The following is a 131,159-nucleotide window of genomic DNA, read 5'->3' as shown; positions in this document are numbered from 1 at the left end:
TGATCAGTCCCCAGTGTCCATCATCAATTCCTGCCATAAAAACTCTTCTGAGCATATGACTATGAATAGCAGTGTCAAATGCTGCTTTGGCATCTTAGAGTACCAGGTGGAAAGTTGTGTTGTTGTCGTTGGTATCTCTGTAACTTTCTTCTATTGGCAGCGCTGAGTTCATTGGTGATGATCCTGCAGTGAAACCTAATAAAATTGAGAATGGAAATGGGGAATGTGTCAAAGAGACAACAACCCGACCATAGAACAGACAACAGCAGAAGGTCACCAACAGGTCTTCAATGCAGCGAGAAATTCCCGCACCCGGAGGCGTCCTTCAGCTGGCCCCTAAACAAATATATATACTAGTTCAGTGATAATGAACGCCATACTAAACTCCAAATTGTACACAAGAAACTAAAATTAAAAATAATACAAGACTAACAAAGGCTAGAGGCTCCTGACTTGGGACAGGCGCAAAAATTGCGGCGGGGTTATTTTGTGTTTCTAATACTTTGTTATTCGTACGCTCTTTGATGATTGTTTCAATTATTTTGCCTATGACTGGTAGCACTGTAATTCCTCTATAGTTGGTAGTTTGCTGTCTTGTTCCTTTATTTTTGAAAACTGGTGTTAGTAGTCCCATTTTTAATGATGTTGATACAATTCCGTGCTTGAAGATACATTCCACGAGTGTTACTAACGTTGTTTCTATGTCGGATCCTGCATGGATAATATGTTCGATGGTTATGCCCTGGAAATCCGCAGATTTACCTCTGTTTATTGATCTGATTGCATTTGTAATTTCATTGTGCGTTACGTTTCTGATTTTATTACGTTGCACGAGTCGGTTTATACTCTGAATATCATCTTCAACTTGGTTATGATATGTGCTATCTATGTCTGTCTGGTTGTTAAATGTTGCTAGACTTCTAAAGTGTTCCTCAAATCCAGTGATGATATTTTCGCTTTCCGTGTATTTGACTCCGTTAACCTCTAGCTCCGTGATTACAACATTTCCTTTCTTCCTGTTGTTACGTACGAGTTTATGGAACATTTTTGTATCCTTTACTCTTGTTTCGAGAATATTTTCCTTCTCCTTGTCTCTTATTTTAGCAATCTCTATTCTTATTGCCCGACGGACGTCCTTCTTAGTTTGATTTTTCTCCTGGAGCATTACGTTACTTTTGTTGTTGGGTCTCCCGTGATGTTTCCAAACATTATATTTTAAACATTATATTTTAGCCTTGCAATTTTCAACGCTACTTGTATTTCGGGCGTCCATACTTTTAATTTTGGCTTTGCGTTGAATTTTGCCTTTGATGATGATGTTAGGTTAGCTGTTTCCCTTAGAAGTTCACATAATTTGGTTGTGGCTTGCTCAATTGATGTTTCTTCCATGTTTTCTCTTATCTGGAGGCTGTCTATATGCATGTTGATGTGAGCAGAATACCATTCTTTGTCTACTTTGTCCCAATTGACCCTTTTTGCAATTTTGCTGCTAGCTTGCGCATGACTGATATTTGCGCATTCGTAACTGAATTTGGTACTCATACGAATTGGGTGATGATCGGATGTGTTTTCTGTCACGTTGTTGAGTACTTGTTTGTTGACAAATTCATTTTCTGGCAGGTTGTGCAGAAAATAGTCTATTTCTGATGATTCCTGCCCAAGTGAGTTAACAAAGGTCCTTTCTCTATTGTCGTATTTCAGGTTGCATTCATTTATGAAGTCACGGAGATAGAGGTTGCGTTTCGTGCCTGTTTGTATATTTAGGTCTTCATTTAGATCGCCTCCTATGATGATTTTGTGCGTTTCATTATACTTTTGGTATAGTTCGTATAATTGATCGATAACTTCTTGGTATTCACGATGATGATTTTTACTCCCTTTTGCTGGCAGATAAACTGATATTAATATTATGTTTGGATTGTTGTTTTCCTTTATTTCCACACACTGTATCCTTTCTGACCCTAGTTCGATTGGTTTTATCATGTGGTCAATTTCTCTCTTCCACAAGATAGCCACTCCTCCATATCCTCGGGGCATACATATCGGTAACAGCGGTTCGTTTACATCAACTCCTTTGCCTATGTAATTTATGTTTTCGTGGATTTCGCCAAGAAGATGTATCTGTGTTTGAAATAGCCAATGTTACTTAATAAGAATTATGTCGTTAGATTGTAGGAGTTTGTGTATTATTGGACCACAGGTTTTTATGTTTTTACAGTTGAATGAAATTAGATGCAGTTGGGAACTCTCTGGTATTTTGACGCTTGATTTGTTGGTTACATATGGCTTGGGTTGAGGCTCTGCAATGCTAAAAAAGGCTGTTGAACTGGAGTTTGTGTAGTATTCCTTAGGATTGTTTGTTTCTGTACATGCATATTACGAATTTGGGGGTATAAGCAATTATTTGCCCAGGGTTGTATGTGGCGAGCGTCGTGGTGTTCATTCTTTTGGGCTTCCACTGTTGAACTTGGCATGTTTACTGGTGCGTTATAGTACTGGCCTTGATGTTTTGGCGTTTGTGGTTTGTAGATCAGGGGCTGTCCTGTTAACTGTTGTGTTGCTTGTTTGATACATGTATTTGCTATATTCTCCTTTTGAGGCTTTTTGATATTACTAGGAACGTTTCCGTCTTCCATCCCTTGGGTTGCCTTTAATCTTTCTTCAGATGTACGTAGACAGTCATCAAAGGGCTTGATTTTGTCAATTTGTCGATCCATTTCATCTATCACAATGTTTGAAAGTTTAGTATATAGCTTTGCTAATTTTTCATCGAGTTGCTCTTTCATTTTATGAAAACTATCTTGATTGCCTTGAATTGACTCCTTGGAGTTGGTCAATGTCGGTATAGTTAGGTTGCTATTCGACTCTATTCTTCTCTTGAGCAGCTTAACAGTCTGTTCTAGTTCGAAGTTTCTTGCCTCTAGCTGTTGGCATCTGGACTCTAATAGTATTCTATCATTTTGTATCTCATTGAGGGACTTCTCTTTGATTTTTAATTGTTCTTCTGCTTTTCTTACTTTTAGTTCTCTTGCTCTTAATTCACTCAGTTTAGGTAAGATTGCATCCTCAGGCTCAGAGCTTTTCTGATTTTGTTTTAATTTCCTAGGTTTTGGTATTGGTTTTGGCTTTGTTGTTGATGTTGCTATCACAGACGTTGGTTTATGTGATACTTTCATTGGGCTTTTAATGCAGGTGTTGTTGCATATATTTGGACTAGCTGTGATTTTGTCATTTTCTTGAGTTTTAAGTTGTAACTCGTCTTGGATCATTATGCAGGGTATGCATATGTATGCTGTGCTTTTTTCTGTCATACACTTGAAGTGGCACTTGCTATTGCATTGTTCGCATATATTCCATTCAGGATCCATAAGTATATTATCACATACTGTACAATTTTGCTCTTCTGGAGGTGTGTCGGGTGTTTCGTCTATGTTGTATCCTCTCTTAGCTTCAGTTTCCTCTGTGAGCAGCAACTGAGCATTTGTGTGGCTCTGTGTACCTCCTTTTAGAGCTAGTATATTTGATTTTGCAGCAATGCAGAGTTTACATTCATAATATTCATCACCATTAGAGTTTTCTGCTCTCTGTATCTCCAGCTCACTTAGTTTTTGACACTTATAGTGGACCCAGTGGCTTCCTTTATCACAGTAGGTGCTCCTTGTTTTGCATCTTTTATTGCATTTAGTGCATGTTTCATTGCCGTCTTCTACTTCCAGTTTTTCATTAGTCTGTCTTCTGTTGTTTGAGTTGTTGTCTTTGTATAGAAGATTTTGCAACTGGTTGCCAAGTTGTCTATTCAGCTCTTCTGTGCTCAGTCCTTCAATTCCTTGCTCTAGTAGGCTTTTGAGTACAATGTTATGTATGTTATTTATGTCATTGTCAAGAATTTGTTAGCACCATTTCCATTAATTAATAGCCGGCTAGTAGCGTTGTATATGTTAATTGTATAGCTGTCTTTATTTGCTGACACTTTGACTATATGCTGTACTATGTTGTTTGTGACCTATCTGTAATTTCTCTGATGGTTGCTTGGCCTTTGCTTTCGGCAAAGTTTTCAAAGTTTTCAAAGTAGCTTAATGTTGCTAGTTTGAGCAATTCAAATGTAACCGCATCCGCCGTTAGTACTAACCCTCCTTTGGTGTGTTTATATTCAACACTTAGATTTCTTTTGGTAGCCTCAAGTTTTTTATTAATAGCCTTTGTGATGTTTAAGGTGTAGTTTTGGATACAAAATTCTTTATTTGCCACGGTTCTTGATCTAGTACGTGATTTACTTGTAGCGACCAGGGCAGCCATGGTTATACGTTTGATTGTTGTTTTTCGTTCGGACTGTTGAAAATGTTCAATAATATACTTAGTGCTTCAGCAGCGTGGCTTGGTCATCCCCTTCTGATCCACACCTAATATACTATGTTTTTGTTTCATGCCAACAGTCTGTCCTGATCTGAATAGAGAATTCAGCGAGCCAAGCTTTGGCTAATATAGGCTTAGGATGTATCCCATCAAGGTAAAGCTGATAATTAATATACTGCTTGTGCGGTTTATCTTTGCCTCTTTTAACCTTTTTACTTGCTTTTATGTGTAGGTTAAGAAGTGGTGATCGTACTTTGAGGGAGGCGTTCAGTTCTTGAATTTTCTTATTTATTTCGACTATCTGTTCATGTAAATCTTGGTCTTGATTGATGTGGTCTTCAGTAGACGGATTTTTAGCTCGAGCGTTCCATTTGGTTATTGAATAGTGTGGAATTTCGACGAATGTTAATCTGGAGTTTGGGTATTGTTGAACTGGTGTTTGAAATTTTTTAAGATCTTCGAATATATTGTTAGCTGCTGAAGAATGTTGGCTTGCCAATGATATAGTACGGTCTTTATTTTTTTAGATCAGGTCGCATGTTCCGAGCCAAATGTATAAATGTATATTTCCCAATTCTTTTATTTTGCTTTTGATGTTTCTCTCCAGCCAGTGTAGGGAGTTTTTGATGTTTGCTCCACTTTTATTCCACCATATAATTTGTTTGTCTTCAGGATGATAGGCTTGGGTCTTTAGATAGACCCCTTTACTGTCGGAGAGTACGACGGGTGTTAATGATTTTATGCCAACTGTGGGCGGTCTTGATTTTTGTAAATAGTCTCGTATTTTCTTCTCTGACATGAGCGGATTTCAAATGAATTCACCGTGGTTAGGGGATAGGCGGGCGTGTATTTCTATTAATATTTATTATTGAATTGTTTACTTTAGAAGTTTTTGTTGATGTTTGGCCTATATTCAAAATGTCGAGGGAAACTTCGTGAGTGGTCCGGCCTACCGGCTCGTTGTTATATACTGGATAATGATAATTTAGGAATTGTGTGTGGGCAATTCGAATGTATTGTGTTAGATAGTGTCAATTGTCTATTTTTTCACTACTTATTGGACTTTAGAAGTCCCCTTTCACCAAATAAAACTTTAAATTTTACGAAAGTACCAATAACCAACTTTCACCATTGAACCTCGTTTTAATGTATTTCATATTTCATAACTGAAAAACGGTAAAAGTGACGCTACCCAAATTTGAACTTGATCTGAGTTTTGTGGTAATGAGCATTGTGTGTAAGTCTCATAACATTTGGTTGAGGCTAACTTAAGTAGAGAACAGAAACTAAAAATTCAGCAATTTTTATACGACCGCAAAAAAATTTTTTTGGGATTGATTTTGGGGGTAATTGCCTCAAAATTTTAGGAATTAGGGGCCAAAAAGGGGCTAAAAACAAGCATTTTCCTAGTTTCATGACAATAACTTGTGTGTAAGTGTATGGATCTTTCTGAAATTGTACTACAAGGTTCCATATCACAAAGGGAAAGCTGGAATTGAGTTTGGGGGTAATTGCCTAAAACGTTTAGGAATAAGGGGCCAAAAAGGGGCAAAAAATAAGCACTTTTCTAGTTTCCAGGCAATAACTTGTGTTCAAGTGTATGGATCTCTCTGAAATTGTACTACTAAGGTTCCATATCACAAAGGGAAAGCTGGGTTTGAGTTTGGGGGTAATTGCCCTAAACGTTTAGGAATTTGGGGCAAAAAAACAAGCATTTTTATATTTTTCTGCAAGGTACCATACCACAGAGGAAAGGCAGGAATTGATTTTGGGGGTAATTGCCTCAAAATTTTAGGAAATAGGGGCCAAAAAGGGGCAACAAATAAGCATTTTTCTAGTTTCGGGACAATAACTTCTGTTTAAGTGTATGGATCTTTATGAAATTGTACTACAAGGTTCCATATCACAAAGGGAAAGCTGGGTTTGAGTTTGGGGGTAATTGCCCTAAACGTTTAGGAATTTAGGGCCAAAAAACAAGCATTTTTATAGTTTCCAGACAATAACTTGTGTTCAAGTGTATGGATCTCTCTGAAATTGTACTGCAAGGTACCATACCACAAAGGGAAGGCTGGGATTGAGTTTGGGGTGATGAATCATAAAGAAGTTCAAAAAATTTGGGGGGTGGGGGGGGGGAGGGATTTTTTTTTCCTTTTTTTCCTTTTTTTTTCTTTAGAATTTTCCATTTTAAGTTGGTTATTTTTTATTTATATATAAAAGCAAATAATAATGATATGGTTTGATTTCATCAAAAATTGAAATAATGGGGTTCTTTGCTATGCTGATTCTAACCGTGTATTTAGATTCTTAATTTATGGTCCCGTTTTCAAATTGGTCTACATTAAGGTCCAAAGGGTCCAAAATTTAACTTAGTTTGATTTTAACAAAAATTGAATTTTTGGGGTTCTTTGATATGCTGAATCTAACCGTGTATGTATTTAGATTTTGGATATTGGACCATAATAGGTAAATTAAAAAAAATCAAGTTCTTAGACCACATTCATTCTGTGTCAGAAACCTATGCTGTGTCAAATATTTAATCACAATCCAAATTCAGAGCTGTATCAAGCTTGAATGTTGTGTCCATACTTGCCCCAACTGTTCAGGGTTCAACCTCTGCGGTCGTATCAAGCTGCGCCCAGCGGAGCATTTTATTCTATTTGTAAACACGCATAACTCTAGAACGGTTGTGTATTAGTTTTATAACATTTGGTTGAGACAAACTAAAGTTAGAGAACGGAAACGAAAAATTCAGCATTTTTTATGTTTATAAAGGGACATAACTCAAGAATGGTAAAAGTCTGTATTATGTAGTAATAAGCATTGTGTATAAGTTTCATAACATTTGGTTGAGGCAAACTAAAGTTAGAAAACGGAAACAAAAAATTTGTACTTGATCTTAGTTTTGTGGGAATGAATATTGTGTATAGGTTTCATAATGTTTGGTTGGAGCGAACTTAAGTTACAGAATGGAAACTAAAAATTTTGCAATCTTTCGATTTATAAAGAGGCATAACTCAATAATGGTTAAAGTGACACTACCCAAATTCAACTTGATCTGTGTTTTATCAGTGGAAGTCAAAATTAAACATTGCATTGTATAAAGCATTGATTGTAGTTGATTCAACTATAATAAAAGGAAGATAACTCCAATTTTAAAAAATTACTTGATATTTTGAAGAAAATAAAAATTTTGCAATTTTTCCATTTATAAAGGGGCATAACTCTAGAACGGTTAAAGTGACGCCACCAAAATTCAAACTTGATCTGTGTTTTGTGGTAATAAGCATTGTGTATAAGTATCATAACATTTGGATGAGGCAAACTTAAGTTAGAGAACGGAAACTAAAAATTTTGCAATTTTTCCATTTATAAAGGGGTATAACTCTAGAACGGTTAAAGTGACGCCACCAAAATTCAAACTTGATCTGTATTTTGTGGTAATAAGCATTATGTATAAGTTTCATAACATTTGGTTGAGGCAAACTTAAGTTAGAGAACGGAAACTAAATATTTTGCAATTTTTCCATTTATAAAGGGGCATAACTCTATATCGGTTAAAGTGACGCCACCAAAATTCAAACTTGATCTGTGTTTTGTGGTAATAAGCATTGTGTATAAGTTTCATAACATTTGGTTGAGGCAAATTCAAGTTAGAGAACGGAAACCAACTTTGGGACGTACGTTCGTACGTACGTACATACTACGTACGTACAGACGGACAAGGGTAAAACTTAATAAATGCCCTCACCCCTACGGCGGGGGCATAAAAATGGTTTGTCCCACGAAGATGAATGGTCAGTACCTTTGGAAAATCGTTATATTGATTACGAGAACTATGAGAGTTCTAAAGATGTCACGATAACTCGGGCTAGACAGCGCAACAATAGGCGAAAAATGAAATGATTGATTGTTGATTGCTTAATGTCCAGTGGCAAATATTTCATGCATGTTCAGGACGAGGACAAATTCACAATAAATACAATAGGTTGGTCCTGTTATAGTGGCAGTCCGAGATGAAGTTAGACGTGGCTGAGTACTTGTACATCCCTTAGAGCCAAACGGACGCCCAACTTTGGCAAGGGTTTAACGGTCGATAGGAAGAAGATTGAAGTGACCATATTTCTATTCCCCAGTCACACACGGGGTGATTTGGGAAATGAATAGTCTGGACTGGTACTAAATGTAAAAATAACTTTTGTCCAAGACATGATGAAAATGACTTTGCAACAAATAGTCGGTGTACATACAAAAGTGAAAATAATTTTCGCGCTACTATAACTATAAGCCGTACTATCAACCGATCGATATAAAATACATATTCTATCATTTAATGGGCCACTATAAGGCTATTAAATTTAATCATGTTATTAACGGAGCATTTTTTTAGTTTTTTCATATCAATAGGAATTAAAATAACGTAACGGTCATATTGAAGGCCGTACTTTGACCTATAATTGTTTACTTTTTACACATTGTGGATGGAGAGTTGTCTCATTGGCACTGACTCCTGGGAACAGTATATCTAATAGTCAATATATATGTTCCTGCTGACTCATATATCACATCTTCTTATTTCTGTAATATTATTATAATCAATGTTATTCAAAATATGTAACTTCCTTAAATATTCACAATAAGATCCACGTTCTTGATATCTTGTTTTATAAACAATTAACCCACATTGGACTAGTATACGGACTACTATTAGTATAAAAGTCCCAGATCCACACAAGGCCTACATCATGACTATCGCGCGGACTGCATGTAATCAAAACCTGTTTTAAACTACATGTTAACATTGATTTTTATCAATGGGAACGTAATACAGTTTAGATTATAAGTGAAGAGTACACTAACACCACACCGAGTTTAAAAACCATCATGTTTCTACACTAAGGAAATGCCTGTACCTGTACCAAGTCAGGAATATGACAGTTGTTTCCCATTCGTTAGATGTGTATGAGCTTTTGATTTTGCCATTTTATAAAGGACTTTCCGTTTTGAATTTCCCTTGGAGTTCAGTATTTTTGTTATTTTACTTTTTTTCGACGGATTGGAGAGGCTCGATTGGATTAAATCGTCTTGAATATTGGCGGGAATTTATTACCTCCCCTGAAAGTGTCGTAATATTTTGAACTAAAACCGTATTTATATTTAGTAATATTTTGTTTAAATTAATGCTTTTTTTGTGTAAAAAGGTTAAATAATAATAATAAACAAAAGGAAAATTAACAAAAAAGGAAATTCTAATTAAATACGACTGTATCGAATTGCAGCATCTGGTTTCGATTTGATTGTGATTCTTGAAATGTTTATTAGGTTAGAAACTGCTATTCTCAAACACATATTACTGCATTAAACTTATACTTTTCATAGATGTAAAAAGCCATACATAAATTGCAACCGAGATCCTTTTAAATCGATCAGGTCCGGACGTGATGGTTTATAATTTTCTCAGTATTTTATGATACCCTAGCCTCAGTTGATATATAGCCGTATAGACCTAACCAACGGTCTTGTAATGAAATAGCAGGAAATTCCTACAAAAATTCAAATTTGACACAGTAGCTCGAAAACAGAATCCATAGCATAGTACTAACTGACTAAGTTAAACTGTTCAAGCTGCTTCCTCCAGGAGATTTATCCTCCTGGTCATTTCCTGGAAACAACCACCATGTACATGTAGAATCATGCTTTCACTTAACATTTGTTGTCGATGACAATTTAGGAAATTTTAGCATAAGTTATTTGTTCCCTCAGTCTCAACAGTTGTGGAATCAAACACATGCAATATCCCTTTATATGAAGTAGGTGCAGGTTGTTTCATTCAAGGTTAATTTGTACCTACGTTGAGACATATTTCTTACCTATGCAAATTTCACACTGTGAATGTTTCATACCTTTTAAAGAAAACATGTCTAATGTAAGAACTTGGAGTGAACAAGTAGGAAGCAATGAAGAGCTTTGGTAATGGTGCATTAAGAAAAAAATAAAAGTCATTTCATCATAGAAAATACAAAAAAGCATCTAATTAAACATAAATTCATTATTAAATCATAGAAAATAAAATAAAAGTATCAAATTAAACATAAATTTTAGATACAACACCTGATTAGAAATAGCTCTAAGAATCAATTTCAAATAGAATAAAGTTAGTTGATATTATACAGTGTTCTAGCTAGGCATGCTAGGATTTGAAAATAGAGAGTCACATATTTAAAAATGGCATTTTAGTGTGTTGACACAAGAAAAATCATTTATTCTATAACATTATAATGCAAAATGATCATATAAATTTGTATTTCTACATGATCATGATGATAAAACACCAGAAAAAGCAATATTAAAGGAGCACTTATAAATGTATACACTACTATTAAAAAAATCTATTTCTCTGTCAGGCAAAAAAGTTTATCAAAGAAGACACCAGTGCTGATTTAATAATAATAAAAAAATAAGTCTTCTAGTTTTCAATCAACATTGTTCAAGTATTTTGTCAAATTTTTCCTGATCACAGTTCAACTTCACTGTCAAACTTTTGGTTAAAGTTTGGGTTTAATATAATTAACAGTACATTTATGTAAGTGACTGATACCATTAATGATTAAGTCAGTAAATAGTCTTATTTGGTTTTATTTTAGATTTAGTTGGTATGTTATAATATATTGAAAATGTCCAGTAGTGGAGGGCTTACCGTTGAACAGAAAAGGAAGATAGAAGAAAATAGACAGAAGGCTTTGGCAAAACGAGCTCAGAAAACATCCCCAAACAAATCTGAGTATGGGGTCAATAATAACAGGACATCTGGAAATATACAAAAAACAGTAAATTTTACACCATCAACAAACAAAACATCTGTCACTAGTAGCTCTAAACTGGTGTCTACAACAGAAGTACAATATTCTGGTAATTTGTTTAAAGGAAATAATCTACCAAGGCAAACCTCTTACTCTTCATCAAACAATAAGAATAGCCTTAGCAATCAGATTAACAAACATAGTGCTCATACTCTCTCTAATCAAAATGTAGTTAGTTTATCGAGTCAAAACAGTTCTTCAGGAACATATAGACCATATACTAGTACTAGTGGTGTGGCTTCAAATAATGCTAGTTCAAGTAACAGTTCAAATAAACCATTCTGTAACACTTCTGCAGGGAATAGTGCTTCAAGTTCTGGTCTGCATAAACCATTCACTTCAACAATCTCACACAGTACTGAATCAAAACCAACACAGAACTTTAAAGAAATTCTGCCATCACAAGAAAAAAATGCAGATAAACAGAGGAATATATTTGGTGTTGGTGTTAAGCCAGTTAAAGGACAATGTATATTAATATCAAGAGAGAGGTTTGAAGTCAAAGTTGGTTATAGTCAGCCATTGATAGAGCTGTTTAAAAAGATGAAGACTAAAATGTATGGTAAGGATACATTTATAATTGTTATATAATGGGAATCCAGAGAGAAAGTTTTTTGAGAGTCAAAACTAAGTATCAAAAGTTGATTGTCACAGTAATAATGATATAAAATGTCTTCTGAAAGATGAATTAAAAGTGATCAGTAAAATACATATTATTGGCTACTACTGACATTTAGATAAGCATTAATTATCTTAAAGTACAATGTATTCTTTATCGGAGCAAGCCCTATCTATAACTTAATGTCTGGAAAAATATTCTGACTTTGAAAATATTTGACATATCGACAATGAGAAAATACTTAATATATTGACAATGAGAAAATATTTAATATATTGACAATGGAATACAGATTATCTTTAATTTTCGTTTGTTTTACATTTGATGTTCCAGTTTTATACATTGTAAGATAAGATAAGATAAGATAAGATTTATTTTATTAAAGTGTCACCATCCATTACAATATCTATATATATATATATATATACATAAAATCATGAGAACCTAACATTTAGTAAAAGGATGCCAGCCGAAAACGACTTATGAGACACTATCATTAAAACAAACAACTAATACATACATAAAAGGACAACTTTTTTATATTTAAAAAGTACTTCGTAAATAAAACCAAAAAAAAAAAAATCCATATATAATTTCTAGATGACAACATGTTTTCATCGGTAAAACATAGAATAAAGGGAACTAGCTAAAAGAGGAACCATATTCTCATTACACATAAGATAATGAAGCTTTTCAATATCGCATAAATACTCAAAATCAACATTTAAAAGACAGGCTTTGGCATATAATTCATGTCTGATATCAGAGTAAAAACAACAATTAAAAAGAAAGTGTTTTTCATCTTCAATTTGGCCACTATCACAAAACATACATAAACGGTCTTGTAGAGGCTCTGGTGGTCTAGCATATCGACCTGTTTCAACTTTAAATTGTAACGAACCAGCTCTGAAAAGTGACAAAAAACGTCAGTGGCATCTATTGTAGCTCTTACTTTTCCAGAAAATTTTGAAATTGCGGTTACTAATTATTACATGTAGATGCAACATACATTAAATATAAATACATGTTTGTAAGGACAATGAAATACAAGCTGTCATGTTGTTTTGAAGGGTAAGGGGTTTCTGCTACACAAGTGACGGCTGTCATGTTGTTTTGAAGGGTAAGCAGTTTCTGCTACACTAGTGACGGTTGTCATGTTGTTTTGAAGGGTAAGCAGTTTCTGTTACACTAGTGACGGCTGTCATGTTGATTTGAAGGGTAAGCAGTTTCTGTAGCACTAATGATGGCTATCATGTTGATTTGAAGGTTAAGCTGTTTCTGTTACACTAGCGACAGCTGTCATGTTGATTTGAAGGGTGAGCAGTTTCTGTTACACTAGTGACAGCTGTCATGTTGATTTGAAGGGTAAGCAGTTTATGTCCCACTAGTGACTGCTGTCATGTTGATTTGAAGGGTAAGCAGTTTCTGCTAGTCTACACTAGTGACAGCTGTCATTATGTTTTGAAGGGTAAGGGGTTTCTGCTTCACTAGTGATGGCTGTCATATTGATTTGAAGGGTAAGGGATTTCTGTTACACTAGTGACGGCTGTCATGTTGATTTGAAGGGTAAGGCGTTTCTGCTACATTAGTGACTGTAGTCATATTGTTTTGAAGGGTAAGCTGTTTTCTTCTATATTAATGACTGCTGTCACATGCATTTAAGGGTAAGAGGTTTCTGCTACACTTGTGATGGCTGTCATGCTGTTTTAAAGGGTAAACGGTTTCTGCTTCATTAGTGACTGCTGTCATGTTGTTTCACATGGCAAGTCTAAATCTGATGATAAGTCACATTTGGTTTAGTCAAACACAAGGAAAGAAGGATGGGATTGTGGCTACCACAAACATGACAAATGGAATCTATTTATAGTATTTGTGACACAGATACAGAGTATTCAGAAACAGTCAACAGAATCATAATGGTGTTTGTTAAACTTTCTAAGAGATGACCTTAACTTTACTGTACTACACATGCCTGTAGGTACTGCTGGAATGTTGCTACATGTACATAAAAATGGAAAGTTTGCATATAGAAAAATTGAAATGATCTCTTTTGTCATAAATTTTAGTTCCCAAAAAACCCTCAATAGATATAGGAAGATGTGGTATGAGTGCCAATGAGACAACTATCCACCTCAATGTCAATTTCTATATGTAATTTAAGATATGAATAAGTCCTAGCTGTATCCATGGTATCCTCTATTTCAATTTTAGTGGGATAGATGTGATTTCAATAATCAACTCACTTTTAATTATTTAGTGAAAATTTCCTTTGTTAGAACTGGGACTATTCTTTTTACAGAAGTTTGACAAAATAGTAAAGTTGAGTAATTTCAAAACTTATCTGGATACAAAAATGTGTAACTTTGCTTATGATATACCCTGTATTATTTTAGATGCTGTTACCAAAAAGTGGTCATTTATGCTTGAAGAGTATGAAGCATTCAGTAAGTTATTTTCTGATTACATACATTGAATGTCATTCTTTTGTACAGAGATTTTTTTGTCTGTGTAGTAACTTTCAAAATGAAGAACATCAATAAATGTAGAATATGAGTTTCAATAATGAATTAATCTACAAACAAGTCCTGGTTTAAGTTTAATGCATTTATAGGGAAAATGTCTACCAAAGTATTAAACTTCAATCCATCTTTTCAATAGAAAGTTGAAAAGTATTTTAAAATGATTTGCAAATTTCTCAAGTATTTAAAATTTTATATTATAATTCTAATAGTCATAATTACAATGAATAAAAACCATGAAATCAAATTCAAGATCCATGAAAATACAATTGTTTATCAATCTACTAAAATTGGTACCCATGAAAATAAATACAAATGTGTTTACCATTACCTATCCTGATCGATAAACCATGAGAGGGAATTTTAAAATTTAAAAGATTGGTTAACAGACAGTAAAGTGACTGTTGCAGTTAAAGTGTTTGTAAAGTTTTATAAGCACAATTGATTATATTTTTCAGTGAAGGAAGTAACAGTATTTAGACCACATGTGACAATAGAGCCTCTACCAAGGGCAATTTTACAGGTGTTTAATTCACAGTTAAAAGGAAATTACCCTATTAAAGACATCCCTAATGCTGACCTTTCTGAAGTGGATGTATCACTTGTCAACTCATTATTGTCCTTTCAGAGGGAAGGAGTCAAGTATGATTATGTTTAATTAGCCTGTATACTAGCCAGATGCATCCTTTGGCTTTATAATTATTCAAATATATCATGAGTAAAATGAGATATAGGTAAACACCAATGAGACAGCAACACAGTAATACAATAAAGTAAAAGACTCAAATTGCTGGGTTGCTCAGAAATTTTCTTAAAAATGGAGAATGCTCTATACAGAAAATTTAAATATTTGAAATATGAAATGTAAAAATTCCTCAAACAATATTAATAGCAGGTGCACAGTTTCAACATATATGTGAAGTTTCAGGGATCTGGGTTGAAAACTACACAAATAAGTTACCCACTCCCCTCTGCCCGACATCACCATACTATAAGCCAGTTTTGTCTTCGTCCAACCAAACCAGAAAGAAGAATTCTATGGGTTTCTAAAACATTGATGAAGGAATGAAATAAACAACTTTCAATTTAATTTATTTGATCTTTCCTGTATGTATTTAAAAAAACTGTTGAGTATGGATTGATGGACAATTTTTCAATTAAAGAATGTTATTTCATATTCAAATAAAATGCTCCTTTGGGCGCAGCTTGATACTACCGCCGAGGTTGAACCCTGAACAGTTGGGGCAACTATGGACACTACATTCAAGCTTGATACAGCTCTGAATTTGGATTGTGATTAAATATTTGACACATAATAGGTTTTGACTCAGAATGAATGTGGTCAAAGAACTGAAAAATTTGAAATTGGAATTTTACCTATTATGGTTCAATATCCAAAATCTAAATACAAGGTTAGATTCAGCATATCAGAGAACTCTAAGAGTTTAATTTTGGAAAGTTTGGACCCTTTGGACCTCAATGTGGACCAATTTGATAACAGGGCCCAAAAACCAAATCTTAATACAAGGTTAGATTCAGCATATCAAAGAACACCAATAATTCATTTTTTTTTTAAACCAAACAAAGTTTAATTTTGAACCCTTTGGACCTTAATGTGGACCAATTTGAAAACCTGCCCAAAAATTATAATTATAAATACATGGTTAGACTCAGCATATCAAAGAACACCTATAATTCAATTTTTGATGAAATCAAACAAAGTTTAATTTTGGACCCTTTGGACCTAAATGTGGAACAATTCAAAAACTGGGCCCAAAATCCAAAATCTAAATACATGGTAAGATACAGCATATTAAAAAAACAAAATTCAAGACTTTGAATTAAACCACATTGAAATTGGTCAAGAAATAAACAATTTATACAAAGTATTGTTTTTGGCCCCTTTTTCCTAAACAGTAAGGGCCATAACCCCAAAATCAATCCCAACCTTCCTTTTATGGTATGGAACCTTGTGGTACAATTTTATAGAAATCCATAGAATTATACTGAAGTTATTGTCTGGAAACCAGAAATTCCTAGTTTTTTTGCCCTTAATTCCTGAACAGTTTGGGTCATAACCCCCAAAATCAATCCCAAGCTTCCTTTTGAGGTTTGAAACCTTGTGGTACAATTTCATAGAGATCCAAACACTTATACTCAAGTTATTGCCTGGAAACCAAAATGTCTTCAGACGAGGACGCAGACATCGCCATAACATGATAACCCCATTACATGAAAGCATGATTTATGATAAATTGTTATTCCAAGAATATAATGAAAAAACTATCTTTTTTAAACTGTTGTAATATTATGTAGACTTTCACATGGAAACTAAATTACAGAAATATTCAGTGTTTTTTTAGTTTTAGTGTATCAAAGAATGGAAGGGTTTTGATAGCAGATGACATGGGACTAGGGAAGACAATACAGGCTATTTGTTTGGCATGTTACTACAGGGAGGAGTGGCCATTACTAATTATAGTACCATCTTCTGTCAGATTTGACTGGGCACAGGTTAGTTTATCTTGTTAAACACTTCGAGATAGAAGATGGATGAACAATTAATACTTAGAAATAACCAATAAATTATAGGAATTTGGCTTAAATTGTTATTCTTGTAAACTGCTGAAAAGTTTTCAGAGATGAACTTAACTGCTCACACCTTACTTAATTGTCAGCTACTATTGCCTTAATGATATTGATGGTTAAAATGTCTTTAAATGCACATTTGTAGGGTTCAATAATCAAGAACTTATTTAGTTGATGGGTGTAAAATATATTGTTTATCATATAACAGATAATTGAAGTACATATGATGGTATGCTAATCCTGTATTTTTAGCAAATTAGAAGATGGGTACCAAGTATAGACCCACAGGAAATTTCCGTAGCAACAACAGGAAAGGACACATCATCTAATCAAGTAAACATTGTGACTTATGACCTTGTGGCCAGAAAAGCTAAATATTTACAAGAAAAACATTTCCAAGTTGTAATTGTGGTAAGTTTTTCTTAGGGAACTGTAAATTTTATTATTGCAAAAAATTGCAACAGTTTAGGTTTTGCAAAAATAATTAAAATGGGAGCAGCTTGATACGACACTACATTCCAGCTTGATACAGCTCTGAATTTGGATTGTGATTAAATATTTGACAAAGCATAGATTTCTGACACAGAATAAATGTTGTCAAAGAACTGAAAAATTTGAAATTGGACTTTTACCGATTATGGTCCAGTATCCAAAATCTAAATACATGGTTAGATTCAGCATACCCAAGTTCACCAAGAATTTAATTCATTTATTTTTTAATGGACAATATTTGCTTAGTTTTTAAAAGGGTTCTCTTCAGCAAAAAAAAAATAAATAAATATAGCATTCTGAAAATTAATACCAGTATATACTGATACAGAATTACAAACAAACCTACCACGAAGTTCTTCAAAAGATTTACAAAATAAAAGAAGAATGTGTCTGAGGACAAGAATGGCCGCTCTCAAGCTTTGAAATTTTCTATGTTAAAAAGGGGCATAAATCTAAAACGGTAAATGACTCTGCCCAAAATGGAACTCTGTCAGTTTTGGTTCTTAGCATTGTGTATGAGTTTCATAAATATGGAGGAAGAAAACTTAAATATGGGTGCAGAAACGAAAAAATTTGCTAATTTCCAAGTTAAAGAGGCAAAATTCTAGAATGGTAAGGGACTCACTACTCAAATTCAACTCTGTCTGCGAGTTTTGGTTCTTAGCATTGTGTATGAGATTCATAAAATTTTAATGAGGAAAACTTGAGTTAGAGTGTGAAATAAAAATGGGACGGACGGACAGAAAGATGGAAGAATGGATGATCAAGGGTTACTTAAACCACCCATTGCCTATGACAGGGGCATAAAAACTGGAAAAAAAACAATTTCAAAATATCGTTTCTCGTAAATACAATGTCTTAAAAAATTTTATAAAACTTACCTTTAAAATTATTTCTCAAAATATCTAATAATGATCAGTAAATTTCAAACTATATTTATACATAATTTCTTCTCTAAAATTAGATTTGATGCTGTATCTATTTTTAACTATGACTACTTTCTATTAATTGTGCAATACAACCCTGAATTTGGATTGTGATTAAATATTGACATAGCCAGTGATAACATAGTTTCTGACACAGAATGAATGTGGTCTAAGAACTTGAAAATTTGAAATTGGACATTTACCTATTATGGTCCAATATCCGAAATCTAAATACCGATATATGGATAGAACCAGCATATCAAAGAACCCCAAGAATTCAATTTTTGATGAAATCAAACAAACTTTAATTTTGGACCCTTTGGACCTCAATAAGGACCGATTTGATAACAGGGCCTAATATCCAAAATCAAAAAGATGGTTAGATTCAGCATATCAAAGAACCCTATATATTCAATTTTTGTTGAAACAAAGTTTAATTTTGGACCCTTATTTGGACAAACTTGAAAACTGGGCCCAAAATCAAAAATCTGAATACATGTTAAGATTCGGCATATCAAAGAACCCCTTGAATTCAATTTTTGTTAAAATCGAACTTTAAACCCTTTGGACCTTAATGTGGACCAATTTGAAATACAAAACTTTGAATTAAACCACATTGAAATTGGTCAATAAATAAGCAATTTATAAAAAGTATTAGAAAAGTATGCCTCCTTTTCCTAATCGATTAGGGCCATAACCCCCAAAATCAATCCCAACCTTTCTTTTTTAGGTTGAACCTTGTGGTACAATTTCATAGAGATCCATACACTTATTCTCAAGTTATTGTCAGGAAACCAAATGTCTTAGGACGATGACGTTGCTGACAACGTTGTAACATTATATGACCGCAAAATTTTTGCGGTTGTATTAAAATGAACCATAACTGAGGAGGTGGGGGCTATATTATCTTCATGGTAATGAGATGTGTAAATGCTCATACAAATGCATACCAAATATCATTGACTAACTATAAGTGGTTCATTTTAAACTGACCTAATCACAATCTTTAACAAGTCAACTATGTCAAAGTTTCAAAGTCAATAGACCATGATTAAGGGGGCTGGACCAAATAATCACCATGGAAATGAAATGTGCCAATGCTATATACAACTGCATACCAAATATTATTGACTTACCAATAGATCTTCCCCTTAAAATGACCTAATCACAAACTAATACATTTTTGAAACTGTCACTACTGGGAACAGCATGCCTTTGTCTAAATTCATGCAAATGGATTTATTATTTGTACAAATGTATCCTTATTTATATATTTGCAGGATGAATGTCATTTACTGAAAAATTACAAAACAGCAAGATGTAAAGCAGCATTACCTATTTTACAGGTAATTTTTACGTTTACTGGATGTATTATGGTATACCATTGTCCGTCTGTCCGTCCTTCAGTCCGTCCTTCAGTCCTTCCGTCTGTCGTCAACATGTCGGACAATATCTCAAAAACTCTTTAAAAAAGGAGTAGGTCCAGTAAGACCCCTTTTTGGCCCCAAAATATAGCAGTTTTACAAAAATGTTAAAATGTAAACTTTAAGTTATTTATTGGTAAGAAGAATGCTTCTGCTACATAAATATGGGCTGTTTTTGACAATACAATGCACATATATCGGGTACTAGCATCCTTTAGTCAGGCTAAATTACTGAAATCTTCACAATTTTAGCATTTTAGTTAAATTTTAGACGGTTTCCGTCTAAAATGAAAGTGGCCGCATATGTTTTCATTCATAATATTGAAATGTAAGTTGTATTTGATGATACTACATAACATATATAAAGGTTGAGGATGAACACGGATGCGGCCACTTTCATTTTTGACAAAAAACATCTGAAAAGTGACATTTTTGGCATATTTGATATATTTTTCATATTTAAGCTTGAATCGGAGCGTTTTTAATGACTAAATCAGTTATAATCATTCACAAAAACTAATAGAATCAACTTAAATAGACACTTTAGTGTTCAAAAAGTGTCCAAAATCCTTCGTCATATGAACCTGAAATTTGAGGCCAAAATCGGGCCTTACCGGACCTACTCCTTTGCATGAAACTTTGGTGGTGAATTGTTTATATCTATTGACGTGAGCTCCCTTTGGATTTTTATAAATTTGAAATTTTATGTTTCCCAGTTGTGGGGTTTTATTCATGAAAAAAAGAGGGATTTTCCAGTTTTCGGACAATAACTCAAAAACACTTTCGCCAATTTGCAAGAAACCTTGGTGAATTGTTATATCTGTTGATGTGAGCTCCCTTTCAATTTTTATGAATTTTCGATTTTATGTTTCCGAGTTGTGGGATTTTATTCATTAAAAAAGGGGGATTTTCCAGTTTTCGGACTATAACTTAATAATGCTTTGAGCAGTTTTCATGAAACTTTGGTGAATTGTTTATTTCTATTAACGTAAGCTCCCTTTCGATTTTTATAAACTTTAGATTTTACGTTTCCAAGTTATGGGATTTTATTCATAAAAAAGGGTTGATTTTCCAGTTTTCAGACAATAACTCAAAAGTGCTTTGAGCAGTTTTCATGAAACTTTGGTGACTGGTTTATATCTATTGAAATAACCTCCCTTTAGTTTTTTTATAAATTTCTGATATGAAACTGAGGAGTTGTGAAACTTTATTCTTTGAAAAAGCGACAGGCATATCATGCACTCATGGCGCAGCTCTTTATTAAATTTGAAGAACATTTTGATTGGACAAGAGGATTATTATAAAGTTACATCAATTTGAACTTTCTACTTTTGTCATGAAAGTTGTCATAGAATATTTTAGAGGAATGAAACGCATTTATATAAATTTATATTTTCCAGATGTGAATTTATTTTTATACAAAAAAATATAACATAGGTGTTTAATCTCCAGATATAGGTGGAATACCTTTGAATATTTGAAAAAATGGGGGTCTCACCCAAATTTCAGAGAAAATGAATGTCAAAAATAGGGAATCTCCCACTTACTACCTATTCACCATTATTTTTCTATAAGAAGTAGTTTGTTCTCAGAAGGAGTATGAAAAAAAATTTAATTGTGAATGTGATTTTTTTCATGATTATAGCACCAAAATGGGTAAAAATTGATGAAAAATGGGAAAATCATTAAAACTGGGGTACTTTCAAATGGCCCTAGCAAAAAAAGAAGTGCACCACCATATGATTTTTTCTTCATCAATTACTTTCTTACAGTCATATAAACACAAAAATTAGGTTAAGAAAAAAAGTTTAATTCTGGAAATTCTTGGCTCCTCAGAGGTGTACATCCTTAATAGGATGTGCAGTTACAAATTATCAAGCAATTAGTAAAACAAGTTCAGTTAGTAATAAAGATTTTCATTTCAGAATGCTCATCGAGTGATATTACTCAGTGGTACACCAGCACTTTCCCGACCATCAGAGTTATTTACACAGATATCAGCTATTTCTCCATTCATGTTTAAGTTCCAAGATTTTGGTATTCGATACTGTGATGGTAAACATGTATGTAGAAACTTCTCTTGATTATTTATTGAAAATCTGCTTTAGAATTTAAATTTTCAGTTTTGAAGTTAGGTATATATGATTTAAAATAGCAGGCTGTCAATCTTATAGCTATTTGAAGATATAAATGCATAATATATTATCTCATGTACATCCACCTTGTGTACCATCTCATTCAACATTCTTTTTCTAGACCCACCTGAAAAAATATCAGAGCATCCATACTGTTCATTCGGATTGTATGAGTAAGAGTATGGGCATTTTCAGTTTTGATTAGATATGATTGAAACTTTGATAAAGCCTTTTCAAACTCAAATTAGCATGTAAATACTAGTTGACCTTAGATTTAAGTTCCAATTTTTATCATCTAAGGCTCAAACTAGGTTAGCAAATTTGCATTTTTTCTTATTAACTAATTTTATATGATTTTTTCAAAATTTAGGCTATAAAGGTAAGTATCTCCTATCCTTTGGTTCCTGATTGATATATTTGTAGTAGTTAGTTTCCTTTAAAACAAATATGGCAAATTTTACTTGTAGTTAATGTACAGGTTTTTCTCAATAAACTCTATGAAATATATACGAATGACAAAGCTTTCTACAACAATATGCATATATTTCATAATTGATTTCTGCAAAGCATTTGATATATGTCGAAGACTGGTGAAATGAAAATGTATAGAAATAGAACATAAGAAAACTTTCCTTATTTTATTCAATGTTAATAGTATACTACTAGTAACATTTCATATAAGCTTTTGTTGTTTTCAGCAACCATGGGGTTGGGATTTTTCTGGATCCTCAAATATGGCAGAACTTCAGATTCTTTTAGAAGAAAAAATTATGATCAGGTAATGTGTATGAAGGTATTATATACACTAGTTTCAGGGGGAAATGATAATCGGCACATGTTTTTTTTATGTTTTGTCAAGTACAAGATAAAAAATGAGTTGTCATATGAAAATTGTTGTGCTGGGTTCATTAAATTACAAAGTTATCATTAGATATGTCGCTCTTTTCAGGGGTTCCAAAGAATTATTAAAATCTGTCTAGAGGCAAGTCAGAAAATGTTGTCATGAAATTGTTAGACATGAGGTTTGCTAATACCAAGGCATTCCATTTTTCATTATTTCACTTCAAAATAACAACAATATTACAAATTGATGGGACCATCTATAGAACATATATAAAAGAGACATTAAACCAAATGAAATGAATGATCAGAATAGTTTATACAAGGAGTTTGAAGCATACATATTTACTACTGGGAAATAGTTTATGTGTGGTCAAGCCCCCTCATTCACAGGATTCCTGAATTATCTTTATACAAACATGTTTCACCCAAGAGAGCAGTCCCAATACTTACACAAAATGTTTGTGTGTGTGTGTGTATAATGACAAACAAAAGACATGTTTGACTTCCATTTTATTATTATCATTATTTCTAATAGGAGATTAAAGAAGGACGTACTTAAAGAATTACCAGCCAAAGTACGACAAATGGTACTTCTGGATCCTGGTGCAATTAAAAGTACTAAAGATTTGAAAAAGGCTTCAAAAGTGATGGACATAAAAAATTTGAAGGTGAGGAAATTTATGTAGATTGTAGATGTGAGCTGTTCACAAGCACACATTGCAGATCATTTAAGTGACACAGAGTTATTATTTTAAAACTAAACAATGGTTAATTGAAAGCTTTGATTCACCTCTATAACTGACAGGTAAACAAGGGTTAATTGAAAGCATTGATTCACCTCTATACCTGACAGGTAAACAAGTACCAGACATTGATCAGTCTTTATGAAGTTTACTTTTATGTTTGAATGGTTAGCAACTAATTAGTTTTAGCAAAAAATGTAGTAGTTTGTCAAATTATATCAAAACTAAGTAAATTTAAAGGTTTTAAAATAAATTAAGGTCTTTCCACAAAAAAAAACATGTATTTTAATATGAAAATAGTAAAATTCGGTTTAAAATGTCATTTCCAGCGTCAAATGAAAGCTTATTGTACGCTGATTCCAAAAATATATGGTTTCTATACAATATTTTTTAAATAAGGGAGATATTTGTTACTTCTGGTTTGAAAAATGTTACTTCCGGTATTATTCAAACATTTAATTGACACTGATACCAAAAATATCTGGTTCTATAAACTTTTATATTAATTAAGTACAAAAAAAAGCTACTTCCGGTTTACACAAGGTCACTTCTGGTTGGCTTTTCTTAGGTTAAATGGCTTGAAACCTAATGCAAAAAAGTCCCATGGCTTTATCATGTTTACATGTTTAGATAAAAGCAAAGGTCAAAATCTAGAACGTCAATTTAACCTATGACCTTGAGCTCAATTTCAAGGTCATCAACCAAGGACCTCAAATCAAAAGACCCTAGGTCTTAATTATATTTGGTTCATGAGTTATATCACCATATGCATATTTTTAAATAAAAGAGGAGAGAAAACTCTAATTTGATGTAAGCGTACCCTTTAAACCAAAATGTTTGTGTTACGACATGTCACAACTAACAATTAAGTAAAAATATGTTGTCTATATCTTATATTGTGTTTGAAAAGAGGTGAAAATAAGCCAAAATCCAAATTTAGAAATGACATTGACATTTGACCTTGACCCTATTTTCTTTTTTTTGGACCAAGGACCTCAAATCAAAAGACCCTAGGTCTCTATCACTTATGGTTTACCAATTACAATTACATTTTACTTATTCTAAATACAGAAGGGGAAATAACTCTCATATGGAGTTTCCAGACCGCTTCGGTCAAAATTGTTTTCAAGATCCTGAGGATATAACGAGCAAATTGGTGAAATAATTTTGTCGTAATCTTTAACAGTTGGGAAGGAGATTTGTACACAAGAAAAACAGTGTTTGGGGAGATAACTCTTACAATAAAAAGTGTTTGGCTTAACAGGGTCAGTTTCAAAATAGTAATAATCAGAACAAATACAAAAGGTCTTTCCACAGAAAAGTGGAAAAACCTCATTAACCGAATCACATTGTTTGCATATGTACCTATGTGTGCAGGTATGAAGCATAAAATATGCTTACAATTTTTTATTAGACCGCAAAATTTTTTGCGGTCATATATTGGTATCACGTTGTCATCATCGTCGTCGTCCGAAGACATTTGGTTTCTGGACAATATTTTTAGTATTAGTAAATAGAAATCTAAGAAATTTAAACATAAGGTTTATAACCACAAAAGGAAGGTTTGGATTGATTTTGGGGGTTATGGTCCCAAGGAATTAGGGGCCAAAAAGGGGCCCAAATAAGCATTTTTCTAGTTTCATGACAATAACTTGTGGAACAGTGTATGGTTCTCTCTGAAATTATACCACAAGTTTCCATACCACAAAGGGATGGTTAGGATTGGCTTTGGGGGGTTATGGCTCAAACCGTTTAGGAATTAGGAGCAAAAAAGTGAGAAAAAACAAGGGTGTCCTGGTTAATGGACAATTACTTAAGTACAAATTACAGTGTAAGGGAAGTAATTCAAACACACGAGGAGGGGGGGGGGGGGGGGGGGGGTAAAAAAAAATTGGTGGTGGGGGATGAGGGGGGACAATTTTTTTTCAAGATTTCAGAAATCAAAAAGAAAATCCTTCAAATTTTTTTTTTTTGAAGGGGGGAGGTCAATTCGCAACTGCATAGTGTATTGCACAAAAGCAAATTCAAATCATACAACTTTGCCCCAACTGTTCAGGGTTGGACCTCTGCGGTCGTATCCAGCTGCGCTCGTTGAAGCAATTTATTTTTTTAAGAATAAATGAATTAGTTTTATAACTAATTGTATGTTTCTCTCAAGTATTTATTTGAAGAAACATGAAAAGGTGCGAAGGTTTGGGTGTTTGTCAGAAATTTACAGGTCATGCTTAGATTTTATGTACTCCATCTCTGTTCTGAGCTTTATCGCTGTCAAGTCAACATCTGTTATTAGGAAGACATGTGCCAGTAAACTTTCTGGTCAGAATTTTATTGCCATTATAAGTCCCTTGACATTCTGCCTTCAGAGGTATCACTGTTAGTTAACTGAACCCATATTGATGTATGAGTTACTGTCAGTAACAGATAACAAGCATCAAAATCTGAAGTATCTTATTTTCTGGTGGTGTGACCAACTACTCATCCCCTTCCATGGTCACCTTGATTGGCCAGAATGCCTTTTGATACAAAAACAAAAGAGATTAAAACGGGATTGGATAAAAAATATCTGGCAGGCTAAAAAAATTTCTGAAGTCAAGAATAAAAAAAAAAAAAAAAAATCCCTGCATTCATAACGCAGAATGCATATTAATCATAAAGAAGACCAAAACTGACAACTTAATAAAAACATTATAATATGACATAGTGTCCAAGATTGCTGACAGTCATTAATTTTACATTTTGGATTATGTCATATTTCAGGGTATGGAAAGAAGAGGTGCTCTGTTAGAATATTTTCACCATACAGGAACAGCCAAAATACAAGCTGTTAAGTAAGAATTGTAATAGATTTTCTCTGTTGGAATATTTTCACCATACAGGAACAGCCAAAATACAAGGTGTTAAGTAATATTGTAATAGATTTTCTCTGTTGGAGTATTTTCACCATACTGGAACAGACAAAATACAAGTTGTTAAGTAAGAATTGTAATAGATTTTCTCTGTTGGAATATTTTCACCATACAGGAACAGCCAAAATACAAGGTGTTAAGTAATATTGTAATAGATTTTCTCTGTTGGAATATTTTCACCATACAGGAACAGACAAAATACAAACTGTTAAGTAATATTGTAATAGATTTTCTCAGTTGGAATATTTTCACCATACAGTATAATAGATTTTCTCTGTTGGAGTATTTTCACCATACAGGAACAGCCAAAATACAAGTTGTTAAGTAATATTGTAATAGATTTTCTCTGTTGGAATATTTTCACCATACAGGAACAGACAAAATACAAACTGTTAAGTAATATTGTAATAGATTTTCTCAGTTGGAATATTTTCACCATTCAGTATAATAGATTTTCTCTGTTGGAGTATTTTCACCATACAGGAACAGCCAAAATACAAGTTGTTAAGTAATATTGTAATAGATTTTCTCTGTTGGAATATTTTCACCATACGGAACAGACAAAATACAAGCTGTTAAGTAAGAATTGTAATAGATTTTCTCTCTTAGAATATTTTCACCATACAGGAGCAGACAAAATACAAGCTGTAAAGTATTAAAGAATTGTAATAGATTTTCTCTATTGGAATATTTTAACGATACAGAAACCATTTAAAAAAATTTTTTAATTGTAATAAAATGCTCCGCTGGGAGCAGCTTGATATGACCGCAGAGGTCAAACGCTGAACAGTTGGGGCAAGTATGGTCACTACATTCAAGCTTGATACAGCTCTGAATTTGGGTTGTGATTAAATATTTGACACAGCATAGGTTTCTGACACAGAATGAATGTGGTCAGAGAGCTGAAAAATTTGAAAATGGACTTTTACCTATTATGGTCCAATATCCATAATCTAAGTACAGGTTCGATTCAGCATATCCAAGTACACCAAGAATTGAATTTATTTATTTAATAATATCTAAGCTTTTAAAGGGGTTTGCTCCATCAATATTATATATGTATAAATATAGCATTCTGAAAATTAATTTATACAGAAAACTACCAGGAAGTTCTTCAAAAAATTTACAAAAAAACTGAAAAAACAATTTCTAAAATATCATTCATCATTAATACAATGTCTTTAAAAAAATCTATAAAACTTACCTTTCATCATTTTCAAAATAACTTATAATAAACAATTCATTTCAAACTATATTTATACATAATTTCTTCTCTAAAAATAGAATTTATGCTGGATCTATTTTTAACTATAAATCTACTTACAATTTCTATAAATTGTGCCATACAGCTCTGAATTTGGATTGTGATTAAATATTTGACATAGCATAGATTTCTGACACAGAATGAATGTGGTCTAAAACTTAGATATTTGAAATTGGACATTTATCTATTATGGTCCAATATTTAAAATCTAATTACATGGTTAGATTAAGCATATCAAAGAACCCCTTAAATTCATTTTTGTCTCGCCTTGACGGAGTCAAAAAGCGAAACATAGGTATGCTGTTTCCGGCAACGGCGGAGACGGCGGCGTCAACAATGTATTACTGTGGATTAATTTATTTTTGTAGGTACCAATTTTCGTGGATTGAGGAAAAGTAGCATTTTCATGGATATTTAATTTCGTTGTTTTGGCAAAGTCTGCACACATTCCTTTAGAAAACTTGTAATTCGTTGAACATTTAAATTCGTGGTTCCACTGTACCCACGAAATCCACGAAAATTGGTATCCAACGAATATTAATGAATCCACAGTAGTTTGTGATTAGGTCTAGTTCATGGTGAACCACTAGTGGTAGGTCAATGATATTTGGTATGCAGTTGTATTAGCATTGGCACATCTCATTACCATGGAGATTATTTGGCCCTGCCCCCTCAGTCAAGGTCTATTGACTTTGAAACTTTGCTTAGTTTACATGTATTAGTTTGTGATAAGGTCAGTTTATGGGGAACCACTAGTGATAGGTCAATGATATTTGGTATGCAGTTGTATTAGCATTGGCACATCTCATTACCGTTGAGATTATTTGGCCCCGCCCCCTCAGTCAAGGTCTATTGACTTTGAAACTTTGCTTAGTTTACATGTATTAGTTTGTGATAAGGTCTGTTTATGGGGAACCACTAGTGATAGGTCAATGATATTTGGTATGCAGTTGTATGAGCATTGGCATATCTCATTTCCATGGAGATTATTTGGCCCCGCCCCCTCATTCATGGTCTATTGACTTTGAAACTTTTGCTTAGTTTTCATATATTAGTTCATGATTAGGTCAGTTTAAGGGGAACTGTTAGTGGTAGGTTAATGATAATTGGTATGCAGTTGTATAAGCATTAGCACATCTTATTTCCATGGAGAATATTTGGTACAAGTTAATGTTTGTGTTTAGGTTTGTTTAAAGGGAACGACTTATGAAAAGTCAATGGTATTTGGTTTGCAGTTGTATTAGCATTGGCACATCTCATTTCCATGGAGATTGTTTAGCCCTGTACCTTCAGTCATGGTTCATTGACTTTGAATATTTGCATAACTTAAATGTTAAAGTATTGCTATTTTAATTTCAACACTTGCATTATCAAAATAACAAATAGGCGAGACATATCTCTGTGTTAACATTTTATTTTTATGATATCAAACAAAGTTAAATTTTGGACCCTTTGGACCTCAATGTGGACCAAGGCTTCCAAAACGGCCATATTTGCAGGACAATATAAATTTATAGGACATTGTCCGACTGGGCCAATCATGAAACAGACATCCTACGTGGGTTTGCCATTTCAACATTCATTTAATTCAGAAAAATCAACCATTTTGCCTTGACCTTGTGTCTTAAACAGTCACACTTTTCCGGTCATAAGTGACAATACTCTATAAACAAGCCCTACTATAATCCCCTCTCATTACAATCAAGGTTAATTAAGTGTCTAACAGGTGAGATTTACCTGTGATCACCTGTGTCAGGTAAACTATTTGTAACGGATTTCAATTGATCATTTTTGAAGTTATTTTTTTTATTAAAATTAAAGACATTCATGGTTTAAATATATCTACTTTTTAGCAAAACAGATTTAGACTATCAGAAAAACATATTTAAATAAAACCATAAGATCATAATTTACAAAGGTGTCAGACAGAACCAAGTCGATTGTAATAATAGAAGTGTGCACAAGGGTGATATTTATTATCTAATAATGCGTCCAAATTCATCCAAAACGAAAAAAATGTCATTTATTCCATTTTCTTACGTTCATCTCAAGAATTTTCCCTGAGAAATAACTTGGAAAGAACTGCCTAAAATCAATAATGCTAGATAAAAATATATGGATTTTGCACAACCATATCTGTTCCGCGTTCTATCTTCTTCTAGTAAATATCCAGTATTGGAAAACGTGTTTATCAAATAACTAAGCTGGTCCTCAACTGACTGATATTCTTTGTTAGTCTGCGGATATATATAGATTCTTACATTGATACCAGTGGATTATCGGATTTATCCAATCGAGATAGTTAAATTATCAATTTTAAAGTCCGAGCCTTGGCGAGGACTTTAAAGTTTATAATTTAACTATCGAGATTGGATAAATCCGATAATCCACGAGTAACTATGTAAGAATCTGTTTCTCTAATGATTGAAAAATAAATTTTCCTTTTTTGCTAAACTAAAATCCCCTTCGAGTGCCTTCCACTTTCCATAAAGTTGTCAATTTCATTAACACCTGTTAGCATATTTTGATGCATCCAGTGAGCTGAGAAAGGTTATGACCCTTAAACTCATCCAATCATCATCTGAGATCACTGGCAACCACACGTTGATTAAATTTTTTTATACAATGGGTTCGGAAAGGGATAAATTTCCAAAGAATTAGAGAAATGCCAATTTGAACCATGTACTATCAATGTAATTGCTAATGTCAAAAATGAAATTTATATAAAAACTGAAAAAGTATGAAGTCTACGAAGTTTATCGTTCTTTAATAGTTTAATGGCTTTATCATATGGATATGTCCATCTTTTGTTATTGGGTACCCTGTCTAAAGGGATAAAAAACAGGATTGAAAAAAATGTCCGGCTGGCTCAAATATTTTTTAGAAGCCCTGATGTGGATCAATTCAAAAACGATGCCCAAATACAAATTCTAAATACAGTTAGAATCAGCATATTAAAGAACCCTAAGAATTCTAGACTTTGAATTAAACCCCATTAAAATTGGTCAAGAGTTGGTCAAGAAATAAGCAATTTATACAAAGTATTTATAAAGTATAGTTTTTGGCCCCTTTTTTCCTAAATGGTAAGGGCCATAACCCCAAAAATCAATCTCAGCCTTCCTTTTTTGGTATGGAACCTTGTACAATTTCATAGAGATCCATAGACTTATAATCCAGTTATTGCCCAGAAACCAAAAAATCCTAGTTTGTTAACCCTTTTTGGCCCCTAATTCCTAAACTGTTTGGGCTATAACCCCCAAAATCAATCCCAACCTTCCTTTTTGAGGTATGGAACCTTGTGGTACAATTTCATAGAGATCCATACACTTAGACACAAGTCATTGTCCTGAAACAAGAATAATGCTTGTTTTTGGCCCCTTATTCCTTAAAAGTATGGACAATTACCCACAAAATTAATCCCAACCTTCCTTTTGTGGTATGTAACTTTGTGGTACAATTTCATAGAGATCCATACATCTTTACTCATGTTATTGTCTGGAAACCAAATGTCTTCGGACAATAACGACAACGTCATAACATTATATGAACGCAAAAATTTTGTGTTCCTATAAAAATTGTAATACATTTCTATTATAATGAACAGTAACTTGAAATGTATATCATATAATAGTCATGGAGTAAGATCCATGTAAAAAGGCAACTTTTTGATTGTGGTGGATGTATTAGTAAATATTCATGTTTGGTCTGAAATGGGACATTAAATTTATAGTAGCAATAGGGAGATAAGTTGCCATATAGCCTGTGCAGTAGAGAATGCAATCATTAACATTTGGAACATATCTGTATGTGAACCTCAGTAGACTTTGTTAACCTACCAAATTACTAAAACTGAAATTGTTGTCAAAACAGTTTTGCTATGGACTTTTGTCTAAAACAAACTTACAAATTATAAGGTATAGTTGCAGAAAAAGAATAGAGAAGTTTCTATAAAAGTTATCCTTAATTTCTCAAGTTTTTATGTCCTGCTTATGACAGTTGTTATATCAGTCAGATAAAAAAAGACAATACTTAACTGTAGGAATACTAGTTGTTAGTTTATATTCATAATGAGAATAAGAAACAGAATTTCATAGATAATATGTGTATTGTGAGAAGAAGTCTATATTTGATAATATTAATTTTGACATTATTATGATAAAATATTTCTCTATTTTTTTCAGAGATTATTTGACAGATTTATTTGAAACAGACAGAAAATTTTTAATGTTTGCCCATCACCAAGAATTTTTAGATTCTGTAGAAGAATTAGCTCAATCTAAAGTAAGTTAACTTATATAAGAAAAATAGGATAAGTCATACTTATATACATAAGTTTGTATTCACTATCATAGAAATATCATGCTATAAATTTGCTCACAAATGATTATCAATAAAAGCACCTCTTCAAATTTAACAGACAAAATACAAGTCTGTTCAAAAAAGTCCTGCTGACTTCTGAGAGGAGTTTTTGAAGAATGAACTAATTTAACAGTTTTTCTATTGATTTAAAGAAATTGAAAAACAAAATGTGAAAATTTTTCGAAAAGTTTTGTTTTCAGAAATTTCAGTTAAAATATGTGATGAAATAGTGTTATTTATTTAATCTAACAACAATGAAACTTAATTATATCATGAAAGGGTTAGGTACTTGGAGCTTGCTTTCAGTATCTGCAAGCATTCTTTGATACAGTATTATATTTTCTCTAATTCATACCCGATTTATCCTTTTCGTGACCTGTTGAATATTTTTATTTAACGTGTGGTTAGTTTGATCTCAGTTTTTCATTGGTCAAAATTCGATTATGACATAAAATTTTCTTGCTTTCCTCGGAATTTCTTATTGTGACGTCATGAAAAAGGGTGACCATGCCTGATGACGTCACACAGAAAGAACACATCTTTTTGCAGATCATTCGAAAATTCGGATTAAGACTGTCTGTATATCGTCAAAAAATCATTAGAGAAACATATTCCAACACCAAATCTCGTGCAATACAATATTTATCCACTTTCAACAGTTCAATTTTTACACATGTAATGTTAATTTATGCTGTTTTTTTTTTTTACAGCTTGGAAAAAACTATATCCGAATAGATGGAAAAACATCACCAGAAAAAAGAAATTACTTCTGTAAGAAGTTCCAGGAAAATCCAGATTATAAACTGGCTATTTTATCAATCACAGCTGCTAATGCAGGCATTAATCTATCAGCAGCTACTTTGGTTGTGTTTGGTGAACTTTTCTGGAATCCAGGGGTTAGTATCCATTAAAATCAAAGTCTTGTTAAAAAGATGTTTGCTTTATTAAGTTAGATTAAATTTGTTTCTAGCATTTTTAAACGTCATTTGTAAACTTGTTAATTTTGAATATCAACCCTCATGGCATATAGCAAAGATGTATCTGTGCTTTACTTGTTGATAAGATGATTTGGACATGCATTGTTAGTTAATTTTGACTACATTACATGATTTACTGATTTTAAACTTTTGATTCAAAAGACTGTATAACCTAGTAATCTTTTCAGAAATCAAAATGACTCTTTACCAGATCATGCGAGATTATATATTCTAATGCAATTTTTATGTAACAATTTTTATTCATTGGCTAAAAGTTACCATCAAATCCACAGTTGACATGTTGTAACTAAGGAGTGACCAGCCATTTTGAATTGCTTGGATCAACTAATGTTCGGTTATTACAATATTATCCAAAATAAAACACCTACCTCAAAAATGCCGTTTTGATGTGGTATTAAATCTTTGAATCTTAGAAGTAACGTAATAACCTTCAGTTTGTAAGTTTTCATTTGTATGACGTCAGGTTTAATCATGACATCTATGTGCCAAAATCATTCATGAAGTTTCACGGAATTTTATTTTATTTCAAATGTATACATTTTTTCAAACTTTAACATATTATTTCTTTTTGTAATGTATTAGAATCAGAATAAAGTACTGTAGTTGAAGAGTTGAATTTTGATTTGACAGTAACAAATATCCATTTTACTGTCTCCGCTTGGCGTCGCCAGTAAAACTGCATTTGCGACCGTCAAATAGCTGAATCAGCATCTCTTCAACTACAATACAGTTATTCCTTCAGTAATGTACATAATAAAATTCTTCTCAAGTTTTCACTCGTTTTTTAAACGAAATCATTTCACATAGACGGACAAACAAAAAAATTGTTTTCATGAAAAATACCTGAATTACTAGAACTACTATTTATTTATAGATACTTGTACAAGCTGAAGACAGAGCACATAGAATGGGACAACAGGACATGGTCAGTGTACATTACTTAGTGGCCCAAAACACGGCTGATGACCAAATATGGTATGTTAAGTAAAATGAAGGTATTTTTATTGATTAGTATAGAAGACAAAATCAATATTTTGTGCTTTATAAAACTCATCGTCCGAAGAATGATATGTTATTTTCAAGGTACTCAGCTAGGGTATTCATTTAGGTATTTTTATTATAAACTAAGTGGTAAATACAGATAAATTGTATGTGTAATACAATCATTGACAAGCGTGCTGTATCAGCCACCCGTGATGATATCGATATCAGCACGGTTGCAAAGGCTTTATCACACCTTTAATCTGTATGACGTCACGTCATCGATTGCAGTCACTGTTGCAAAGGCTTTATCAAACCCCTAATCTGTATGACGTCATGTCAAATCTATAATCTGTATGACGTCATTTCAAACCTCCTCACCTGTATGACGTCATGTCACATAAAAAACATCTACGTGAGGTATATGTATATAATAAAGTATATAATATATGATATGGCTTTTTCAATATCAACCCGAGACACAAATATAATCCCAAGAGCTCTGCTCTTGGGATTATATTGGTTGAGGGTTGATACGGGTGTGATTTTTAAAAAGCCATATGATATTCCCTATTTATTATATTAAGATAAACTGAATGGCTTTATCAGGATTCTATAAGTCAGTGGTTGTTGTTTGTTGCCCATTAATCAATGGTAATTATGCTGAAAATAATAAATGAAATTTTATAAAGAAGTGTTTTAGAGGGATTTTTGTAAAGAAAGAGGTTTTATATCTTCTTGTATTTATAGGCCCTTGGTACAGAAGAAATTAGATGTTTTGAACAAGGCTGGACTAAGTAAAGATGACTTTTCTTCTGCAGATACAACAACAACAAGACTAAAGGTATCTACAATTCAAAGTATCATTGTTTTTGAAATTATAGAAAAAGAGAAATATCTATTAAATGTGTCTATTGTTGAAGTCTGTAATTTTACTCTTCCAATGTTTTTTGTGTTGTGGGAAGGGGCTGGCATATTGTTTAACCTTCGTCCTTCTTTGGTCCTACATAGGGTTACTTTTACACTTTTCATGAACTTTTTATATTACATATGGTGTTAGTACATATACTAAGGTTGTGCATATTATCAGAATTATAATTTTTGTCAAACTTTTTGCAAATGACAAGATGAAATGTGTGATTTCTATTTGAATGCCTGCAGGCTACATGGTTAAGTCTGGGTAACAATATTAGTATTGTCTGAATTGAGATTTATTTCTGTATAAATCTTTAATTTCATGTCTATTTTTCTACAGGATAGCAGGCAAACAGATTTGATGCAGTACTTTGAGGAATCCTTCATAGAAGAGGATGACAGTTTTATTACTGAAAATGTTGACCAAATAGAAGGACATGATGACAATGGTTGGTTTTTATGTAATTCTGATGCTACAGATGCTGACAAAGTCAAAATTGATATTAACAAAAGATTTGGATTAAACATCAATGGGATAACAATATAAGATCTTCATGACACCATATTGCAAGCTCTAAATTGCCCCAAGTTTGGACAGGTTAGGGATTAATTCCACAGGGATAAACATCTGACATCAACATCAAGTTTTAAATGGACAAAAAATATGTAGAGATAGCCAATACTTTTGAAAAGACACCTGACTTGAAACAGAAAGTGACCATAAAATGTCACTAAAGGCATCAGTTATCTTTCATTGTCCATTTGTACTCTAGAACAAACTTGAATGGACATCCTATTTCAAAACAAAAAAGAGATTGGATAAATAATAAAAATGTTGTCTAGACAATATAAAAGTAATGAGAAATGGATGAGAAAAAAGTTTTTTTTTTATATATGGTGTATTATTTGCCTTTTTAAAGTTTTAATTTGTAATTTTCCATATTTTATTTTATTCAATTTATTGCCTACCAGAATAGGAATTAATTTTCGAAGTACATTCACTAGATTACAATTGGTAATGTCAAAAAATGCAATTCTCCTATCTTAAACTTAACTTAGCTTTTCAGAAGTTATTTTCCTTTACAAAATTTTTGCAATCATATTGATTAGGTCTATCAGTTTTACCAGTAATCAGCGATTTTCAAAAATAGATGCATGAATCTATTTCTGAATTTACAGTAATCATTTTGATGGACCCGTTTAAAATGAATTTATCTTTTACCATTCTGTTGAATTTTTATGAGATTTTTTTTTATTTCAGAGGTTGATTATACACATTCCAAAAAAGATGGATCTTTACTTAACTATTTTTCCAGCAAGAAAAAGGAATCTTCTAAAAATGTGCCAACAAACAGTTCATTCAAAAATACTAATACACAACAAACAAGTGGACAATGTGCTAATATTGAAGGTCAGAGTTCAAAGGATGATTTTGAAGATGACCTGGAACTTTTAATGGATGATGATGACTGGGATGAAGAGCCACAACAAAAAAAAATTAAAACTTGAACTAATATTTTGATTATTGTGCAATAATTACAAGATCTGATGAAGGTGCTATCTCTTATTTTCTGATACATAAGAAACAAATTGTTATAATAAAAATTTTCATTCAGCAGTAAGAAGTTTCCTTTTGAGTTACAGTGACTTGACTATGTGTGTTACTGTATAACTTTACCTACAGCTCAACCTGATTTTAAAATTGACAATACAATAGGGACATTTAAATTGACCAGTTGGTATTGTTAGATTTAAATCTACCTTGATGCTACAGTTTTTTATTTACCTATTCCAACCTTACAGCATGCCTTTTTTCCTGTCAGAAGTTTTTCTTTACCTAGGATTATTCTATTCAAAAATTGATAGGGAAGAAAATATTTTTGGTTTTCATTGTTTTAAATCCCCAATATATATGATTTATCTAATTTTTACCTAAAATTCTAAATTAGTAAAAGATTAAATAAACTACGTGTTAATATGTTTGAAAATTTAAATTTACATAATAAATGCTTCTTCAAAATTTGAACCCTTATACATAGTATTGTCCAGCTGCCAGTGAAACAAGAAATAGCTATTCAGGTGTTTACAGTTTAAATTTTCAGATGGATATGTTGTTCATTTCTTCACATGACCCTTCAAGATTTCTATTTTGGATTATGATTTGCAATGTTTGAAATCTATTTGTATTATTGTGCATACAATATTGGATTTATTTTATTTGAATTCACTTCTCAGACTTTTAATAGTAATTTTGCTTCTTAAAACGTGACTTGTTTTTTCCAAGAATTTATTGTCATGAAGGTATCAAGGAGGAAATAATTCATTCAAACTGTTTTGTGGGGCTTACATATGATGATGTACATGTAAAATTCGAAATAATTTTGGAGTATACCTTGTAGTGTTTTTTCTTTGAAATCTACTATAATATTAGTAGGACTTTTGTGCATAAAATGCTGTGTTCACTCAAGGAAATTCAATTTTCATAAGATGGGATTTAGTTATGTTAAAGATTAAAAAATTTCAAAACTGGAATTCAAGTAGGAGATAAAGTGTGAGTTCAACTAACATGTTTCTGTGGCTTTAAATGTGATTTTGAAAACATTCATTATTAATTTTTGGATCTATTAAAAAGATGATTCACCATTTAAATGGGATCTTGGAAATGATATAAAATATTGAATTAATGCAGTGGATATAGTCTAATCTAGTGATAAAGTGAAAAATAAAAGTAAAATATTCCAAAATATTCCTAACGTGAGGATATGTTTTAAGTGAATGTGAAATTGGAAATAATCCTTATAAAATTCTGGATCAAATATTGTTTAATTTGGACATATATCATAGGAAATGAAATAAAAATGTATACTGAGGATATAGTTAAATCAAGTGATATAGTAAAAATATGAATAAAATATTACAAAATATTTGTAAAGTGAGGATAACTATTTTGAATATAATAATGGAAATGATAAAAAAATTACAAGATTCTGAATTATATAAAGATTTTGCACCTGTTTAATTGGGATGTATATCATGAGATATTAAACAGAATATACTATGGATATAGAAAAAAATCTAATGACGTAGTGAAAAAAGTGAGAAAAAAATCCAAAAAGTTAATAAAATTAAGAAAATATTTAAATCTTTGGAATTCTGGATGAGATGTCAAATATCAGTGTCAATAAATAAATAAAATTGTTTATTTAACTATGATTTTGATAATTTCAATATGCATAAACAATTTGTACAAGGAACATGTCAATAAGTATTCATCAAATTATGGAAATAATAAATTTATTAAGATTTCCACAAGAGCAAAAGCAAATTATATTGAGCTATCTCCCATTAGAAAAGGCCAAAGAGATAAAAAAAAAATGTTCAACAATACAAATGAAATAATGTAGCGATGGAAGTGAGTGAAATATAAGGACTTGATTATTCGGGGTACCTAACACTCCTAGTATTTGGCTATGAAAACATTAAGATGAAATGGAGTGCATTATAGGCCATGCAATTAAATACCATGCAAGAAAATAACATATATACATTCTTGTTTTGGCTTGATCACTCCTAATATTTTAAATGACAGTAAAATAAAAAAATCTCTCTATTTCCTTCTAAATATTGTTTCTTTGGCAATTGTATGACCAATTACTTCTAGGAATACACTCATTTCAATGATAAAAAGATTGTAATGACAATGTTTATTTCCTTTACTTGTTTAAGGATTCTCTAATAGAAAACATGGGATAGTGATTTTTTTTTTTATTAAATCAGAAGTTTTCAACAAATATTTGTTAAATCTTTTACTGATTTAGAATTTTAGGTAAAAATTAGATAAATCATATATATTGGGGATTTAAAACAATGAAAACCAAAAATATTTTCTTCCCTATCAATTTTTAAAAAGAATAATCCTAGGTAAAGAAAAACTTCAGGAAAAAAGCATGCTGTAAGGTTGGAATAGGTAAATAATAAAATGCTCCGCTGGACGCAGCTTAATACGACCACAGAGGTCGAACCCTGAACAGTTGGGGCAAGTATGGACACAACATTGAAGCTTGATACAGCACTGAATTTGGATTGTGATTAAATATTTGACACAGCATAGGTTTCTGACACAGAATGAATGTGGTCTAAGAACTTAAAAAATTTTAATTTACCTATTCAAACCATATCATTATTATTTGCTTTTATATATAAATCAGAAATAACCAATTTAAAATGGAAAAATTTAAAGAAAAAAAAAGGAAAAAAAGGAAAAAAAAATCCCTCCCCCAAATTTTTTGAACCCCCTTATGATTCATCACCCCCAAACTCAATCCTAGCCTTCCCTTTGTGGTATGGTACCTTGCAGTACAATTTCAAAGAGATTCATACACTTGAACACAAGTTATTGTCTGGAAACTAGAAAAATGCTTGTTTTTAGGCCCCTTTTTGGCCCCAAATTCCTAAACGTTTAGAGCAATTACCCCCAAACTCAAACCCAGCTTTCCCTTTGTGATATGGAACCTTGTAGTACAATTTCATAAAGGTCCATACACTTACACACAAGTTATTGTCCTGAAACTAGATAAATGCTTGTTTTTTGGCCCCTAATTCCTAAAATTTTGAGGCAATTACCCCCAAAATCAATCCCAGCCTTCCCTTTGTGGTATGGTACCTTGCAGTACAATTTCAGAGAGATCCATACACTTGAACACAAGTTATTGTCTGGAAACTAGAAAAATGCTTATTTTTGGCCCCTTTTTGGCCCCTTATTCCTAAACATTTTGGGCAATTACCCCCAAACTCAATTCCAGCTTTCCCTTTGTGATATGGAACCTTGTAGTACAAGTTCAGAAAGATCCATACACTAACAAGTTATTATGAAACTAGAAAAATGCTTGTTTTTTTCCCCCTTTTTAGCACACCTGGCCCGAAGGGCCAAGTGAGCTTTTCTCATCACTTGGCGTCCGTCGTCGTCATCGTTAACTTTTTACATTTTGAACTTCTAGAGAACCACTGAATGGAATGAAACCAAGCATGGCATGAATGTTTCTTATGAGGTGCTGACCAAGTGTTGTTACTTTGTAGCTGATCCATCATCCAAGATGGCCGCCAGCGGGGGACTTAGTTTAATATAGGACCCTATGGGAAATACATACAAATGTCTTCTTTTAGAGAACCACTGAATTGAATGAAACCAAATATTGCATGAATGCTCCTTATGAGGTTCTGACCAAGTGTTGTTACTTTGAAGCCGATCCATCATCCAAGATGGGTGCAGCGGGGGACTAGTTTAACATAGGACCCTATGGGAAATATATACAAATGTCTTCTTTTAGAGAACAACTGAATGGAATGAAACCAAACATGGCATGAATGCTCCTTATGAGGTGGTGACCAAGTGTTGTTACTTTGAAGCCGATCCATCTTCCAAGATGGCCGCCAGCAGGGGACTTAGTTTAACATTGGACCCTATGGGAAATACATACAAATGTCTTCTTTTAGAGAATCAGTGAATGGAATGAAACCAAACATGGCATCAATGTTCCTTATGAGGTGCTGACCAAGTGTTGTTACTTTTAAGCCGATCCATATTCCAAGATGGCCGCCAGCAGGGGACTAAGTTTAACATAGGACCCTATGGGAAATACATACAAATGTCTTCTTTTAGAGAACAACTGAATGGAATGAAACAAAATACGGCATGAATGTTCCTTATGAGTTGCTGACCAAGTGTTGTTACTTTGCAGTCCGTCCATCATCCAAGATGGCCGCCAGCGGATGACTTAGTTTAACATAGGACCCTATGGGAAATACATACAAATGTCTTCTTTTAGAGAACCACTGAATGGAATGAAACCAAATATGGCATGAATGTTCCTTATGAGGTGCTGACCAAGTGTTGTTACTTTGAAGACGATCCATCATCCAAGATGGCCGCCAGTGGGTGATTTAGTTTAACATAGGACCCTAAGGGTAATACATACATATGATTTTTCATTTCCTATCGTTAATTATCCATTTTTAGATGGTGACGTTCCCTTGTCACCATCTTACGGTGTTTATATATCTCAACTTGTACGATTCGCTCGTGTATGTAACAATGTTTTAGATTTTAACGAGAGAAATTTATGTATTACTGAAAAATTATTACACCAGGGTTTTCGATATCACAAACTAGTCAAAACATTTACTAAATTATATCATCGGTATAAGGACGTCATTCGTAAATATAGCTCAACATGCAGACTTCTTATACGTTCAGGTATTTCACATCCAATTTTTTACGGAAATATTCTTTATAAAGCACAAAAATGTCAGTATTCACCTCTGAAGCTAACAAAACCTTTAAATAGACTTATTAAGAAGGGATATAGTTACGATACTGTTGTCAGGTCATTAAAGATTGCATATTTTGGCGTTAATATTGATTCACTTATAGGGTCTTTGCATCAGCACTAAACACATTTATTTAATAAAATGCTTCACTGGGCGCAGCTTGATACGACCGCAGAGGTCGAACCCTGAACATTTGGGGCAAGTATGGACACAACATTCAAGCTTGATACAGCTCTGAATTTGGATTGTGATTAAATATTTGACACAGCATAGGTATCTGACACAGAAAGAATGTGGTCTAAGAACTTGAATTTTTTTAATTTACCTATTATGGTCCAATGTCCAAAATCAAAATACATGGTTAGATTCAGCATATCAAAGAACCCCATATATTCAATTTTTGTTGAAATCAAACAAAGTTTAATTTTGGACCCCAACTTGGACCAACTTGAAAACTGGGCCCATAATCAAAAATCTAAACACATGTTTAGATTCAGCATATCAAAGAACCCCAAGAATTCAATTTTTGTTAAAATCAAACTAAGTTTAATTTTGGACCCTTTGGACCTTAATGTAGACCAATTTAAAAAACGGGACCCAAAATTAAAAATCTAAAAACACGGTTAGATTTGGCATATCAAAGAACCCCAATAATTCAATTTTTGATGAAATCAAACAAAGTTTAATTTTGGACCCTTTTGACCTCAATATGAACCAATTTGATAGCGGGCCCACAAATAAAAAATCTAAATACATGGTTAGATTCAGCATATCAAAGAACCCCATATATTCAATTTTTGTTGAAATCAAACAAAGTTTAATTTTGGACCCCAATTTGGACCAACTTGAAAACTGGGCCAAAAATCTATAATCTAAATACATGTTTAGATTCAGCATATCAAAGAACCCCATATATTCAATTTTTGTTGAAATCAAACAAAGTTTAATTTTGGACCCCAACTTGGACCAACTTGAAAACTGGGCCCATAATCAAAAATCTAAACACATGTTTAGATTCAGCATATCAAAGAACCCCAAGAATTCAATTTTTGTTAAAATCAAACAAAGTTTAATTTTGGACCCTTTGGACCTTAATGTAGACCAATTTGAAAACTGGACCCAAAATTAAAAATCTAAATACACGGTTAGATCCTGCATAACAAATAAATAAATGTGGTCAAAGATTTTACAAATCTAATGCGCCATACTGTGCAATTAAAGATTACTTCTTGTAATATTTCAATATTTGAAATTTGAAAAAAAAAAATATTTGAAGAATAATTCTATTTAATTTCTGAAATCTGAAATGAGAAAAAATTGACCCCCACAATTTCTTTTTACCCCCCACCCCCCCCCCCCCCCCCCCACCCCCCTTTTTTCCCCAAAAAAATTCTTTCCCTCAAGATATGGTCATAATCTCAATTCAAATTTCCAATGGAGTTTGCAACCATAATTACCCATTTAAATTTACCATAGTGCTAACTTAATCTATTTTATAATAGAATTTAAAATATAGTGTCAAATCTTTCATATGGATTTTTTTGTAAAAAAAAAAGATGCAACATTTGCAGATATACATAATTTAAAAGCAGTGTAAGGGAGATAATTTCAATGATGTATTTGATTTATCTCCCTTACACTGCTTTAAATTATGTTTTGTACTAAAGTATTTGTCCATTAACCAGGACAACCTTGTTTTTCCCCTTTTTTTGCCCCTAATTCCAAAACGGTTTGAGCCATAACCCCCCCAAAGCAAATCCTAACCATCCCTTTGTGGTATGGAAACTTGTAGTATAATTTCAGAGAGATCCATACACCGTTCCACAGTTATTGTCTGGAAACTAGAAAATGCTTATTTTTGACCCCTTTTTGGCCCCTAATTCCTTTACTGTTGGTACCATAACCCCCAAAATCAATCCCCACCTTCCTTTTGTGGTATTGAACCTTATGGTAAAATTTCAAAGAGATCCATTCACTTAAACTAAAGTTAGAGTACGAAAACCAATGTGTCTTCGGACGACGACACCGGACGACGACGACGCCGACGACGCCAACGTCATACCAATATACGACCGCAAAAATTTTTTGCGGTCGTATAAAAACCAGTTGTTGGCATGACACGGGTTATGTTCTTCTCATATATGTTATGATACTTAACCCCTAACGGGAAGGATTGTGCCTGATATTCATATGATGAAGACATAATCTTTCAATCAGTTTAATTGAAGTCTGGAGCTGGCATGTCAGTTAACTGCTAGTAGTCTGTTGTTATTTATGTATTATTGTCATTTTGTTTATTTTCTTTGGTTACATCTTCTGACATCAGACTCGGACTTCTCTTGAACTGAATTTTAATGTGCGTATTGTTATGCGTTTACTATTCTACATTGGCTAGAGGTATAGGGGGAGGGTTGAGATCTCATAAACATGTTTAACCCCGCCGCATTTTTGCGCCTGTCCCAAGTCAGGAGCCTCTAGCCTTTGTTAGTCTTGTATTATTTTTAATTTTAGTTTCTTGTGTACAATTTGGAGTTTAGTATAGCGTTCATTCTCACTGAACTAGTATATATATTTGTTTAGGGGCCAGCTGAAGGACGCCTCCGGGTGCGGGAATTTCTCGCTGCATTGAAGACCTGTTGGTGACCTTCTGCTGTTGTCTGTTCTATGGTCGGGTTGTTGTCTCTTTGACACATTCCCCATTTCCATTCTCAATTTTAAATGTCTTCTTTTAGAGAACACTTGAATGGAATGAAACCAAACATGGCATGAATATTCCTTATGAGGTGCTGACCAAGTGTTGTTTCTTTGCAGGCGATCCATCATCCAAGATTGCCGCCAGCGGGGGACTTAGTTTAACATAGTACCCTATGGGAAATACATACAAATGTCTTCTTTTAGAGTACCACTGAATGGAATGAAACCAAACATGGCATGAATGTTCCTTATGAGGTGCTGACCAAGTGTTGCTTCTTTGTTGCTAATATTCTGTTCAAGATGGCCACCAGGATATTTTATTAAATAACGGGACCAATATTAAACCAAATTTGGCCTCAATCATTATTTGGGTATCTGTTATGATTTTTATCTATCTTTACATGATATCTAAAACCAAAGTAGAGTCAGGTGAGCAACACAGGCTCTTGAGAGCCTCTAGTTTGGCCCCTAATTCCTAAAATTTTGAGGCAATTACCCCCAAAATCAATCCCAGCATTCCCTTTGTGATATGGAACCTTGTTGTACAAAGTCAGAGAGATCCATACACTAACACACAAGTTATGTCAGGAAGTTACAAAAATGCTTATTTTTGGCCCCCAATTCCTTAACTGTTGGTACCATAACCCCCAAAATCAATCCCAACCTTCCTTTTGTGGTATTGAACCTTATGGTAAAATTTCGTAGGGATCCATTCACTTAAACTAAAGTTAGAGTGCGAAAACCAAAATTTGCTTGCGGTCGTATAAAAACTAAACATTGTCCAATGAACCATGAGAATGAGGTCAAGGTCGCCAGTAAAACATGTACACCTTACAATCATTCCTTACACCAAATATAGTTTACCTTTTGCTAGTATTATTTGAGATACGAACTTGACCACAAAAACTTAACCTTGATCAGTGATCCATGAAATGAGGTTGAGATCAGTAAACCCTGAAAGACCTGAAGACCTTGCAAGGAACCTGTATACCAAGTATAGTTATCTTATTGCTCATAATAAGTGAGTATTTCACATGACAAAAAAAAATGTTAATTTTTTTTCAAGCAGTGACTGAACCATGATAAACTGTTGACAAAGAGATATGTCTTGCATTTTGTAATTTTGATGGTATATTGCAAAGATTGAAATTAAAATGGCAATATTTAAACATGTAAACTAAGAATCATTCAAATTCAATACCATGACTGAAAGTGCAGGGCCAAATAACCTCCATGGAATTGTGAAATGCCAATGCTTATAAAACTGCATACCAAATACCATTGACTTATCATAAGTGGTTCCCTTTAAACTAACCTTACCACAAACTTTAACTTGTAAACTATGTAAATGTTTCAAAGTCACTGAACCATGATGAGGTAGTGGGGCCATATAATCTCCACGGAAATGAGACTTGCAAATGTCAATAGAACTGCATATCAAATATTATTGACTTACCAGTAACATTAGTCATTCATCTCAAACTGATCTATTCACAAACTTCAACATGTAAATAATGCAAATCATTCAGTCCATGAACAATGACTGAGGGGGGATATCATTGAACTACCGCTAATAGTTCCCCTTAAACTGACCTAATAACAAACTAATACATGTAAACTAAGCAAAAGTTTCAAAGTCAATAGATCATGACTGAGGGGGCAGGGCACATAAATCTCCATGGAAATGAGATACGCCAATGCTAATACAACTGCATACCAAATATCATTGACTTACCACTAGTGGTTCCCCATAACTTGACGTAATCACAAACTAATACATTGTTGACAACACTGACGGAAACAGCATACCCTACCCAAGTCTCGCTTTTATCGACATCGTCAAAGCAAGACAAAAATGAGATCAAGGACAATAGACATATGACAGATGGAAACAATGTAACACAAGGTATCTGCACACAAGGTTTGAAGCATCCAAGTCTTTTTAACATTTTAAACCCAGTCATTTTCTGTATTTGCTTGTTCGAAGTCAGGAACCTGTAACAATTGTATTAAACAATTCATTTACTTGTGTCAGACAATTGAAATACTAAGGCTTTTCTTCCTCAGGAATAGATTACCTTAGCTGTATTTATCAAAACTTTTAGGAATTTTTGGTCCTCAATGCTCTTCAACTTCATACTTTATTTGGCCTTTTTAACTTTTTTTTATTAGAGCGTCACTGATGAGTCTTTTGTAGACTAAGGGCACGTCTGGCACAAATACAAAATTTAAATCCTGGTATCTATGATGAGTTTATTTGGACTGACATTGTAATAACATATGTCAGACATTTCAAATCTTTATCATCTGATGATGTCCCTGTACAGTGTCATGAGAGCCAAAAAGACAGACACTGAAACTGATTATTTAAAGAGGGGATTAATTTCAGGGACTGAGCCTAGACTCTTAATCCCTAAAAGGAATTGCTGGTTCCCGAGAACTGATGAAATTCCGCTTCTATAAATAAAACTCATATGCTCTATACAAGAAAGAATAAAAAGAAATGAAAAATACGACTTTGAAACAGTTCCATCCTTTAGAAAGATACTGTTTAATATATCCATCACATTAATGTTTGAAGGATCTTAGCTAAAACAAAATACATGTGTCAGGATGAAACACCAAAACAGAATGAACAAGCATTCTGAGAGTATTGAATGGCAATACATAGTCCCCTACCGGTTAGCATTTTGTTCCAGTACAATGAAATTTTAACTTGATCTATAAATGACTGTAAATTAACTATATGTGTAAATATCTGTTTTTGATTGTATTGTAATTTGTATGTGAGGGCCTCAGGGAAGATTAGTTTATTGTAACTAACTGAGTTTACCCTCTTTAAATAAAGAATTTATTATTATTATTATTATTATAACTTGTCATGATGTAAACTGTATAACAAATATCAAATCAATATCTTCAAGCATGATGAAAAAATGTGTGGAAAACTGATTATTAGCGTGAATTTTCTAAGTCAGAGGACCATAACGCTGCAAAAAAATCATCCGAACCAAACAAAATTCGAATTTGATCTGTAACTTGTCATGGTAAAACTATATACAAAATATCAAATCAATATCTTCAAGCATGACGAAAAAAAGAGCCGAAAAACTGATTACTTGTGTGAATTTTCGAAGTCCAAGGAGCACAAAATCATCAGACCAGAACAAAATTCAAAGTTGATCTGTAACTGGTCATGATAAAACTATATAACAAATATCATATCAATATCTTCAAGCACGAAGAAAAAAAGTCTGGAAAACTGATTTCCTGGACTGACATGGACAGACAGATGGAGTGAGTGCAAACCTAAAGTCCCCTTCGACATCGTCGGTAGGGGACTACTAACTGATTATGTTTTGTAGTTTATACATCAGAATGCAAAAGCTGGTTCCCAGTTTTCATTCCTTTAAATACAAGCAGATCCCAGTTTATGTTATGCACTGCTATAAAAAGAAACGAGAAATTTGTAATGAAGCATTTAATTTTGATATCATTTATCAGTTAATATTGGATTTTGAATTAATATGGATTAGGTAAATTATTAGTTTTGAAAATAATATTTGGGTGCACTCTACAATATCAATAACAAACATGGCGGAACGTAAACAATCTAGTGAAATCGAGTATTTCTCTTATTTCTTGCTTATCGTACTTTATAATCCGCACCTTTGCCTGGCAATTTTAATTTTGGAGTAAAAAAACGCTGACTATACAAGCCCGAATTCAGGTAACTGTACATCTGTTCCTCCATCTTTAATAAAATGATGCAGACGTTATTTTACAAACTTGTTACTGATTATAAAATTGAAAACCACAGAAAGGGATACGGTAACACTCCTGGAAACCTTTAATGTTTAGACTTGACCAGCGGCAGTATTGGATTTCAGAAGATTTGAAAATCTTCTCCCACCAAAAATGAAGGGGATATAAAGGTCGCAGCATAATTTTAGGGATTAGTTGAGAAAATATTTCAAAATATAAAGTTAAAACTTTAAAAGATACTTGGAAACATGTTTCAAAAGTTTGAGCCAGTGGTTTGTTGAAAAGTCTTTTAATATTTGTATACATCCTTTTCTGCATAACACTAATTTTTTTTTAAACATATCACATACATAGGATCATAATTAATCAGCATGTTTTATCAGCTGTAACAATTAAATTATACATGTAACAATCATTTTCTGTTTTTATTTGTAATTGTACTTTATTTATCAAAATCACAATTCTGACTGTTAACAAAGGAATCCATCCTAGAACACCACTTGTGGTCTGTAGTGAGGTTGGAATTTATTGGCCTTTTTACTAAGTCTTAATGTGTGCTTATTCTTAAGTCTCTGCATGTAACCAAGATCTTTAACTCTTTTCTGTGATACTTCACCTACAAATAAAGTGATTTCATATTAATTATTATGCTATGTGATAAAAATAATTCTATATCGGAAAGTTTTTTAAATCATGGAATTTTATGTGTGAATTGTTTGTATAGATGTGAAATTTTAGTAATATACCAATGAAAAAGTTATGACACAATTACAAGAATTTGGGGTAATTATAAATATATCAATTTTCAAATAGCAATTTAAATGAAACAATTATAAATGTTGGAGTACTATCAAAGCGGTCTGACACTTCTATGCCATATAAAGATACAACGTAACAATTGGTATACCTACGTATAAAAAAGTTCACTTAATGAAAGAACCTTAAGTGAGCAAGCTCACATACCTTACTTCTTCCAGACATAACAAACATGGTATTTTCAAGCAAAGTTTTCCTATAAAAAAAATTGTCCCCACTTCAGATTTTTCTGTTGAACCAATCCTCCATTTTTCTGATTATAATACTCCTCCAAAGTTCTGACAAATAGAAAAGGAGCAGGAACTATTGACTCTTCCAGAGCACTTGAATTGACACCAGGTTTAAGGTGGGCTTTGTAATTCAGTGGTTGTTGTTTGTTGCTGTATATCATATTTGTCTTTGGTGGAGAGTAGTCTCATTGGGAATCATCCCACAGGCCTTATTTTTATAATTTGTGTTTCTCAACCTTAAGTTTTCTGTATTTGGGACTTGGTTTTTTTTTTCTTTCCATAGTCTTTTTCTTTTTTCTTCAAATAATGTTTTTTATTGACCCCTTTCTATATTATCCCCTTTTGTGTCTATTTAACTACTGGTAGTCAAGTTCTGTGTATAATGGACACATTAAATATTTAATGGATCAGCTCTTGTGTATAATAAATACTTACCTGTACAACCAGTCCACCCAAGTGCTTTGTACTGTGCCAACATTTTAGGTAAAACATTCTTGTTCTGGCTTGATTCTCTGTGAGGTAAATTCTGTTTGTAATATTTCATCAATGACCTATGGCCAATAGTTGCACCTGCAAAACCAATGAAACTAAAATTTATTGAACTCTTTTTGATGCACACTGTAGTAATACATCCACTTACAGTTAATAAGTTATACATTCTATAACTAGAGGCTCTATAGACCATGTGTCACTCACCTGAATCTATGTGTCACTTCAACAATGGCCACTCTCGAACATTAAAGCCTAGAATATAACTCATGACTACAATTCTCTTTTTTGCTGATCCTAGTTATTGATAGTTTCTCTCTTCTATAGTTTTAGCAAAAAAAGCAAAAATGGATAAAAAAAATGATTCAAGGCCAATTTGCTGTTTGAAGCATCTCTTCAGCTACTCAATTTTTTTCCCCAAAACACAAAAGTAGAAAAAATTCTCATTTAAAGGAGCTGACTGACAATTTCTGCCATGTTGACTTATTTTATAGTTCTGATGGATAGTTGTCTCATTGACAATCATACCACATCTCCTTCTTTTACAGTATATTATTTGTAGATCTGATTTTCCTGATGATTTATGCTAACGGTATTTAAATTTTCTGTTTCAATTTTAGTTTCTGCAAAAATGCAAAACATGGAAAAAATTGTCATTGAGACTGGCAAAGGAACCAAATGTGACCGAAAACACACCTGAAGGTAATACTAATTCATATCCATCATCAAGCAGAACTTGTGGGTCAACTTCTTCAGAATCCACTTCCATACTTTCTACACCACCTCCTGCAGCTTCATCAAAGTCTGGATAGCTGCTCCTGTAACAAAAAATCAAATTACTCATACAGAAACAAGAATAGGTGATTGCTTACATAATTACATACGGGTATGACATAATCAGCTGTCATGACCTTCTATAAATGCATATATTTTTTTTTTTATGAATTCTAAATAAATGGTCAAAGAAACACCAAATGGTCCAAAATGTTGGTCTTGAAAGGATTTGCACTAATTCTGATATAAAATTAAATACAGTAAAAAAATTTACCAAGAAAGAAATATTTCATTAACGAGGCACACTTCTACAATTGATGGTCTCCTAACAGTTTTATAATCTCACCTGTAATCATAGTAATCAGCATATTCAAACATTGTATCCCCATCATGTAGAAGTTTACAATGTCCCTTGTCTAACATGTGTTTCTGTACAGCCTGAACTGAGTGAAAAGCCTTCCCTTTCTCATTACACCACAGACAAACATGACCAACACCTACTTTTTCACCTAAAAAGTTTAAATACAAACCATTGAACAATAATACATGCTTTTTCATAATTTTCTTTATCCTTCATTTTATAGTGTTTTTTTTTCAATTTTTGTCTCACAGATCTAAGGTAGCAATACACAGTTAGTTTTTATTTCCCATTTTGGCCCCTGTGAATTTTTTCAAATATGAAAGTTATTGTGTAATAAAATTAATTTTTAGATAGCTGAAGATTTATAAAGCCTTCAAAGTGGGTTTATATGAAGATCAAGATAGTTTTTTTGCATGTTTTACAGGTCATTTTCTGTTTTACTGTCCATATTTTCACATTCCTACCGGCTATAGGTCCAGAAATAATTGCAGTGTTTTCAAACAAATTTTTTACACACTAACTTTCCAATTCAATTTTATGAAAAAATTAAGTAAAATGCTTTTTTATTCGACTTCTTGATAGGTAAATGTCAATGGTTTCAGAAAAGGTATCAATCACATGGATTGAAATTCTACTATAGACCAAATTTTGGAGACATTTGTGACACTTCCGCCCCCTTTTTGCAATAGTTTGAATCAAATAAATTCTACCTAGGTATATAACAAGTCCTTCTAAGTCAGCAATATATCCTGCATCAGGTAAGAAAAAGCTATGTTTCTTAGTCATGTGATTGAAATTAGCCTCTAAAGATGAACTGATATGTGAACAGAATAAGCATTCCTCAATACCAAGGGCATTTTCTTCCCAATCCTCCACAGATTCTACATCAGAACCATCTGCAAAAAGTTAAACAAATATTGATCACAAAATTGTATATCTTAAACAATGTAAGTATCTTTCAGTAAATTCTCTGGTATTATATTGACAGATTTATATTATAAATAACAAAATACATGCACTACATTCTCCCCTAAAAAGGTGATTATGTGAATTTTCATAGGATTAAATGGGAAACTATCATGTATGTTTTATAATGGTAAATCCTTATTTCAAAATATCATTAAGTTATTTTCCTTTAAAAATTGAAAAGCTTTAAAACTTGTCAAAGTTAAAAGGAGGAGTATTACAATTCAAAAATGGCCAATCTGAATCCTTAATTTCCTCTGGTGAAAACATTTTTTGTCCAGTTTGAACTTTCCATAAACTACATTTTTTCCTGCCCCTGCTTTAGCAACAGATAATTCTAGTCGTAAGGGCTGGTGAGCAAATATAAAATTGACTAAAACCTACAAATTCAAACTTTTTAAAAGGTACAATTTTATGCTGATACATTGTTTTTAAAAAGTGCATGTAAATACCCTTTTCTGTATTACACAAAAATGGCACATGGATTTATCAAAGGTAAATATAATAGTTACCTTCATCTGATATAGCCATCTGTGTTTTGTTACTTCCAGGTCCAGATTTATCTCCTTCACCACTGGCAGTAGCTGATATTTTGGTTTTCAGTGCCATATTTACACAATCTTTCATCAATCTTTTTTCATTTTCTGGCAAATCAGAATTGTCTGCTCCTTCTGCATGTTCTGTGTTTTTTTCTTTATTTTTTTCTATTTCTTCTTTTAGCTTTGTTGTGTGTTTCGTTACAACATCTTTATGTTTTTTAGATTTTAAATGATTTTCATACTGGTTCTTAGAGTTGAAATGTTTATTACATATTTCACATGTAGCTGTAGTGACCTCATCATCTTCAACAGCCTGTTAACAACCCAAATAAAACTTAATGAAACATTTTGTGAAACTCTAATAGAAATTTAATTTGTTTCTTAATAAAAATTATACAGGTGTTATTGAATTTTAAAAAGATCAAATTAATTTTTGCTAATGTCCAACTTTTAATCACAATTATAAATGGGATTGACAATGCAAATTATACTATATATAAAAATAAAATGCTTCGCTGAGCACAGCTGGATACGACCGCAGAGGTCCAACCCTGAACAGTTGGGGCGAAAACGGACACAATATTCGCGCTTGATACAGGTCTGAATTTGGATTGTAATTAAATATTTGACACATAATAGGTTTCTGACACCGAATAACTGTAGTCAAAGAACTTAGAATTGGTTATATGATTTGAATTTATATTCAATTTTTTGCTTTTGTGCAATACACTATGCTGTTGCGAATTGCCCCCCCCCCCCCCCCCCCCCCCCCAACAAAAAATAAAATGCTTCGCTGGGCGCAGCTTGATACGACCGCAGAGGTCGAACCCTGAACAGTTGGGGCAAGTATGGACACAACATTCAAGCTTGATACAGCTCTGAATTTGGATTGTGATTAAATATTTGACACAGCATAGGTTTCTGACACAGAAAGAATGTGGTCTAAGAACTTCAATTTTTTTAATTTACCTATTATGGTCCAATGTCCAAAATCAAAATACATGGTTAGATTCAGCATATCAAAGAACCCCATATATTCAATTTTTGTTGAAATCAAACAAAGTTTAATTTTGGACCCCAACTTGGACAAACTTGAAAACTGGTCCCATAATCAAAAATCTAAACACATGTTTAGATTCAGCATATCAAAGTACCCCAAGAATTCAATTTTTGTTAAAATCAAACTAAGTTTAATTTTGGACCCTTTGGACCTTAATGTAGACCAATTTAAATAAAATGCTTCGCTGGGGCGCAGCTTGATACGACCGCAGAGGTCGAACCCTGAACAGTTGGGGCAAGTATGGACACAACATTCAAGCTTGATACAGCTCTGAATTTGGATTGTTATTAAATATTTGACACAGCATAGGTTTCTGACACAGAAAGAATGTGGCCTAAGAACTTGAATTTTTTTAATTTACCTATTATGGTCCAATGTCCAAAATCAAAATACATGGTTAGATTCAGCATATCAAAGAACCCCATATATTCAATTTTTGTTAAAATCAAACAAAGTTTAATTTTGGACCCCAACTTGGACAAACTTGAAAACTTGGCCCATAATCAAAAATCTAAACACATGTTTAGATTCAGCATATCAAAGAACCCCAAGAATTCAATTTTTGCTAAAATCAAACTAAGTTAAATTTTGGACCCTTTGGACCTTAATGTAGACCAATTTAAATAAAATGCTTCGCTGGGCGCAGCTTGATACGACCGCAGAGGTCGAACCCTGAACAGTTGGGGCAAGTATGGACACAACATTCAAGCTTGATACAGCTCTGAATTTGGATTGTGATAAAATATTTGACACAGCATAGGTTTCTGACACAGAAAGAATGTGGTCTAAGAACTTCAATTTTTTTAATTTACCTATTATGGTCCAATGTCCAAAATCAAAATACATGGTTAGATTCAGCATATCAAAGAACCCCATATATTCAATTTTTGTTGAAATCAAACAAAGTTTAATTTTGGACCCCAACTTGGACAAACTTGAAAACTGGTCCCATAATCAAAAATCTAAACACATGTTTAGATTCAGCATATCAAAGTACCCCAAGAATTCAATTTTTGTTAAAATCAAACTAAGTTTAATTTTGGACCCTTTGGACCTTAATGTAGACCAATTTAAAAAACGGGACCCAAAATTAAAAATCTAAATACACGGTTAGATTTGGCATATCAAAGAACCCCAATAATTCAATTTTTGATGAAATCAAACAAAGTTTAATTTTGGACCCTTTTGACCTCAATATGAACCAATTTGATAGCGGGCCCACAAAATAAAAAATCTAAATACATGGTAAGATTCAGCATATCAAAGAACCCCATATATTCAATTTTTGTTGAAATCAAACAAAGTTTTATTTTGGACCCCAATTTGAACCAACTTGAAAACTGGGCCAAAAATCTAAAATCTAAATACATGTTTAGATTCAGCATATCATAGAACCCCATATATTCAATTTTTGTTGAAATCAAACAAAGTTTAATTTTGGACCCCAACTTGGACCAACTTGAAAACTGGGCCCATAATCAAAAATCTAAACACATGTTTAGATTCAGCATATCAAAGAACCCCAAAAATTCAATTTTTGTTAAAATCAAACTAAGTTTAATTTTGGACCCTTTGGACCTTAATGTAGACCAATTTAAAAAACGGGACCCAAAATTAAAAATCTAAATACACGGTTAGATTTGGCATATCAAAGAACCCCAATAATTAAATTTTTGATGAAATCAAACAAAGTTTAATTTTGGACCCTTTTGACCTCAATGTGAACCAATTTGATAGCGGGCCCACAAATAAAAAATCTAAATACATGGTAAGATTCAGCATATCAAAGAACCCCATATATTCAATTTTTGTTGAAATCAAACAAAGTTTAATTTTGGACCCCAATTTGGACCAACTTGAAAACTGGGCCAAAAATCTAAAATCTAAATACATGTTTAGATTCAGCATATCAAAGAACCCCATATATTCAATTTTTGTTGAAATCAAACAAAGTTTAATTTTGGACCCCAACTTGGACCAACTTGAAAACTGGGCCCATAATCAAAAATCTAAACACATGTTTAGATTCAGCATATCAAAGAACCCCAAGAATTAAATTTTTGTTAAAATCAAACTAAGTTTAATTTTGGACCCTTTGGACCTTAATGTAGACCAATTTAAAAACGGGACCCAAAATTAAAAATCTAAATACACGGTTAGATTTGGCATATCAAAGAACCCCAATAATTCAATTTTTGATGAAATCAAACAAAGTTTAATTTTGGACCCTTTTGACCTCAATATGAACCAATTTGATAGGGGGTCCACAAATAAAAAATCTAAATACATGGTTAGATTCAGCATATCAAAAAACCCAAACAATTCAATTTTTGATGAAATCAAACAAAGTTTAATTTTGGACCCTTTTGACCTCAATGTGGACAAAGTTGATAAAGGGGCCCAAAAATCAAAAATCTAAATACATGGTTAGATTCAGCATATCAAAGAACCCCATATATTCAATTTTTGTTGAAATCAAACAAAGTTTAATTTTGGACCCCGATTTCGACCAACTTGAAAACTGGGCCCATAATCAAAAATCTAAATACATGTTTAGATTCAGCATATCAAAGAACCCTAAAAATTCAATTTTTGTTAAAATCAAACTAAGTTTAATTTTGGACCCTTTTGACCTTAATGTAGACCAATTTGAAAACGGAACCAAAAATTAAGAATCTAAATACACGGTTAGATTCGGCATATCAAAGAACCCCAATAATTCAATTTTTGATGAAATCAAACAAAGTTAAATTTTGGACCCTTTGGACCTCAATGTGGACCAATTTAAAAACGGGGCCCAAAATCCAAAAACTTAATACACGGTTAGATTCAGCATATTAAAGAACCCCAAGAATTCAAGAATAAAACCCCATTGAAATTGATCAAGAAATAAGCAATTTATACGAAGTATCTTCTTTTGCACAATACAATGTACTGTGCAATTGAATATTTCTTGCTATTGTGCAATACTGTACAATTGACAATTTCTTGCTATTGCGCAATATTGTGCTATTGGATATTTCTTGTTATTGCGCAATACTGTGCAATTGAAGATTTCTTGCTATTGCGCAATACTGTGCAATTGAAGATTTCTTGCAATTGTGCAATACTGTGCAATTGAAAATTTCTTGCTATTGCACAATACTTATTATATAATAATTTACACATCCTGTTTGGTGTGTTTCTCCTACCATATCATTATTATTTGCTTTTAAATATTAATCAGAAATAACCAACTTAAAATGGAAAATTTTAAAAGAAAAAAAAAAGGAAAAAAAGAAAAAAAAAGAAAAAAAAAAATCCCCCCCCCCAATTTTTTGAACCCCCTTATGATTCATCACCCCCAAACTCAATCCCAGCCTTCCCTTTGTGGTATGGTACCTTGCAGTACAATTTCAGAGAGATCCATACACTTGAACACAAGTTATTGTCATGAAACTAGAAAAATGCTTATTTTTGGCCCCTTTTTGGCCCCCAATTCCTAAACGTTTCGGGCAATTACCCCCAAAATCAATTCCAGCTTTCCCTTTGTGATATGGAACCTTGTAGTACAATTTCAGAAATATCCAAACACTTACACACAAGTTATTGTCATGAAACTAGAAAAATGCTTGTTTTTTGCCCCTTTTTTGGCCCCTAATTCCTAAAATTTTGAGGCAATTACCCCCAAAATCAATTACAGCCTTCCCTTTGTGATATGGAACCTTGTGGTACAATGTCAGAGAGATCCATACACTTACACACAAGTTATTGTCTGGAAGTTACAAAAATGCTTATTTTTGGCCCCTTTTTGGCCCCTAATTCCTTAACTGTTGGTACCATAACCCCCAAAATCAATCCCCACCTTCCTTTCGTGGTATTGAACCTTATGGTAAAATTTAATGGAGATCCATTCACTTAAACTAAAGTTAGAGTGCGAAAACCAATGCGTCTTCGGACGACGCCGGACGACGCCAGACGACGACGACGACGACGACGACGACGACGACGACGCCAACGTCATACCAATATACGACCAAAAAATTTTCAATTTTTGCGGTCGTATAAAAACGGGACTTAAAATTAAAAATCTAAATACACGGTTAGATTTGGAATATCAAAGAACCCCAATAATTCAATTTTTGATGAAATCAAACAAAGTTTAATTTTGGACCCTTTTGACCTCAATATGAACCAATTTGATAGCGGGGCCCACAAATAAAAAATCTAAATTCATGGTTAGATTCAGCATATCAAAGAACCCCATATATTCAATTTTTGTTGAAATCAAAAAAAGTTTAATTTTGGACCCCAACTTGAACCAACTTGAAAACTGGGCCCATAATCAAAAATCTAAACACATGTTTAGATCCAGCATATCAAAGAACCCCAAGAATTCAATTTTTGTTAAAATCAAACTAAGTTTAATTTTGGACCCTTTGGACCTCAATGAAGACGAATTTAAAAAAACCGGGACCCAAATTAAAAATCTAAAAACACGGTTAGATTTGGCATATCAAAGAACCCCAATAATTCAATTTTTGATGAAATCAAACAAAGTTTAATTTTGGACCCCAACTTGGACAAACTTGAAAACTTGGCCCATAATCAAAAATCTAAACACATGTTTAGATTCAGCATATCAAAGAACCCCAAGAATTCAATTTTTGCTTAAATCAAACTAAGTTAAATTTTGGACCCTTTGGACCTTAATGTAGACCAATTTAAAAAACGGGACTTAAAATTAAAAATCTAAATACACGGTTAGATTTGGAATATCAAAGAACCCCAATAATTCAATTTTTGATGAAATCAAACAAAGTTTAATTTTGGACCCTTTTGACCTCAATATGAACCAATTTGATAGCGGGGCCTACTAATAAAAAATCTAAATTCATGGTAAGATTCAGCATATCAAAGAACCCCATATATTCAATTTTTGTTGAAATCAAAAAAAGTTTAATTTTGGACCCCAACTTGAACCAACTTGAAAACTGGGCCCATAATCAAAAATCTAAACACATGTTTAGATCCAGCATATCAAAGAACCCCAAGAATTCATTTTTTGTTAAAATCAAACTAAGATTAATTTTGGACCCTTTGGACCTCAATGAAGACGAATTTAAAAAAAACGGGACCCAAATTAAAAATCTAAAAACACGGTTAGATTTGGCATATCAAAGAACCCCAATAATTCAATTTTTGATGAAATCAAACAAAGTTTAATTTTGGACCCCAATTTGGACCAACTTGAAAACTGGGCCCATAATCAAAAATCTAAATACATGTTTAGATTCAGCATATCAAAGAACCCCATATATTCAATTTTTGTTGAAATCAAACAAAGTTTAAATACTGGACCCTATCTTGGACCAACTTGAAAACTGGGCCCATAATCAAAAATCTAAACACATGTTTAGATTCAGCATATCAAAGAACCCCAAGAATTCAATTTTTGTTAAAATCAAACTAAGTTTTATTTTGGACCCTTTGGACCTTAATGTAGACCAATTTAAAAAACAGGACCCAAAATTAAAAATCTAAATACACGGTTAGATTTGGAATATCAAAGAACCCTAATAATTCAATTTTAGATGAAATCAAACAAAGTTTAATTTTGGACCCTTTTGACCTCAATATGAACCAATTTGATAACGGGGTCCACAATTAAAAAATCTAAATACATGGTTAGATTCAGCATATCAAAGAACCCCATATATTCAATTTTTGTTGAAATCAAACAAAGTTTAATTTTGGACCCCAATTTGGACCAACTTGAAAACTGGGCCAAAAATCAAAAATCTAAATACATGTTTAGATTCAGCATATCAAAGAACCTCATATATTCAATTTTTGCTAAAATCAAACAAAGTTTAATTTTGGACCCTTTGGACCTTAATGTAGACCAATTTGAAAACTGGACCCAAAATTAAAAATCTAAATACACTGTTAGATTCGGCATAACAAATAAATAAATGTGATCAAAGATTTTACAAATCTAATGCGCCATACTGTGCAATTAAAGATTACTTCTTGAAATTTTTCAATATTTGAAATTTGAAAAAAAAATAATATTTGAAGAATAATTCTTTTTAATTTCTGAAATCTGAAATGAGAAAAAATTGACCCCCCACAATTTCTTTTTATCCCCCCCCCCCTTTTTTCCCCCAAAAAATTCTTTCCCTCAAGATATGGTCAAAATCTCAATTCAAATTTCCAATGGAGTTGGCAACCATAATTACCCATTTAAATTTACCATAGTGCTAACTTAATCTATTTTATAATAGAATTAAAAATATAGTGTCAAATCTTTCATATGGATTTTTTTGTAAAAAAAAAGATGCAACATTTGCAGATATTTTTACTGGTCTTCCTTTATAAATATGCATTTCTTTAAACATAATTTAAAAGCAGTGTAAGGGAAGTAACCAAAACGTTGTATTTGGATTACCTCCCTTACACTGTTTTAAATTATCTTTATTGTTCATTAACCATTACTTTATACATAATTTAATAACAGTGTAAGGGAGATAATTTCAATGATGTATTTGATTTATCTCCCTTACACTGCTTTAAATTATGTTTTGTACTAAAGTATTTGTCCATTAACCAGGACAACCTTGTTTTTCCCCCTTTTTTGCCCCTAATTCCTAAACGGTTTGAGCCATAACCCCCCAAAGCAAATCCTAACCATCCCTTTGTGGTATGGAAACTGGTAGTATAATTTCAGAGAGATCCATACACCGTTTGTCTGGAAACTAGAAAATGCTTATTTTTGGCCCCTTTTTGGCCCCTAATTCCTTAACTGTTGGTACCATAACCCCCAAAATCAATCCCAACCTTCCTTTTGTGGTATTTAACCTTATGGTAAAATTTCAAAAAGATCCATTCACTTAAACTAAAGTTAGAGTGCGAAAACCAATGTGTATTCGGACGACGACGCCGGACGACGACGACGACGCCAACGTCATACCAATATACGACCACAAAATTTTTTTGCGGTCGTATAAAAACGGGACCCAAAATTAAAAGTCTAAAAACACGTTTAGATTTGACATATCAAAGAACCCCAATAATTCAATTTTTGATGAAATCAAACAAAGTTTAATTTTGGACCCTTTTGACCTCAATATGAACCAATTTGATAGCGGGCCCACAAATAAAAAATCTAAATACATGGTAAGATTCAGCATATCAAAGAACCCCATATATTCAATTTTTGTTGAAATCAAACAAAGTTTAATTTTGGACCCCAATTTGGACCAACTTGAAAACTGGGCCAAAAATCTAAAATCTAAATACATGTTTAGATTCAGCATATCAAAGAACCCCAAAAATTCAATTTTTGTTAAAATCAAACTAAGTTTAATTTTGGACCCTTTGGACCTTAATGTAGACCAATTTAAAAAACGGGACCCAAAATTAAAAATCTAAATACACTGTTAGATTTGGCATATCAAAGAACCCCAATAATTAAATTTTTGATGAAATCAAACAAAGTTTAATTTTGGACCCTTTTGACCTCAATATGAACCAATTTGATAGCGGGCCCACGAATAAAAAATCTAAATACATGGTAAGATTCAGCATATCAAAGAACCCCATATATTCAATTTTTGTTGAAATCAAACAAAGTTTAATTTTGGACCCCAATTTGGACCAACTTGAAAACTGGGCCAAAAATCTAAAATCTAAATACATGTTTAGATTCAGCATATCAAAGAACCCCATATATTCAATTTTTGTTGAAATCAAACAAAGTTTAATTTTGGACCCCAACTTGGACAAACTTGAAAACTAGGCCCATATTCAAAAATCTAAACACATGTTTAGATTCAGCATATCAAAGAACCCCAAGAATTCAATTTTTGTTAAAATCAAACTAAGTTTAATTTTGGACCCTTTGGACCTTAATGTAGACCAATTTAAAAACGGGACCCAAAATTAAAAATCTAAATACACGGTTAGATTTGGCATATCAAAGAACCCCAATAATTCAATTTTTGATGAAATCAAACAAAGTTTAATTTTGGACCCTTTTGACCTCAATATGAACCATTTTGATAGCGGGTCCACAAATAAAAAATCTAAATATATGGTTAGATTCAGCATATCAAAGAACCCCAAGAATTCAATTTTTGATGAAATCAAACAAAGTTTAATTTTGGACCCTTTTGACCTCAATGTGGACAAAGTTGATAACGGGGCCCAAAAATCAAAAATCTAAATACATGGTTAGATTCAGCATATCAAAGAACCCCATATATTCAATTTTTGTTGAAATCAAACAAAGTTTAATTTTGGACCCCGATTTGGACCAACTTGAAAACTGGGCCCATAATCAAAAATCTAAATACATGTTTAGATTCAGCATATCAAAGAACCCTAAAAATTCAATTTTTGTTAAAATCAAACTAAGTTTAATTTTGGACCCTTTTGACCTTAATGTAGACCAATTTGAAAACGGAACCAAAAATTAAGAATCTAAATACACGGTTAGATTCGGCATATCAAAGAACCCCAATAATTCAATTTTTGAAGAAATCAAACAAAGTTAAATTTTGGACCCTTTTGACCTCAATATGGACCAATTTAAAAACGGGGCCCAAAATCCAAAAACTTAATACTTGGTTAGATTCAGCATATTAAAGAACCCCAAGAATTCAAGAATAAAACCCCATTGAAATTGATCAAGAAATAAGCAATTTATACGAAGTATCTTCTTTTGCACAATACTGTGCAATTGAATATTTCTTGCTATTGTGCAATACTGTACAATTGACAATTTCTTGCTATTGCGCAATATTGTGCTATTGGATATTTCTTGCTATTGCGCAATACTGTGCAATTGAAGATTTCTTGCTATTGCGCAATACTGTGCAATTGAAGATTTCTTGCAATTGTGCAATACTGTGCAATTGAAAATTTCTTGCTATTGCACAATACTTATTATATAATAATTTACACATCCTGTTTGGTGTGTATCTCCTACCATATCATTATTATTTGCTTTTAAATATTAATCAGAAATAACCAACTTAAAATGGAAAATTTTAAAAGAAAAAAAAAAGGAAAAAAAGAAACTCCCCCCCCCCCCCAAATTTTTTGAACCCCCTTATGATTCATCACCCCCAAACTCAATCCCAGCCTTCCCTTTGTGGTATGGTACCTTGCAGTACAATTTCAGAGAGATCCATACACTTACACACAAGTTATTGTCTGGAAGTTACAAAAATGCTTATTTTTGGCCCCTTTTTGGCCCCTAATTCTTTAACTGTTGGTACCATAACCCCCAAAATCAATCCCAACCTTCCTTTCATGGTATTGAACCTTATGGTAAAATTTCATGGAGATCCATTCACTTAAACTAAAGTTAGAGTGCGAAAACCAATGTGTCTTCGGACGACGCCGGACGACGCCAGACGACGACGACGACGACGACGACGACAATGACGACGACGCCAACGTCATACCAATATACGACCAAAAAATTTTCAATTTTTGCGGTCGTATAAAAATTGCTTTTGTGCAATACACTATGCTGTTGCGTATTGACCCTCACCCCACCCCCACAAAAAAATTTTTTTTTTCACACACCCCCCCCCCCCCCTTGCAAAAAAAAAATATTTGAAAAAATTTTCTTTTTAATTTCTGAAATATGAAATGAAAACAAAAATTGCCCCCACAATTTCTTTTTTACCCCCCTCCCCCTTTTCCAAAAAAAAATTCTTTCCCTCAAGATATGGTCATAATCTCAATTCAAATTTCCAATGGAGTTTGCAACCACAATTACCTATTTAAATACATCATAAAAGTCTTAAATAGATAATTTAAAAGCAGTATAAGGGAGGTTATCCAACATTGTACAACATTGTACAATTTTGTTTTTGGATTACCTCCCTTACACTGCTTTAAAATTGTCCATTTACCAGGAAACCTTTGTTTTTTCCCCTTTTTTGCCCCTAATTCCTAAACGGTTTGAGCCATAACCCCCCAAAGCCAATCCTAACCATCCCTTTGTGGTATGGAAACTTGTGGTATAATTTCAAAGAGATCCATACACTTAAACACAAGTTATTGTCTGGATGTTACAAAAATGCTTATTTTTGGCCCCTAATTCCTTAACTGTTGGTACCATAACCCCCAAAATCAATCCCAACCTTCCTTTTGTGGTATTGAACTTTATGGTAAAATTTCATAGAGATCCATTCACTTAAACTAAAGTTATTGTGTGAAAACCAATGTGTCTTCGGACGACGACGCCAACGTCATACCAATATACGACCGCAAAAAATTTTTTGCGGTCGTATAATAAGAAGATGTGGTATGAATGCAAATGAGACAACTTTCCACAAAAGACCAAAAGACACAGAAATTAACAACTATAGATCACCGTACGGCCTTCAACAATGAGTAAATCCCATACTGCATAGTCAGCTATAAAAGGCCCATAAAAGACAAATACATGTATCTACAAACTTTAAATGAAATTGAACCTTTAGAGAATTTTTCAGAATGTTTTTATTACTGGTGGTTTTTTGTCAAAAACTCTACTTTTAATTGCTGTATCAGGTTAGTACAGAGAAAAATGTATGATGGCTGTTAGATTCACCAATAGTTATGCTTCACAGCAGGTATGGAATATTTAATTAATAATTTCCCCCAAAGTTTGATTGCAAACCTTTTAACAATTATTTTTTTTACTGAAACATTCTTGTTTTCAAATATCCTCTTTACATGTCTTTTAAAAACATGTTTGTTGGATGGATTTAAAATTAATACAAAATAAGGAAACAAGGCACACTTAGGATGATTGTGATAACAGTTGTGTAGGCATGGTAGGAGAAGACTGAAAAAAATTCAAATACTTTCATAAAAAAAAAATTTTCAACAGTACATTTTATGAAATACTTCCAGAAGCCAAATTGGCTCTTACTGATACCTGCTTATAAATACATGTATATAGATAACAGCACAAGTTATAAAAGAGAAGGAACATAAAGGTTAAACAGGAGTTGTTGACTGAGCTCCTGTGAAATAGTGTTTATATATTTTTGTTTCCAACTATAATAAATTATATAACCAAGCAAAATATTTAAGAAAAATTATAAACCAGCTGAGTTTCTTATAAATATCAAGTAATCTAAGCCAAATTTTAGGGATCAATAGATACAGTGCTCTTCTTAAATTTAGTCCTTGAACGGATATTCTTAAATGTTTTTTTTTCAAAAGCTTGAAAATTTTTAGCTCATTTTTTGGTTATAGTTGTATCGTATTAAAATTATTTTGGACAAACATTACATGTAATGTATAAAGAACTTACTTTTTCTCTTTGTGCAAGTACTTTCTGTTGGAAAGTATCTGCAGTGACTGGTGGGAGCTCAGCTACTTTTCTTTTCAAGTTATATCTGTGCCAGTCAGTTTTATAATGTCCTCTTTGAAGATCCAATGTGGAAAATCCTACTCTGCATGTTATACATGTATACAGGCCTGACATGACATCAACAGTTGTCCTAAAATAGAGTAGTCCTGCAAATCAGTCACATGAAACATGACGACATACTGCACTACAGTAATGCAGAATTAATATTTATAATAAAATGCTCCGCTGGGGCGCAGCTTGATACGACCGCAGAGGTCGAACCCTGAACAGTTGGGGCAAGTATGGACACAACATTCAAGCTTGATACAGCACTGAATTTGGATTGTATATAAATATTTGACACAGCATAATAGGTTTCTGACACAGAATAAATGTGGTCTAAGAACTTAAAATTTTTTAATTTATCTATTCAAACCATATCATTATTATTTGCTTTTATATATAAATCAGAAATAACCAATTTAAAATGGAAAATTTTAAAGAAAAAAGGAAAAAAAAAATCCCCCCCCCCCCCCCCCCAAATTTTTTTTTAACCCCCTTATGATTCATCACCCCCAAACTCAATCCCAGCCTTCCCTTTGTGGTATGGTACCTTGCAGTACACATACATGTGATGGACTGTGAAACTAAGATCAGGAGTTTTGGAGATTAGGACTCAGATCAGGATGTTTTTAAGTGACATAAATTCTGTCGTAAATGTAACCGTGTGCTGTAGAAATTGTCTGTTAAAGTGTGTTTTCTTCAACTTTCCATCCGAATGTATTATGTTTATAGTACCTTTGTACTTATAAATTTTCTCTATCTTTTTAAACTTTCAACTTGTTCAATCTAACATTCTTCTTTTTCAGTATGTTCTTTAAATTTTTTAGGTCATATCTTTTTTACAATTATTCATTGCAATCAGAACATTTGCTTATCTATCTGCAATAGATCTTTTATTTTTATCTTTATGCAAGAAGATTTTTAATGCATGATAAGTAACACATTCAAACTGAAATCATGGGTCATAGTAATTATATAAATTTCAATTTAAGCCTTGAAAAGAAGTATAGAACCCTCAAATAATTTTCAAATTATTATTTTTTTATTTGTCCTAAAACATTTAAAAACATTTAATTACCATCCTTTTATGATTATTTGTTCAATTTATATTTTATTTATATTCTTTTAACTAGAGGCTCTAAAGAGCCTGTGTCGCTCACCTTGGTCTATGTGAATATTAAACAAAGGACGCAGATGGATTCATGACAAAATTGTGTTTTGGTGATGGTGATGTGTTTGTACATCTTAATTTACTGAACATTTTTCCTGCTTACAATTATCTCTATCTATAATTAACTTGGCCCAGTAGTTTCACAGGAGAAGATTTTTGTAAAAGATTACTAAGATTTACGAAAAAATGGTTAAAAATTGACTATAAAGGGCAATAACTCCTAAAGGGGTCAACTGACAATTTCGGTCATGTTGACTTATTTGTAGATCTTACTTTGCCGACATTTATTGTTTTTTACAGTTTATCTCTATCTATAATAATATTCAAGATAATAACCAAAAACAGCAAAATCACCTTAAAATTACCAATTCAGGGGCAGCAACCCAACAACGGGTTGTCCGATTCATCTGAAAATTTCAGGGCAGATAGATCTTGACCTGATAAACAATTTTACTTCATGTCAGATTTGCTTTAAATGCTTTGGTTTTTGAGTTAAAAGCCAAAAACTGAATTTTACCCCTATGTTCTATTTTTAGCCGTGGCGGCCATCTTGGTTGGTTGACCAGGTCACGCCACACATTTTCAAAACTAGATAACCAAATGATGATTGTGGCCAAGTTTGGTTTAATTTGGCCCAGTTGTTTCAGAGGAGAAGATTTTTGTAAAAGATTACTTAGATTTACGAAAAATGGTTAAAAATTGACTATAAAGGGCAATTACTCCTAAAGGGGTCAACTGACCATTTCGGTTATATTGACTTATTTGTAAATCTTACTTTGCTGAACATTATTGCTGTTTACAGTTTATCTCTATCTATAATAATATTCAAGATAATAACCAAAAACAGCAAAATTTCCTTAAAATTACCAATTCAGGGGCAGCAACCCAATAACGGGTTGTCCGATTCATCTGAAAATTTCAGGACAGATAGATCTTGACCTGATAAACAATTTTACTTCATGTCAGATTTGCTTTAAATGCTTTGGTTTTTGAGTTAAAAGCCAAAAACTGAATTTTACCCCTATGTTCTATTTTTAGCCGTGGTGGCCATCTTGGTTGGTTGACCAGGTCACGCCACACATTTTTAAAACTAGATAACCAAATGATGATTGTGGCCAAGTTTGGTTTAATTTGGCCACGGAGTTTCAGAGGAGAAGATTTTTGTAAAAGATTACTAAGATTTACGAAAAATTGTTAAAAATTGACTATAAAGGGCAATAACTCCTAAAGGGGTCAACTGACCATTTCAGTCATGTTGACTTATTTGTTAATCTTACTTTGCTGAACATTATTGCTGTTTACAGTTTATCTCTATCTATTATAATATTCAAGATAATAACCAAAAACAGCAAAATCACCTTAAAATTACCAATTCAGGGGCAGCAACCCAACAACGGGTTGTCCGATTCATCTGAAAATTTCAGGGCAGATAGATCTTGACCTGATAAACAATTTTACTTCATGTCAGATTTGCTTTAAATGCTTTGGTTTTTGAGTTAAAAGCCAAAAACTGAATTTTACCCCTATGTTCTATTTTTAGCCGTGGCGGCCATCTTGGTTGGTTGACCAGGTCACGCCACACATTTTCAAAACTAGATAACCAAATGATGATTGTGGCCAAGTTTGGTTTAATTTGGCCCAGTTGTTTCAGAGGAGAAGATTTTTGTAAAAGATTACTAAGATTTACGAAAAATGGTTAAAAATTGACTATAAAGGGCAATTACTCCTAAAGGGGTCAACTGACCATTTCGGTTATATTGACTTATTTGTAAATCTTACTTTGCTGAACATTATTGCTGTTTACAGTTTATCTCTATCTATAATAATATTCAAGATAATAACCAAAAACAGCAAAATTTCCTTAAAATTACCAATTCAGGGGCAGCAACCCAATAACGGGTTGTCCGATTCATCTGAAAATTTCAGGACAGATAGATCTTGACCTGATAAACAATTTTACTTTCATGTCAGATTTGCTTTAAATGCTTTGGTTTTTGAGTTAAAAGCCAAAAACTGAATTTTACCCCTATGTTCTATTTTTAGCCGTGGCGGCCATCTTGGTTGGTTGACCAGGTCACGCCACACATTTTTAAAACTAGATAACCAAATGATGATTGTGGCCAAGTTTGGTTTAATTTGGCCACGGAGTTTCAGAGGAGAAGATTTTTGTAAAAGATTACTAAGATTTACGAAAAATTGTTAAAAATTGACTATAAAGGGCAATAACTCCTAAAGGGGTCAACTGACCATTTCAGTCATGTTGACTTATTTGTTAATCTTACTTTGCTGAACATTATTGCTGTTTACAGTTTATCTCTATCTATAATAATATTCAAGATAATAACCAAAAACAGCAAAATTTCCTTAAAATTACCAATTCAGGGGCAGCAACCCAACAACAGGTTGTTCGATTCATCTGAAAATTTCAGGGCAGATAGATCTTGACCTGATAAACAATTTTACTTCATGTCAGATTTGCTCTAAATGCTTTGGTTTTTGAGTTATAAGCCAAAAACTGCATTTTACCCCTATGTTTTATTTTTAGCTGTGGCGGCCATCTTGGTTGGTTGGCCGGGTCACGCCACACATTTTTTAAACTAGATACCCCAATGATGATTGTGGCCAAGTTTGGTTTAATTTGGCCCAGTTGTTTCAGAGGAGAAGATTTTTGTAAAAGATTACTTAGATTTACGAAAAATGGTTAAAAATTGACTATAAAGGGCAATTACTCCTAAAGGGGTCAACTGACCATTTCGGTTATATTGACTTATTTGTAAATCTTACTTTGCTGAACATTATTGCTGTTTACAGTTTATCTCTATCTATAATAATATTCAAGATAATAACCAAAAACAGCAAAATTTCCTTAAAATTACCAATTCAGGGGCAGCAACCCAATAACGGGTTGTCCGATTCATCTGAAAATTTCAGGGCAGATAGATCTTGACCTGAAGAACAATTTTACCCCATGTCAGATTTGCTCTTAATGCTTTGGTTTTTGAGTTATAAGCTAAAAACTGCATTTTACCCCTATGTTCTATTTTTAGCCGTAGCGGCCATCTTGGTTGGTTGACCGGGTCACGCCACACATTTTTAAAACTAGATACCCCAATGATGATTGTGGCCAAGTTTGGTTAAATTTGGCCCAGTAGTTTCAGAGGAGAAGATTTTTGTAAAAGTTTACGGACGACGGACGACGGACGACGGACGCAGGACGACGGACGCAGGACGACGGACGACGGACGCAAAGTGATGAGAAAAGCTCACTTGACCTTTCAGGTCAGGTGAGCTAAAAATTTACATTATTTAAAGGAAAGTAACTTAAAACAGGATAAATCAAGGGAAGTAACCCAACATTCATTTTATATAAAACAAGTTTTATTGCACAACGGCAGTTAGCCTGAGGTAAAAATCGTTTATTACCAGTATGTTTGACACCCAAGGTGACAAGTGAGGCCATATAACTATGCATGTTAATTGATTTACAGGTAAAATATAACTTCAGTAATGTCAGTTACACCAGATATGTTAGGCTGAAATTTTTCATTCATGAAATATTTCATACACGGGATTTGTTTGTTTTCAATGGGAGGTCGGGAGGAGACCCCTGAAAACCGGATTATTGTACTTCCGTCGGGAGGTTCACATGTATGAACTGTACAATTTCAGAGAGATCCATACACTTGAACACAAGTTATTGTCTGGAAACAAGAAAAATGCTTGTTTTTTGGCCCCAAATTCCTAAACATTTAGGGCAATTACCCCCAAACTCAAACCCAGCTTTCCCTTTGTGATATGGAACCTTGTAGTACAATTTCATAAAGATCCATACACTTACACACAAGTTATTGTCCTGAAACTAGAAAAATGCTTGTTTTTTTGCCCCTTTATGGCCCCTAATTCCTCAAATTTCTAGGGAATTACCCCCAAAATCAATCCCAGCCTTCCCTTTGTGGTTTGGTACCTTGCAGTACAATTTCAGAGAGATCCATACACTTGAACACAAGTTATTGTCTGGAAACTAGAAAAATGCTTATTTTTGGCCCCTTTTTGGCCCCTTATTCCTAAACGTTGTGGGCAATTACCCCCAAAATCAATTCCAGCTTTCCCTCTGTGATATGGAACCTTGTAGTACAATTTCATAAAGATCCATACACTTACACACAAGTTATTGTCAGGAAACTAGAAAAATGCTTGTTTTTTGCCCCTTTATGGCCCCTAATTCCTAAAATTTTGAGGCAATTACCCCCAAAATCAATCCCATCATTCCCTTTGTGATATGGAACCTTATGGTACAATGTCAGAGAGATCCATACACTTACACACAAGTTATTGTCATGAAACTAGAAAAATGCTTGTTTTTTTCCCCTTTTTGGCCCCTTATTCCTAAAATTTGGAGGCAATTACCCCCAAAATCAATCCCAGCATTCCCTTTGTGATATGGAACCTTGTGGTACAATGTCAGAGAGATCCATACACTAACACACAAGTTATGTCTGGAAGTTACAAAAATGCTTATTTTTGGCCCCTTTTTGGCCCCTAATTCCTTAACTGTTGGTACCATAACCCCCAAAATCAATCCCCACCTTCCTTTTGTGGTATTGAACCTTAAGGTAAAATTTCATTGAGATCCATTCACTTTAACTAAAGTTAGAGTGCGAAAACCAATGTGTCTTCGGACGACGACGACGACGACGAAGCCAACGTCATACCAATATACGACCACAAAATTTTTTTGCGGTCGTATAAAAATTAGCATTTATTGCTTTTTCTTGTACATGTGTGTAATAGTGACTTCATTCAACAAGGATGATGATGCCTTTTGTGGCTGCCTTTCTCCAAATTTTCACAATTAATTTCATGAAGTACATTTATTTTCACAAATTTCAAACATCTATTGATAACAAGGACTTAGGTCATCAAATTTGGATATGATATTAATTTAATTTATTTTTTAATGTCATAATTTTTAAAATGTAAAAATAATTGATTAGTACATTTGACTTTAGTTTAAATTTTGCAAAAATCAGTATTCAAATAATAATTTAGGATACAGACTCTCACAGGTAACACCTGCCTCATATAATAATATATGCATGCATTATAATCACAAGCTTGTTATCTGTCCTGTTTTTAGACTTTCGCAAATTTCAGAACCTGTTACCTGTTACCAAGTCTTTATCTTATATCCTCTAGCAGGAGCTTCACTTATAAAGCGTTATCATTTGCACCCTTAAGGTCTTAACCCTTACTCACGGAGCACTTCTTTAAAATCGGTTAACAGTTTATTTACATAAACTTAAAGTTAATAAATCACCAATTTATTTACAGCATGCAGACTAATCCATAACCACATTATAAACGAATGTAACTATGATTACACATGTTATTCTTTCGGAAATATAAAATATTTAAAACTTAATCATACCTGCCAACCTCTGAAACCTTCAATGAGGGAGATCTCCCCCTCAGCTATGACAGCTGAGGGGGAGATTTTGCGTAAACCACATTTTTTAAAGCTAAATATATGACTTGTACACTTTAGGCCTAAATTATTATATTGTTTGTTTCCCCAATCCCAACCCTGCCAAGCAGATGTGGGTAGGTAGGTAGGGAAATAATTTTATTTTTCCAAAAAGCTTGAACATTATCGGATGATCCGGCAAGCCTGAAAATCGGAAATGAATAAAATAAAAACACTTAAACATAAGTTATTGACTGAAAACTAGAAAAATGCTTGTTTTAGACCCTTTTTGGTGAGTTTATTTACAACCTTTGGGTCGATGCCACTGCTGGTGGAGTTTTTATCCCCTGAGGGTATCACCAGCCCAGTAGTCGGCACTTCTGTGTTGACATGAATTATCATTGATATGGTCATAATTATAAATTAACTGTTTACAAAACTTTACATTTTTGAAATACTAAGGCTTTTCTACCTCAGGAATAGATTTCTTTAGCTGTATTTGGCAAAACTTTTAGGAATTTTTGGTCCTCAATGCTCAACTTCGTACTTTATTTGGCCTTGATTTAGAGCGTCATTGATGATTCTTTTTGTAGATGAAACGCGCGTCTGGCACGAATACAAAATTTCAATCCTTGTATCTATGATGAGTTTTTTTGGCCCCTAATTCCTGAACGGTTTGGGCAATTACCCCCAAAATGAATCCCAACCTTCTACTTGTGGTATTGAACCTTGTGGTACAATTTCAGAGCAATCAAAATACTTATACCGGTCATTCCGGGTTAAATTATCCGAATGCAGGAGATTTCAGGAATTAGTCAATTGGGCGGGAGAATCCCGCTCAAAATGGGAGGGTTGGCAGGAATGTACTTAATCCAAATGTCCAGCCTAACTGTTCAAACACTATCCACTTTATCATAAAATCTAAAAGATTTCCACTGATTTACAGTTAAGCATTAATTGCATATGTTATACACACATCGAATAATGTAGTACATAAAATCTAAAATCAATTGACTTCTTCTCTGACACAAACCTTGGATACGAGTTTACAGTTCAAACACTGTCCACCTCAATATATGATAGAATAAATATCATATAAATCAAATGCATATATATTACAATTTTGTTTTCCTTGACACCTCTACTCCAATAGAATAAATTTACTCAGAACTTATCCGGATTGGATAATTAAATGTCAATCAGTCAGTGAATAACAGATAAATCATATAGCAAATACAAAGTCACAAATCTGAAAATGTAGAATATTTATCAATCATGTCATCGAAACGTTATGTACCTTCTACTCCTTCCCATATTATATATGTTCTCTCCTCAAGACTTTGTTGACAAGTTAATGTTAAGAAATTACCTGTATAATATTTATATGTCAAAAGAGAAAACTTACAACGTGTTTTGCAATCCTAAATCTGTATCTACTACTTCCGGTTTGAATATCCGAAAACAAACATTTCGAAGTAGGAAAGAGAAAGATCATTTAAAGATTCACGATCAATAAATTTAATTTTATTAAATAATAATGTACAAATTCAATGGATCTTCCATCAAAAATACACTTAAGCGACTGTAAATCTTGTTGTTATAAATATCTGGTTGAATCAAAACCGTGTCCAAATCCGGAGATGTATCCGTGTTTCCCTTTCGCTAGCCTTTTCCGCTTCCTCTATCCAACTTTCAGCCTTCGAAATGGTACATGCCTATTAAAATCCATCTAAATCTGTGCCATCTTGTTACTTTTAAATATATTTAATACATTACGCTTTTAGAGTAATATCCCAAATGGTTATTCATCCTTCAAAAACTTACGAACGATTGCAGTAATGTAATTTAAAACTATCCCTTTCGCCAACGGGTTAACTGCCTATATGTCTAAATTTCTTCTCAAAAATTATATTTTGGAAATATTGAAGATTGAAATATTCTGAAGTTAACAACATTCTCTCTTTCCAAGGACAGATCCTGATCCAGCCCATACATTCTCAGCTCTATATCCATTTTGCATTATCTACTGGTTTTATAAATTTTCTTGAGATGCACGAAATAGACCAATATTTGATAGGCTGAGACGATTACATTGAATTATCTATTAGTCCCAGAAATCAGCCATGGCCATAGGGTCAGGTGAAAAAGAATCAACCGTTGGAATTGGTGCATTTTTCACTAGGCAGTAGACTGCAAAGTCCAATCATCATATCGTACACCTGAAGTATGTGCACACTTCGCTGCAGAACTGTATCTCTAAAGGTCTTTGTGCTTTTGTTTTGGAAATGAATATTCAAACATAAAAATAGGTACTTAATATCTTATGAAACTAACCATGCTAACTATATATAATTATATCACAAGCTACGCACCAGTGATGAACAAAATTGTGAAAATAAGTGTGACCTGAACCTGCGTCACAATTTTGATCGATTGAACAACGAAATATTCGTAGTATGGTTCCACAGTTCATGCACACCTTGCCTTTAATTAATAGCAGTTAATCGATTCATTTTGGCTGATAACTTGCGTTGAAACTCTTCATATTGTTTTCATTTGAATTTTTTGACACATGATCCATACTGTAGAGGACAGCACATTCTCATTTTTAACACCGATTTTTGTCGAGCCTGCGACTTTTGTCGCAAAAGCGAGACATAGTGATCCTACATTCCGTCATCATCCGTCCGTCACAAATATTCACTCTGAATTTTAATAACTTTCTTAAACTATCCTGGATTTCTACCAAACTTGGACAGAAGCTTGTTTATGATCATAAGATAGTATCCAGAAGTAAATTTTGTAAAAAAAAAATCCTGTTTATCCGTATTTTACTTATAAATGGACTTATTTTTTCTGCCAGTTAACATTACATTCACTCTGTGGTTCAAGTTTTAAAAATTTTAATAACTGTCTTAAACTATCCTGGATTTGTACCAAACTTGAACAGAAGCTTGTTTATGATCAAAAGCTAGTATCAAGTAGGAAATTTTGCAAAAATTTATTTCCTGTTTTTCCATATATTACTTATAAATGGACTTAGTTTTTCTTCCAGTTAACATTACATACAGTCTGCAGTTAAAGTTTTTAAAACATTTATTAGATTCATAAACTGGAAATGTGCATTCCCCTATCACACTGAAAACATAGACAACAGCAAAAGTAGGCGAGACACTGGGTTCCGCTGAACCCTTACAAATTTTTTGGTGCTATTGAGTCTATCCAGAAAGTAAGATTTTTCCTTTACACTATTTAGTTTTTCATATATGCAAATTATAAACATGTTGCAGATCAGAAATAAAAACAATATTGAGGTCACAAAGCTTCAGAATCTTTGATATTTACAAAAAGGGTCTATAACTACTGTTGCATAAATCAGTTTAAATGTAAGGTTAAAATGTTTATGGATTCTAAAATCAAACTCTATCTTCTTTTTAGTGCTTAACAGCTTCTGGTGTAAAGAATGAAAACCAGCGAGCACTCAGAATTCAAAACGATTAATTATATTAATTTAATACATTGACCTAAAGGCTTGATGACCATATCACTTTTGCATGTTATCCTAAATATGCATTTAATATTTGCATCTTAAATGTTATTTTTTTTTAGGCAAAGAGAACAAGAAAGGTTGGCATTACTGGAAAATATGGTACCAGATATGGTGCTTCACTGAGGAAGACCATCAAAAAGATGGAAATTGAACAGCATGCCAAGTACACATGTCAATTTTGTGGAAAGGTATATCAATAAAAATATGAGTGGTTTCCTTTTAAATATCATTTGGTCAGTAGCTTAGTTTTTTCTTGGTCATAATTTTAAAAATGACCTGTTTTCATTGAGTCTGGGTTTCAGTATATATTATACATACCTATAATGACATTGACCACTATTTTATACACTATATGCATTTTGTAGAAGGACAAGAAAGGGAAAATATTACATAAAGGGCGATTAGAATCATTAAAGTTCAATCAAAAACCCTGGCCAAAATAGAAAAAAATACAGAAATCAACATTAGGCTACAAACCATTACACAGAAAAGCATAGATTAAGCAACAAAAAACTACCAAAAATTCAGGTGCATATGTTCTATCAGGGACTAAACTTAACTTTTATATTTTAAATTTTTTTTCCGGGGCCCAGTTGAAATTTTAGGTGCCCAACCAATTTTTATACTAAATACAATAAAACTGAAATGTACTTTCCATATACTAATAAAGCCTTATGTAATCCTACATGTAGCTTTTGAGTCTGGTAAAGATTTTGTGTGATAACTTTGTGATATTTGAATTATTGCCACCAGAAATATATCATAAGATTTTGACAATACTGATCTTAGTAAATTTCCTACCAAAAATGTCTCCCTTCAATTTCAACTTCCTGTTGACATTTTGACAATATGGCTGTTTCTATGAATCATTAAATGCTACTTCAAATCCAAGCCATCCTCTAATAGTGTTGATCAAAAATAATATTCAATTACTTTTTATTTGAAGATTGGATATCAAACTAGATATTTTGATATTTATTTACAAGATTTTGCATTTTGTTTTTTCATTGAAGATTTTGTAAATAGCGATTCGTGGACAAGTTATCGTCTAATACGGGCTTGTAATGACTCCCTGGACAACTCTAATGCATTTCTTTAGCGATGCAGATTGAACAGTTTAGAAGAAAACACTAAACAATAATGAAATAATCTAAGAAGATTTAAAAGAGGGATAAGAACATGTGCTTAGAGAAGGGGGTATATGTCAAATTGTGACTTCGCATTGAAAACATACTTGTCCAACCAGGTTTGGGTTATTAAAATGAACTAACTGGTTTTCGGAAATTCTCTCTTTAATTTTCCCGCTTTGATTAGACAAGGAGGTTTCCTTTTACGAACAGTTTTTATACGACCGCAAAAATTAAAAATTTTTTGGTCGTATATTGGTATGACGTTGGCGTCGTCGGCGGCGTCGTCCGAAGACACATTGGTTTTCGCACTCTAACTTTAGTTTTAAGTGAATGGATCTCCATGAAATTTTACCATAAGGTTCAATACCATGAAAGGAAGGTTGGGATTGATTTTGGTGGTTATGGTACCAACAGTTAAGGAATTAGGGGCCAAAAAGGGGCAAAAAATAAGCATTTTTGTAACTTCCAGACAATAACTTGTGTGTAAGTGTATGGATCTCTCTGACATTGTACCACAAGGTTCCATATCACAAAGGGAAGGCTGTAATTGATTTTGGGGGTAATTGCCTCAAAATTTTAGGAATTAGGGGCCAAAAAAGGGGCAAAAAACAAGCATTTTTCTAGTTTCATGACAATAACTTGTGTGTAAGTGTTTGGATATTTCTGAAATTGTACTACAAGGTTCCATATCACAAAGGGAAAGCTGGAATTGAGTTTGGGGGTAATTGCCCGAAACGTTTAGGAATTGGGGGCCAAAAAGGGGCCAAAAATAAGCATTTTTCTAGTTTCCAGACAATAACTTGTGTTCAAGTGTATGGATCTCTCTGAAATTGTACTGCAAGGTACCATACCACAAAGGGAAGGCTGGTATTGAGTTTGGGGGTGATGAATCATAAGGGGGTTCAAAAAATTTGGGAGGGGGGATTTTTTTTTTTCCTTTTTTTTTTCTTTTAAAATTTTCCATTTGAAGTTGGTTATTTCTGATTAATATTTAAAAGCAAATAATAATGATATGGTAGGAGATACACACCAAACAGGATGTGTAAATTATTATATAATAAGTATTGTGCAATAGCAAGAAATTTTCAATTGCACAGTATTGCACAATAGCAAGAAATCTTCAATTGCACAGTATTGCGCAATAGCAAGAAATCTTCAATTGCACAGTATTGCGCAATAGCAAGAAATATCCAATAGCAAGAAATTGTCAATTGTACAGTATTGCGCAATAGCAAGAAATATTCAATTGCACAGTATTGTGCAAAAGAAGATACTTCGTACAAATTGCTTATTTCTTGATCAATTTCAATGGGGTTATATTCTTGAATTCTTGGGGTTCTTTAATATGCTGAATCTAACCGTGTATTAAGTTTTTGGATTTTGGGCCCCATTTTTAAATTGGTCCACATTGAGGTCCAAAGGGTCCAAAATTTAACTTTGTTTGATTTCATCAAAAATTGAATAATTGGGGTTCTTTGATATGCCGAATCTAACCGTGTATTTAGATTCTTAATTTTTGGTTCCGTTTTCAAATTGGTCTACATTAAGGTCCAAAGGGTCCAAAATTAAACTAATTTGATTTTAAAAAAAATTGAATTTTTAGGGTTCTTTGATATGCTGAATCTAAACATGTAATTAGATTTTTGATTATGGGCCCAGTTTTCAAGTTGGTCCAAATCGGGGTCCAAAATTAAACTTTGTTTGATTTCAACAAAAATTGAATATATGGGGCCGCAATTAAAAATATCTTTGTTTCCCCTTACCCTACCCACCATTTTGGAAGTGGGTAGGTAGGTAGGCTTTTTTTTTTTTTTTTTTAGAGAAAATCCCTTAAATATATCTAACATACAGGAAAACACAGAAAAACAACAAATTGAACTTTATTGATACCAAAACAACATACTGTATAACGTATAATGCATGACTAGAAGACCTTACAATTTCAGACTAGAAAATGTTTGTAAATATCAATGCCTTTGTGACTTAGAGTAGACCACATATAAATTGAGACACGGTTCTATATCTTTCTTATAGTTTTATTAATTCAATTGAAAATATAAAACCCCGAGACTGCTACCTAGTAACATTCGATGCAAAAAATATGCACACTTGTTTTTCATTTAAGGAAATACTAGAAGCCACAAACCGTGATCCAAGCGAGTGACTACGCCTATTAAGGCTTATTCTAGAAAACTATGAATTTATTTTTAACAATAATCTTTACCATGAAACCTTGGGCGTGCCTATGTGCGGATCAGCATTCGCTGAGTTAGCAGACCTTACAATGTTTGTTAATTCTTGAACACATTTTACAATGCTTTCAACACAGAGAAACAAAATGATAATGATAGTTGAAGTTCACCTACGATTTTCCTGTAATGAAACAATATTCTTAGACACTGTCATAATTATACAAAGGAGAAAGATTCTTTAATGAAGGCATAGTATGATACAAGACATTAAAACCAATATCAAACCAACTGAAACATATCAATATCTGCACAGACACTGCTCACACCCAAAAAGTGTTTTCATTGAAAGGATTTATCAAGGGTGAAGTATTGAGGTATCTCAGAAACACAAGCAGCAAAACTGATCTTAAAAAAACAGTAAGAAGCTAAAACGAGGATATCAAATATCTGAAATCAACGATTTTTTTTATCAAACACAAAATACAGAAAGGGAAACCTTGCTAACACATCGCCCAGCGAAACGGGAGCAACCGCTAGTAATGTTAACAAAATTCAACCCATCTATACAGAAACTAAAAATATAATAATGAAAAACTGGCATCTTATTTCACAAAACCCTGAATGTGTGACCATATTTAATCATCAGCCCATTATAGCTTATAAAAGACATAAGAACTTACAAGAACTTTTATCAAAGCATTAGCTGGTATAGTCGTCTCGACTTTTCACAACACAATATGATGCTGAGCTCGAAAAAAATCAACTACTATTTTATCCAAAGACAACTAGTGTATGGTCCAATATCACATACGAAATGAAACAAAATAGCATAAATAGCACGCGAATATACAACTTATTGAGTCAACCACTGATAAAGGCGAACTCAGGGATTAACCACAAACACGACAGAAACACCGGGCCTAACATTTAAGCTTAAATAGTTGTCGTCTTTAAATAATGAAGTGAAATTTACAGTTTAAAGCATACCTTGAAGCATGTGCAAGTTTTATTTCATAGTGATGCAGCTATAACTTCAAAAGGCGAAGGGGTCTCAGTGGCTGAGTGGTCTAATTATTGAACTACTGTATCACTAGCCTGTCAAGACTGCGGTTGTGAGTTCCAATCCCGAATGTGGCAGGTGTGCTCGATTCCAATCTTAATTGACTAAGATTTTTCAGTTTTCCTACCGAAGGTCTTGGTTCGCACAGGGCACTCCGGCTTCCTCCACCAATCAATCAAAATGCAAGGGACGTTGATTTTGTGACGTTACTAGTACTGTTGTTGTATAAAAAATGTCGAAAAATTCCTGTAAACACATTCATTTGGATATGTTTGCTGGAGTCAGGCTGCAGAAACATAATAATTTAGATTTTGCATTCTAATAGTCAATTAAAATGTATTCTATAATTAACAGGATAGTATGAAAAGAAGAGCTGTAGGAATCTGGCACTGCACCAAGTGTATGAAGACTGTTGCAGGAGGTGCTTGGATATACAGGTACATGTTCATGTGTTTTTATATGCCCATTTACGGGATGTATTATGGTATACCGTTGTTCTTTTGTCCGTCCGTCATCAACATGTTGGACATTAACTCGAAAACACTTCATCCAATTTGCATAAAACTTTGGTGAATTGTTCAAATCTATATGTGAGCTCCCTTTCGTTTTTTATAAAATTTAGATATTACGTTTCTGAGTTATGGGGCTTTATTCATTAAAAAAGGGGGGGTTTTCCAGTTTTCGGACAATAACTCAAAAATGCTTTCACCAATTTGCAAGAAACTTTGGTCAATTGTTTATATCTATTGACATGAGCTCCCTTTTGATTTTTATAAATTTTAGATTTTACACTTCCGAGTTATGGGATTTTATTCATAAAAAAGGGGTGATTTCTAGTTTTCGGACAATACCTTTAAAGTGCTTTGAACAGTTTTCATTAAACTTTGGTGACTGGTTTATATCAAATAAGATAACCTTCCTTTAGTTTTTCATATTTCTGCTATGACATTGAGAAGTTATTGAACTTTATTCGTAAAAAATGCGATGGGAATATCATGTGCTCATGGCGCAGCTGTTTATTTGTTGAGTTGACATATAACTGCCTTCACCGTCTCAATACACTGTTCATAAAAGTCTTTAACAAATCTTCATATAATTGCATAGTAGTGTTCTAGTCTTGCCTCAACAAAGTCCCAAAAGTGAGCCTTTGGTGTGCTGTTTTCTGGTGTATTAGATTGTGATTAGGTCTATTGACTTTTAAACTTTTGCTTGGTTTCCATTGATTTGATAAGTTTGTTATTTAGTCAGTTTAAGATGAACCACTAATGGTAAGTTAAAGATCTTTGGTATGCCTTTGTGTTAGCATTTAATAAAATTGAGAATGCACATCTCATTTCCATGGAGATTATATGACCCTTCCACATAGCCATGGTTGATTGACTCTGAAACCTTTTGTATTGTGGAACCACTTATATATATATAAGTCAACAGTGTCGGGTATACAGTTAGATTTTTTATTGTTAAATCTCTGCTTTTTATCTTGATAACTGTAATTGAGGAACAGAAAAAACTGTCAGATAAAAAATACAGGATTTATATAACTTTGAAACCTTCATTGGCTTATGAGAGTTATAGTCCTTAAATGGTGACAGAAACTAAATGATCATCAAGGCAAGAATAGAAATGATTTACATTACCAGAACTGTGGATTGACTGTTTATTTGAGTTGTCCTTAAGTGACAATATTAAAGGGCACTAGCTGTCAAATTCATGTTCACCGATTTGACTCAAATTCTGGTATTTGAATATAACATACTAAAATGTATATCACAATTACAAAAAGTCTAGAATAAACAATTAATAATGCACAGACTTGATAATATGTATCAACATTTCCTGTTTATTTTTGTCTAGAAGTCATCTAATTAACCATCGAGATGACCTCCAAAAACTGCCGACGGTCATATAACATGAGTTAAACATAAATATGAATTTAAACAGATAGTAACCAGGTGCAATTGGATTTTTCTTAGTCTGTTTGATTTCATATTGTAGGGTTAAAAAGTATGTTTATCATCGTTGTTACCTGTATAAGAATGATTTTGTTCTGGATCGAATCAGTCAACCAAATGGTTCATCCTTCTTTAACTTTCAATGTTGACATTCTTTTCCTTTTAATAGCTGAATGCATGCGTAACCCATGTCCAGCTAAGAGGTTAAATTGAAGGTCATATGAATACGGATTCAATGAGGTGGAATTATTCACTTGCAAGTGAATAATTCGTCAGCAATATTTTTTAGCTCACCTGGCCCGAAGGGCCAAGTGAGCTTTTCTCATCACTTGGCGTCCGTCGTCGTCGTTAACTTTTTATACGACCGCAGAAATTAAAAATTTTTTGGTCGTATATTGGTATGACGTTGGCGTCGTCGTCGTCCGAAGACACATTGGTTTTCGCACTCTAACTTTAGTTTAAGTGAATGGATCTCCATGAAATTTTACCATAAGGTTCGATACCACGAAAGGAAGGTTGGGATTGATTTTGGAGGTTATGGTACCAACAGTTAAGGAATTAGGGGCCGAAAAGGGGCCAAAAATAAGCATTTTTGTCGAGCCTGCGACTTTTGTCGCAGAAAGCTCGACATAGGGATAGTGATCCGGCGGCGGCGGCGTAGCTAACTTCTTAAAAGCTTTATATTTTAGAAGGTGGAAGGTCTGGATGCTTCATACTTTGTATATGGATGCCTCATGTTACGAAGTTTCCGTCAGTCACATGTCCAATGTCCTTGACCTCATTTTCATGGTTCAGTGACTACTTGAAAAAAAAGTTAAGATTTTTTGTAATGTTAGATTCTCTCTTATTATAAGTAATAGGATAACTATATTTGGTATGTGCGTACCTTGCAAGGTCCTCATGCCCGTCAGACAGTTTTCACTTGACCTCGACCTCATTTCATGGATCAGTGAACAAGGTTAAGTTTTGGTGGTCAAGTCCATATCTCAGATACTATAAGCAATAGGTCTAGTATATTCGGTGTATGGAAGGACTGTAAGGTGTACATGTCCAACTGGCAGGTGTCATCTGACCTTGACCTCATTTTCATGGTTCAGTGGTTATAGTTAAGTTTTTGTGTTTTGGTCTGTTTTTCTTATACTGTATGCCATAGGTCTACTATATTTGGTGTATGGAATGATTGTAAGGTGTACATGTCTAGCGGGCAGGTGTCATCTGACCTTGACCTCATTTTCATGGTTCAGTGGTCAAAGTTAAGTTTTTGAGTTTTGGTCTTTTTTTCTAGTACTATATGCAATAGTTCAACTATATTTGGTATGTGCGTACCTTGCAAGGTCCTCATGCCCGTCAGACAGTTTTCACTTGACCTCATTTCATGGATCAGTGAACAAGGTTAAGTTTTGGTGGTCAAGTCCATATCTCAGATACTATAAGCAATAGGTCTAGTATATTCGGTGTATGGAAGGACTGTAAGGTGTACATGTCCAACTGGCAGGTGTCATCTGACCTTGACCTCATTTTCATGGTTCAGTGGTTATAGTTAAGTTTTTGTGTTTTGGTTTGTTTTTCTTATACTGTATGCCATAGGTCTACTATATTTGGTGTATGGAATGATTGTAAGGTGTACATGTCTAGCGGGCAGGTGTCATCTGACCTTGACCTCATTTTCATGGTTCAGTGGTCAAAGTTAAGTTTTTTGAGTTTTGGTCCTTTTTTCTAATACTATATGCAATAGTTCAACTATATTTGGTGTATGGAAATATTTTATGATCTATTTGGCAGTCACACAGGTTTTATTTGACCTTGACCTCATTTTCAAGGTTCATTGCTCAGTGTTAAGTTTTTGTGTTTTGGTCTGTTTTTCTTAAACTATAAGCAATAGGTCAATTATATTTGTTGTATGGAAGAATTGGTAGCTGTACATGCCTGCCTAGCATGGTTCATCTGACCTTGACCTCATTTTCATGGTTCATTGGTCAATGTTTAGTTTACTTGGTTAATGTTAAGTTTATGTGACAGTTGTAATAAAGCTTTATATTTAGGACTATCAACATAATATCAATGATTAGTAAAGAAGGCGAGACATTTCAGCGTGTGCACTCTTGTTGTAACTTCCAGACAATAACTTGTGTGTAAGTGTATGGATCTCTCTGACATTGTACCACAAGGTTCCATATCACAAAGGGAAGGCTGTAATTGATTTTGGGGGTAATTGCCTCAAAATTTTAGGAATTAGGGGCCAAAAAAGGGGCAAAAAACAAGCATTTTTCTAGTTTCATGACAATAACTTGTGTGTTAGTGTTTGGATATTTCTGAAATTGTACTACAAGGTTCCATATCACAAAGGGAAAGCTGGGTTTGAGTTTGGGGGTAATTGCCCTAAATGTTTAGGAATTGGGGGCCAAAAAGGGGCCAAAAATAAGCATTTTTCTAGTTTCCAGACAATAACTTGTGTTCAAGTGTATGGATCTCTCTGAAATTGTACTGCAAGGTACCATACCACAAAGGGAAGGCTGGTATTGAGTTTGGGGGTGATGAATCATAAGGGGGTTCAAAAAATTGGGGGGGGGGGGGGGGGTTCTTTTTTTTTTCTTTTAAAATTTTCCATTTTAAGTTGGTTATTTCTGATTTATATTTAAAAGCAAATAATAATGATATGGTAGGAGATACACACCAAACAGGATGTGTAAATTATTATATAATAAGTATTGTGCAATAGCAAGAAATTTTCAATTGTACAGTATTGCACAATAGCAAGAAATCTTCAATTGCACAGTATTGCGCAATAGCAAGAAATCTTCAATTGCACAGTATTGCGCAATAGCAAGAAATATCCAATAGCACAATATTGCGCAATAGCAAGAAATTGTCAATTGTACAGTATTGCGCAATAGCAAGAAATATTCAATTGCACAGTATTGTGCAAAAGAAGATACTTCGTATAAATTGCTTATTTCTTGATCAATTTCAATGGGGTTTTATTCTTGAATTCTTGTGGCTATTTAATATGCTGAATCTAACCGTGTATTAAGTTTTTGGATTTTGGGCCCCGTTTTTAAATTGGTCCACATTGAGGTCCAAAGGGTCCAAAATTTAACTTTGTTTGATTTCATCAAAAATTGAATTATTGGGGTTCTTTGATATGCCGAATCTAACCGTGTATTTAGATTCTTAATTTTTGGTTCCGTTTTCAAATTGGTCTACATTAAGGTCCAAAGGGTCCAAAATTAAACCTAGTTTGATTTTAACAAAAATTGAATTTTTAGGGTTCTTTGATATGGTGAATCTAAACATGTATTATTTTTTACATGGAATATTGTGTAAATTTTATTAAATATGATAGTTGTTGTGATATCATAATACGAATACTTAATTTTTATACCAAATTTTATATCTTTTGTAGTACAAATGCTGCAGCCACAGTAAGAAGTGCAGTTAGACGTCTGAGGGAAATGAAGGAACTTTGAAGTGTCAAAAATAAAATTTAAAAAACCATGTGTTATGAATATTTCAATAACCCATAGTCCCTAGCTGTCTCATTTGAGTTGTATTATTATCCAATGTTATTCAATATATGGAATGATTGTAAGGTGTACATGTCCAGCTGGTAAGTGTCATCTGACCTTGACCTCATTTTCATGGTTCAGTGGTCAAAGTTAAGTTTTTGAGTTTTGGTCTTTTTTTCTAATACTATAGGCAATAGATCAACTACATTTGGTGTATGGAAATATTTTATGATGTACATGTCAGTCTCGCAGGTTTTATTTGACCTTGACCTCATTTTCACTGTTCATTTCTCAGTGTTAAGTTTTTGTGTTTTGGTCTGTTTTTCTTCAACTATAAGCAATAGATCAACTATATTTGTTGTATGGAAGGATTGTAAGGTGTATATGTCTGTCTGGCAGGTATCATCTGACCTTGACCTCATTTTCATTGTTCATTGGTCAATGTTAAGTTTTCATGATTAAGTTTGTTTCTTAGATACTATAAGCAATAGGTCAACTATATGTAATGCATACATTGATTGTAAGGTGTACATGTCTGTCTGGCATGGTTCATCTGACCTTGACCTCATTTTCATGGTTCATTGGTCAATGTTAAGTTTTCTTGGTTAAGACTTTCTTAGAAACTATAAACAATAGGTCAACTATGTTTGGTTTATTGAATGATTGTAAGGTGTACATGTATTTCTCGTTTGGTCTATCTGACCTTGACCTCATTTTCTTGGATCATGTTAAGTTTATGTGTTACTTGTAGTAAAGCTTTATATTTAGGACTATCAACATAAAATCAATGGTTAGTAAAGAAGGCGAGACATTTCAGCGTGTGCACTCTTGTTTTTTGTCTTGGTGAATTTCTCACTTATTGTGAGTAATAGGATAACCATATTTGATATACGAGTTTCTAGCAACATCTGCATGTCTGTCTGACCAGGTTCCCTTGAACTTACCTCATTTCAAGGATCAGTGATCAAGGTTAAAAGTTGCGTGAGGTTCGTTTTTCAGATATTATAAGCAGTAGGTCAACTGTATGGAATGATTGTAAGTGGTACATGTAAGTCTGGTAGGTTTCAGCTAACTTTCCTCATTTTCATGGTTCATTGGTCAATGTCAAGATTTTGAGTTTTCAATTACTAGAAACAATAGGTCAACTGTATTTGGTGTATGGAATAATTGCCAGATGTACATGTCTGTCTGGCAGGTATCATTTGTCCTTGACTCAATTTTCACGGTTCAGTGTCAAAGTTTAGTTCCCTCTTTTCTGATACTATATAAGTAATTATATAGGTCAACTATATTTTGTGTATGGAATATCTGTCGGGCAGGGTTCATCTGACTGACCTCTTTTTCATGGTTTATTGGTCAATATTTAGTTTTCCTAGTTAAGGCTGTTTCTAAGATGTTATAAGCAATAGGTCAACTATATGATCCTATATGCGGTGCATGGAATGATAGTAAGGTGTACATGTCTGTCTGGCAATGTTAGGTTTTCCTGGTTGTCTTTTTATGCCCCCGCCGTAGCGGAGGGGGCATTAAGTTTTACCCTTGTCTGTACGTACGTCCCAAAGTTGGTTTCCATTCTCTAACTTTAGTTTGCCTCAACCAAATGTTATGAAACTTATACACAATGCTTATTACCACATAATACAGATCAAGTTTGAAATTGGGTGGCGTCACTTTTACCGTTCTTGAGTTATGCCCCTTTATAAACATAAAAATTGCTGAATTTTTCGTTTCTTCTTACTTTAGTTTGCCTCAACCAAATATTATGAAACTTATACACAATGCTTAATACCACAAAACTCAGATCAAGTACAAATTTGGGTAGCGTCACTTTTACCGTTCTTCAGTTATCTCCCTTTATATCTTTATATGATATGCAAGCGGGGGCATCATCTGTGTCCCATGGACACATTCCACATTTATTCTTAAATGCTATAAGTAATAAATTAACTATATTTGATTGGAAGGTGTACATGTCTGTCTGTCATGTATCATCTAGCCTTGACCTCATTTTCATGGTTCATTGGTCAATGTTGAGTTTTCATGGTTTGATTTGTTTCTTAGATACTATAAGGAAAAGGTCAACTATATTTGATGTTTGGGCAGATTTTAAGGTGTACATGTCTGACTGGGTTTATCTGGCCTTGACCTTATTGTCATCAATCATTGATAATGTTGAGGTTATGTGATACTTATGGTAAAACCTTAATTTTAAGAATTTTAACATTAAATAAATCATGGTCAGTAAAGCAGGCAAGACATTTCAGCATCTGTACTCCTGTAATTCCATTTTAGCTCACTTAGCCCAATGGGTATTGTAGTTTTTATACGACCACAAAAATTTTGCGGTCGTATATTGGTATCACGTCGTCAGCGTCGTCCGAAGACCTATGGTTTCCGGACAATAACTTTAGTAAATATAATGGGGGTTATGGCTCAAACCGTTTAGGAATTGGGGGGGGAAAACAAGGGTTTCTTGGTTAATGGACAATTAAAAAAAGTACAATGTTAAGTTTGGATTACCTCCCTTACACTGCTTTTAAATTATGTATAAAGAGATGTTGTATTGTCTTGAGGTGATAAGCTTTCAATTTATTTTTAGATGTTACTATTTAAAAATGCTGATTAAGGAATATTAATTTTAGCCATGATTATGATTGTCATTTTCTATTTTAAGACTTTTATGATGTATTTAAATGGTTAATACACCTTTCCACTCTCCTGTCAATCATCAGTTAATTGACCAATCACATGTGGTGAATTTACCACATGTGTAAACATTTGGTAGCAGCACGTGTTGTCGGCCATAACCTCGGTCAAACATTCTTATCTAAACAGTTAATTTGATCTAACATTTCTTGAAATTTTCACAATTAAATCGTCCAGAATTTGTTTTTGGGAAAGGAATCAATGTTAGAGGGTAGAGGAAGGTCAATTTGTCAACTTGAAACAATAAAAAGTTTGTTTTAATGTATGAAAGTTATTAATAAAATAATTAAAAAGGAATATAATGGCAGTGCTTATTGTTTTTGAAATATTGTTTACATGCTATTTTGAAAAATAAAAATATATATATTCTGAAACACAAGATTTCAATTGGTGTACAAACTGAGTTGAAATTGATATTTTTTTCATTAATTTAAAAGTTTATACAATAAAACATGCAAGTTAGTATGTAAAATTTCTGGAAATTACAATTATAATATAGTAAAGATTCAGCAACAAAATAATTGACACCTTTCCAATTTCAATAACATAGAACAATTCATCCCTAACTTTATTCAAATGTTAAAATATTTGTACTTGTAAGCAGTTTAAACTGAAAACTTCAGGGTATTGATCATCTTTTGGATTGACAGATTTTATACAAAATTTTAATTTTCCAGTATAATATTTATACAAGAACTAGTCCATGTTCTTTAACAATCAAATTGTTTTAGAGATAATGTAAGTTTTCCCACCTTAAAATTAATCTGGATAAAAAAATTATATACAACCTCATTGGAATGAGATGGAAATAAGAATTACTGATCTGAAAGTCTGCATGGAATGATGTAGTGAATCAGATATTTGTAGTCTTTTTGTGTACAAAATGTATAAAAATGAAAGTAGTTATGTTTGTAATGCCCTCATCGCTAGCATTTTGTTATAAGACAGAGGGGAAACTGAAATAATAGTAAAAAAAATATACTTCAATAGATGCTTCATAACAAGTAAGATACTGTTTAATTTTGATATGACTTTGGTCTACTGTGAGAGTATTTGCTGATTGTACTTGACCTTTTTCAAATTTTGTGTATGAATTAAAAAAAAATGAAAGGATGTGAGAAGTATCGGATATATTTTATTTTCTTAATTGGAAAAAAGGGTGAGTACAATGTGTAAAGATTCCTGTTAAGGACAAGAGTTGTATATAAATTTAAAACAAAGACGAACTACAATGACCAAATATTCATGTAAGCAAATAATAAATTAATTTTCTTTTCTTCTTTATTTTTTACTTAGTGATAGAATTTTAATTATCATAAGTTGTCTATGGATATAAAAAAAACAAAACCAGTTAAATGTTATTTGATAAATAATCTAATAGCTACTGGAGCAAGGATGCTTGTTTTACAAGTTGACCCATGCTGTGTTTGTCTACACAGTAAACACACTTATCAGCATTCATTAGCCATGCTTAATTAAACCTGTAATTTATCTTATCAATCATGCAATATTATATTCTATATCTAGTTGTTAGATTATATTTTTGGGGAATGAGGGTAATTTAATAGCTTGAAATTTGCAAAAGTATTTTAATTGTTTCTTTTTATTTAATATAAATAGACATAATTTCTTCAAAATGTCATAAATTTATCTCTCAACTCTTCAGGAGTAACTATTTCATCATACTTTAACACAAAAACAAATATATGAACAATAAATTGCTCTTATTTATATTTGTTATAACAAAATTCTTTACTTTGTTATTATTCAATGTTCATAATAACCGCCATTTTGATGATAAGCTTGACCTAGGATGCTGGGTTGCCATGTGTTGCTAAGGGGGGCGGGGCATACCAGTAGAAAATGGAAAGGTGTATTATGGTTGCAAACTCCATTGGAAATTTGAATTGAGATTATGACCATATCTTGAGGGAAAGAATTTTTATTTTTGGAAAAAGGGGGGAGGTGAAAAAAAAATTGGGGGGGGGGGGGGATAATTTTTTTCTCATTTCAAATTTCAGAAATTAAATAGAAAATTTCTTCAAATATTTTTGTTTTGCCAAAAAAAAGGGGGGGTTAATTTTTTTTTTGGGGGGGGGGTCAATTCGCAACGGCATAGTGTATTGCACAAAAGCAAAAAAAAAGGGGGCGTAAATTTTTTTTTTGAGGGGGGGGGTCAATTCGCAACAGCATAGTGTATTGCACAAAAGCAAAAAATTGAATATAAATTCAAATCATATAACCAATTCTAAGTTCTTTGACTACAGTTATTCTGTGTCAGAACCCTATTATTATGTCAAAAATGTCAGACCTGTATCAAGCGCGAATATTGTGTCCATTTTTGCCCCAACTGTTCAGGGTTGGACCTCTGCGGTCGTATCCAGCTGCGCTCGGCAAAGCAATTTATTTGCTCTTATATTGTAATTTTTTCCCTATCATGAATTATCGCCCAAATTATAATTATGGAGAGAAACTATCCAAGAGAAATTTTCAACAAGATATGATCTGCAAATAAGGGAATATATCATTTGACTCCTGATAGGATTTATTTCCCTTGAATGCTTTATGGACCACCTACAATAGAAGGGAATATTATACACCTATTGACTGTGTGTGAGGGTAATAGCAAGTTTGTTGTCCCTGAGATACCAACTATTGCTCGAGGCAAAGCCGAGGGCAATAGTTGGTATGCGAAGGGACAACAAACTTGCTATTACCCGCACAACCAGTCATTAGGTGTTTTATTATACTGAAAAACACAATCATTAAGTGTTTATTACACCAAGCTAACTAACTTTCTAAAAGTGTACATATATCATCTGAAAGAAAAGAAAAATGTCACATAACTTGACATGCACAAGATGAACGATACGTTTGTTTTTTATAGTCTGTGTTGTATTTGTAAATATTTCATTAATTGCAATCAAGACTAGAAATACTTGTGTTACTTTCCGTGCATATAATAAATTCTAGCTAAAGTACACCAAACGCAAATACAGGTCTAGAAGACAACGACAAACCCATCTTATAAATTAAGTACTATATTTTAGATCTTTAAAAATGTGTCGCAAAGATTTTCTTTCTCTTTTATAATTGCGTCTTGTACGTGAAATTACGATCGACACATGTATTATACCGTTTATGATATTAGAGTTTGACGTTGCTTAGCACACAAAATCCAAACAGAATGGTTAATGACGTCATTATTGTCCAATGAAAAACAAGCATGAAAAAGTACGGGAAATATGATTATAAAACTATTAACCGGGGTAATAGTCTTTGAAACTATTGACTGGCAAATAGTCTGTGGAATGAAATAGCACAATTATTTCATTATTTTTTTATATAGAAAAAACATAGTGAGGTATAATAACATGTTTTATTAATATCTGTGCGTCCCGTAACATATAAAAGCCTGGTTAAGGAGTTGCAAACTTGAAACTTAATAAAAATGATCATTATGGTGTGAGCTTTTTAAATTATATGGATTTCATGGTTCTATGAACATAGAAATGTGATGGTGTGAAATAAGTATATTCTCAAGTTGAGGTAGTTTTTCATGATAGTGGAGTCAAATCAACTCAAAAGTTTGTACATATGTTCATTGTGAGGTAAATTAATAAAATGTGCCTAAATAACGATTTAATGGTTCACGGAACATAGACATGTGATAGTGTGATTGAGATGATACATAGAGAGAAACTGTAAGCAGAAAAAATATCACCAAGATAAGATCTACATATTACCCTTTAATAACAATTTTTACCCATATTTTGCATTTTTGAAAACTATTATAGAAAACTGCAGAAAAGAATCTGAGAAATGAGACCTACAAATAGGCAGACATAAATGATTGCAAAAAAGCTGAATATAATATCGAAATGACAGATTTTTGCGAAGTTCAGGCTCTTAAAAACTCGTGGGAGAATTTACTCTACTTAAAAAAGACAAAATTTGAAACTTATATTGGACTGATTATCTTTAAGAAACCTTTTTAAGATTTGAACGTTATTCATTTAGTTAATTTTTCAAATGTTTCTTCCTGTTTCTAAAGATTGTAGAAATAAATTGTATAATTTCTGACAATATAAATAAGAAGATGTGGTATGAGTGTCAATGAGACAACTCTCCATCCATATCACAATGTATTAAAGGTTAACAATTATAGGTCAAAGTACGGCTTTCCACACGGAGTCTTGGCTCTCACCGAACAGTAAGCTATAAAGGGCCCCAAATTGACTAGCGTAAAACAATTCAAACAGGAAAACCAACGGTCTAATCTATATAATAACGAGAAACACCTATGAACCACACCAACAAACGACAACCACTGAACAACAGGCTCCTGACTTAGGACAGGTGCATAAAAATGCAGCGGGTTTAAACGTTTTAACAGGCGCCAACCTTCACCCTAACCTGAGACAGAGGTGTAACATTACAACATAAAAAGACACACTATAAAATAGCAAATGAAATGGCTTAACTCTATCAAAAAGACATTTAAACAAAAACAAGTAAACATACACTGAACGAATAAGTGTATTTATATAGTATACTTATGAGACAGCTTTTCTATTCATGACTAAAATGGAGTACTTAAAATGCGGACAGAGAAGTCCAGAATATTTAAGATGTTATAGTCATTTCATAAAAAAATCTCTTAGTATTATTATAAACACAAATTTCATATGCCTCACTATAATCATCTTTAGATATAAGAAGATGTGGTATGAGTGCCAATGAGACAACTCTCCATCCAAGTCAAAATTTATAAAAGTAAACCAATATAGGTCAAAGTACGGCCTTCAACACGGAGCCTTGGCTCACACCGAACAGCAAGCTATAAAGGGCCCCAAAAATTACTAGTGTAAAACCATTCAAACGGGAAAACCAACGGTCTAATCTATATAAAAAACGAGAAACACTTATGAACCACATCAACAAACGACAACTACTGAACATCAGATTCCTGACTTAGGACAGGTGCAAACAATTGCAGCAGGTTTAAACGTTTTAATGGTACCAAACCTTCACCCTTATCTGAAACAATAGTGTAACATCACAACATAGAAAGACACCCTATAAAATATCAATTGAAATAGCTTAACTCAATCAAAAGACATATTAACACCAGTAAACATACACTGAAAAAATAAATTTGATCTATGATACAATGTAAATACAAAATAAATAAACTAAGGAAAGAATAATTAAAGTAACATGTTATACCGCTGTGAAATGTTAAACAATTCAAGAAAAACAATATGCTTGAACAAAAATAACAGCCATTTGCAATTACTTTAAACACAGGTAAATGAAAATAATTTTGTTGTTAGGTATACGTGTACAGTTCAAATGGAGAAAGGAAATATTTTTACAAAATAAATAATTTTGATGTTCATATTACGTTTACACCACTAAGCCCGATGGTCCAGGTGAGCTTTTGGCGTCCTTTTAATATGGTGAACGTTTTCAAAGATCTTCTTTGAAACTGACTTATTTCAACCATACTTGAACTGAATGAGTACCTAGTATAAAGTTGTGTATTTTGTTCCTATAAATCAACCAATAGGGCAGCCATTGGTAAAATGCATGAATTGTCTATTATCTTGCCATAATGTGGCCAGAGAAAATCCAACAGTGACGAAAATGCTCGAACATCAAGATCTTTTTACTTCTCATTTCCACCAAAATTATTAGATGACTTTATAGTTGTTGCACTAAATGGACTATTTTTGACCAATTATTGCTTTTATGCCTATGATCTCAAAACTAGAGTAGACCGGTTGAAACTGTAAACGGCAAAAATGATCAGCAATATAAAATCTACAAAAACGGCAATTTGACTGAAACCTTGGGATTTATAGGAGTTATTGCCCTTAAATGACAATTTTTAACTAATTTCCCTTTTTGACACTATAACAGATGGGTACAAACTAAAAATGAAAAAACAATCGGCAATATAAGATCTACAAAAATGACAGTTTGAATGAAACACTTCAATGAGTCATTTTATGAGTTATTGCCCCTTATTGGTGTTGTTTGACTCATTCTAATTTTTTCCAGATACAAAAACAATAGACCGAGGTAGAAACTAAACAGAGGTCAAGATCTGCATAATGCTAACCTGATAGAAACTATTGGATGACTCCTTATATAAGTTATTTCCCTTAAATTGCAATGTTCGACCAATTTTTTAGGTGTTTGCCTATTATATCAACAAAATAATGGAGCGTAGATCCTGTAAACAGCAATACAAGATAAACAAAGTTTTGATCCGACTGAAACCATAAGATGGCTCCTATATGGGACCCTTCAAAGGTTCACCTGACCGACCTCATTTCATGGATCAGCGATCAAGGATACATTTTTCGTGGTCAAGTCCGTATCTCAGATACTAAAATCAAATTTCAACTATATTTGGTGTATGGAATGATTATAAGATGTATATGTCTAACTGACAGGTTACAACTGACCTTGACCTCATTTATTGGTTCATTGATTAATGTTAAGTTTTCGTGGTTTGTCTATTTTTCAGACACGGAAAGCAATATATCAGCTGCATTTGGTGTATGGAATGATCGTAGGGTGTATGTGTAAATGCTCTTTTGTTCCGACGTTGGAAAGTTCCGGGCGGAAAGAACTAACTAGCCGAAAAGTTCCGGAGGAACTTATTAACTAGTTACTTTGTTCTTCCTCTGGTTTAAAAGTTCCACCGGAACAAAGTGACTAGTCGAAAAGTTCCAACGGAACATATCAACTAGTTAGAAAGTTCCCTTTTGCTAAACTAGTCAAAACCGGAACTAACAAACTAGCCCAAAAGTTCCAACGGAACTTATCAACCAGTCACAAAGTTCCATTTGGAGAAGTGATGCAAAGTAAAAGCGCAACATATTATATTTGAACATTTCAAAGGGAAACCAAGATACTGATTACAAAAGTCAAAAGGAACTTATCAACTAGCCACAAAGTTCCTCTTTGGCAAATAAGTCAAAACCGGAACTAACAAACTAGCCCAAAAGTTCTAACGGAACTTATCAACCAGACACAAAGTTCCATTTGGAGAATTGATGCAAAGTAAAAGTGCAACATACTATCTTTGAACCTTTTCAAAGGGGAACAAACGTGTCTTATATACTGATCCTCATTCTCCCCCCTCTTCATTATTATGGTACTTAATTCGGTCAGAATGTTGCCTTCATAACGGAATAATTTCTAATTTATTGTTATACATTAATCTGAAATTGATATTTTTAAAAGTACCCACATGAGGAGGGGGGTATTCTTCCCTCTCTTGATGGTACTATGAATACTAAATTGGCATGATAATGCAACTTATTCCGTTTGCTACATTGTTCCGGGACTTTTCAACTAGCTACTTTTTTCCAGAACTTTTCGACTGCACTCGGAATAAAACAACTAGTTGGAAAGTTCCATCGGAACGAAATAACTAGTTGAAAAGTTCCGCCGGAACAAAGTAACTGACGGAACATATTGGCTGTTACATAGACGTCCGTCTGGCTTTGATTTTGTCTATGGTTCATTCGACAATATTAAGTTTTTCCGGTTCATTTAATTTGGTGTGTGTAAGACACTCTTGGTCCGTCTTACCATGACCTCATTTTCATGGTTTATTTGTCAATGTTAGATTTTCATGGTTTTGTCTGTTTATCAGATACTATAAGGAATAGGTCAACTGGATTTTGGTGTATGGAATGATTGCATGGTGTACATGATGTCTGAAAGGGTTTATCTGCCTTTGATCTCATTTTTATGGTTCATTGGTCAATGTTCAATTTGCGTAATTAGGTATGTTTCTTAGATAATATAGACTTAACTATATTTGCTGTAGGTATGGTATGATTGTAAGGTGTACATATCTGTCTTGCAGGGTTCATCTGACCATGACCCCATTTACATGGAGCATGGATTATGTTAAGTGTATGCGATACTTGTAATAAAATCTTCATAATATAGACTTTCAACATAAGTAAAACAGAAGAGATATTTCAGCGTGTGCACTCTTGGTACCTACTCTCTCAACATGTGTAAAAGCTTAGTAGAAACTTTAAACAGCGAAAATCATCAGCGATACAAAATGTACTAGCCAATATGACTGAAACCATTGGTTGATTTCTTGTAGGAGTTATTGGCTTTGCATGAGGATTTTTGAGTTTTTAAGTTTTTTACTGTTATCCCAAAAATATAACAAATAGATAGACACTGTAAACAACAGGCAATGAACAGGAATACAAGATCTACAAAATGCAAATATTGCTGAAAACGTTGGATGACACCTTACAGGAGTTATTGCCCTTGAATGAAGATTTTTGGCCAAATTTTCGAGTTTTAACCTAAAATCTTGAAAAGTAATATGATGTTCAAAAATCATTTCATTGGATAACTAAGTCAAGTCTTTTCAAGTGTGGGGGCATGATAATGAAGCACTACTCCGGAAGTCCTTTGAAATGTATACATTTGATAATGGAATGGTTTTAATTCAAGAGTGTTCTGACCACTTGGTAGTACGTTTAACTAACGAAGACCCATCAAAGACAGATGATGTTATGGAATCAGCCAAAATTGAGTTGATATAAAGATTTTGATTTTACCGGTTCTATAAAACTTAATTGTACATTTTAATCGAGTGAAACTATTTGACAAATAAAGGTCAAACTATAGTACACTAGAAATATTTTCAGTCTTTATCGTTGCCTTATAGACGTGAATATATATATATATATATAACTCGTCTAAACATCAGCCCAACAATGTTAGATCTGTAAATTTGCTTTCGCAAATTTTTTGTTCTTCCCTCGCCGGGATTCGAACTCATGCTACTGAGATATCGTGAAACCAAATCGCCTGCACTGTATCCGACGCGCTAGACCACACGACCACCTAGGCTTCAAAATAAAGCTTTCGGTGGCCGGGTGTTACCTTTCCTCGTCAGTTTTAATCTAGCGTCGTAATACAGTACATGATATATAAGGCATGAAGATGGAATTGTTACAAATCAGCTGAAATATCTATTGTAAAGGATCCTACAAATGAATGCAAGATACAGTCACAGAAATAATTATATTTATAAGTATATATATATATATATATATATATATATATATATATATATATATAACAAATTTATCTATTCATGGGTCGTATATTCCAGTGTCTTTTCTTTTAGACATAGTCTCAGTTATACCTTTTTCTAATGAAGCCAATGCTTTTTAATAAGTGCTTGTGTTTTTTTGCCTTTATATTTTACAGTTATTTGTTATAGTTTTCTCATTGACAATCACACCAGAAATCCTTATTTTTATTCTGATATGTATATTTTATTTTGTTAAACAATTATCAGGAATAATGATGTGAGCCATATCCAGCTCTTGAAATTGCAAAAATAGATAAATTCTACGTACCAACTTCACCCGCATATGGAGTATTCATTTCTCAACTTATACGATATTCAGGAGCTTGAAGCTGCTACTCGGACTTTATAAAACGCCACTCGGTGTCTGAGCAAAAAACAATGAGCCAGGCCAGTTTTGTCAAAGAAGATTTCGTCCTTTTTCTCAAAAAGTTCACCAGAAAATACCAAAACCAAACAATAAATATTCAATGTCTACTTTACAAATAATACAAGATGGTCTTGAGTTATAGATTCTAGGTTCTAAAGTTGTGTATCTTGTTACATTGTATTTACTTTATAGTTTTCCCTTTATTTGTCTTCGTGCTATTATCTTTCTTTTGGCCATATGACATCTGACGTGACTCGGTATTTATACATCCCGCTATCAGGTTTTTAACTTTGGGTGTTTCTGGTGCAGATGGTTCCTGATGTACTCTTCGGTCGCAAGATGTTTATAACAGTGTTGTTTCCATTTTGTTTACCCTTGTATTTATATTTTATCTAATTTGTACTTTATCGATAAAGTGTATACTTTATACGATAGGTACTATCAACGACAAAAACATTTTTATCGGCGTCTTTGTCAATTTACTATCAACTACAAAAACTTTATTGTTGGCGTTTTGTCAAATTTACTATAACAACTACAACCTTTATTGTTGGCGTCTCTGTTAAATTTATTCATATGTTTGTTGAATTTTTTAGTCAGTTGTGTTGTATGACGGTCTGTGATGTATGTTTACACAGTTTTTGGCTGCTGGATCCCAATAATTGTCACATTAGACTAGTATTATGTCTGTTTGGGTTGCTCACCCAATTTTGTCAATATAACGGAAGTATAAACAACTGTCATACAAGTGAGAGGTTTGGCTAGCTATAAAACCAGGTTTAACCCACCATTTTCTTCGGAAAATTCCTGTACCAAGTCAGGAATATGACAGTTTTTTTCCACTCATTCCGTTGGTAAATAGCGTTTGATTTTGTCAGTTTTTATGGACTTACCCCTTTTTTAATTTACCTTGGAGTTCGGTATTTTTTTATACTTTTTTCCCATTCAAAATTATATTAACTTTATAAATAAATGATCAGTATGGCATAATCTGGTCACTTGGGTGTCAGTTTCAGTTTCGTCATTAACCCATCGATGTTGATATAATAGTTGATCTAAAATGGTCGTTTTAAACATATTTATTGGCAAACTTTGAAATGACACACCCTTATCGAAAGATATTTTTTAAGGCACAGGAAAGTTTTGAATCAATTAAATGTAAGTGTTTCTTTTTAGCTATGCGTATAAACTATTTGCAAGTAACGAGGTATGTTGCACCATAAGTCATTCATACAATGTGTAACAGGAAAACCTTTTTTTTTTTTTTTTTTTTTTTTTATTATTTTTTAAATGTATAAAAAGTACTTTGTATGTATTGTTCATTTCATTAGAACACTGCATTATGGTGTGCGGAAAAACAGACTTGTCAAATCATTATATTGACAGTTTTGGTACCTCAATGACAATTGAAACATCAATTACAACATTGCCGTTATAATCATTTTTCTGTATGATTTCCTTACACATAGATGTCTACGGCAAACAGCAACCTTATTTATGTCCTTCGACCAACTAGTGTGGACATGTCGCTATATTTTTCATAATAAACTCAGTTTGGAACTCTAGGAAGTCGGATTCACATTAATCTGTTATTTTCTCATCTTTAAAGATCATAATTCCAGTCAACTCGCCCCAATGTCAAATCGCATCAACTTTGAAAAGAACTCGCGCCACTGATTATTTCAATGCAGTCCCATTCAGACTTGCCAACTTGCTCCAACAATAATAGAGATTACAATCCCAGTGAAAATAAATGGCCCATCGATACTATGACATAGAAAATACGTTTTGCAGACTTTTACACACTTGCCTAAACTTTGAAAATAACTAGGCAACTTGTAATATGAAAAACATTATACATTTTATAGATTTTCCATACACTCACCGACAATATCTTAAAATCACGCCCACTTTATAAAACGTTGCTTACTTTAAAAGCAAGTTGCTTTCTTTGAAAAAAGGAAAGCAATACGTGAACCCGAGACCGCTGATCATGACTGGTCACCAAAAAATGTTCATGATTTTGAATACGGTAATGATGATGTTAAACATCTCTATTATGGAAAATATGTAATTGTGTGTAGATATTTGCTTGCACACGTCAATTTGAAGCACCGTTGAATTTTAGTTGTAAATAGAAAAGTGTATACAGCTACCATTTGAATGTACCTTTTAAGGTTGGAAGTTGACATCATTTTTTCTTCGTGCTTAATATACAACGTTCTAATCCTAATTCCAATTCCAAGTTTCTGCAAACCGGATGTCTAAAGCAAATTGCACAGAGCAATCGGATTATAAATTTCAGCACTCAGTTTGCTTTATAATCTAAATGCCTCTACTTTATTTTTCATATCTTTATATTTTATTTCCTGGATGCTTTCAATTATTCTTTTACTCATTATTGAAGCTGTCTGTTCTCATGGTAGAGGTGGTATAGAGAAATTAAAAGTACAATTCCACGTGAAGTGTAACTCTGTGGAAAGCAACTTATAAGAATTAAGGTTTCGTATTTTGTTCTTGAGAGTAACACACCAGTTTCATTAGGATCTCTTATATTCTGAAAAATATTTTGGTCTTATAAAACATCATAAAATTTAAGGATTTCCTGATGTTACTTAAACAGATCCAAATATTCAACAGGAAAACCTTAGTTTGGAAGAATATCTTGTTTTCAGAAGTTTTATAAATTTGAGAGACCACCATACTGTTTCATCAGATAATAATCCTTTATAGTAGTTTGTGCATATACACATATATCTTATATAGGTGATTGTGTGTTTAAAGTAAAATTATGAAAATTTAGAATAATCGTGATGTATATGTGTATGGTATTAATATGAGTTTAGAATGTAATGGTATTCATAGAATATACTTAGAATGTTATGGTATCCATAGAATTTACTTATGACTTGCTGTTACATGCATCTATATTTCATTTATATGTTGTTTTAATATTATTATTGTCTGTATTCGGATCACGCCTCTATTGTGCTCTTTCCAATAAATATTGAATTGATTTGAATTGAATAAATACCTGAACATGCTCTCAAAAGAACCAATCTATATAAAAAATATGTAGAAATATATAGATAGACTATAATAGAGAATGGAAAAGGGGAATGTGTCAAAGAGACAACAACCCGACCAAAGAGCAGAAAACGGCCCAAGGCCACCAATGTGTCTTCAACTCAGCGAGAAAAATCCACACCCGTGGGGGTGGGTGGGGGGGGGGGGGGCTTCATTTGCCCTCTAAACAATAATGTATACTAGTTCATCGAAATTGAGTGGAGGGGGCTTCAGTTGCCCCCTAAACAATAATGTATACTAGTTCATCGAAATTGACGCCACACTAAACTCCGAAACATATAAATGAACTTAAATTTAAAAAACACACAAGACTAACAAGGCTAGAGGTTCCTGACTTGGGACAGGACTAAAATGCGGCGGGGTTAAACATGGTTAAACAGATACCAGGATTAGAATTTTGCACGTCAGACCCGCGTTTCGACTATAAAAGACTCATCATTGAAGCTCGAATCAAAAAAGTTTAAAAAGGCCAAATAAAGTACGAAGTTGAAGAGCATTGAGGACCCAAAATTCCGAAAAGTTTTGCCAAATACAGCTAAGTAATCTATACCTGGGGTAGAAAATCCTTAGTTTTTAAAAAATTTCAAAGTTTATATAACGTGACAGTAACTCAAAAAAGAAAAAGAAAAGAGAAACAGCTAGAGGCCTGAATACCTTTATCATGACCATGATTTAAAGTTTTATGTCAAGCCTATTACTGGCGTGTCCTGAATTTAGATAATAAATGAGAAAGTTCACATTCCGCGAGTGAAATTAATGCATGCACGTGGTTTTCTTGCGCAAGAAATAGTAAATGGAAAGTATGCGCACTCATATTCTGGATTAGAATATGCGTTTGCGTCATCATGTATATTTATTCTAGGCTCAAGACTAATGTTAGTTGAATTCGGATGTCAAACTACCTACCACAAGTGGTTTGTCATTGTCATTCAATCCGGACTTTGTGTGAACGGAACAGATATTGTTGTCAAATCGGATTTACAAAGATTGCAAAGATTTAGCCCCTCCCCGTGATCGACTCTCCCACTCGCGAGGTAAAGTTGCCACCGTAGAGCAGTGGAATATAACGACTGACTTATTCGGGTTAGGTTTTCTCTCAGAATGCACAATAGCATGTTGTATAAATTACTACATTCACAACCCCCAGGGGGTTCACGCAAAAAAAAAAAAACTGCAATGTCTCCCCAACTGTAAACAATGTTTTGCAGACTCTTCACTTTTCACTTTTCTGGACCGTCCGTTTGACACACTGTGTAGTGAAAAACAGTTTAATTGTGATTAACAAAAATAGGTGGTAACAAATTGGTTTACAAATTATTTGTATTTCTAAACAGGAAACCAGTTAAAGTTACTGAAAGATGGATCAAAACTTCAATCTTCAAAATATTGGGAAACATTTATCAGACTAAAATGAAGGAGAACCCAAAGTCAACCAAAACAAAAATTCTATTGGAATTCGAGATTTTCTTTGTCTTTCAATTACAAGGAAAGCACCGACTAATCATCTTTTGTGACGGGGTGTTTTTATCGGGGCAAACAGTTGTTTTCAACTTTATTAAAAAAAAAACATTTTTTTTCAATAACGTACATGAACAACAATGATTTTGTTTAATCTATGTTGGTTTTACAATTTACTTATATTCTATAGAAACTCTATTTTTTTCACTTCTTGTCTGAAACATAATATTTTTAAGACATTCAGAATTTAGAATTTAACAAAACAATTGGAATTTTCAATTTTGTCTTACAAAATTGTCTTATACAGCATTGTATAGCGCTATTTTAGATTTTTATATTATGGAGTCAGTTGACATCTTTCAAAATTCTTTGAAGTATATTATCAATGCTCTTTGACATTCAAATGCCTTCAAATTTTGACCTGATTTAATGAACCAATGAACAGGAGATTTGCACTAAATCTTTATATTTAGAATTCTTTTGTAGTTTTGAATTTGTTGTGAAAATATAAATCCGAATCTCATGATGATAGACTTTTTTTTTACTTTTCACATTTTTTGCGCAACTAACTTCCCGAATCTTTAAAGATATGAGGGGTAAAAACTTAAAAAAAAATGCAAAACATCATTGTGCCAATCGACATAGGAAACGAACATTTTCTAAAAACTATATACAAAAAAATTCAGAATCCAATAATGCACCACAACATACCTAAATATAAAGCAAAATTATACTAAAACAACCCGACATTGTAATCTACAATATGACCACACGACCTAAAACTAAAGGTTAATAACCGATTGACCCTACCAAAAACAGAACGACTGCTCTTCTATCATAATTATTGAACTATTCATGGTTGATGGTAAAAGGTTCAGTATTATAGGTCGTGACGTTGAAACCCGGATCAAAGACATGATACACAGTATTCAGTTTACTTTATGCATTACGCGCATCTTCAACTGACAATGCAAAAATTGAAAATAGACATAGTAATCCAATGAACGTCCCACGATTTCGTGGGTTTATTCTGGTATTTTTCATTTGTATAAGATACCTAGGAAATAAACATTAAATTATTACTTTTTTAAAAACACAGATAATTTTGTGACTACAAATGATTTATTAGTTACGTTTGAAAGTTAAGCATTAACAATTTTGACAGCAAAGACTCATTAAAGTAGCAATCAGTCTCCATATACTGTATCATTCTGTACCATTGCTTATACAAACCCAGCCTTGTATGTTTCATATACAACATCTTTCTTCGATGGATCATCATTGGTGAGGAATACTAGCCAGTCGTCAATGTATTCCTGTAACGGAACCACACCATGGCTTGGATTGTAAAATTCGAATGCCTTCCGAAGGAGAGCCTCGTTGTCATGACCATATACCTTATATGCCTTGACGTAGTTATCCAGTGAAATCATTTTAGTCTTGTCTGTATCCAGAATGCAAAATATGTCTTCACACAAGGCTTTCATTTTTGCGACAAAGTTTTTCTTGTTTTCGGTATACTCTTTCTCTAGATCTTTTAAGAGGTCAGCTTTGGTTATTTTATTATTCCCTTTAATGATATATTTCTCCCACCATGCTTCTATTTTAGCGACTTCCATCTTTCCCTCAGATTTGCTTAGGCCTTCTACCAGAGGGAATTGCTTGAGTGTGTAATCAACGTCAGCACGTGTGATAATCCCGTCATGATTCACATCAAGAGTGCGAAACCAGACATTCCATTTTTCCTGCAAGAACTCAATTCCAGACACCACTGTAAAAAAACAACTTATTATAAACTAACTCACCTTAATAATGGTAATGGATCTTTTACTTTCTTTTAATAGGTGAATAATTTGCTATTGCATGAAATCACATGACGCGAAATTAGATATTACCATTGCAATGTTTCTGTATAATAATTAGTCTTATTTCATTTATTCATTTATGGTAAATAGCATAAGTATAGCCTATATATATATATAATATCAATTAGAGATTTAAGCGTAAATATAAAACAAATTAAAGGAAGATTCCTAAATATTTGATTCACACTACCAATTCTAATGGATAAGAAAAAGTGTCAGTACCAAATTAGCACTATGACAGTCAATGTGACTTTATAGATATGCCATAATGTTTAGAATATTTAAGTGCACACATGAAGATGTCATTTAAGTAATGATTGGAAGACCTTTCGAAAAGGGCTCTGGTCTGAAATTAATTCAAGTGAATTTTCGTTTCCGAACAGAGAATGAGAATGAAAGAAAATTACATGTTGCAACTTTTCGTAGTTTAACAGCGTTATAAAAACTTTAACCGCGCGTACATTTTGAGTATGAACAGCACAATGTGCTTTTACATACACCCTGCAAAAAAAATGTTAATAAAAAAAATAAAAATCTTTACTCAAATTTAAGGTGGATGTTTTAATTAAAATCCATAGAATTTTTTATTAATTTGTCAAAATGTAGTTTTTATCATGCTTTTTTCCAAAATATAATAAAAAGTATGGGTCACCGGACTTTTTTTCACACTACAGGTTGTGAAAAATTTTCGGATTTTGTATAGATTATGCATGGAAAATCCAATTGTGTGTGATAAAAAGAAAACTACACCATAGAATCTTAAGATAAAATGTGAGAAGATAGCTCTTATAACATGCTTTCTGATAAGAAAAAGAAAAAACGGGGTCACCGGTCTTGTTTTCTTGCTACAGGTAAATTCACAACACTTTCTATTATAAAAAATACTTTATCTGAGTTATCTCCCCTTATGTGGCAAAGTTGAAAAAAAATGATTCAAGCAAAAATATTGTGTTTAATAGAAAATACAGCCGTAAATATGATAAAACACATAGTTTTTTATATTAACATGAAAAGTCTTACATATGAATTACATATTACTCTCAAAATTTGCACATTTCATTAAAGATCTAGACCAATTGTTATCTGCTACTTCAAAATCCAAGATGGAGGAAGACACCCAGCCACCTTAAAGTATCACAGTGTCATAAGTGTACGTTTATGTCGTATTTCAACATATTGGCTTAATTATAAATGCATACAGATTGCTAAAAACTGCAATTGAAAAAAGGACATTCCTTACCACGTTAAAAACTATGTCGGGAGTTAATCTATGTATGTATGGTCTACGATATACAACCCTATTCAGTTTGATTATTAAAGGATGCCCCTCGATTGAATATTTAAAGGGCCAGAATTATCAACACAACGAAGGCAATGGCTATTTTAAAATTTAAAGTAATGTTTAGTCATAGCAAACACATCTTATGTCATTAATCAGTGATATTTCAATAGATATTTTGAGAAGGGTTTCGGCGTTGTTTGGTTGCTGTCTCATTGACTCTACCCAAGGCATGCAGCCTCCTTTTATTTATACAGTATCGGAAATATGTTATTTGTTTATACAAAAGAAAGAAAAGAGAAAATTTCAAACTAAAAAATCTTTAACACGTGAAAACAGTCATAAAACGAAGACTGACCTGGCGTACTTTTTGTCGGTATAGGAGTACTTTTCTCCGGCGTAATACTAATGGTAGTTTTCGTCGGCACAGGGGTAGTTTTTGTCAATATAGGGGTAGTTTTCTCCGGCGTAACAGAAGTCTTCGTCGGCATAGGGGTAGTTTTCTCCAGCGTAACGGTAGTTTTCGTCGGAATAGGGGTAGTCTTCTCCGACGTAATGGTAGTTTTCGTCGGCATAGGGGCTGTTTTCTGCGTTGTTATGGCAGTTTTCGTCATGGTAGTTTTCTTCGGCATAGAGGTATTGTTCTCCGGTGTTATGGCAGTTTTCGTCGGCATAGTTGTAGTTGTCTCCGGCGTAATAGTAGTTTTAGTCGGCATAGGGGTAGTCTTCGTAGGGGTAGTCCTCGTCTGCATAGGGGCAGTTTTCGACGTCATGGTGGTAGTTATTTTTGTTAATTACGGAATCTGTAAATGAAAATTGTAATTAAAATAAAACACAGGTATTTGCTAATTGAATTTGAATATAATTCCGTTGCAAAGTTTCTCTTTGGTCAAAATGCAAAAAGGGGTTTTCGATGAATGGTCCCAAATCAGTCGGTATAGCCGTCTGTGTACAGAGAAGAACTTTGTTACCTTGATTTGCATCTTCTTGATCGATTTAAGAGATTTGAACATCGATAAACTACTGTAGCCTTAATTCAAAATCGCAAAATGTATTCTGACCTATTCATTCAGTTGAAAGGATATTTTTTCACGTTTTTTTATACTTTTTTTAACATATTTCAACAAATTTTATATATTTTATACAGTATATTTTTTTTAAGCTTGAAAACGTAGATGCTACATAATCTTAGGACCTTGTATTCTTTATAGAGCACACATAAAAGACAAAAATAATGCGGCAAATGATTATTTATGCTTAGTCGAATAGAAGTAGAAGGTTTGATTATAATAATGAGGAGATGTGGTATGATTGCCAAACAAGTTTGTGAGCACTGAACCCTCCCCCTTACCCGTGGTGTAACAGCACAACATAAGAACAAACTGTAAAAATCAGTTGTAATTGGCTTAACTCAAAAGATCGGTAGGAGGCACAACATCTGTACTGAACTACTAAGCCATTGTGTTTTTAAAAAATAAGACTTATTCACGAGTGTCATTCGATTTATCGAGAAAAATTATCGTGAAAGAATAACTAACGGTGGTCAAGCATTGCGATCGGATCGTGAATGCAATTAGATGTAAGTTTACTTCAAAATTGGTGAAAAAATCTTCTGTATTTTCATAAGGTGCCACAAATCAGGAAAAAAGAAATATGTATGTCAAAATGATTCGACTTCCTTGATTATACTATGCACAGCGGCAAAGAAAAAAGTGCAGTACTGTTTAAGAAAACACAAAAGGCAATACACATTCCTATGCCAATCATTAAGGAAAAATCACGTTTTGTATCTATGATGGTTACATTCGAATATATCATGACATATTTAAAACTTAATCTTTAGTTTGTCAGATAGTACAGTTAAATAAAACTATGTCATTACTTTAAAAGTTCATATTATTTTTGAAAAGTATAATTTTGTTGATTTTTAATCATTATTGATCGTGAAAGATCAGGCAACGCATTATTTTGATCGTGAAAGACAAGACAAGACTTAATGATCAGAAAACAATATTTCTTTTACCAATTGATATACTTGTAATTGGTTGAAGCGTTAATTACTTACTAAGAACGTTTTTTAATGGTTTTATTTTTTTCACATTTTTTTTGGTGATATATTTATCTATTATGGACTTTTGGCGAGGTCAATACGTTAATGGACTTCAATGTTCTTTCTGTGCATTTTACATTGTAATTTGCAAGATTTGTTATATTGACCGTCAATATATATATATATATATATATATATATATATATATATATAAATTGAAACATAGTATCCATATACTTAAAAATCTAAACAAGGCTTCAGGCACATGGAATACCCTTTGAATCACACGATCGTAACAACCAAAGAAAAAAGAAGAATGCTACACCATATGACATATGTGACGAATTAATTAGATAGTCAAAAATTAACATTTGATGTCTGACGGTAAGAGGCATTTCAACCATCTTGAAAGATTTCTAGGATCACTTATTACAACTCGGGCTAGTATATGTAAAGACGAATATATATCTGCTTTATATTTTCATTGCATTGAAAGATATTTGTTGTTTTATTTTTCTAATTGATCTCGTTAGGCTGTCAATCAACAATTTATAGTAACAGAACTTATTGAAATGCATCAAACTGACAAGTTGTCACAGCAAGCTAGGATGGTCAGTTAGGGGAAACTGAGAAGAAAACAATCTAGACAAAAACAAACAAAAATCATATTAAACGTAAAAACAACGAAAAGCCGCTGGTCTGACAAGTGTTTCAAACTGGTTCGAGTTGTCTTTCAAACTTTTCCGAGCTGTCTATAAAAGTGGTCCGAGTTGTCTATAAATTGGCCCGAGTTGTCTTAGTCCGATTTGCCTTAAGGTCCAAGTTGTCCCGATTTCACCTCAGGCTGCCAAGACGCCATTTTTTTATCGATATTTCTTTGAAATCCCGTTGGTCAACTATAGAAAAACATCATAGGAGTTAGTGTTTGTTTTGAACCGACGGTTTGTATTTACACTTTGAAACGACCCAAGATTTAAATGCTACCTGTAAGTGTAAGTAGGTGTATGACAGTTTCCGCAAATGTCTAATATTAGTCGTATAACTCTTGATGTGGCTCTGTATATGTGCATCCAGCAGTATGCAGGTGGGTCCAGAGATGCGATTCGGACACTTGAGGTTTTTATAGTGTTGTTTTCATTTTGTATACCTTGTATTTATATTTTACTAAATCGGGAAAGTGTATATGTCATTATGCTTTACTATATACCGACTATATTATCAACTACAAACACTTTTTTTGTTGTCGTCTTTGTTTGATTTAAGTGCATGTGTGATTGAATGTTTAATTCAGTTGTGTTGTATGTCTGTGGTGTATGTTTAAATAGTTTTGGTTGCTGGATCCTAGTTATTGTAATTATTAACCAATTATGTCTGTTTGGGTTGCTAACCCAATTTGGCAATACTACGGAACATTGAACAACTGCCATACAAGTGGGCGTTTTATCTAGCTACAAAACCAGGTTTAACCCACCATTTTCTTAGGAAAATGCCTGTGCCAAGTCAGGACTATGACAGTTGTTTTCCGTCATTTTTTTTAAAACAATTTTCCCACTATTTTTACAAAAGTCAGCAAGGATCTTCGTTTTATGTATATGACTGCATAAAAATTTATGAAAATTCGATGAAACAATCTTAACTTTTCATACGACATAAAACTTATGCAGGATGGACAGACGGACTTATATTGTTATAGGGCAACTAGTCGGTCAGGTGTTATCGGTTTATTCCTTGAATGCCTACACCTTTTAATCTGCCGACAAAATACAGGTAAAAAAATGTTGGCATTCAAGGAATAGTGACTTATTTCATTTTATTCTTTATATAACCTCTTTTATATTCATTTTATTTATCTATTATTTATTTTTTATGCCATACTCAATTGTGTCGTTTTTATTTAAAGTTATGTTTTTTTATGTGAAAAATTCTGATAATTAACATTTTTGACATTTTACTACGTTTCACAATTGGTATTTTAGTTTTTTTTTAAATAGTTAGTATAGTTGTATATATAGTGTCTCATAAGCCTACTTAGGCTGGGTATTTGTCTTATTTTATTATTGTGCAATGTATATTATATAATCTGTATATAACTTTGTAGACAAGTATGTGACACTTTAATAAAATAGATTATTATTATTTATTATTATAAATTATTAAAATTAAATCAAGTGTAGTCAAAACAAACAGTATTATAATATGTGCAGGTAAGCTGAGTTTCCCATTGAAAATTCCAGGTAATTTTTTTATTTTCCTGTTTGTTTGCAATATATTAATATTTTTTCATTTTTTTCTGTATGTTTGAGATGATTTTTTTATGGATTGATAAAAAAAACTTAAGTGTAGCCAACAAACTAGTTTAACCTCGCAAATTCTGTATGTGCCTGTCCCAAGTCAGGAGCCTGTAATTCAGTGGTTTTCGTTTATTGCTGTATATTACATTGTTTTCCGTTCATTGTTTTGTACATAAATCATGCCGTTAGTTTTCTCGTTTGAATTGTTTTACATTTTTCATTTCGGGGCCTTTTTTAGCTGACTATGCGGTATGGGTTTTGCTCATTGTTGAAGGCCGTACGGTGACCTTTAGTTGTAAACTTCTATGTCATTTAGTCTCTGGTGGAGAGTTGATTCGTTGGCAATCATACCACATCTTCTTATTTTTATATTAGCTCAGTGAATGTATCTGGTGTCGGATCTTTAGGTTGGAGAGTTTATCTTCAATTTCCCTGTATTTCACTTCCGTAAAACAACACGTTTTCCACCTGTTGCGTGTTGTAGTTGCTGGCATCTTGTAAGGGCCGCTTAAGATCTTCTAGAGCATTGAACCAGACATCTTTGACTTATTCTACTGGCACCAATGGCAATACAGCAGCACGTCGTACCAATAATTGTTTGCTCATACATTAAATGTTTCTATGAATAATACTTTAAACTTTAAATGATTTTTATTTATAAATGAACTTTAAACAGTCGTTTTTTCATTTATTTGTTTCAATTTTAATTTTTTACTCTGTATCTTAATACTTTTTTCTTATTATTATTTTTTTTAACTTAAATAATTAAATATTGTGTTATCCATTTCATTTAAATTATATTTTAAAGGTGAAAATAATTTTTACCCTTAAAATACTCTTTTCCTTATTATCAAATTTTGTTCTAAAACAACATCTAATTACTAAAACAACATCTATTCAATTATTTTTGTAGGCATTCGAGGAATAGATTTTGTATAAAATGTAGGCATTCCAGGAAGACAAACAAAAGTGAACCGGATTACGTCATGCCAATCCAATGTCGTTTGCTATTCCAATTACAAATTTAAGTTATCATGTTATTAAATAATGATTTGATCGTTTTCGTGGATTTTTGCATTAACGAATAAACGGTAATAGATCTTTCACGATCACCAAAAAGCGGTACCCGATCTTTCAAGATCCGATATATCAAATTTTTAACAAATATTTTCGTTTTTTGCAAAGTGTCTGATTATACTATTAACACAAAATAACTTTAAGAACCATTTCAAACAGAAATATGGAACGACATTTTTAAGAGAAAACTAGTTTATACATTCAAAATATGAAAACAAATCATGATTTTTCATGTTTGTGTCTTTGGAATTTCGATGAGCAATCTGCCGTTTGTTGTTTTGTAAAAACGGTTTACTTTTAAACCTTGATTTTTCTAGGATACTGATCATAATGTTAAACCATTTTGACAGACATTTTTATTTTTCCTATATTTGTCATTATAATTCATTAAATAAGATTATTTACTGACGTTGCATTTGTCTTCTCGATAAGATTTCCTTCACGATTTTGTCAAGATCTTTCAAGATCCAATCGCATTACTTGACCACCGTTACTTATTCTTTCACGATCATTTTTCTCGATATACCGAATGACAGTCGTGTTATTTCAGCCGATACACAAATCTATTTTTGAATCTCTCAAGAAAACTATAAAATTCGACTGAAATTTACCGATAATCAAAATGGCTAGATGAAACAGAATATACTTCTGGATTGGTAAAATTGTCTCACAAAGGAATAAAATATTATATAATAATCACTCAACTGCTTCTGTAACTTCTTTGACTAACGCATGCATATGTCTATGTTGTCATAAACTTGTGTTGTTAGGTTGATGTAGCATTGCCACAATACTGCTATACATATTGTACTAAATGGAATTTTGAAGATAATACTATGAATAAATTGATGAACCAATTCAATCTATTCATTTGTTATAAAATTAAGTAAAAGATTTGACCAACTGTTGGCACGTCGGGTTTTCAAAGATGTCGAAGATGAGAATATTTAATACATTTGAGTGAAAATTCTGTAAAAGCGAGCTATTCCGAAAAGAAATCTAAATACGTATAATTTTATGATTATTCCAATTTCGAATAATGCATTATTTAGCTCTTAGATATTGACAAATCTTTAATATCTTTGCAAAAAGAAAATATAAATATTTGATGACTGTGTGTGTGTGTGTATCAGACATAACACACAATACCTTGGAAAAGGAGCAATTCAATGTTGCTGTATCTGATCTTGACAGCCCTTAGACTTAAGATATATTGCCTAAGAACAAATGGATCCATACACACATACAGTTTAACAAGGACATTTTAATCACAGGCACTTGTCTCTGAAAAAAATATCTATATAGTGTTACACTAAATCATATAGGTAATTTTTTTCAGAGACGATTGATCATTCCTTATTCATTTTTTTTTTAAATTTAATTGATTAGTAAAATATTATATATGTAATCTGGGAACAGTATATCTAACAATATATATGCTCCTGATGTAATTTCAAGAATATTATACAAACTTACCGGAAGTGGTATGGATCTGGCCAAAATGTATAGTGAAGACCAAAATTCCGATTCGTATTATATACTTATATGCTCAAGGTATTTACCTTGAAACTGTAAGTTGTTATGTACAAAATCTTACCATAAGGATGCAATGTCAAATGTGTACTTAGACAAAAACTTTGTATCACCCGTCATTATCATGATTCACAAGATATTGCTAACTTCGGTATTTTTAGGCACCAAATATTGTATTTTAAGATGAAAAATGTAAGTGATAGCACAATCATACCAAAAAACAAAAAAAAATATTTATCCGTACTACTTTCAAAAAGAATTACCCAATTAACTGTTATATTTGTTTTATTGGAATTATTAGTTTGAAAATTTTGGAAATCATTTTAAATTGAGGAATGTATGTCCTTATGCAAAGTTGTCCAGTTTTGCTTTATCTTTTATCCATGTTGGTTTTATCAGCTCTTGAACGGTTGTACTAGTAAATAGGTTATGCATTTTCAAATATTTTGGCCACGACTATCACCGAAGAGACACTAATGGTCAATGTGTGCATCTGGCGCAGAAAAAACAGATGGTACCGTTAATGTTGTTACTACCTTTAGGTCATCACAAGCCCAGTATCCAGTACGGAGGTACTGACATGAAATTACGGACATTTTTTATTAGACTTTATTGTTTTGGAAAATATTTTGAATTGAGGAATGTATCTCCCTCATGCAAAGCTCTGATTCCTTGCGCGGGTTTGGCTTTACTTTTTTGTCCATTCTTCGTATTATCAGCAGAACATTTGTATCAGGTTTTTGATTTCAAATATTTTGGGCTCGACCATCACTGAAGAGACGCTTATTGTCGATATGCGCATCTGGTGCATTGTTATTGGTACCTTTAATGTTATTAAACCTTTTCATATGCTACAAATTTACATAGCTTTTTGTTTGATGTATAAAATTCTACAATTCTATTAAACTAGAAGATATAACAAACTAACTATTTAAGTCTCTTATTTATAAGGGTTGATAACTGACAGTTCATTCGCCTTTCGATAGCCAAGACAGAACTAGATAAAACCATGCATGGAAATTAAATTTTCCCACCAGTCTATATATAGCATTTGTAAAGGCTTGTTCGATGCACAAGGAAACAACACTAATAATTGAATTTATTGATTACACGGATCACAAAAGGATTTTGATGGGTGTAATTTGGAGATCAAATAACGGTTAATCACAATTGGAAACGTCTTTACAACTAAGAACCTAGTACGAATATTTGTGATGTATTGGAGGATACAGAAAATTCCGTGAGGTTGGGAGAATTTTATTTTCAAACTGCATACACAATGCAAATATAGTAATACACGCAAAAACAGTGTTTGCGATGCGAGAACAATATCGAAACTATATTTCTTTCAATTTGAGACACCAATTTCCCTAAATTTCTGGCAAATTCGTTCTTTTTGTATGATAGATATTCTTCAATATTTTAACTTTTTTCATTTATTTAATATGTTCTTGCTCTTATCCATACGATTTTACAATAGAAGCAGTTTATATGTGCTGCCCCTATATCCTTATTTTCCACGTGGTAAATAGAAATATAATAAAATAGGAAAATTATTCAATAATCGTACGAATAAAGTTTTCAAAACATGCATCATTTCAATTCCAAAGTAAACTTTCCCTTTAACACATCACTAAACAACCGCTTTATTCTAAATGATCTTATCTGAAGATGAAACTTATCAGAGATTGAAGTTGCAACTCAAACACGGTGGTGATTAAGACATAACGATAATGATTCAGTAGTTAGAAATTTAGTAACTAGTGTTACTTAGATTTGATCTTTTTATTTGTTGAGTGGATAATGAATGCGAGCAAACTAAGAGTCGTCCTGTCTTTCTTTAAAATTGCACAGACTCATTCGGTAATACGTAAATATAGTAGCTCTCTATTTACTTTTTTGTCATCTAAGGTGATACATAGGAAGAAAGTTACTTGTCTTATTTTCTTATGTGTGTTTCAATTCTAAACAATAGAAGTATAATAGATGTCAATTTTCTGCAAATACTCATCGTTCAAGTTACCAAAACCGTTCTGTTGAATATGTATTTTCATCGTGAAATTCAGGTGCATTGTCCAGACAATCGGTAAACATTATGAGTGAATGAAAAAAATCATTGAAATTCGTACGTGACCACAGGCATTATTTAAAAAAATAACGTTTTCAGTAGCTTGCATCCTTCATCTATAGTCTGATGTCTTTTATATCCATTAAGTACTTGCCTCTAGACATCAGGCGAACAACTATCAGCTCATATTGATCAGCATGTCACTTTTATAACGAGGGGGGGTTACGTTAATTAAAAAAAAAATACAACGAAAATAGGACAAAATACAGGTGTCTATATAATATGTCAAGCTCTGAATCTTCCCAAGTCTATGCAAATTGTGAAAAAAAAAACCAAAAGGAAACAATGATCTGCCATCAACAACACATTCTCCAAATAGTATAATAAATGAGACATGACTAGATAAGACAACCACGTGAACGTCTCTCTTGGATTCAAGTATGATTTCACGTATCCGTAGAAAATAGTGACATGATCCTAGGTTTTATAAAGACAATATACATTTCGACTGTACTGATTTTCACATCATAAGTGATTCTATAGTTATGGGGCTATTTTTGTTAAAAAATAGTATACAGTTTTTCGTATATGAATAAGAGAAGATGTGGGTGTATACATTACATTTCTTGTTATAACTGAAGTTTGCTTTCATTATATCAAATGAATTTTGTATACCCCCGCTCGACAGAGTCCGGGTATATATGAATTCTCATGATTGTCCTCCGTCCGTCTCACTTTCGTTTTCCAAATGATAAATAGAGAACTGTTTTTTTTTAATAGTTGAAATTTAAATGGAATGCGTGGACCAGTAAACACTGCTCAAATTCTATTTTCGTCGTTTTCACTTTTACTATTCCAGATTTGTGTCACTTGATCGTTGGAAATATTGGAAAAAAAAAACAATTGCATTTCCGGATTATAAATGGAGAACCCCTTTTTCAAATTAATTGAAATTTTAATGGAATATTTTGGACCACTAAGGACAGCTTAAGATCAATTAATATCGTGTACACTTTTACCGTTCCAGAGTTATGGTACTTGATTGTTCGACAAATTCAAAATGTTTTGGTTTCCGGATAATAAATGGAGCACGACTTCTTGAAAATGATTGAAATTATAATGGCAGGTTAAATTCGGTTTTCGACGTTTTCAGTTTGTTTTTTTTTTAAATAGTTTCTAAAAATAAATGGAGAACCCCTTTTAGTCCACCCAAAGTTATGGGGTTTCTTCCGTCAAAAGCAGTTCATAACTCAATAATACATAAAAAAGACAATAGGAATTACCAAACATATTGGAGAGCACAACAAACCACACCAACCACCAACATCTCCAATATATGTACAAACAAAGGCAAACAACAACGAACAACATATGGACATATGGTCCAGATAGCATGACTTGGTACAGACGAACAATCATTCTCTATTGCCTATCTAGACCATATGTCGTAAAAGTATAAAACACAATAAATAACCCAACACAGTCCAACTATCAAACAGGAATACCACTACCATGGACAAGGAAATAACATACTGCATACTACTTGGAAAGCAGTGTGAAAGTGTACTTGAAAAAGTGGAATATAGTCAGGGTAGCCCAGCTGTAGGTTGAATACTGCGACCATTTAAATGAATTATTTAGTATATAACGCATGTAGCCCTTCTTGTTGAAAGATGCAAGAACCTTTCAGAGGTTTGATATATAATGTTTCAATGTTAAAGTTCCTTTCACGACATTACATTAGAAGATGTGCGAGTAATAGTATTTGTTTACGAGAAGCATTATGATAATGATAATGACTGTCTGCCGTATTTGTTATTCTGTAACTTTTGTATTAATGCAAGGTTTCCTCATCAAAGTCAGCTTCATCAAAACGGTGGCACTCCAACGTTTGAATTACGGTCACGGGGGTCGCTGTAGTTAGGTAGCAATACACAGTTAGAAAAAAAACTTAAAATTGACACTCATAATTTTTAACCACCCTCTTTCTCTTGCTTTCTAACAAATTAGGCTTTATATTTGTGTTATGCATGTGATTATTTATGGAAAGAGCATCTTCCATAGATTTGATTTCCAATAGTTATAATGGTGAAATATAATCTCTTTTTGGTGTAACCATGGCAACAATCTGCATTTATTTGATACAAAAAATTGCAAAAAGGGGGGTGAAAATGTAACAAAAGTCCCCAAAATTTGGTCCAAAGGAGAATTTCTATCCATTAGAGTGATACCTTTCCTGAAACCATAGACATTTATCTATCAAGAGGTCGAAAAAAAATCATATGTATTTCTGCTAATTTTTCCATAAAATTGAATTGAAAAGTTCGAGGGTCAAATCTTTGTTGAAAAACACTACAATAATTTCTGGACCTATGGGCGGTACGGATGGGAAAATACGGACTGTCAAACAGAAAATGGCCTATAAAACATACAAAAAACAATCTTGATGTTCATATAAACCCACTTGGAAGGCTATACTATTCTTCAGCTATCTAAAAATCAATTTTATTGTACAAAAACTTTCATATTTAAAAAATTCATCATGGCCAAAATGCGAAACTAAACTTCTAACTGTGTATTACTACCTTAGATGGTTCACCAGGAACGATCAAAACTGAGACCAGTGTTTTGGTATTGCTTTGATACATGTTTTGTTAGAAAATGGGTATCATTACTAAAACTATGGTAACAACTTTGTCTGGCAAAGTGTAGAATTTCAGCTGACCTGTTGCGTCCATTATAGATATTGATGCTACTGAAAACAACATATGATATGATTAAATGTAATCATTTTGTTTCCCAAATTTGATTACTAGTTTACCAGAAACAAGTGTCAGTTGAACTGAAACTAGTAACCGGAATATGTTTTAATTTCAAGGTTTCAGTACAGGAAAAAATCCTTTTTGTTTGTTATCCGTACATTATTTTTCTTAATAATTAGTATAAAATTCAAAAAATAAAACAATAGTTAAATCAAAGCCATTTTAATGTCTTAAAATGCTAAAATGAAAAGATTACAAATGTTTACAAGCAGGACCAAATCAATCCATCTCGGAATATGGCATGTAGCGTACTTGTTTTTCAACGATTTATTGCATAAGTCCATTTTTGTACACATCATACACACAATCGGGTTTTGAAGGATCGTCATTAGTAATGAATACAACCCAGTCATCAATATACTCTTGGATGGGAATTATGCCATGGCTTGGTTTGTAATGCGCAAATGCTTTCTGGAGTACTGTTTCGTTGTCAAGGCCAACAGCTTTAAAAGCTTTCACATAGTTGTCTAAAGAAATCATTTTGGTTTTGTCGGCATCGATTATATCTGTCATGTCCTCACATAATGATTTAATTGTCGCATTGAAATTGGTTTTATTTTCTGCATATTCTTTCTCGAAGTCATCAAGGAATTCTTCTTTTGAAATGTCATTCTTTCCTTTGAGAATGTATGTATTCCACCATTTCTCTATCTGATCATCAGCAATCTTTCCCTCTTTTTTGCTGAGACCTTCAACAAGAGGAAACTGTTTTAGCGTATAGTCAACATCCGCCTGTGTAATAATTCCATCGTGATTTACGTCCAGTGTGTCAAACCAGTAACTCCACTTTTCCCGCAGGAATTCTATGTTACTAGATGTCACTGTATGGCAAAAAAAAGAAGAGAACAATAAGTTTCAGTGTGTAAGAAATAATACTTAACAAAAGATAATGACATAAACAGACACTTTTGCTTTTCCTAAAATTTGTGAAAACGCATTTCATTAAAATCAGATAACGCTTATAGTTTTAACCAATTTAAAAATCTGAAGTAGGTCATTTGAGGTGTATATATATCTAACATATAATGGAATGGGTTCATTTTTGACTGGTTCAATTTATTCATTTATTTCTTTTAGAATCGCTCTCTCTAAAAGTACACTCCAAATGTAATGATTGACAATATATAAATACTTATTGAAAATGCTAGTGGTTGTCATGTTTGAGTAAACAGCAATGCTTTCTGTCTGTAGAAAAATAAAACAAATAGTCAGTATTATGCAGTAAAGACTTGGTAAAAATTACAAAAAGGTGTAATTTCATTGTAGCCCTTTGACTTCCTTGAAAGAAAAAAAAAAAGACAGGGCCATCTTTTTTTGAAGTTAGAGTAGAGCATAATTATAAGCCCAAAACATTTTATTTATCGGTAGATTATTAATAATATTTGCAAGTATTCTTTTTGTCCACAGTAGTGTTATGCGTAATTCAAAAACTCCGTCTCTACGTTTAACACTTTTTAATTGAGGGGGGGGGGGGGGTCAATTATTTAATGTTGTCGAGTTCATTTTAAACTAGACATTATTGTTGAAAATAGAATTGTGTTTTAAATTCTGAATGAAAATATTTTTCTAATAACTCGATACCTTTTTAACCATAGTTCTATCCCTTTTGGATGTCGTATATGGAATAAATAAAGGCAACAGTAGTATACCGGTGTTCAAAAGTCATAAATCGATTGAGAGAAAACAATTCCGGGTCACAAACTGAAACCGAGGGAAATACATCAACCATAAGAGGAAAACAAAGGAACAACAGGAAAACTGAAGTGCAATAAAAACAAACGCCAACATACATAGAAACGAACTATTTGATAACAACTGCCATATTCCTGACTTGGTACAGGACATTTTAAGAAAAAATGGTGGGTTGAACCTAGTTTTATGGCTAGCCAAACCTCCCGCTTATATGACAATGTTAAAAAATATCGCTAAAATGACAACACTACGTGACAGAAATACAGCACAAACACACGCAAGAACACTCATCACAGAGAAACGCACAAACAAATAATATAATAGTCGACACAACGTGCAAACCGCAGAACAACAACGGCCATCTTAAATCATTTCCAGAGCTGCAACACTTATGCCTGGGACTAGAAACTTAAAGTATTATTTTGAGAGTCAGTTTTTAAATTTTATTCTATGACCTTTGTGGCCCATGCAAAAATTTAAACATCATTGCAAAATCTGGAAGGAAGAGATTCTATATAGTCCATAATTTGTCTCGTGAAATTGCAAAAGCTCGTTTAAATTCCTGAGACAACTAGTTTTGCCTATATGCAACTTCAAAGAAAAGATTCAATTTGACCCTCAAATATATTTCATAAACTGTCGTTAGTAATACACAATATCAGTTCGTTATGTAATACAAACATTCAAAGCATAAAAGTTGCATTACCAAACGACAAGACATTTTTTTTAATTTACTTAGAAAAGTAAATTAAACCAATAACCTAAGATATTAAAAGATATCAAAATCTCGAAACGAAGTAACATTTACTCACTTGAACTTGTGTAGTATATACTTCAGTGTCCAATACTGACAAGCTTCAAGTTAAATCATATACTATATATACTAGCAATCATGTTGTAGTAAACAACAAAAAAATTCAAGGACACTTTAAAAGAGTCGACGTTAGGGAAATCCAAAAGTGAATACCCTACATAAGTTGACCTTTTAAATAGACAAACATTACTTAAATAATGGGCAGCTCAAAACTAGGATAAATATATGCAAATTATTCACTGATACATTTCAGCTCTCGTTTGATACCAAATGTCCTTAAATATCTATCCCAGTTCAAAAGTTTTTTATATGCAAAGGTCATATTTATGGTGTATTTCATACTAGACATATGAATAACTGTATTGTGTAAATGACTAGTGTGGCGCATGCATTTCATAGAACAACATTGTAAATGTGATTCATTTCTTTAAAAAAAAATCCAATTTGCTCCTGAAATCAGTGTTTTCTTCATAAAAAATGCTATAAGTAATTTATTAAATATTCTGCGAAAATGTGTCGATAGCGCTGCTGGTGGACTATCAGTCCCCGGGCATATCATCAGCTCAGCAGTCGGTACTACCATGATTTATAACCAACCTTTCTTAGATTGTACGTTAATAACCTTAGAAATTAACATGAAACTAAGGTTTCAACTCCCTCAGGCAATATTGACCTTAAACAAATTTGGCTATTAATTTAGGTCCTGTTTCTTCGTATAGCTCTTCAACTGTTTCGGTTCTTATGTATCCTTGACTTTCGAATATTCGACTTTGAGCGTTCCTGATGAAGGTAAATTCCGAAAGGCGCTTCGGACGCATGCAAATTATAAAGTGTTGTTTTCATTTTCTATGGTCATAACTCTATAGATTGAAGGATCATATGTGTACCCTTTTTATGTATGTGAAATATACCCCCTTGACCATATATTTGAATATCTTCTGCTGAACAAAATTTGTTAACATTTTTAAAAAATGATATGTTTAAAATTGATTGGCCATATTTTATCATTTCATTTAGTATCATGGTCAATCCACAGTAGTCCAGACTCTGTGATCTTAAGTCTTGTTCATTAAAACATTAGTTATTTTTTTAAATTATTTTAAAGCTGTTGTAGAATCAATTCATTTTTATCAATTGTATCTTTATTAAAGGATCTAAAATGATTTTCCAATTTCAAAACTGATATTTGGTTCCTTTTTATCATTGCTATCTCCTTTTAATTGTTCAACCAATATCCAATAGGCTTTTTGTGATTTTCATTTTGAAGATTAACAAAATTATTAACAAAATCATTCTTGAATTTTCTCATTTCTTCTTTTCTCATTTTTCTGTAACGTTTTAGGCATTCAAAATATGACCCTCTGATGTAGGGGTCATCGCTATACATGTTGATATGCTTTAATGATGTCAGAACAAAAATGTAACTATATAAAAGATTCTGAAAATCAATCAATTTGATACTTTTATGTTTAAATAACTGATTTGATTAGTTATAATTTCTTGTAAGGAATTCTATGATACGAAGCTATAATGCAAAAAGAGGTAATAAAAAATCATTGTATCACCAGAATTTTGGCATGATATACTATCTAAAGTAACGTTGCCGGCCTTTTTTTTGTGGGCGATTTTGGGACATCAGCTTCATTCTAAAAGGTTCATTATGTCTTTTTGATCGAGTTATAAAAATAAGGAGATGTGATATGATTGCCAATGAGACAACTATCCACCAAAGTTCAAATGAAGTGGATGTAAGAATTTATATGCAACCGTACGGCTTCAACAATGAGAAAAACCCATACCGTATGGTCGGCTATTCAATTGGTATTTTATAGTGTGTCTTTTTATGTTGTAATGTTACACTACTGTCTCAGGTTAGGATGAAGGTTGGCGCCTGTTAAAATGTTTAAACCCGCTTCATTTTTATGCACCTGTCCTAAGTCAGGAGCCTGTTGTTCAGTGGTTGTCGTTTGTTGGTGTGGTTCATAGGTGTTTCTCGTTTCTCGTTTTTTATATAGATTAGACCGTTGGTTTTCCTGTTTGAATTTTGGGGCCCTTGATAGCTTGCTGTTCGGTGTGAGCCAAGGCTCCGTGTTGAAGGCCGTACTTTGACCTATAATTATTAACTTTTTATACATTGTGACTTGGATGGAGAGTTGTCTCATTGGCACTCAAACCACATCTTCTTATTTATTTGATTTTTTTTTTTATTTTACCCAATATAAAAATTCACAATAAAATCACCCTTTTTTTTACTTTGCTAGGATCGCATTTTTTTGTGCAACAACTTACCACATATTTGCTTGATAAAAGGATTACGTTGAGGATCATCAACATTCATGCTTAGATTTTATTGTTAGTATTTTAATTTTTTTCATTTGTTTATGTGATCTTTAAGTGTCTAAATTTGAGATAACGTATAAACAATTTTGACGGTTTATGATTCAAACGATCGTAACGAATGTCCAGTTTTATGACGAAAGAGAACAGGAAATGAGCACTAGTACCATCCATTTGAAACCTAAGGTTCCTTTGACATATATCGGACTCAGCACCCTAAAACAGGTGTGAAAATGTTATAACGTATCTTTTCTTATATTCAACACGGCATTCAACTTTTAACTAGACTTATACAGTCGCCGGTGGAATTCGAAAATTAATATTAATTTTTACCGCTTTCATTTAAAACAAAGTAAATACATATATCATATGTATTCTTATGTGAAGTAAATTGTTGTAAAAAGTTTAAAAAGCAAAGTTCTGTCACATGTATGTTGTTTTTTGCATGTTTTTTTTGTTTTATCACAGTAAGTTATAAAAGTTAATTAAGATATGGAGAAAATTTTGATAAACATACGAAGGAATCTTCAATTAAAGTAGAACACACTTTACACACATTTTATCTATACAGTCCATAATGATTGAACATGGCCTCTTTTACCTTTGCCAGTCTGGATTTTTTTACCAAACATTCAACTTCACATCAACTCTTGGAAATTTACAATTCGATTTTAAATGCACTTGAAAATAAGGAAGATACATGCTTTTTAGTCTTAGATGCATGATTTTTTCATTAGTTGTTTTTGGCTTTGAACTAGCTGTCAGTAACTGCGAGTGCTCTCAGATCTGTACTGGTTTGTTGTTGGAATGTATAAGTACCCTGCCACGTCTGGTCTGTGTTTTTATTAGATGTATTTCTGCTTTGTATCCATCTGATGAGTTAAGCCCTTTTCAACTGATTTTTTATAGTTTGTTCTTATATAGTACTGTTACACCTCTGTCAAAGGTTAGGGCAGGGTTGGCACTCTGTAGATTGTTTACGGATGATACCTTCTTTGGATATTCTAGTAGAAATCCTGCCTTACTACAAAAAAATATTTCAAATGACTTAACTGAACTTAATAACTGGTCAAAAAACCTAGGGAAGTGTCTTTTAATCCAAAAATGACAGAAATAATATATTTCACAAACAGGCAATGACCAGAAGACCTTTCATGTCGACTAAATAATAAACCGATAGTACCTAATCACAAACACTTGGGTATAACTTTAAGTGACGATTGTAAATAGAACGATCATTTTTTTTTTTAATTTTCAAAAACATATCAAAATTTCTAGGCGTACTACGGAAATTCAAATATAAACTCACTACTTCAAATCTTGAAAAACTTTATTTAACTTATATAAGACCCTTATTTGAGGAAGATTGTGAAATATGGGATAATTATGTTGATGCAAATACTGAACTGTTGGAAAAACTTCAGCATGAAGCTGCAAGAATTGTTAAAGGCCTACCTTAGTGCAACAGTGACATTTTATGTTCTAAATTTTATGTTCTGAATCGGTATAGGAACCTGTAAGAATTGCCGCGTCTGCTTACCTTAGGTTAAGTGCATAACCGCACCGATGCTCTTGGATGGCTCTTTGCTGGCTGTTAGCGTCTGCTTTAAGTATCCATTATTCCAAAGAGAGGGATTCTGGGTACTTCCGGTAGATCGTCTAAAGATGGTGTGACTAAATACCTACCGGGGTACTACACTCCCCCCAATTTTATCAATTAAGACCCCCCATATAACAAGGGGTTCCCTTGGGTATGAATACACAACTAGATGTTTCCCCAGGCCCTTCCATAATAAAACAATGTTACAGGATACATAACAATAGGAAACATTAAAAAACGTATTTACATTTATGTACACCCCTATCAGTTCATTTGTGTAGCCAGATCCATTACAAGAGGATCAACCTGCACTGCTGGCATGTCCCCTGCTTGGTTGATCCCCTAGTTCCCCTCCCTACAACTGGAAGTCATACTCAAACTGGACGGGCTGGGTTGGAAGTATCCCCTCAATGCCCTCCTTTTGAATGACTCCTTTTCCTTCCCTTTGTGGATTGTCTAAAATCCCACACACACCATTGTTTTCTAACAGTGGATGCACTGTGAGCAACTGCTGATTGTGTTCTAAGAAAGCAATGCCAGGGTCCCATTGCTGTGACTGTTCTCCATTCATCTGAGCTTCTTCTGCCTCGGCCTGCTCCACTCTTTCTGCCCAGTTTCCAACCTCCCTCAACATCTCTGCTGTCCCTTCGGGCATCAAACCAAGGGCACCATCCCCAATTTTCATCTTTGAACACTCATCTTCTTTCAAAGCTTCAAACGTGCTAAAAGGGGCCTCCCATGCAAGACCAGACATTGTTGAGACCAAGAGGTTCGGGGCACCCCCTCTCTCTGACAAAGGATTGGGTCCTTGATGTTGTACTACCCCTGCCTTGAACACAGTTGTACCCCCTGGCCCTTCTTGACCATGAACTGGGCTCAGAGAACGGTTTCCTAATTTTTGAGACTCACGTTCACATGACTGTATAGTTTCGGGTAACTCTACATGTAGTTGGTTTAAAGGAGACTCCCGTTTGGAACATGACATTACAGGGCTGGTGTTATTTATTGGGTCCCCCTCTTCAGTCCCTGGAATTTGTTTTTCAATATGTAACTCCCCTAATGGCATCTTTGAACTCATATCCATCCCCTCTGGCATGTGACCTGCAGTTTGAAATGGATTGAGAATGAAGGACTCACCAACAGAAACTTCCTCTTGTAATAGCCTTTGCCCTTGACCTGTGCCCCAGTGCTGACTTATCTCTTCCAGTAGGGTGTCTGTATGGGGTTGAGTGATGTCCTCAGAACAACCTTGATTGACTGCATTAACCCTGGAAGTAAGGGGGCTATCAAACATGAGGCCCTGTACTGGTTTTCTCTGTGAGTTAATCTTCTGTTTAAAGGATAGCCCTCCTGGGAGGTCCAATTGGTCCCCCTGGGTAGCACTTATTTGACTTATTGTACCTGTCCTAATCCTATTTGCATAGGTGGATTGCTGGTTTATTTTGAGGTCCTTAATACTTCTGTGTATGGGGGCCAGACTCAGACCTCTGGAGTCGACCCGTTGGAGTTTAACGGACCATTGGTGTCCTCAAAAGTAAGTTTCTTGCCCCCTGGTTTAGAACTTGCTTGCAAAAAATTAGGGCATTCCGTTTTAAAATGGCCTAACTCACCGCTGTGGAAACAGCCTCCCCCTGGGGACCTTTGGGAAGGACTCCCAGATGCTTGGCGGGCATTGTTTCTGACAGCAAAGGTTAACCTCTGAATCTCTGACAATAAATTCCCCAGACTTCCCTGTACCTCCCCTTTCAAAGTGCTAAACTGGGTTTGCAACTCCCTTACTTCCCTCGGGATGGAAAGCCCAGTGACTTCCGACTTGGTAGTGGAACAGACCAGGTAATTGTTAAGCCCCCTTCCTCTGGTGTCCGGGCTGACACTTTTTACCTCCTTCTTGGAAGACCGGCCATAGATAGCTTGGTGATTATGCTGATGCCACCGTATTTTATCCACCGCGTCCTCAATGCTTTGGGGCTTAACATTGGAGGTCAACATTCCTGCCTCCTTGTCTGCGGCCCCCTGACATAGCCTCACGACTGCCTGTTGATACATATGGTCCTCTGGCAGGTGGCGAAATGCTTTGGTGGCAAGGGACAAGACTCTGTCGGCCCAGTCCTCCAGGGTTTCGTCCCTACCTTGCTGGGCAACGTTAAACTGTACCTGGGCTGTTTCAGGCAACTCATAAAACCCAAAACGTTTGGCCAATTTATGAACCAGGTCTTCATAGGTCAGGTCATGCCTTCTTTCTACCAGTAAGGCATAAAACTCGCATGGTTTTCCGTCCAAGGACCAACACAACTGGTCCTTGCACTGACTGGGGGACCACCCGCTTACCTGAGCCAGTCGTGAAAATTTGGCATAAAAGGCCTGCCAATTTGTTTTTCCATCATACCTGAGGGTTCTTTGTATGATTGGAGGTCTACCCCCTGGGGGACCCCTTGGTGAGTCTTGGCCTCTCTGGGTGTATGCCCCCACAACTCCCTCCTGCCGCCCAAAAGCATCTCGTTGTGAGCTTGTGTGTTTCCCTGTTCCCCGTCTTGTTGCCCCTTGGTACCCGCTGCTACTGACATGCCTTGATGCTGGGATTTCACTTTCCCCATTAAAGTCCCGAAACCTTGGTGTCTCCTTTTCGGTATGCCTGTTGGCTAGGCCCCTCGTTTCCTTGTAGGTATCCCCAGGGTTACTGTCCCAAGGTGTTTCGCCCTCGTACCTATAATATCTGGGTTGACTATACAGGGGACTTTGCCTATCCCCCTGTCTATTTTCTTCAGTGGGGTTAGCCCCCCTGTCCTGATATCCCCCACATTCCTGAAAGTCCTGGCTCCTCCCGAAAGGCGGGAAAGATGACCGAGCTGACATCTCCATCCTTGGTGTTATTTGCACTGGGGTCCTTAGCTCCGGACTAGACATAGCCTCTCCAACATAACCAATTGCTTCCCCAGATGGTACATATCCTGGTTCCCCGGGACCCCTAGCCCTAGTCTGTATAAAGCTCTTCATTCGCTGCACTTTTTCTCTGGGCCCCCTTTCCTCTTTTGCCCTAGGATCTCCCCTTCCACAAAAGCCCCTATTATCAGACAAATGACTAAAATCCATGACCTCCTGGGCGGCTGGTGTCAACCTTAAATACTGTATCTGACTCAGGTCCTCAATGTCAAGGACCCCTAGCTCATCCCTTAATTCCCATATTTTGCCTGCAATTTTAGGGCCCACCCCAGGAATGGATAACAACTCCTCAAAGGTGGCCGAATTAATGTTCACCCTTGTCATGTGAATGTTGTTCGATTTCAAATGTTTTCGAGTGTGATGTTGTGCAAGTAATTTTCAAGGATGCCAGATTTTTACACTGGTGCCTTGGAATTGTTCAATTTTACCTACCAGGTGTTGACAGTATATAATACACGGAAACTTTTCGATTGCAATTTCCCCTAGAGAACCCCTCATACAATGTGAGATCCCCAAACACAGCAGCTTCGCCACTGTAACAATCCGGGGTTCCCACCGAGGATACCGAGAGTTCCCTGAAAGTTGAAAGTGACGAGAACAAGTTACAAAATAAATCCAACTTACTCTTTCTCCCCTTCTTCAATAATAAAGTAACAGCACAAAAAAAAATGAAAATATATTCTGCTGATGAACTGTCAGGAGCACCAACAGGGGCAATATTGCTAATAATATCGGCTGCTAAATTCCAAACCCAGGAATTTATCAATCAATCACATGGGGTTCACACCTTTCCCTACAAGGGTCCCGCGAACGGCTAAGTGTGATACCTCGATATAATAACTACTTCGTGACTGAAACACAGTCACAAAGTACAAACCCAACCCTTTTGTCCCCACAAAACTCGTTAATTGCTACCTCAGAACAACTGAGAGTAGCAAACACTGGAAATTAGTGACCTGTCAGGGTTCACCAATGTCAAAATGTCGACTGCTGTTCTGGCCCCTTCCCTTATTAATTTGGTAAAAAAAAACGACCTCCCCGCTTAAAAATTCGACCAAAGGCTGCTCGCAGACGCCAATGTAAGAATTGCCGCGTCTGCTTACCTTAGGTTAAGTGCATAACCGCACCGATGCTCTTGGATGGCTCTTTGCTGGCTGTTAGCGTCTGCTTTAAGTATCCATTATTCCAAAGAGAGGGATTCTGGGTACTTCCGGTAGATCGTCTAAAGATGGTGTGACTAAATACCTACCGGGGTACTACAAACCTTTCTCTGATAGATGAAAGCGAAGAAAACCTCAGTTATTTTACAATAATTTAATTTTGGATGTAACGCGTCTTCCGATTGGCTGACGTTGTTTTCTTTAGGCCGAGAAAAAAAATCTGTGTTTCCGGTAACCCGACCGACCCTGTTTTTTAGCCCCCGACCCTAATTTTTTTATTGGATCTTCAAAAAAAAAAAAAAAAATTGGTATCAACCGAACCTGTTTTTGACACAAGCTTCTGTTAATCGACATAATTATTTATCTAACTTGTTTCTACTGGCACAGAAAGCCAGTAAAACATTTTATTTATGTCAAAAGGTATTCCAAATAGGTTAAAATCCAAGAAATTTGCACAGCAGTTGCTTCAAAAATATTGCAAATGGCCGCACTTCCGGTATTTAAAACTAATAACGGACCCGGACTTGGAAAAACCATGATAATTTTTCGGATTTCGTTTACAATGTCAAAAAAAAAAAAAAAAAAAAAAATCCGACCTACCGATCCTTTTTTTCAAAATGATGTTACCGGAAGCACAGATTATTTTTTTTTAGGCCTTATCAGCTCATAGACATAATTTTGCCATGTGACCTTGACGTCATCAACGTTTTTTCATGATTTACTCCGGTTTAAAATGGAATTATGAATTAAATTATAAGAAATGACTGTAATATTTTTTCTGTCTATTCGAAATAACATAAAAATGTGGTGCACACTTTAAAATAACCCGCTACGCGGGTTATTCAGTGTGCACCACATTTTTGATGTTATTTCTTCATAGACAGAAAAAATATTACAGTCATTTCTTAAATATTTATCATGGACACGCTCCTAATTATTTACGAATACTAATACCACCTCCTGTATCAACTATTTCTGGATACAATCTTCGAAACAACACTGACCTCATAGTACCATTTTTTTAAAGTAGAACTTGCAAAGGAAGTCATATTTTCCCAATACTATAAGGCAATCCATCTCCAAATTTAAATATTACCTACACAAGAAACTGATGCCATCAATACAAAGACCCCAAACATTATTATGTTGGAGAACGTAAGGCAAACATTATATTAACAAGACTAAGCCATATGACAAAATTTGGGGTAATTTGCTAATTTGCATAGCGGCCATTTTGCCTTATCATGACGGCAGCCATTACAATAGGATTATATAAGCCCTTTTAATAAAAATGCCAATATGCAAATATCTATATCGAATGAACAATTTGTTCGCATATAGGTGAATTGTACATGTTTTTAGGCTTCTGTCCGTGTACAAGTGGACATTGTCTACTCTGAAATCTTTCGGCCTTTTTAGTTTAAAAATCGGAAGCGTAACCATTGTGTAATTGCTATATAAGATCAAATAAAATGACGTAAAATCGTAAAGTAGCAAGATTCAAAACAGAAATACACATGCAAGAAGATATTGTTCATGATTTGTTCGCATATAGGGAAACACTTTGTAGGTTGAATTTTAAAGCTAAATAACTTTTAACTTACCTGCTTTCTTAAGTTTTCGGCCAAATTCTTTTAAAAACATGATGATTTCAACCTTCCCATTTCGTAAAAAGTCAAATTTTAAGCATTTTCCCTTAGAATAACACAGCAATTTTGTAAATATCCGCCAAAGGAAGTTTTTAAAGATACATTAGTTTTAGATACATGACGGAAAAGGACTGGATTATCCGCAAATCTATAATAAATTATATTTTCAATCTTAAGCTAAGGGAAGTAATTTGATCAAAAGGGACAAAGTCACGTGGTGAAAATGATTTAAATAAAGTACCTTTGATTTTATGGAAAGCCAACGGGGTCAAAATTCTTACTTCGTAACTTGTAACTGTGTGATTTGTTAATTTGTATATTGAATGTTTTGTAACTTGTCGATTCGTTAAATGTCGATTTGTAAATTGATGTTTTGTAACATGTCGCTTCGTAAATTGTCAATTTGTATATTGACGTTTTGTAAATTGTCGATTCGTAAATTGTCAATTGTATATTGATGTTTTGTAACTTGTCGATTCGTTAAATGTCAATGTGTGAAATGTTATCGTTGTATTATGCTAACGAGCATTATGACGACAGATGGCGCTCGGTTTCTTCTTCGGTGTATAAGCCTCCTGTAAGTAGGAACACCGCCATATGGAATATATACCAAAGTAATTTAAATCAATTATGTACAGCACATACATATAAAAGAAAAAAAATAGATAAATACATTGTTTGTTTTATATGGCATGTATAACAGGGACTCGGTTTTATATAGAGATGACCTCGAATACATATGTTTGTTTACTGTACTGTGGTCACCAAACCTGGGATGGGGTGTGTCACTTCCTGTATTAAGGTATATAGATGTGTCGCTGGAACAAGCTTCCTTATCAACTTCGCAAATTTATTACTGTCACTTGGCAGGAAATTTCTACTTAATATTTAACCGGGTCAAAATAAGACTAAATACATGAAATATAAGACGGTGCGGGAAAATTTATACCAATGTTGTCCTGGGCCGTAAATTTTGGACTAAATGTATAATGGGAGAAATGGTTTGACACCCATTATTCCTTAATATTATAATCTCAATATGAAAAATTCAGAAAAGAATGTAATTATCTAATGATATGTTTTAATACAAGAAGCAAATGGACGAACAATCTTTATTTATTTGGCTCCTGAGTTATGAAGATAAAAAAATGTTTTATTATATCATATTTGTACTTTGCAAAACAAACTGAATGAAAAATTATTTTAAATGAGTCACTTAGTAAATGTATACTACATATTAAAACTTTATTGAATATGCACTATTTTGTAATAAAATCTAAAGGAACCAGAAAACTAAACGAGGACCTAAAATGGACTACCAATATTTCCAACGTAGCCAAGAAGGCAAAATTAACACTAGGATTCCTGATAAGAAATTTGAGATATTGTCCATCGGAATGCAAGAAAACCGCATATATTTCAATGGTCAGGTCAATAATGGGATATCATATGGTCAATAGTATGGGACCAGTACACATCTACAAACATCAATAAGCTTGAAAGAATACAGCGACAACCTGCGAGAGTTATAACAGGAGACTACAAATCCATAGAAGTTGGTTGCGTCTTAAACACGCTCACCAAACTGAAACTACAAGACATACAGACAAGACGCTCAAGCCAGAAGCTAATATTTCTGTACGAGGTGGTCGAGGGGCTGGTTTCTCAGTGCTATAGAACCAGACAATTTAAAAAAAAGCTCGTCCAAAAAGAACACTGAATTGCTGCCAAAGGCTCGATTTAACAATTATCAGTCAAGAAATGTTGTGAAAAAACATGCAGATCAAAAACTACACAAAGTGTTTTGAGATCTCAACGAGCAAAATACCACAATATTCTAACTCATTTTTTGTAAAAACAGTATTCGAATGGAACCACCTTGAAGAAACTGTAGTGCGCACACCGAGCGTTGACAGCCGTTCAGAAATTGCTCTCAGGGCGTGTATCGTCAATACATCGACGGCGCTCTCTCTACCGTTGTATTAAAGCCGGTATTTGTATCCACAACGTTTTCCTACAGATACAGATACAGATCTAGAATGATCATGGTACTAGATCGAAATATACTAGGAGGTGTCCCCTCTGGATATTTTGTTAATGACCATGATCGTAAAACTATGAAACTGTTTACTTTTTACTACACGCGTCACCTACATAAAATTGAGAATGGAAATGGGGAATGTGTCAAAGAGACAACAACCCAACCATAGAGCAGACAACAGCCGTTGGCCACCAATTGGTCTTCAATGCAGCGAGAAACTCCCGCACCCGCGGAGGAGTCCTTTAGCTGGTCCCTAAACAAATATGTATACAAGTTCAGTGATAATGGACGTCATACTAAACTCCGAATTATACACAAGAAACTAAAATTAAAAATCATACAAGACTAACAAAGGCCAGTGGCTCCTGACTTGGGACTTGGGTTTGGCCCATGGGTATGTATTGGGTCATTTTTAGAGTAAAATGGTAGCCTAGGATCCTGGCTGACTGCTCGACAGAAGAGCCAGGCGGAATACAACCTGGTTTGTTAATTGGATATTAGGATTATATTGTTACGAATTCATTGCAAATGATTTTTTATTTTATATGACATGCAAATTTCAAAAAAAAAATAGCTTTATTGATTAACATCGATAATCATTTCGGTTAATTAACGATCCGATCGACAAAATATTAGATTTGGTAAGGTTGCCGGGCTATAAGGAGGTGTGGCACCGGGTGGGGTTCATATCGGGAGTACTGGGCGTTAAGCAGCCGTTGAGATCGAGGTACTAGTGAATATTTTGGTCTTTTTGGTTGTAAATTTTTATAGAACGGAAATCTGGAATCGACAATTT

At 33.4% G+C, this 131,159-nt stretch overlaps 4 protein-coding genes and 2 long non-coding RNA genes across 9 annotated transcripts; 2 read left to right on the top strand and 4 right to left on the bottom strand.

Annotated features, from left to right (window-relative positions):
* The first annotated feature begins 9,615 nt into the window (after positions 1-9,615).
* On the top strand, positions 9,616-36,548 carry LOC127730414 (SWI/SNF-related matrix-associated actin-dependent regulator of chromatin subfamily A-like protein 1). The gene is made up of 17 exons (XM_052238819.1): positions 9,616-9,672; positions 10,995-11,772; positions 14,223-14,273; positions 14,807-14,990; positions 16,712-16,862; positions 17,190-17,348; positions 19,636-19,701; positions 21,705-21,842; positions 22,613-22,692; positions 23,293-23,425; positions 26,258-26,328; positions 31,852-31,951; positions 32,740-32,925; positions 33,902-34,002; positions 34,759-34,852; positions 35,264-35,372; positions 36,185-36,548. The coding sequence occupies exons 2-17, from the start codon at positions 11,025-11,027 to the stop codon at positions 36,430-36,432; spliced, it is 2,619 nt and encodes an 872-aa protein (XP_052094779.1). The 5' UTR covers positions 9,616-9,672; positions 10,995-11,024; the 3' UTR covers positions 36,433-36,548.
* An 11,434-nt stretch (positions 36,549-47,982) lies between these two features.
* LOC127730416 (cytoplasmic 60S subunit biogenesis factor ZNF622-like) lies at positions 47,983-72,531 on the bottom strand. 3 transcript variants are annotated; one of them, XM_052238825.1, is made up of 8 exons: positions 72,389-72,531; positions 64,247-64,436; positions 51,858-52,197; positions 51,090-51,275; positions 50,365-50,527; positions 49,941-50,062; positions 49,191-49,325; positions 47,983-48,325 (listed from the first exon to the last, which is right to left on the bottom strand). In XM_052238825.1, the coding sequence occupies exons 2-8, from the start codon at positions 64,418-64,420 to the stop codon at positions 48,198-48,200; spliced, it is 1,248 nt and encodes a 415-aa protein (XP_052094785.1). In that variant the 5' UTR covers positions 64,421-64,436; positions 72,389-72,531; the 3' UTR covers positions 47,983-48,197. The 3 variants fall into 3 exon arrangements, with proteins under 3 accessions (XP_052094785.1, XP_052094784.1, XP_052094786.1); XM_052238824.1 differs by having other exon boundaries at positions 72,281-72,398; XM_052238826.1 differs by having other exon boundaries at positions 72,353-72,394.
* Positions 53,111-61,985, bottom strand: LOC127730426 (uncharacterized). 2 transcript variants are annotated; one of them, XR_007995099.1, is made up of 3 exons: positions 61,500-61,985; positions 58,420-58,817; positions 53,111-57,368 (listed from the first exon to the last, which is right to left on the bottom strand). It is a non-coding gene; the product is annotated as an uncharacterized LOC127730426 (long non-coding RNA). The 2 variants fall into 2 exon arrangements; XR_007995098.1 differs by lacking the exon at positions 61,500-61,985 and having other exon boundaries at positions 58,420-59,666.
* A 93-nt stretch (positions 72,532-72,624) lies between the features above and the next one.
* Positions 72,625-84,362, top strand: LOC127730424 (60S ribosomal protein L37a). The gene is made up of 4 exons (XM_052238837.1): positions 72,625-72,690; positions 74,593-74,721; positions 79,270-79,352; positions 84,271-84,362. Exons 1-4 carry the CDS (start codon positions 72,688-72,690, stop codon positions 84,332-84,334), a joined length of 279 nt encoding a protein of 92 aa, XP_052094797.1. The 5' UTR covers positions 72,625-72,687; the 3' UTR covers positions 84,335-84,362.
* Positions 84,363-102,248: 17,886 nt separating this feature from the next.
* LOC127730418 (sarcoplasmic calcium-binding protein-like) lies at positions 102,249-111,321 on the bottom strand. Its single transcript, XM_052238829.1, has 3 exons — positions 111,184-111,321; positions 104,648-105,092; positions 102,249-102,916 (listed from the first exon to the last, which is right to left on the bottom strand). The coding sequence occupies exons 2-3, from the start codon at positions 105,060-105,062 to the stop codon at positions 102,369-102,371; spliced, it is 963 nt and encodes a 320-aa protein (XP_052094789.1). The 5' UTR covers positions 105,063-105,092; positions 111,184-111,321; the 3' UTR covers positions 102,249-102,368.
* A 4,955-nt stretch (positions 111,322-116,276) lies between these two features.
* On the bottom strand, positions 116,277-118,764 carry LOC127730427 (uncharacterized). Its single transcript, XR_007995100.1, has 2 exons — positions 118,635-118,764; positions 116,277-116,951 (listed from the first exon to the last, which is right to left on the bottom strand). It is a non-coding gene; the product is annotated as an uncharacterized LOC127730427 (long non-coding RNA).
* Between the last annotated feature and the right edge of the window lie 12,395 nt (positions 118,765-131,159).

The sequence above is a fragment of the Mytilus californianus genome, unplaced genomic scaffold, assembly GCF_021869535.1.
Source record: "Mytilus californianus isolate M0D057914Y unplaced genomic scaffold, xbMytCali1.0.p SCAF_2, whole genome shotgun sequence".
In the NCBI taxonomy this organism is placed as follows: Eukaryota; Metazoa; Mollusca; class Bivalvia; order Mytilida; family Mytilidae; genus Mytilus; species Mytilus californianus.
Note: the sequence above shows the minus strand (reverse complement) of the source record. Positions and strands in the feature narration are given on the sequence as shown.

What these genes read in the sequence shown, in the direction of transcription:
- LOC127730414 (XM_052238819.1), top strand. Translation starts at nt 11,025, where the DNA reads ATGTCCAGTAGTGGAGGGCTTACCGTTGAACAGAAAAGGAAGATAGAA. An exon ending in TTTCAGAGGGAAGGAGTCAA is followed by an intron (nt 14,991 to 16,711) that starts GTATGATTATGT and finishes GTGTTTTTTTAG; the next exon opens with TTTTAGTGTATCAAAGAATG. An exon ending in GCCAAAATACAAGCTGTTAA is followed by an intron (nt 26,329 to 31,851) that starts GTAAGAATTGTA and finishes TATTTTTTTCAG; the next exon opens with AGATTATTTGACAGATTTAT.
- LOC127730416 (XM_052238824.1), bottom strand. An exon ending in GATGGCTATATCAGATGAAG is followed by an intron (nt 51,276 to 51,857) that starts GTAACTATTATA and finishes AACTTTTTGCAG; the next exon opens with ATGGTTCTGATGTAGAATCT. An exon ending in AGGACTTGTTATATACCTAG is followed by an intron (nt 50,528 to 51,089) that starts GTAGAATTTATT and finishes TAAACTTTTTAG; the next exon opens with GTGAAAAAGTAGGTGTTGGT.
- LOC127730424 (XM_052238837.1), top strand. An exon ending in CATGTCAATTTTGTGGAAAG is followed by an intron (nt 74,722 to 79,269) that starts GTATATCAATAA and finishes TATAATTAACAG; the next exon opens with GATAGTATGAAAAGAAGAGC. An exon ending in GGAGGTGCTTGGATATACAG is followed by an intron (nt 79,353 to 84,270) that starts GTACATGTTCAT and finishes TATCTTTTGTAG; the next exon opens with TACAAATGCTGCAGCCACAG.
- LOC127730418 (XM_052238829.1), bottom strand. Translation starts at nt 105,062, where the DNA reads ATGACGTCGAAAACTGCCCCTATGCAGACGAGGACTACCCCTACGAAG. An exon ending in ACCGACAAAAAGTACGCCAG is followed by an intron (nt 102,917 to 104,647) that starts GTCAGTCTTCGT and finishes GTTTTTTTACAG; the next exon opens with TGGTGTCTGGAATTGAGTTC.